This window comes from Eptesicus fuscus, chromosome 21, assembly GCF_027574615.1.
Source record: "Eptesicus fuscus isolate TK198812 chromosome 21, DD_ASM_mEF_20220401, whole genome shotgun sequence".
In the NCBI taxonomy this organism is placed as follows: Eukaryota; Metazoa; Chordata; class Mammalia; order Chiroptera; family Vespertilionidae; genus Eptesicus; species Eptesicus fuscus.
The window spans coordinates 50190240-50329323 of record NC_072493.1 but is presented as its reverse complement, the minus strand read 5'-3'; the positions used below and the strand labels follow the sequence as shown (position 1 = coordinate 50329323).

The 139084-nt window shown below is 52.5% G+C and overlaps 7 protein-coding genes and 3 pseudogenes across 19 annotated transcripts; 6 read left to right on the top strand and 4 right to left on the bottom strand.

The window, feature by feature from the left end:
• Positions 1-3581: 3581 nt before the first annotated feature.
• On the top strand, positions 3582-6779 carry LOC129147597 (patr class I histocompatibility antigen, A-126 alpha chain-like). 6 transcript variants are annotated; one of them, XM_054710265.1, is made up of 8 exons: positions 3582-3713; positions 3800-4114; positions 4329-4604; positions 5188-5463; positions 5585-5689; positions 6117-6149; positions 6280-6327; positions 6473-6779. In XM_054710265.1, exons 1-8 carry the CDS (start codon positions 3641-3643, stop codon positions 6475-6477), a joined length of 1131 nt encoding a protein of 376 aa, XP_054566240.1. In that variant the 5' UTR covers positions 3582-3640; the 3' UTR covers positions 6478-6779. The 6 variants fall into 6 exon arrangements, with proteins under 6 accessions (XP_054566240.1, XP_054566241.1, XP_054566239.1 ...); XM_054710266.1 differs by having other exon boundaries at positions 3583-3713; positions 3830-4114; XM_054710263.1 differs by lacking the exon at positions 5585-5689 and having other exon boundaries at positions 3592-3713; positions 3830-4114.
• A 12593-nt stretch (positions 6780-19372) lies between these two features.
• LOC103304883 (patr class I histocompatibility antigen, A-126 alpha chain-like) lies at positions 19373-22611 on the top strand. 5 transcript variants are annotated; one of them, XM_054710270.1, is made up of 8 exons: positions 19373-19503; positions 19590-19904; positions 20152-20427; positions 21015-21290; positions 21413-21517; positions 21947-21979; positions 22115-22162; positions 22308-22611. In XM_054710270.1, the coding sequence occupies exons 1-8, from the start codon at positions 19431-19433 to the stop codon at positions 22310-22312; spliced, it is 1131 nt and encodes a 376-aa protein (XP_054566245.1). In that variant the 5' UTR covers positions 19373-19430; the 3' UTR covers positions 22313-22611. The 5 variants fall into 5 exon arrangements, with proteins under 5 accessions (XP_054566245.1, XP_054566243.1, XP_054566246.1 ...); XM_054710271.1 differs by having other exon boundaries at positions 19374-19503; positions 19620-19904; XM_054710267.1 differs by having other exon boundaries at positions 19374-19503; positions 20152-20331.
• A 4520-nt stretch (positions 22612-27131) lies between these two features.
• Positions 27132-45274, top strand: ZNF606 (zinc finger protein 606). The gene is made up of 6 exons (XM_054710212.1): positions 27132-27143; positions 31002-31098; positions 31650-31738; positions 40747-40873; positions 41299-41394; positions 42094-45274. Exons 2-6 carry the CDS (start codon positions 31068-31070, stop codon positions 44079-44081), a joined length of 2331 nt encoding a protein of 776 aa, XP_054566187.1. The 5' UTR covers positions 27132-27143; positions 31002-31067; the 3' UTR covers positions 44082-45274.
• Positions 45275-47355: 2081 nt separating this feature from the next.
• Positions 47356-56134, top strand: C21H19orf18 (chromosome 21 C19orf18 homolog). Its single transcript, XM_054710285.1, has 5 exons — positions 47356-47386; positions 49220-49306; positions 51023-51125; positions 53532-53698; positions 55799-56134. The coding sequence occupies exons 1-5, from the start codon at positions 47356-47358 to the stop codon at positions 55882-55884; spliced, it is 474 nt and encodes a 157-aa protein (XP_054566260.1). The 3' UTR covers positions 55885-56134.
• A 13127-nt stretch (positions 56135-69261) lies between these two features.
• Positions 69262-69703, bottom strand: LOC103304671 (40S ribosomal protein S12-like; annotated as a pseudogene).
• Positions 69704-70883: 1180 nt separating this feature from the next.
• LOC129147092 (zinc finger protein 345-like) lies at positions 70884-72039 on the top strand (annotated as a pseudogene).
• A 9422-nt stretch (positions 72040-81461) lies between these two features.
• Positions 81462-93506, top strand: LOC103304669 (zinc finger protein 850-like). 4 transcript variants are annotated; one of them, XM_054710225.1, is made up of 4 exons: positions 81462-81515; positions 82506-82632; positions 90017-90183; positions 90645-93506. In XM_054710225.1, exon 4 carries the CDS (start codon positions 90904-90906, stop codon positions 92758-92760), a length of 1857 nt encoding a protein of 618 aa, XP_054566200.1. In that variant the 5' UTR covers positions 81462-81515; positions 82506-82632; positions 90017-90183; positions 90645-90903; the 3' UTR covers positions 92761-93506. The 4 variants fall into 4 exon arrangements, with proteins under 4 accessions (XP_054566200.1, XP_054566201.1, XP_054566199.1 ...); XM_054710226.1 differs by having other exon boundaries at positions 81468-81701; positions 93173-93506; XM_054710224.1 differs by having other exon boundaries at positions 81468-81701.
• Positions 93507-93846: 340 nt separating this feature from the next.
• On the bottom strand, positions 93847-94327 carry LOC129147600 (testis-expressed protein 12-like; annotated as a pseudogene).
• A 13152-nt stretch (positions 94328-107479) lies between these two features.
• On the bottom strand, positions 107480-122351 carry LOC129147595 (zinc finger protein 417-like). Its single transcript, XM_054710221.1, has 4 exons — positions 122122-122351; positions 120992-121118; positions 112336-112502; positions 107480-108172 (listed from the first exon to the last, which is right to left on the bottom strand). Exons 1-4 carry the CDS (start codon positions 122152-122154, stop codon positions 108110-108112), a joined length of 390 nt encoding a protein of 129 aa, XP_054566196.1. The 5' UTR covers positions 122155-122351; the 3' UTR covers positions 107480-108109.
• Positions 122352-127039: 4688 nt separating this feature from the next.
• Positions 127040-137097, bottom strand: LOC103304927 (zinc finger protein 211-like). The gene is made up of 3 exons (XM_054710231.1): positions 136894-137097; positions 135521-135647; positions 127040-129229 (listed from the first exon to the last, which is right to left on the bottom strand). Exons 1-3 carry the CDS (start codon positions 136924-136926, stop codon positions 127662-127664), a joined length of 1728 nt encoding a protein of 575 aa, XP_054566206.1. The 5' UTR covers positions 136927-137097; the 3' UTR covers positions 127040-127661.
• Between the last annotated feature and the right edge of the window lie 1987 nt (positions 137098-139084).

Genomic DNA, 139084 nt, shown 5'->3' with positions numbered 1-139084 from the left:
CAGGACCAGCTTTTACTGCCCCGGCCAGCGGGGTCTTCTAACGGGGGTACCGAGGCGGCGCACCTAAGAGAATGAGAGACAGACAAGGGACGCAGAAGAATGGAGGCAAGACAAAAGGGTTTCTGATCAAGCCTCGAAATTTTATTTTTTACAGCGTTCCTTATATGTGGTTTCTAGAAGGGGAGATGCCTAGGAGGGGTGGGGGCTGAACGGGTCATGTGGACTTAGATAATCGGCTAAAGTCGTAAAGGGTGGGGGGAGGAACCAAGATGGCGGCATAGTTAAACAACTAATCTGCTGCCTCACATAACAATTTCAAAAATACAACTAAAAGACAAAACGTCTACCACCCAGAACCATGGGAAAGCTGGCTGAGTGGAAGATCTACAACTAAGAAGAGAAAGGAGCACAAACGCTGAAAAGCTGAGGTACGGAGGTGCGCGAATCAGGCTGGCAGCGGGCGACTGGGTGCGCGGTTTTTCTTCAACCCACAGGGAGACAAGCTCCCGATCACTCTGAAATCCAGTTTCTGGGGACACTCGGGGGACCCAGACACCTACGGGGAGAAGCTGGACTCTCGGCCATCGGGTCGGAAAGTGAGAGTGACTTTTTTGCAGAGGTACGCCCAGCAATCATTGTTTACTGCGCTGGAACTCGGGGCACAGGGACTTGGAAACCGGAAAGGCAGAGAGGGTTGACGCCAGCCATCGCCATTGGCCACGCCCCAGCCTAGTGATGCCCTGAGGCCCCGCCCCGCCCTGAGGCCCCGCCCTGAGGCCCTGCCCCTCGCATTCTACAAACCCGCCCAGGCCCGACACAGCGGCTTTTGCATATAAATGGCCTGTTCTGTGGCAGCTCAACCAAATTAACTGCAGCTCCAGTCAGACTGCTCCAAAACCGCCCAAGCAAAGGAGGAGAAAACTAGTTCTTGCTGTAGCTCCTGCTGGGGGACACACAGTACACAAGGGTACACCAAGAGTGCCCACCTCAAGTAACTGGGAGGCTGACCCGTTGAACCAATAGGACACCTAGTACACAAAGCTACCCTACCAACTCAGGGAAGCAGCGAAAATGAGGAGGAGGCAAGGAAACAGATCCCAAACCAAAGAAATGGAGGAGAACAAGCGACTGGACATAGAGTTCAAAACCACGGTTATAAGGTTTTTCAAGAATTTCATGGAAAAGGCCGATAAATTCAATGAGACCCTCGAGGATATGAAAAAGGACCAACTAGAAATTAAACATACACTGACTGAGATAAAAAATATTATACAGAGACCCAACAGCAGACTAGAGGATCGCAAGAATCAACTCAAAGATTTGGAACACAAAGAGGCCATGGACACTCCTCCAGAGAAGCATGAAGAGAAGAGAATTCAGAAAGTTGAAGATAGTGTAAGAAGCCTCTGGGACAACTTGAAGCGAACCAACATCCGAATTATGGGGGTGCCAGAAGAAGAGAGAGAGCAAGATGCTGAAAACCTATTTGAAGAACTAATGAACGAAAACTTCCCCCACCTGATGAAAGAAATAGAATTAAAAGTTCAGGAAGCGCACAGAACCCCAAACAAAAGGAATCCAAAGAGGACCACACCAAGACACATCATAATTAAAATGCCAAGGGCAAAAGACAAAGAGAGAATCTTACAAGCAGCAAGAGAAAAACAGTTAGTTACCTACAAGGGAGCACCCATACGAAAGGTCCCAGGTTCAATTCCGGTTAAGGGCATGTACCTTGGTTGCGGGCACATCCCCGGTGGGGGGTGTGCAGGAGGCAGCTGGTCGATGTTTCTCTCTCATCGATGTTTCTAACTCTCTATCCCTCTCCCTTTCTCTCTGTGAAAAATCAATAAAATATATTAAAAAAAAAAAAAGACCAACAAAAGAAACCGACTGACGGGTGAACAAAGAAGTCACTAAGCAGGTAAGTTAAATATTTAGTTTTTGGTTTATTAAATACAATTATATATAACAATTATACATTTATGTTATTTAAACTATAGATATCGCGAAATAATGTTTTTTTCCTCAAAGTGACACACTACCCGAGTTATGCTCAGTTTTTTGGAGAAGTTTGACACACCAAGCTCAAAAGGTTGCCCATCACTGTTCTAGGACTGAGAGACACAGGGCATCCCTTTACATCACCTGCATGAGGACAGAGCCACCAGCAAGACAGCCCTGGGGACGGGGACAGAACAGAACAGGAAACAGTCAATACAGCCGGGCTCGGTGCTTGAACATTGACCTGTGTGATAGATCCTCCCCTCCCCCAACTGATGGACGGAGTATGACATAAACTCCACCTGCAGCCGGACATTCCTGAACACCTTACATGGACTGTACATTGAACCACCAATCAGCACCTGCCATATACCCTCAGCCCCCAATTCCTAAATCCCTAGGCCCCTAACCATGTACCTTACATGAAACCACCAATCAGTGTGGGCTGAGTGCCCTAAGCCCCGTCCCCTTCTTTCCTCCCCTTAAAAGGCACTCACCCCGGCTCTCTCTCTCTCTCTCTCTCTCTCTCTCTCTCTCTCTCTCTCTCTCTCTCTCTCCCCTTTTCCCCTCTGGAAGGCGGCCGGCAGGGTGATCTCCAATAAAGCCTGTGTCCTGGTTCTCCGGCCTCTGTTTCATCTTTGACTATGAGCCAGGACGTCACAGGTGAACTCTTTGTCAGAGCACAAGCCGGGTTTGTGGGCTCCATCCCCAGTGTGGGGCGTGTAAGAGGCAGCCCATCAATGATGCTTTCTCATCACTGATGTTTCTATCTCTCCATCCCTCTCTGAAATAGAAATATATGTTTAAAAAATTAAAACTAGAAGAATACAGTCAATATGGTTTCAGGTCTCAGTTTGCAAAGCCCTTTTCAGGAACGACCCCGTGTGTGGCTGCAGTGACTGTCACAGGGGAGACCACACTGATCTGAAAGGTCAGTGACCCTGCTCCTGCCCGTTTCTGTGAGGCCGTCCATGTCTCCATGAGCTGCAGCCACAGGAACAGACAAAACGCAGAAGCAAATGTGAAGACCCAGCGCCTCCCAGGGAGACGGGCACGGATGTGACCTGGGAGCAGCCCCGCCCCCCTCCTCCGTGTTCACTTGGGAAATTGGTGATTTTCATAAAAACATGACTCTGTGACCCTCTCACAGGCAGTGAGCATGCGCCGTGAATTCACACTTGTTTCCTCTGTGTGACTCCGTGAGTGGTGACTGTGACAGACGGAACCACATACACAGGTTATTGGGGCGCCTCCCTCCTGGGTGAGGCTGCACAGAGATGGTGACCCCAGAACCTTGGAAAGTCCCTGAACAGCACGGCGCCGGGGACCGTGTGACGGGCGCTCCGCGCAGGAGGGGGGTCAGGACCGAGTCCAGGGCCCGGGCCTGCGCTCAGGTCTCAGCGGGGGACAGAGTCTGGGGGGGCAGCTCCGTGGTGGGGACTCCCCAGCGCCCTGGTTTCACTTCTCCTCTCCCAACCTGTGTCGGCGCCTCCTTCCTGGATACTCGTGACGCGGCCCCACTCCTCACTCCCATTGGCTGAGCGGTTTCCGGAGCAGCCAATCAGCGTCCCCGCGGCTCCCGGTTATAACTCCTCCGCGGAAGCGCCCGGACTCAGAAGGTCCCCCGACGCCGAGGATGCGGGTCCTGCAGCCCCCCACCCTCCTCCTGCTGCTCTCGGGGGCGCTGGTCCTGACCCCCAGCCGGGCCGGTGAGTGCGGGGTCGGAGGGGGCGGCTGTGCGGGGAGGAGCGAGGGGACCCGGCGGGGGCGCGGGCCCGGGAAGGCGCGTGTCCAGCCCCGGCCCTGCCCCCCGTCCGCCCCCCAGGCCCCCACTCCCTGAGCTATTTCAGCACCGTCTGGTCCCGGCCCGGCCGCGGGGAGCCCCGCTTCATCGCCGTCGGCTACGTGGACGACACGCAGTTCGTGCGGTTCGACAGCGACGCGGCGAGTGGGAGGATGGAGCCGCGGGCGCCGTGGATGCAGCAGCCGTGGGTGGAGCAGGAGAGGCCGGGGTACTGGGAGGAGGAGACGCTGAGGGCCAAGAGAGACGCACAGATTTTCCGAGGGAACCTGCAGACCCTGCGCGGCTACTACAACCAGAGCGAGGACGGTGAGCCGCCGCCGGGCCCGTCACCACCCCCCTCCCCACGGACGGGCCGGGGTCGCCCCGAGGGTCCGGGTCCGAGCGTCACCCCGAGGCGGCGGGACCCGCCCGGCCCCCACCCGGGAGGAGCCCGCGGGGACTGTGACCCGATTTCACTTTCAGTTTTGGATTCAGGCCCCGCAGGGCGGGCGGGGCGGGGCTGACCTCGGGGCGGGGTCAGGGTCTCACACCCTCCAGGTCATGTTTGGATGCGACGTGGGACCCGACGGCCGCCTCCTCCGCGGGTACAGACAGGACGCCTACGACGGCACCGACTACATCGCCCTGAACGAGGACCTGACCTCCTGGACCGCGGCCGACATGGCGGCTCAGATCACAAAGCGCAAGTTGGAGGCGGCGGGTGTGGCAGAGCGTAAGAAGAGCTACCTGGAGGGCCTGTGTGTGGACTGGCTCCGCCTTTACCTGGACAAAGGGAAGGAGACCCTGCAGCGCGCAGGTACCAGGGGCCCTGGGGCCGCCCCCTCCCCCGGGCTGGGGCTCCTACAGGAGACAGGACAGGGGGTCAGTGTCAGACACCCCTCTTTGGGTCAGGGAGGGGGTCCCCCGGATGTCCAGGTCAGGTTCCAGAGGGACTCCCCCTCCTCTCAGGGACAGTTAGGGGTGCAGGCTCTCCTGGGGTGCAGGGAGACCCCCTGACATAACCCATTAGGGGTTCCCATGGGCCCTGCAGGGGCTCTGGGACCCACGGGGACCTCCTCTCTCAGGCCTTGTGCGCTGCCCCCCACCCCCTGTGTCTGAGGCCTGACCCCAGCTTTTCTGAGTCACGTGGCCTCCACCCAGGTCAGGACCACAAATCCCTTTTCTCCCTCAGAGACCTGCCTCCTGTCCTGGGCTGTGTCTCTCTGATTCTAGAATGTTCTAAAGACTAGGAGGGCCTTCCAGGGGCCTCTGTCCAGGCTGGTGTGTGGGCTGTGTGCTCCCTCCCCCACCCAGGTGTCTGTCCTCTCTCAGGATGGTCACATGGGCGCTGCTGGAGTGTCCCATGGCGGATGCAGAGTTCCTGCATTTTCTCCCCTCAGACCCTCCAAAGGCACACGTGACCCACCACCCCGTCTCCGACCGTGAGGTCACCCTGAGGTGCTGGGCGCGGGGCTTCTACCCTGCGGACATCAGCCTGACCTGGCAGCGTGACGGGGAGGACCAGACCCAGGACATGGAGCTGGTGGAGACCAGGCCTGCGGGGGACGGGACCTTCCAGAAGTGGGCGGCCGTGGGGGTGCCCCCTGGCGAGGAGCAGAGATACACGTGCCATGTGCAGCACGAGGGGCTGCGCGAGCCCCTGACCCTGAGATGGGGTGAGGAGGGCCGTGGGCACAGAGCCCCTTCTCAGGGCAGCAGGGGCCCTGGGGGACTCAGTGGGGTCGGGGCTGAGGCCTGGGGTCAGGGCCCTCACCCTCCCTTCCCTTCTCCTCCCAGAGCCACCTCCTCAGACCTTCATCTCCATCATCCTGGGCATCGCTGGGGGCCTGGTTCTGCTGGGAGCTGTGGCTGGAGCTGTGATGTGGGGGAGGAGGCGCTCAGGTGGGCAGGGGTGGGGTCTGAGTGTCTTGTCCCTCTGGGGGTTCAAGCCCAGGTAGACGTGTGTCCCACCTCATTCACAGGAAGCGCCGTACCCAAGTGTGATGGCCAGTGTGGGGCTCTGTGCTCACACTCACTCCTCAGTGAGGCCCGTGGGAATTGAGGGCCCCACTTACCACCTGATGATGCTGGTGGTGGGACCCCGTTCCCTGCAGTCCCAGGTCAGAGGGCAGGTCCCTGCTGAGCACAGACCTCCAGGAGGGCGGTGGGTCCAGTCCCCTCACATGCACTTCCCTCAGGGTTCCTGGTCCTGCCCTGGGTCTGTACACACGGTTCTGGAAACTTCTCCGGGCCCAGGACTAGGGCTTCCTTTAGGACCTCCTGGCCCTGCCTCCTCTCTGGTCTCTCACGGGATGTTTTCTTCCCGCAGGTGGAAAAGGAGGGAGCTACGCTCAGGCTGCCAGTGAGTATGGAGGGGTGACCCCTGAGTCCCTGTGACAGTGCAGAAGGGAGCCATGGGGGACCCCTCCCCCCATAGTTCCTCCTTGTCTCCTGCCCTGGTCTCTGACCCCATCCTGGTGTGTCCCCCCCAGGCAGTGACAGTGCCCAGGGCTCTGATGTGTCTCTCTCGGCTTCTAAAGGTGAGACCTGCCGTGGGGAGGGGTGGGCAGAGGGAGGCCTGGGTGGTGGGGAGTCTGTGGGACACTGTGAGCATGAAGTGGGTTTGAGAATGTCACCAGTTCCAGCCACTGCCCTGGATCTGCTCATGATGATTGTCCTCCACAGCGTGAGGAGCTGCCCTGTGGGGACTGAGTGATGGAAGGTGTGTCCACGCTCCCACTTCCTGACTCAGGAACCTCTGATGGGGGGGCTGGCCCCGCCCTGCTCCCCACACTTTCCTGTCAGCAGAGGGGCTGGGCCCTCCCCTCCCTGCCTTTCCTCCCAGGTGCTCTGAGCTGCAACTTCCTGCTCCGAATTCTAATGAGATTCTGGCTGTGACTCTGCTTGTTCATTTCTTGCCAAGAAGCCTTGGGGGGTTAATTAAAGGGGAAGATCCTAAATTCTGCGAGAAAATAAATTGAAGCTTTAAGAACTTCCCAGGTCCCTGTGTTTGCTATTCTGAGGCTGTGGCAGGCGGGACGGGAGGGGCTGTGAGGACGGAGCGTGGTCGGGGCCTGTGCCTGGTCAGTGCCCAGTGCATCGTGGGCTTTGACGTGGTCACTCCTCGGCCGGGTCCCTCTCTGCTCCTCTGACCTTGTCCCTCAGGGGAACCCTGTCCCACCAGGACCTGTGGTCACAGGGACTCCCATCCCCCAGGCCTTGTCCCGGGTCCTAATGCAGCGCCTCTCCAGGACCCTGGACAGCGAGCTTCCTGGGGCAGGTCAGCCTGGGCTCAGGCCTGGGCCGCCCTCTGCCCTCCCTTCCTGGGTGTTTGGTGTTTCTTTGCTCTGGTGGGTGTGAGGCCTGTTCCTGTTCTTGGGTGTGAGTTCTGGTCTCATTCTCTGGGCGTCCCCGTCTGACAGACACAGGAGGCAGGTCGCCTGTCACTGTCCCACAGGCCCAGGTCCCTGCACACAGGAGCCCTCATTGGAGGTGGGTGTTCAGGCTCCTCCCGCTCTTGCCTCCTTCTGGGCCTGGCTGTTCTCCAGTCTCTCCCTGAGCCTCCGAGGATTTAGCAGGAGCGATTCCCCCTCTGAGGTCAGTTCCTGCTGGGACTGTGCTCTGCCCGCCGCCCTCTCTCCCGTCCTTCCCTCCAGTGCTGAGCCCAGTGGGACCCGGATGTGGGGGGAGAGGCTGCTGGAGGTTTGGGGGAGCAGCGCTGTGGACCTGCAGGTGCAGTGAGGGCCCCGGGAGGCACCCTGAGCCGCAGCCGCCCCAGGACAGCTGTGCCGGGGCCACAGCCATGAGGTCACTGTCTCGGGAACAGGGTGGGTTCTGTGACGGTGACCCCTCAGCCAGGACTTGGTGACCCTGTGACAGCTGCTGTTCCCTCTGGGCACACGGACCTTGGAGGGACCTCAGGCCGGCCCTGACCCCACAGTGATTCTGACAGCGACATACACCGGCCCGGTGCTGTGGTTTCCTCTGTACGTGAACGCTCTGCTGACGCTGTGCGTCCTCCACTGAGTGTCCACGGCTTCATGTCTGAACAGCTCTGTGTCCCCTCATCACCATGGGCTTCCTGTGGGAATGCTCAGGGTCACCGTGTCACACCCACTTGCCGGTGGAAGGTCTCACCTTCCATTGACCCCACAAGGTCTGTGAGGCCCAGGGAGTGGGGGGCTCCCCCTCAGGGCGCTGAGCACAGGACCCGCTGCGGCCTCACAGAGGCAGGTTCTGTGGCACAGAGACCGGCTGCCTCTTCCCCAGAGCCAGGAGGGTCTGTGCTGGACGGTGGGGGGCTGAGGAGAGGGGTCCCCTGTGGGGGGTGGGGGTGGGGAGAGGGCTTTGTTTGTTTGTTGTCCTCACGGGAGGACATTGTTCCTTTGGCTTTTAAGGAGAGAGGAGGGGGAGGGGAGAGACACGGAGAGACACATCCATGTAAGAGACGCACCTATTTGTCGCCTCCAGCATGGGGATCCCATGGAGCCTGCACCGAGGTCCATGCCCTTGACCGGATACAGCCTGTGACCTTCAGTCCGAGGGCCACACTCTCTCCCCTGAACAAAGGGGCTGGGAGAGGAGGGTGTTGTCATGTGGGGGTCAGCAGGGCCCTGGTTGGGAAGGGCACTTCTTACAGAATATTTTAATTGGTTTCAGAGATGGAGGGAGAGGGAGAGGGGATAGCAGCCTGTGGACTGAAGGGCCCCGGGTTCGATTCTGGTCAAGGGCATGTACCTGGGTTGCAGGCACATCCCCAGTGTGGGGTGTGCAGGAGGCAGCTGATGGATGTTTCTAACTCTCTATTCCTCTCCCTTCCTCTCTGTGAAGAATCAATAAAATATAATTTAAAAAAACTAAAGGGTCAGGATCTCTGGCGGAGCCCCCCCTCCGCTAACGGGGCTCCGCACACTCAGGCTGCCCCGCAGGCGAGGGGCCGCAGGAGGCAGAGGGGTGAGGGGTCAGAGGCCCCACACCCACGGGGGGTCATGGCCACGGGTCCCCAGCGCCCCCTCCTCACCCGCGCAGACTCCCTGGGGGAGAAAGAAACCAGGTGTGGGGACCGGAACCCCAAAGGGAAGAGGAGCCCCCTGACTGCCCGCAGGCCAGAGCTGAGGCCCCGCAGCAGCATCCACCCCGCGGGGGCCCCGCACCTCACTCCTGGGAGGGCCCCCGCGGGTCGGGGCCCAGGAGGGAGCCCCCCAGCACCAGGCCGGGATCCGGGGCGGTGGGTCCAGCTCTGGGGCCCGAAGGGGCGACAGCGCCCCCTCCCCCCTCTGCTGCGCTCAGGTCAGAGGTCAGAGGTCCGCACCTCCTGGGACCCGTCCTCAGGGCGAGGCCTTTGGGGGGACACCGGGCTGGGCCGTGGGGCCATCCACTGGGCGTCTCACACAAAGGGGGGCCCAGGGGGACCCTCGGGAGCCCCTCCTCCTCGGGGCTGTGGGCACACGTGGGGGGAGGCGCCCCAGTCCCTCCTGACGCTCCCCCCACAGGCCCTGCTCAGCGCCCAGAAGATGGGCCTGGGAGCCCGCAGGCCCTGGGGTGTCCGCGGGGGGCGCTCCAGTCTCTCCCTCATGGGGGACCTGGGCGGCCCTGAGGGACTGCGCTGTGGTTTGGGGGTGAAGGGACCCTGCCCCTGGCGGGCCTCCAGCCACAGAACATTCTGGAACGTCCAGCCGCTCCCCTGTCGGGAGGGCAGAGCCCTGGCTGCCCCTGAGGACAGGGAGCCAGGGAGGGAGGAGCCAGCAGGGCGCTGAGCAAACCCCGTCCCACCCCCGCTGCAGCCCCGCCTGCGCCTCTCTGAGCGCCTCCTGCCCGGCCCCCGACAGCGCCCCCTCGGGGAGCCCGTGGGTTTGCGCCGCGGAGTCGGTCTGACCCTCCCTGGGGGTCCCAGGGCTGAGGCCTGAGACTCAGGGAGGCTCCCGCCCCCGTTACCATGGCGACAGGGGTCAGAGGCCTCCCTGCACCCCGTTCTGTGCTTCACACACACACAGCCCTGGCCGGTGCGGCTCAGTGGGTAGGGCGTCGGCCTGCGGACCGAAGGGCCCCGGGTTCGAGTCCGGTCAGGGGCACGCACCTGGGTTGTGGGCGAATCTCCGGTGGGAGGAGGGCAGGAGGCAGCGGGTCGATGTCTCTAACCCTCCCTCTCCCTTCCTCTCTGTAAAAATCATAAAACATGTGTTTTTAAACATAAACCTCAGCACAGGACACAGCCTCCACGTGCGCATGTTTGTACGAGGACCATCCGCTCTGCTCTCTGCCGCCGTCAGAGGAAGGACTCGCTGCTCAGCACCCGCTTCCCTGGCCGGGCCGCCGGCTGGTCCTGAGGGCGACGGCCCCCCAGGCACCGTCCCGAGCGCCCCGTTCTCGCTTCTCCCGGGGCTCCCAGCGGAGTCCGCACCCCACGTGCGTGCCCGGCCTCCCCGTCCCCCCTGCGCGGCCCCGCGGCCCCGCCCCCGCCGGTGGAGGCTCCCCGCCCCGAGGGGAAGCTGGTGCCGGTGCCCCGCCCCCAGGGCTCCTCTCCGCCTCCAGGACCCCGGCCTCGGGGCGCCCTGCTCCCCTCTGACCGCGGAGCCGCCGGTGAACAGCACAGACGTGGGGCCGCCGTGCGCTCCGGCTCTCCGTCTGCACCGGGCGCCTCTGCAGACCCCGGGCCCGGCGTTCGGAGGCCCTGACGGCCGGCGGACCGCCCCTCGGGCCCGGCTGGAGGGAGAGCGGGGACGGGCACCGTGTGCACCGGCCCGGACGGCGCCGGCGAGCCTCCTGCTCCGGAAACCCGCCCGTGGGAGGGGGAGCGGCGGCCCGGGGTCCCCGCACGGGCGGGTGTGATGGCCCCTCACACCGATGGACAGAGAGACCGAGACCGATGGCGGGAGGGGGGCGCGGAGAGCGACCGGAGGACGTGTGAGCGGGCAGATGAGCCCGACCGGCGGTCACGGACACCGGGGGGACATGCGTGGGGAGGGGTGTGGGTGGGAACGGGGTGAGGAGACCATGTGACCCCTTAATCCATAAAGAAATGGAGACACACACACCCAGACGGAGGCGGTGCGGGGAGAGCGGGCCCCCGCGCGGACCTCCCCCCGGCAGGGGGCGCTGAGCGGGGCCGTGGGGAGAGGGCGGCCCTGGCTGTGCGGACGGACCGGGCTCCGCTCTCCGCCGGCGGGAACGTGAGGAACGGAACCGGGACCGGGGGCTCCGGCCGCGGGCATCCCCCGGGGGACGGTCTCCGGGAGCCGGGCCGGGCGCGGGCGGAGGCCGCTGAGCCGGGGCCGTGGCGTCCGTCCCGCCGACCGCCGGAGGGGGCGCTCCTCTCCGCGGCGGGGCGGCCGCGGGGTCAGGCCGGCGGCGCTGGGCGCGGAGCACGGGGCGTCTCTCGGGAAAGCGCGGCCCGGTCCCGGGTGCCGGTTCGTTCCGCCCCCCGCGCCCGGGTCCGTCCCCGGTGAGTCCTCGGGCCGCGGGGCCTCCTCCTGGGCGGCCGTCCGCACCGTCCTTGCCGGTGCCGGTTCTGGTTCCGCCTTCAGGGCAGGGAGCGCCCTCAGACCGTGTGTCCTCAGGACACAGGAGCGTCTCCTCAGGACACAGCCCGGGGCCGTCTCTGTGCGTCACGTGGGCACAGGGGTCACCGGCCCCGTGTCCGGGCTGAGGCCCCCGGAGCCCTTCTCCTTCCGGGGGGCCCCCAGCCACTCACCGCCCACCCGGCCACGGGGACACACTCGGGGCGCAGAGCCGTGAGGGACGGGGCCGGGGCCCATCTCACTGTCGGTCTGTTTGTCACAGAGGCGCCCGCTCCCCCTCCTCAGGGACGTCCTCAGGGCTCCTCTCCGGCCCCGTTACCGGGTGGACGTGGGGCTCCCCACAGGCCGGGGCGGGGCGGGGGAAGGGAGAGGCCCCGGGGGGCGGGGTGGACGGCACAGGGCGGCTCCTGGTGAACCCCAACCCCACCCCTCCCCCACCACACAGGGCCCGGAGCAGGGGCGCCGCCTGGGTCCCTGGAACAAGGGGTTCACCCAGCCCAGGGCCGCCGGCTGGGGAGGGGGGACCCCAGTCCCAGGAGCCGCTCCAGCCCCGGGCAGCGCCCGCCGACCCCGCCGTCCCTGAGCCTCCGGGTCTGCGGTGCCGGCTCCTCCGGAGGCTCCGGCTCGGCCTCCGCGGTCCGAGGGCGGCGCTCAGGGTGCGGGGCCCGGGGGCCTGCTGCCCAGCACCCCGTCCCGCTCCGCCCCCCGAGGCCGGGCTGCCCCGCTGTCCCCGCGGTCGGAGCCCGCACCGGCCGTCAGCCCCTCCGAGAAGGCGGGTCTGGGTCTGAGCACAGGGGGGGCCGTCCGCACCCGAAGGTCGGGGTGCAGGTTGCGGTGCGGGGTGCACCGTCTGGGAGCAGCTCCCGGAGCCCAGGGAGGGGCTGGTCCTGCCGGGGTTCCCGTCCCTCCGCTTTGGCCGGACCCCCGCAGCCTGCGGTCCCCCCACGGGAGCCCCCCTGTGGGTGCGGGGGGGGGGCTGTCTGCGGTGACGGACGGGGGTCCGATCGCTCCGGAGCCCTGACTGCGGCCGGAGCGGCGGGGGGGGGGGGTGAGGTCCCAGACCCCCACCCGGAGCCCATCTTTTTTTAAAAATATATTTTATTGATTTTTTACAGAGAGGAAGGGAGAGGGGAAGAGAGCGAGAAACATGGATCAGCCGCCTCCTGCACGCCCCCCACTGGGATGTGCCCGCAACCGAGGTGCATGCCCTTGACCGGAATCGAACCCGGGACCCCTGAGTCCGCAGGCCGACGCTCTACCCACTGAGCCACCCCGGCCAGGGCGCCTGAGCCCCTCCTCACGGGGCCGCCTCGCCCTGTGGGCCCGTCCCGGTTCTGGGACCTGAGGAGGCGGGCGCACCCCGGTCCCCCTCAGGGACCCCCCTTTTCTGGCCGGGGCAGCCCCTTCCTACCCCAGGGCCCAGGGTCCCAGGAGGAGGCTGCGTGGCCGCTGGGCGTCCTCAGGCCCCGGGTTCCCCACCCCCCCCACACACACACAGCGGGGGCCTTGGGGGCGCCGGGTCACCCATCCAACCACCCCGGGTCCGGGGCTGCTCGCTGGGCCTCTTCACAGGGAGGCAGAGGCCCAGGAGGTAGACGCGCCCCTCCCCCACCCCAAGCCCCCACCCCCACCCCGAGCCCCCCACCCCCACCCCGCGCCCCATTGGGGACCAAGGCTGCAGCCAGGAGGGAGCTCAGACCTTGGGCTTCGGGGAGAGGGGCCTGCTGCCCCAGGACTGGGCTGACCCGGGGCCTCAGCTGTGGACTCTAACTCCAAGACTCTAGTCGCAAATGTTTCATCCTCCCTATTAGACACTCTGTGCCGGAGGTCTGAAGGCCAAAACAACAGAAGTCCAGCACAGAGCGTCTAGTTCTGGGACTTCTGGTTAAGCCGGGATCTTTGCCCTCACTTCCGCCGGCAGAGCAGGGAGCAGCAGACAGCAGCGGGGGACGCATCTCTGGGGGCCCTGCCATTACCAGTAACCAAATAACAGTTAACCACAGCAACCATTATCTACTGTTCTGGGGTGTCATGGATTTCTAATCCATCATTACTGAGATAAGTGAGGGGGAGGCTGGGAGAGGCGAGGGTTTGTGGGGTGCTATGGGTGCCGTTTCCCCGCCATTAGAAATAGCGCCAGCCATTTTAATTCACATAAGGAACACCATCTTGCTCCATAGTGCAGACTCCATTTCACCACTATTACTGTTGTGCATCCTTATTAACCCCTATTTCTGCTTATTAACCCTGCCCTTTCCTAAAAGACAGTTATATGCACCATTTTGTGGTTAGTTAGGCTAGTTAACCCCTAATTGCCTGCAGGCCTAACAAGCTATCTATAATTCTATCTTCTGTCACTGCCCCCCTGATGGAGAACCCAAAAAATAAAAAACTAAGGTTAAGTAAAGGAAGTGGTAGTAGCAGTGGCCGAGCCTTTCAAGAGACATGGACCGAGATGTATGGCTTTATAGAAAAAAATGGCAGATCATTTTGCGTTCTATGTACTGAAATGGTAGTAAGCAGAACGTGGAATATAAATAGACATTTTGAAACTAATCATTCCCAACTCTTGGAAAAAAGTGAGGATGAAAGGAAGGAATACATTTGCAGGCAGCTACACCTTTATAAGAGCCAATCTAATTCCATCCTTAAATTTATGAAAGGCTCTACAAATTTAACATCTGCAAGTTTGAGCATTGCTCACTCTATAGCTCAGCATGGAAAAGCGCTCAGTGAGGGAGAATTTAATAAGGAAACTCTCCTAAGATGTGCACCAGTTCTATTTCACGATATGCAGAATAAAGATGCAATTATTAAGAGAATATCTGAGTTACCATCAGTAGAAATATCATAAAAGACCGAATAATAAGACTGAACACAAACGTACAACATCAATTAAAGAGAGACATAAGGAAGTGTAAATATTTTTTGATCTCTCTTGATGAAACTACTGATGTCACATCACATGCTCAGTTGGCCATTATTGGTCGATATTCTGATAGTCTCACAATGAGAGAAGAGTTGATAAAGTTAGTATCAGTGTCAATAAGTAAATCAGGAAGCGAAATATGTAAGGTTGTTATACAAACATTTCATGACTTAAGCATTGATATCTCTAAAGTCGTGTCAGTGACGACAGATGGGGCACCAGATATGGTGGGGGGAAAAGTCGGATTTGTCAAATTGTTTACAGAAGCTATTGGACATCCGATTGTGCCTTTTCATTGTATTATCCATCAGGAGGCTTTATGTGCCAAGGCAGGATTCACCGACTTAAACGACTTAATGTCAGTTGTTACAAAAATAGTTAATTTAATAGCTGCTCGCCCCCTTCACAAGCGAGAATTTTCAGCACTTTTACTGGAGTTTGATTCCACCTACAGTGGACTGCTGATGTACAATAATGTAAGATGGCTGAGCCGAGGCAAAGTTCTTGAGCGCTTTGTGGAGTGTTTTGAAGAAATTAAAGTATTTCTTGACGATAAGGATCTGGGAAACTTTCCTCAGCTTAATGATGATAAGTGGGTCAACACCCTGATGTTTTTTACAGATCTCTGTGTTCATATTAATGAACTGAACTTAAAGTTACAAGGTTTTGGCAAAAGTATTGACGTTATGTTTGGATACATAAAAGCTTTTGAAAGTAAAGTTAAAATTTTCAGGCGAGCCGAAACCGGTTTGGCTCAGTGGATGGAGCGTCGGCCTGCGGACTGGGGGGGTCCCAGGTTCGATTCCTGTGAAGGGCGCGTGCCTAGGTTGCGGGCACATCCCCAGTAGGGGGCGCTGCTTCTCTCTTATCGATGTTTCTGGCTCTCTGTCTCTCTCTCCCTTTCTCTCTGTGAAAAGTCAATAAAATATATTTAAAAAAATTTTTTTTTCAAGGGAGATGTAGAAACTAAAACTTATAAGTATTTTCCTAGAGTAACGTAGTATTTTGAGAAGGCCAGTGCAGCTGTACAAAATGAAATGGAACTCTTGCATATGTAGTACCAGCATGTTTTAGACTCGTTACTTGACCTGCTTAGTGATAGATTTAGTCCATTTAGAAGTCTAGAACAGACCATGAAAATAATTAAGTATCCTGATGTAGTCATCTACAGTAGTTTGGAATTAAATGGTTTCCAATGGATGCAAATTGATGATTTGGAGATGCAACTTGCAGAATTTCAAGACAGTATCTGGGCTCAGGTGTTTGTCGACTTGAGGTCAAAGCTTGAGAATTTGGAAAGGTGCCGCTTGGAGAATCAAGAGGAGTGCCACTACGAACAGGAAATTTGGAGTGCCTGGAACCCTCTACCAGACACTTTTAGCACCCTGAAAAATATAGCAATGGCTTTACTCACAATTTTTCCCTCTACATACCTTTGTGAGGCCTTATTCTCAGCGTTAAATAATATCAAAACCAACAAAAGAAACAGATTGACAGATGAAGTTAGTAGCGCTTGCTTGGGCCTGAAGTGTACAAAATACCAACCTTCAATGGAAGATTTAGCCAATGAAATTCAGCAACAAAAAAGTCACTAATTGGCAGGTTAGTTAAAGAATTCCCCCTCCCTCACTTATCTTAGTTCACGGCACCCCACACAAGCTCTTGAAAAAAAGTGAGGGTGAAAGGAAGGAATACATTTCCAGGCAGCTACACCTTTATAAGAGCCAATCTAATTCCATCCTTAAATTTATGAAAGGCTCTACAAATTTAACATCTGCAAGTTTGAGCATTGCTCACTCTAGAGCTCAGCATGGAAAAGCGCTCAGTGAGGGAGAATTTATTAAAGAAACTCTCCTAAGATGTGCACCAGTTCTATTTCACGATGTGCAGAATAAAGATGCAATTATTAAGAGAATATCTGAGTTACCATCAGTAGAAATACCATAATAGACCGAATAATGAGACTGAACACAAACGTACAACATCAATTAAAGAGAGGCATAAGGAAGTGTAAATATTTTTCGATCTCTCTCGATGAAACTACTGATGTCACATCACATGCTCAGTTGGCCATTGTTGGTCGATATTCTGATGGTCTCACAATGAGAGAAGAGTTGATAAAGTTAGTATCAGTGTCAATAAGTAAATCAGGAAGCGAAATATGTAAGGTTGTTATACAAACATTTCGTGACCTAAGCATTGATATCTCTAAAGTCGTGTAAGTGACGACAGATGGGGCACAAGATATGGTGGGGGGAAAAGTCGGATTTGTCAAATTGTTTACAGAAGCTATTGGACATCCGATTGTGCCTTTTCATTGTATTATCCATCAGGAGGCTTTATGTGCCAAGGCAGGATTCACTGACTTAAACGACTTAATATCAGTTGTTACAAAAATAGTTAATTTAATAGCTGCTCGCCCCCTTCACAAGTGAGAATTTTCGGCACTTTTACTGGAGGTTGATTCCACCTACAGTGGACTGCTGATGTACAATAATGTAAGATGGCTGAGCCGAGGCAAAGTTGTTGAGCGCTTTGTGGAGTGCTTTGAAGAAATGAAGGTATTTCTTGACGATAAGGATCTGGGAAACTTTCCTCAGCTTAATGATGATAAGTGGGTCAACACCCTGATTTTTTTACAGATCTCTCTGTTCATATTAATGAACTGAACTTAAAGTTACAAGGTTTTGGCAAAAGTATTGATGTCATGTTTGGATACATAAAAGCTTTTGAAAGTAAAGTTAGAATTTTCAAGCGAGATGTAGAAACTAAAACTTATAAGTATTTTCCTGGAGTAACGAAGTATTTAGAGAAGGCCAGTGCAGCTGTACAAAATGAAATGGAACTCTTGCATATGTAGTACCAACATGTTTTAGACTCGTTACTTGACCTGCTTAGTGATAGATTGAGTCCATTTAGAAGTCTAGAACAGACCATGAAAATAATTAAGTATCCTGATGTAGTCGTCTACAGTAGTTTGGAATTAAATGGTTTCCAATGGATGCAAATTGATGATTTGGAGATGCAACTTGCAGAATTTCAAGACAGTATCTGGCTCAGGTGTTTGTCGACTTGAGGTCAAAGCTTGAGAATTTGGAAAGGTGCCGCTTGGAGAATCAAGAGGAGTGCCACTACGAACAGGAAATTTGGAGTGCCTGGAATAGACTACCAGACACTTTTAGCACCCTGAAAAGTATAGCAATGGCTTTACTCACAATTTTTCCCCTATACATACTTTTGTGAGGCCTTATTCTCAGCGTTAAATAATATCAAAACCAACAAATGAAACAGATTGACAGATGAAGTTAGTAGCGCTTGCTTGGGCCTGAAGTGTACAAAATACCAACCTTCAATTGAAGATTTAGCCAATGAAATTCAGCAACAAAAAAGTCACTAATTGGCAGGTTAGTTAAAGAATTCCCCCTCTCCCTCACTTATCTTAGTTCACGGCACCCCACAGAAGCTAAATAATATCAATACCAACAAAAGAAACCGACTGACGGGTGAACAAAGAAGTCAGTAAGCAGGTAAGTTAAATATTTAGTTTTTGGTTGATTAAATACAATTATATATAACAATTATACATTTATGTTATTTAAACTATAAATATCGCGAAATAATGTTTTTTCCTCAAAGTGACACACTACCCGAGTTATGCTCAGTTTTTTGGAGACGTTTGACACACCAAGCTCAAAAGGTTGCCCATCACTGTTCTAGGACTGAGAGACACAGGGCATCCCTTTATATAACCTGCATGAGGACAGAGCCACCAGCAAGACAGCCCTGGGGACGGGGACAGGACAGAAAACAGGGAAACAGTCAATACACCTGCAGCCGGACATTCCTGAACACCTTACATAGACTGTACATTGAACCACCAATCAGCACCTACCATATACCCTAAGCCCCCAATTCCTAAATCCCTAGGCCCCTAACCATGTACCTTACATGAAACCACCAATCAGTGTGGGCTGAGTACCCTAAGCCCCGTCCCCTCCTTTCCTCCCTTTAAAGGCACTCTCACCCCTGCTCGCTCTCTCGCTCTCTCTCTCTCTCTCTCTCTCTCTCTCTCTCCCCTTCTCTCTCTCCCCTTCTCTCTCTCCCCTTTTCCCCTGTGGAAGGCGGCCGGCAGGGTGATCGCCAGTAAAGCCTGTGTCCTGGTTCTCCGGCCTCTGTTTCATCTTTCACTATGAACCAGGAAGTCACAGGTGAACTCTTTGTCAGAGCACAAGCCAGGTGTGTGGGCTCCATCCCCAGTGTGGGGCGTGTAAGAGGCAGCCCATCAATGATGCTTTCTCATCACTGATGTTTCTATCTCTCCATCCCTCTCTGAAATAGAAATATATATGTTTAAAAAATTAAAACTAGAAGAATACAGTGAATATGGTTTCAGGTCTCACTTTGAAAGCCCCTTTCAGGAACGACCCCGTGTGTGGCTGCAGTGACTGTCACAGGGGAGACCACACTGATCTGAAAGGTCAGTGACCCTGCTCCTGCCCGTTTCTGTGAGGCCGTCCATGTCTCCATGAGCTGCAGCCACAGGAACAGACAAAACGCAGAAGCAAATGTGAACACCCAGCGCCTCCCAGGGAGACGGGCACGGATGTGACCTGGGAGCAGCCCCCCCTCCCTCCTCCGTGTTCACTTGGGAAATTGGTGATTTTCATAAAAACATGACTCTGTGACCCTCTCACAGGCAGTGAGCATGCGCCGTGAATTCACACTTGTTTCCTCTGTGTGACTCCGTGAGTGGTGACTGTGACAGAGGGAACCACATACACAAGGTTATTGGGGCGCCTCCCTCCTGGGTGAGGCTGCACAGAGATGGTGACCCCAGAACCTTGGAAAGTCCCTGAACAGCACGGCGCCGGGGCCAGGCCTCGGGGAACCGTGTGACGGGCGCTCCGCGCAGGAGGGAGGTCAGGACCGAGTCCAGGGCCCGGGCCTGCGCTCAGGTCTCAGCGGGGGACAGAGTCTGGGGGGGCAGCTCCGCGGTGGGGACTCCCCAGCGCCCTGGTTTCACTTCTCCTCTCCCAACCTGTGTCGGCGCCTCCTTCCTGGATACTCGTGACGCGGCCACACTCCTCACTCCCATTGGCTGGGAGGGTTCCAGAGCAGCCAATCAGCGTCCCCGCGGCTCCCGGTTATAACTCCTCCGCGGAAGCGCCCGGACTCAGAAGGTCCCCCGACGCCGAGGATGCGGGTCATGCGGCCCCCCACCCTCCTCCTGCTGCTCTCGGGGGCGCTGGTCCTGACCCCCAGCCGGGCCGGTGAGTGCGGGGTCGGAGGGGGCGGCTGTGCGGGGAGGAGCGAGCGGACCCGGCGGGGGCGCGGGCCCGGGAAGGCGCGTGTCCAGCCCCGGCCCTGCCCCCCGTCCGCCCCCCAGGCCCCCACTCCATGAGGTATTTCAGCACCATCTGGTCCCGGCCCGGCCGCGGGGAGCCCCGCTTCATCTCCGTCGGCTACGTGGACGACACGCAGTTCGTGCGGTTCGACAGCGACGCGGCGAGTGGGAGGATGGAGCCGCGGGCGCCGTGGATGCAGCAGCCGTGGGTGGAGCGGGAGAGGCCGGGGTACTGGGAGGAGCAGACGCTGGCGGTCAAGGGAACCGCACAGACTTTCCGAGTGAACCTGCAGACCGCCCTCGGCTACTACAACCAGAGCGAGGACGGTGAGCCGCCGCCGGGCCCGTCACCACCCCCCTCCCCACGGACGGGCCGGGGTCGCCCCGAGGGTCCGGGTCCGAGCGTCACCCCGAGGCGGCGGGACCCGCCCGGCCCCCACCCGGGAGGAGCCCGCGGGGACTGTGACCCGATTTCACTTTCAGTTTTGGATTCAGGCCCCGCGGGGGGGGCGGGGCGGGGTGACCGCGGGGCGGGGCTGACCTCGGGGCGGGGCTGACCTCGGGGCGGGGTCAGGGTCTCACACCCTCCAGGTCTTGTCTGGCTGCGACTTGGGACCCGACGGCCGCCTCCTCCGCGGGTACAGTCAATACGCCTACGACGGCACCGACTACATCGCCCTGAACGAGGACCTGACCTCCTGGACCGCGGCCGACATGGCGGCTCAGATCACAAAGCGCAAGTGGGAGGCGGCGGGTGATGCAGAGCATTACAGGAGCTACCTGGAGGGCCTGTGTGTGGACTGGCTCCGTCTTTACCTGGACAAAGGGAAGGAGACCCTGCTGCGCGCAGGTACCAGGGGCCCTGGGGCCGCCCCCTCTCCCCGGGGCTGGGGCTCCTACAAGGAGACAGGACAGGGGGTCAGTGTCAGACACCCCTCCTTGGGGTCAGAGAGGGGGTCCCCTGGATGTCCAGGTCAGGTACCAGAGGGACACCCCCTCCTCTCAGGGACAGGTAGGGGTGCAGGCTCTCCTGGGGTGCAGGGAGACCCCCTGACATAACCCATTAGCGGTTCCCATGGGCCCTGCAGGGGCTCTGGGACCCACGGGGACCTTCTCTCTCAGGCCTTGTGCGCTGCCCCCCACCCCCTGTGTCTGAGGCCTGACCCCAGCTTTTCTGAGTCACGTGGCCTCCACCCAGGTCAGGACCACAAATCCCTTTTCTCCCTCAGAGACCTGCCTCCTGTCCTGGGCTGTGTCTCTCTGATTCTAGAACTTTCTAAAGACTAGGAGGGCCTTCCAGGTGCCTCTGTCCAGACTGGTGTGTGTGCTGTGTGCTCCCTCCCCCACCCAGGTGTCTGTCCACTCTCAGGATGGTCACATGGGCGCTGCTGGAGTGTCCCATGGCGGATGCAGAGTTCCTGCATTTTCTCCCCTCAGACCCTCCAAAGGCACACGTGACCCACCACCCCGTCTCTGCCCGTGAGGTCACCCTGAGGTGCTGGGCGCGGGGCTTCTACCCTGCGGACATCAGCCTGACCTGGCAGCGTGACGGGGAGGACCAGACCCAGGACATGGAGCTGGTGGAGACCAGGCCTGCGGGGGACGGCACCTTCCAGAAGTGGGCGGCCGTGGGGGTGCCCCCTGGCGAGGAGCAGAGATACACGTGCCATGTGCAGCACGAGGGGCTGCCCGAGCCCCTGACCCTGAGATGGGGTGAGGAGGGCCGTGGGCACAGAGCCCCTTCTCAGGGCAGCGGGGCCCCTGGGGGACCTCAGTGGGGTCGGGGCTGAGGCCTGGGGTCAGGGCCCTCACCCTCCCTTCCCTTCTCCTCCCAGAGCCGCCTCCTCAGACCTTCATCTCCATCATCCTGGGCATCGCTGGGGGCCTGGTTCTGCTGGGAGCTGTGGCTGGAGCTGTGATGTGGGGGAGGAGGCGCTCAGGTGGGCAGGGGTGGGGTCTGAGTGTCTGTCCCACTGGGGGTTCAAGCCCAGGTGGACGTGTGTCCCGCCTCATTCACGGGAAGCGCCGTCCCCACGGGTGTGATGGCCAGTGTGGGGCTCTGTGCTCACACTTACTCCTCAGTGAGGCCCGTGGGAAATGAGGGACCAATTTTCACCTGATGATGCTGGTGGTGGGACCCCGTTCCCAGCAGCCCCAGGTCAGAGGGCAGGTCCCTGCTGAGCACAGACCTCCAGCAGGGTGGGGTGGGTCCAGTCCGCACACATGCACTTCCCTCAGGTTTCCTGGTCCTGCCCTGGGTCTGTACACAGGGTTCTGGAAACTTCTCCGGGCCCAGGACTAGGGCTTCCTTTAGGACCTCCTGGCCCTGCCTCCTCCCTGGTCTCTCACGGGATGTTTTCTTCCCGCAGGTGGAAAAGGAGGGAGCTACGCTCAGGCTGCCAGTGAGTATGGAGGGGTGACCCCTGAGTCCCTGGGACAGTGCAGACGGGAGCCATGGGGGATTCCCTCCTCCCCCCATAGTTCCTCCTTAGGCTCCTGCCCTGGGCTCTGACCCCATCCTGGTGTGTCCCCCCCAGGCAGTGACAGTGCCCAGGGCTCTGATGTGTCTCTCTCGGCTGTTAAAGGTGAGACCTGCCGTGGGGAGGGGTGGGCAGAGGGAGGCCTGGGTGGTGGGGAGTCTGTGGGACACTGTGAGCATGAAGTGGGTTTGAGAATGTCACCAGTTCCAGCCACTGCCCTGGATCTGCTCATGATGATTGTCCTCCACAGCGTGAGGAGCTGCCCTGTGGGGACTGAGTGATGGAAGGTGTGTCCACGCTCCCACTTCCTGACTCAGGAACCTCTGATGGGGGGCTGGCCCCGCCCTGCTCCCCACACTTTCCTGTCAGCAGAGGAGGCTTGGCCCTCCCCTCCCTGCCTTTCCTCCCAGGTGCTCTGAGCTGCTACTTCCTGTTCCATATTCTAATGAGATTCTGGCTGTGACTCTGTTCATTTCTTGCCAAGAAGCCTTGGGGGTTAATTAAAGGGGAAGATCCTAAATTCTGCGAGAAAATAAATTGAAGCTTTAAGAACTTCCCAGGTCCCTGTGTTTGCTATTCTGAGGCTGTGGCAGGTGGGACGGGAGGGGCTGTGAGGACGGAGCGTGGTCGGGGCCTGTGCCTGGTCAGTGCCCAGTGCATCGTGGGCTTTGACGTGGTCACTCCTCGGCCGGGTCCCTCTCTGCTCCTCTGACCTTGTCCCTCAGGGGAACCCTGTCCCACCAGGGCCTGTGGTCACAGGGACTCCCATCCCCCAGGCCTTGTCCCGGGTCCTAATGCAGCGCCTCTCCAGGACCCTGGACAGCGAGCTTCCTGGGGCAGGTCAGCCTGGGCTCAGGCCTGGGCCCCGCCCTCCGCCCTCCCCTCCTGGGTGTTTGGTGTTTCTTTGCTCTGGTGGGTGTGATGCCTGTTCCTGTTCTTGGGTGTGAGTCCTGGTCTCATTCTCTGGGCGTCCCCGTCTGACAGACACAGGAGGCAGGTCGCCTGTCACTGTCCCACAGGCCCAGGGTCCCTGCACACAGGAGCCCTCATTGGAGGTGGGTGTTCAGGCTCCTCCCGCTCTTGCCTCCTTCTGGGCCTGGCTGTCCTCCGTCTCTCCCTGAGCCTCCGAGGATTTAGCAGGAGCGGATTCTCCCTCTGAGGTCAGTTCCTGCTGGGACTGTGCTCTGCCCGCCGCCCTCTCTCCCGTCCTTCCCTCCAGTGCTGAGCCCAGTGGGACCCGGGTGTGGGGAGAGGCTGCTGGAGGTTTGGGGGAGCAGCGCTGTGGACGTGCAGGTGCAGTGAGGGCCCCGGGAGGCACCCTGAGCCTCAGCCGCCCCAGGACAGCTGTGCCGGGGCCACAGCCATGAGGTCACTGTGTCGGGAACAGGGCGGGTTCTGTGACGGTGACCCCTCAGCCAGCACTTGGTGACCCTCTGACAGCTGCTGTTCCCTCTGGGGCGCACATGGACCTTGGAGGGACCTCAGGCCGGCCCTGACCCCACAGTGATTCTGACAGCGACATACACCGGCCCCGGTGCTGTGGCTTCCTCTGTACGTGAACGCTCTGCTGACGCTGTGCGTCCTCCACTGAGTGTCCACGGCTTCATGTCTGAACAGCTCTGTGTCCCCTCATCACCATGGGCTTCCTGTGGAAATGCTCAGGGTCACCGTGTCACACCCACTCGCCGGTGGAAGGTCTCACCTTCCATTGACCCCACAAGGGCTGTGAGGCCCAGGGAGTGGGGGGCTCCCCCTCAGGGCGCTGAGCGCAGGCCCCCTGCGGCCTCACAGAGGCAGGTTCTATGGCACAGAGACCGGCTGCCTCTTCCCCAGAGCCAGGAGGGTCTGTGCTGGACGGTGGGGGGTGCTGAGGAGAGGGGTCCCCTGTGGGGGGTGGGGGAGGGGAGAGGGCTTTGTTTGTTTGTTGTCCTCACGGGAGGACATTGTTCCACTGGCTTTTAAGGAGAGAGGAGGGGGAGGGGAGAGACACGGAGAGACACATCCATGTAAGAGACGCACCTATTTGTCGCCTCCAGCGCGGGGATCCCATGGAGCCGGCACCGAGGTCCCTGCCCTTGACCGGATACAGCCTGTGACCTTCAGTCCGAGGGCCGCACTCTCTCCCTCTGAGCAAAGAGGCTGGGAGAGGAGGGTATTGCCATGTGGGGGGTCAGCAGGGGCCTGGTTGGGAAGGGCACTTCTTTTTTTTTTTTTTTTTAATATTTTATTGATTTTTTACAGAGAGGAAGGGAGAGGGATAGAGAGCTAGAAACATCGATGAGAGAGAAACATCGATCAGCTGCCTCCCGCACACTCCCTACTGGGTATGTGCCCGCAACCATGGTACATGCCCCTGACCGGAATCGAACCCGGGACTCTTGAGTCCACAGGCCAACGCTCTGTCCACTGAGCCAAACCGGTCAGGGCTGGGAAGGGCACTTCTTACAGAATATTTTAATTGATTTCAGAGATGGAGGGAGAGGGAGAGGGGATAGCAGCCTGTGGACTGAAGGGCCCCGGGTTCGATTCCGGACAAGGTGTCTTCCCAGCTCGGCCCTGATTCGGGGCGTGTGCAGGAGGCAGCCCATCTATGTGATTCTCTCTCATCGATATTTTTCCCTGTCTTTTCCTCTCCCTTCCACTCTCTCTAAAAATCAATAGAAAAATATCCTCAGGCCGAAACCGGTGTGGCTCGATGGATAGAGCGTTGGCCTGCGGACTGAAAGGTCCCAGGTTCGATTCTGGTCAAGGACATGTATCTTTTTTTTTTTTTTTAAGTTTTGAACTTTAATATATTTTATTGATTTTTTTACAGAGAGGAAGAGAGAGGGATAGAGAATTAGAAACATCGATCAGCTGCCTCTTGCACACCCGCCACTGGGGATGTGCCTGCAACCAAAGTACATGCCCTTGACCGGAATCGAACCTGGGACCCTTGAGTCCGCAGGCCGACGCTCTATCCACTGAGCCAAACCGGTTTTGGCAAGGACATGTATCTTGATTGCGAGCACATCCCCAGTGGGGTGTGTGCGGGAGGCAGCTGATGGATGTTTCTCTCTCATCGATGTTTCTAACTCTTTATCCCTCTCCCCTCCTCCCTGTAAAAAATCAATTAAAAAAATATATATAAAGAAAAAATATCCTCGGTGAGGACTAACAACAACACAAATCACCAAACAGGTCGGTGGTAGGTTAGGTTCCCGTAGGACTTCGCCATCGGGAGCGTGCCTGGGGAGCGATCCCCGATGCTCTCCGCATGGGGCTCCGTGTTCCAGGGAAAGCTCAAAATCGGGTTCCTCTGGGGCAGTGGTCGGCAAACTCATGAGTCCACAGAGCCACCTATCAACAGCACAACGATTGAAATTTCTTTTGAGAGCCAAATTTTTAAAACTTAAACTTCTTCTAACGCCACTTCCTCAACATAGACTCGCCCAGGCCGTGGTATTTTGTGGAAGAGCCATACTCAAGGGGCCAAAGAGCCGCATGTGGCTCACGAGCCGCAGTTTGCTGACCACAGCTCTGGGGGCACAGGTGTAAGAGCCGCTTCCTCTCCATCGTGTGTGGACGGGGAGCATTCCTAACCCGGCGAGAATTCTTAGGAGTTTGTGAGCCAACACAATGCCGTGGCTGGGAAGCAGGATCTCAGGTGCCTCGGAGAAGGACAGCTTCATGGTTTCTCTCTACATTGAAATGGAGGAGGGGTGTCGGGAAGCGGAGGTGGGAGGAAGGTGGGGGTGGGTTACCGGGCCTTAAAGGGGGTGGTCTGGCCGGTTGAGGATAGACACGCTTATTTCCAAGGTGCCTTAACCCAAGGCGCCTTTTTTTAAAAAGCTCTGTGCACAGGAACAGTGTACAGAGCTTTTTAAAAATATCATTTTAAATATATTTTATTGATTTTTTACAGAGGGAAGGGAGAGGGAGAGGGATAGAGAGTTAGAAACATTGATCAGCTGCCTCCTGCACACCCCCCCCCACACACACACTGGGGACATGCATGCACTTGACTGGAATCGAACCCCGGACCCTTCAGTCCACAGGCTGACGCTCCATTCACTGAGCCAAACCGATGAGGGCTTTTTATTATTTTTTATATTTTTATTGATTTCAGGGAGGAAGGGGGAGGGAGGGAGAATCATTGATTGGCTGCCGTCTGCAAGCTCCGCACTGGGCATTGAGTCCCCAGTCTGGGCATCGAGCCCCCAGTCTGGGCATCCAGCCCCCAGTCTGGACATCGAGCCCCCAGTCTGGGCATGGAGCCCCCAGTCTGGGCATGTGCCCTGACCGGGAATGGAACTGTGAGCTCCTGGTTCACAGGTCGATGCTGGCAGAGCCAGGCAGGGCTTTCTTAGGGCAAAGGTCAGCCCGTTCCCGGAGAAGCTGCCTGTCGGGGCCATGACTACCCAGCACACCTGCCCAGTTAAGAACTGAGGCCCTGACCGGTGTGGCTCAGTGGATAGAGCGTCGGCCTGCGGACTGAAGGGTCCAGGGTTCGATTCTGGTCAAGGGCATGTACCTTGGTTGCTGGGCACATCCCCAGTAGGGAGAGTGCAAGAGGCAGCTGAATCCATGTTTCTCTCTTATAGATGTTTCTAACTATCCCTCTTCCTTCCTCTCTCTATATAAAAAAATAAAAATCAATAAATTAAAAAAACGGAATTTAGGGTCCGATCACCCTGTGAGGTTCCATAGGACCCCCCCTTTTTCGTCCACACTTGTAGCTAGGAAACTAAGGGATTCCCCCCAGTAGCTCAGACGTCAAGTTCCTATTGCTCCGTGTGGCTACCCTGAGCTCCCATTTCACGGACGGGCACACTGAGGGGATCACCGGCAAGACAGACACACGCACGCCGCCCCCCACGAGGGGTGGGGAGGGCGCTCAGGGCCCGGAGGGCACCCCCCCGCCTCCATCGGGAGCAGCCCGAGGGGCGGGTAGGACTCCACTCCAGGCGGAGAAGCGCCCAACACCTGCCCCGCCCGCGCGGGCGCCCAAACCGGAAGTGCGCCCCCTGGAACTACAACTCCCAGCAGCCCGCGCGGCGCGCCCGGGTCGACGCCGGGGGCGCGGTCGCCATTGTCCGCGGCCGAGGTGAGGCGGTCGCGGGGACGGCGCGGGGAGGCCTAGGGTATCGGGAGCGCTGGCGGGAGAGGCGGCGCCTCCTTCGGGGCCCCGGGGGCGCCAGAGGGGTCTCGCCCCCGCCCTTCGCGCGGCGGCTGCGCTTCCCGTCCCCGTGGCCCGCGGACCCTGCGCCCCGGTCGTCGGCCGCGCTCGGCGCTGGACGCCCCGACCCCGGCCCCGGCCTAGCGCGCCCGCCTTTGTCCCCCGGGCCGCGCGGGGCGAGCGGCGCGAAACAAAAGCCGAGCGCCCCGTTGTCGCCTCGGGGGGGCGACTGCGGACCAGGTGAGGGGCGCTCGCGGTGGGAATCGGGGCGTGAGGCCGGGCCGGGGGTGGGGGGGGAGGCGCCCCGTTCCCCCCCGGCGGGCGGTTCGGTCCGGCCCGTCGCTTCGGGCGCCGGGGGCGGGGCTGGCGGCCCGGGTCCTCCCCACGCGGCGTGTCCGGCTGCCGACCGCGGGGCTGGGCGGCTCCGGGCTTTTCTTCTCGGACCCCGAGTCCGCCCGCCCCGCCCCGCCGGGGGCGCTGGGCCGCGGGTTGCGGCGCACGGGCCGGGGACCCGCTCCTGCCCGGCCCCGGGGGCGCGGTCGGAGGGAGAGGCGCCTGCGCCCCGGGCGGCGGCGGCGGGTGTTTGTCGCCAAAGCCGATAGAAACGTGGCGGCGGGTGAGGACGGAAACGAGGAAAAGCGAACACCCGGAGCCGGGCGCGGGGGGCGCTGGGCCCGCACCGGGAGGGCACGGGCTTGGGCCCGACGGGCTGCAGCGGACTTTTCTTTTTTTTTTTTTTTTTTGGAAAAACTTTACATAAAATGAACGGATTTGGTGGTTTGTACATTCAAAAAGTTGTGCAGTTGTCCCTAATTATATATATTTTACATATTTAAGGGCATTTGTGTTATACATGTGTGTATAAATATGTACTTTTTATTTTTAATATAGTTTTATTGATTTTTTACAGACAGGAAGGGAGAGGGGTAGAGAGTTAGAAAACATGGACCGGCTGCCTCCTGCACACTCCCCTACTGGGGATGTGCCCGCAAACAAGGTACATGCCCCTGACCGGAATCGAACCCGGGACCCTTCAGTCTGCAGGCCGACGCTCTAGCCACTGAGCCACACCGGTTAGGGCAATATGTACATTTTATTACTTTACTTTTAAATTTTCACTCGAGGATATTTTTCTTTTTTTAAATTATTTTTTATTTTATTCTATTTTTTAAGTATTTCTATTGATTTCAGAGAGGAAGGGAGAAGGAGAGAGAGAAACATCAATGGTGAGAGAGAATCATGGATCGGCTGCCTCCTGCACGACCCCTACTGGGGATGGAGCCTACAACTCGGGCCTGTGCCCTTGACTGGGAATCAAACCCGGGACCCTTCAGTCTGCAGGCCGCGTTCTATCCACTGAGCCAAACCAGCCAGGGCGAGGATATTTTTCTGGTGCTTTTTATTATTTTTTATTTTTTAATTTTTTAAATTGATTTTTTACAGAGAGGAAGGGAGAAGGATAGAGAGCTAGAAACATCCGTGAGAGAGAAACATTGACCAGCTGCCGCCTGCACACCCCCCACTGGGGATGTGCCCGCAACCAAGGTACATGCCCTTGACCAGAGTCGAACCTGGGACCCTTGAGTCTGCAGGCCGACGCTCTATCCACAGAGCCACACCGGTTTCGGCTTTCTGTTGCTTTTTAGAGAGAGTGGAAGAGAGAGGGAAAGACAGAAACACATCACCTGGTGCCTCCTGCATGAGCCCTGACTAGGGCCAGGCCTGGGAGAAGCCTGCAACCGGGGTACTTGCCCTGACCTGAATCGAACCCGGGCCCCTTCGGTCTGCAGGCCGAGGTAGGCCCTATCCACTGAGCCACACCAGCCAGGGCTAAATGTATGGATTTTACATACATATTTAAAGTGACTTCAGTGAGGAAGGAAGCAGGGAGAGAGAGCGAAACATCAGTGATGTGTATGCATCACCCATGGGCACAGACCATAGGGTGCTGAGGGCCTGGGGTGGGCGGGGCGGGCTGGAGGGGGCAATGCGGGGGAAAGGAGCATATGTCATCCTTCCAACAATGACGATTAAGTCCTGACTGGTCTGGCTCAGTGGATAGAGTGTCGGCCTGTGGACTGAAGGGTCCCGGGTTCAATTCCGGTCAAGGGCATGTATCTTGGTTGTGGGCACATCCCCAGTAGGGAGAGTGCAAGAGGCAGCTGAATCGATGTTTCTTATTGATGTTTCTAATTCTATCCCTCTTCCTTCCTCTCTGAAAGTCAGTAAAATATATTTAAAAAAACAATAAAGATTAAGAAAAATACCATCAGTGGTGAGAGAGAGTTACCGATCGGCTGCCTCCTGCTTGCCCCACACGGGGATCGAACCCGCAACCCGGGCATGTGCCCTGACCGGGAATTGAACCTTGACCTCCTGGTTCATAGGTTGATGCTCAATCCTGATCCTCTTTCCAGAACATTCTCATCACCCCTGCCCCCGTGAGGCGGCCCCCCAACCCCAGCCCTCCCCTCAGCCCCGGGAGCCACTTGTGCGTGAGGGTTCCTCACGATCTCTCAGTAGTTCTTGTCGAGTCGACCTGAACGGGGCTGGCTGCCCCTGACGGTTCCTCCCTCTCACCTGGGGGTGCCTTTCTCAGCCTATCCAACCCCCATTTCTCTCCAGAGATCCTCACATTTCTTTAAAGATACATATAATTGTTAAAGTGTTTTATTTCTTGACTTTTTTTTTTAAAATTTTTTTTTTTAATTTCTTTATTGATTAAGGTGTCACATATTTGTCTTCATCCCCCCATTCCCATCCCACACCCCTCCCCACGGATGCCCCAACCCCCTGTTGAACTTAACCATTGGATAGGCTCATATGCATGCACACAAGTCCTTTGGTTGATCTCTCCCCCCTCCTCCCACCCTCCCCTATCCTCCCTCTGAGTCCCGATAGTCCGATCGATGCCTCCTTGTTTCTGGTTCTGTTCTTGTTCCTCAGTCTATGTTGTTCATTTCCCCTAGATGAGCGAGATCATGTGTCACTAGAGATATAAGAACTGAATGTGAGACGAGCAATAATAGTTATGCTGACAGGCAAATGAATCAGTCTGTAGTGAGTTTCTTTCTGGACCAACAGTTCTTTAGAGACCCAATTTCAATGTCCACCAGTTCCTTATGTGTACATGTCAGCACTGACCCCTCAGCTCTGAATGGTGGACAAATGGTGGTAACGGAGGTCCGACTCCCTCTGGTTTGGTCTCGGCCGGACCCAGGGGCGCGTGGCCTCACCCGGGCCCGGGACCCAGCCTCACCCGGACCCAGGATCCGGCTTCACCCGTACCCAGGGGCGCAAGGCCTCACCCGGGCCCAGGGACCCATATTTCTTGACTTTAGAGAGAGAGTAAAGGGGGAGAGAAACATCGACTTGTTCCTCCACTTGCGGGTTGATTCCTGTATGTGCCCTGACGAGGAATCACCCGCAGCCGTGGCGCTCTAACCACTGAGCTGTCCGGCCGGGCAGGCCTGTGTGTGTGGATGTAAACTCTGTTTTCTTCCTGCTCCTGGGACTCTCTCTTACATATTTATTGATTTCAGAGAGGAAGGGAGAGGGAGAGAGACAGGCAGAAACATCAGTGATGAGAGAGAATCATTGGTTGGTCATGGATCGGCTGCCTCCTGCTCGCCCCACACGGGATCGAGCCCTGACAGGAATCGGAGCTGGGACCCTCGTCTGCAGGCTGACGCCCTGTCCACGGAGCCCACCGGGGCCCTCCCTGGGCTGAGCTCTCTGTGGCCCCTGCCTCTGTGGAAAAGGACCGCCTTTGTCTCTGTGTCACAGGTCGGCGCTGCCCTCGCCCTCCGGCTGCACCGACTCGGGGCCCACGCCTGGTCCGGTCACCCCGGAATGGCTGCCACCAGCTCCTGGGCCTCCTGGGGTGAGTCCCTGCCCTGTTCCTCGGGGCCTTCCTGTGGCCGGTGGTCCGAGCTGGGGTGGGGGTGGGGGTGTGGGCTGGGGGCTTCTGGGGCAGAATTAGAACTGAGGGAGGTTTTTATTTATTTTAAACACAAATGACTTTTAAAAAATATATTTTTATTGATTTCAGAGAGGAAGGGAGAGGAGAGAGAGAGAAACATCGACGAGAGAGAATCATCGGTTGGCTGCCTCCTGCATGCCCCCTACTGGAGACCGAGCTGGCAACCCAGGCATGTGCCCTTGGCCGGAACCGAACCTGGGACCCTTTAGTCCACAGGCTGACGCTCTACCCACTGAGCCAAACCAGCCAGAGCGACCTTTTTGTCAGGAGAGTGAGGGTGGGTCTCTCCCCTGCCAGCAGGCCGGGGAGGGCCGGCCGGGCCCACTGAGCGCCCCACTCGGGCCAGGTTGGAGCGGGCGGGCAGGCTCGAGGAGGGGGGGGGGTGGGCAGGGTGGAGCAGGCGGGCACGCTGTGGCAGGGAGAGCTGCTCCACACCTGTGCTTCCTCCCCAGCTCCATGTCCTCAGGACCCTGCCTGGTGCAAGGAGGAGGCCCCCACGGCGGGGAGCAGGGCTGCTGGGCCCCCACAGGCCCCGGAGCAGGTGAGATGGGCTCCCGCTCCCCTGACGGTCACTGTCCCGGTTGTCCCCGGCCACTCCTCCCCCCCCCCCCCCCCGCCGTGTGCTGGTTCCGTGTGCGACAGCTGCTCTGGTAGAGCAGGAGTCAGTCCACGCCTGTCACTCCTGTGCTCAGGGCGGGCTCAGCTCCCACCACCCGAGCCTCGCTGTCACCAGCCCCCTCCCCAGCCCGCCCCCTTTCCCCCCCAGCCCCCCCTCCCCCCCAGCCTGCCCCGCTCTCACCCCAGCCCGCTCCCCCTGAGCCCTCCCCCCCAGCCCACTCCCCCTGGGCCCGCTCCCCCCTGGGCCCGCCCCCTTCCCCCCCAGCCCGCCCCGCTCCCCCTGAGCCCACTCCCCCCCCCCCAGCCCGCTCCTCCCCAGCCCGCTCCCCCTGAGCCTGAGCCCTCTGTGCTGGGAGGTTTGGTGGATGAGGGGCAGCCCCCTGGTTGGCAGGCCCTTCCCCTCCCCTCCTAGTCCCCGCCCCCCTGTGTTGGTGTGGGTTCAGGCTGATGTCTGGTGGGCTGTGCTTGCTGAGGGAGGGAGGACAAGTTGAGCCCTGTGCTGAGGCGTCCCAGAGGGCTTCACTCCGCCCCTGAGGCCTGGCCGCCTGCCTGCCTGCCTGCCTGCCTGCCTGCCTGCCGGGGCTGAGCTCCGGTTTGGGACAGAAGCTGAGGCACTCGGGCAGGCAAGCCCTGGAGGAGCCGAGCCTGCTGTTGCCTTGAGCGGTGTGAGGGGTGGGCAGTGTCTGCACAGTCAGGGGCACAGGCGGGAGGGGGGGCGCCCTGGGAGACTGGACTTGCCTGAGCCAAGAGGACCATCGAGTGAGCATGGCTGGTGTGCAGGGTCGGGCTCAGGTGGTGGGGGCAGAGGAACCAGCCGCCCCAGCCCCAGTGCCGCAGGGCCAGGCCAGGCCCCATCCTGGTGACTGGGAGCCTCGGCGGAGCTGGGAGCAGGAGGGGCGGGGCGTGCGGCTTGGAAGGCGTCTGGCAGGGCTGGGAGAGGGGCTGTGGGAAGCAGCTGGCATTGCAGCGTCAGTCTGGCCGGCCCGGAGCAGGATCTGAGAGAGGAGGGAGTGGAACGGGGACTGAGGCTGGAGGGCCCGAGGGCTCCTGAGAGCGGAGGGGCGATGGTGCCCAGAGCCCTCCCCTCCCGCCCAGCCCCTCCCCTCCCCAGCGGCAGCCACTTAGGAAAAGTTTGCATCTGGCCGGTGGGCTCTGGTTGAGCATCGACCTAGGAACCAGGAGGCCACGGTTTGATTCCCGGTCAGTCAGGGCACAGGCCCGGGTTGTGGCTCCATCCCCAGTGGGGGGCGTGCAGGAGGCAGCCAATCCATGGTTCCCTCTCATCGTTGATGTTTCTCTCTCTCTCCCTTCCTCTCTGAAATCAATAAAAATACATTTAAAATAAAATAAAATAAAAAACGTTTGTTATAACAGCTTCATTAAAACATCATTCCTGGACACACAGTCCACCCGTACAGCGTGCAGGCTTTGGAGGTTCACGGGGCTGAGGAACCGTCACTAGTAGCTGATTGTGGAGCGTTTTTATCCCCACAGGCCGTCCCTCCCCGCCCCTGGCCCCGGCCCCCACAGAGCGCCCCTGCACTGGCCCGTCCTGGACACGTTACGTCGGGGTCACACATGTGTGCCTCTGGTCATGGGTGTGTAGCAGGCGGCAGCACCTTCTCTCCGTGATTCACGAGCCGCCTTTCACTTCCTGCTTCCTGTTCCCAGGCTCTCCTGTTCCCGCTACAGCGAGTGCACGCTCACTGCTGACCTGACCGGCCACGGGAAGGGGACGGCTCATTGCTGTGCTCAGGTCACTTGTTTCTAAACTAAAATGACGAGTCAGCAAACGTGCGATAACACGAACCTCCCCGTTTCCATGGTGGCGGGCTGGCACCGCCGTCCTAGGAGGCGGAGGCCTGAGGCCGGTGGCCAGGTGCTGGGCACGGCCGTTTTCAGGTGCTGTGACCGGCAGCAGTGCAGCCGGCTGGGCTGGAGACGCCGCACTGCGGTCCGGGGGTTCCTGAGAACCGGAGGCTGGTGCTGAGAAAGTGAAACGGGATCAATAACCCCCTCCAGGCCTGAGGAGCATCTCCCCTCACCCCCCCAACCCTCAGGGCCTCGGGAGCACAGAGCCTAGACCCTCTGTTCCCTCCACATTGAACGCCCCTCGTCCCACAGTCTGTCCGGAGCCTGTGGGCGGAGAAGTCCCCGCAGCGGGTGCTCCGGTCCGATACTCCAAACCCTGTACCAGCTGCCGGCCACGTCTGCACGGCCGACGCCCCTCAAACACCCACCTTGCGCTCTGCACCCTCCTGGTCCTGAGAACGCAGTCCGGTGACACGTTCCTCAGCAAGGAGCTTGCACTGAGATAGAAATAAACTGAAATCTGGGGGTTCCAGAGGCCCTTGGGGCCCCAGGGCCCAGGAAGGGGCGCGGTCAGAGCTCAGGCAGGGCAGGAGCCGCCCCAAGATCCCCTGTGGCACAGCCCCCCCGTGGTGAGCCGTGTGGCTGGTGTGCTGGGAGGCTCAGCCCTGGATGCCCGGGTGAGCACGTGTGTGAATCACGTGAGCAGGAGTGGGTGCGAGACCGGGTGGCACGTCTCTGCTGTCCCCCTGGCAGGTGACTGGAGGGGTCACCGTGGGCCGGGCAGGGCCTGCTCTGTCCCCACAGTGTCGGGTAGTGACCTTGGGGGACCCTGGTCCCCACTCCGCCTCCCGTGTCCACCTGGGTTTGCATCCCTGAGGCCCCCGGGAGCTGCAGACCCTGACACGGGCACATTCAGCTGGGGTGCCCGCCCCCCCCCCTCCCCCCCCTGCATCCATGGCCCTTCCAGTTTGACGCCACCTTCGATTCTGGGTGTGCTTTAAGAATAATTTGACCAATTCTGTAATTACTGGAAAATCAGTAAACAGAACATGGTTCTCACCTCTCCAAGGTAACGTTAATCCTGGTCACACGGCCCAGCCCCTCGGAACACCGCGTGGTGTGCGCCTTCATGCTCACGTGCAGGTGATAAGGTTTATTAAAACACACATTACTGATTTCAGAGGAGGGGAGAGAGAAACCTCAATAATGAGAGGATCATGGATCAGCTGCCTCCTGCACGCCCCATACTGGGGACAGCCTGCAATCCGGGCCTGTGCCCTTGACCAGAGGATCGAACCCGGGACCCTTCAGTCCGCAGGCCAACGCTCTCTCCACTGAGCCACACCGGCTAGGGCCGTGGTCGGCAAACTCATTAGTCAACAGGCCAAATATCAACAGTACAACGATTGACATTTCTTTGGAGAGCCAAATTTTTTAAATGTAAACTTCTTCTAATGCTGCTTCTTCAAAATAGACTCGCCCAGGCCGTGGTATTTTGTGGAAGAGCCGCACTCACAGGGCCAAAGAGCCGCATGTGGCTCACAAGCCGCAGTTTGCCGACCATGGGGCTAGGGCAACACACAGAGTCAGCACTCGGCCCACGCGTGTGCGGGGTGGGGGTCAGGGTCACACGCTGTGCCCGTCGAGATGAGGACGCTTCCCTCCAGACGGCTGGGAGCCCGCCTGCCCCCCGGGTTTGCGTCCGACCCGGCCGGCCGTGTGGCACATACGTGTCATCGAGGGGTTTCTGAATGTTGGACGTTTTCCCTGTGATTCGAGCTGCCGCGTGGTCTGGGAAGAGCCAGGACGGTCCCCCCCACACCCCACACCCCCAGCGGCGAGTGCTCTGGTGTGCCTCCCTGATGGCTGGTGGGGAGCCTTTCCTGTCCTCGGGGCTTGGCTGCTCCACGCCGGCCCCTCCGTCTCCGCGGGCTGTGACTTAGCAAACGGCCCTCGGTCCACGGGCTGTGACTTAGCAAATGGAGGCATTGCACACGCGTCCTGGTCGTGGGCCCGCCTGCAGCTCCGCTGAACTGGGCGGGGGGGGGGGGGGGGGGATGTCTCTCTGGGCTGTTCCCAGTAGCTGGTGTGAGCGGACCTGCCGGGTGGCTAGCCGTGTTGTTGTATTTCTTAACCCCCTCCTGCCCTTTGCATTCTGTTCTCACGTGGGGTCTCCGTTAGCTGGTGGGTCCTGAGCGGACCGCCCTGTCTCGTCCTTTTCTTGCTGCGGGTGGAGGGGGGTGGGGGTGGGGACGCCCCCTGGCTCCGGTCCCGGCCTCCTGAGCAGCGCGTCCTCCCTGTCCTCCCGGGAGAGCCCCCCAGTCGGTCACCCCGTGTTCTCACGGGAACCTCCGTGTTCTCCACGGGAACCTCCGTCTTCTCCCGGGAACCTCCGTGTTCTCCACGGGAACCTCCGTGTTCTCACGGGAACCTCCGTGTTCTCCACGGGAACCTCCGTGTTCTCCACGGGAACCTCCGTGTTCTCCACGGGAACCTCCGTGTTCTCACGGGAACCTCCGGTCCACGGCTCGGACGGCAGCTCAGGGGCGAGGACGGCGCTGCCTGGGTCAGTCCTGCCTCCGGGCTCCTCTGCGGGGTCCGCGTTCACCGTCTGAGTCGGGTCTGGTTCCTGAGCGGCCCCTCACCTCCCTCCCTGTCTCTCCTGACAGGTCTCAGGCCCAGCTCCCCAGGCTGGGGCGGGGGCGGGGGGGGCGGGGGGGGAAGGGGAGAACCAGCGGGGCTGGGTGACCAGGCCGGTTCTGTGCCCACCTCCCTGGACCCACCGCGCCCTCCTCTCCCCCTCCTCTCCCCCTCCTCTCCCCCTCCTCTCCGCCGGGGCTGAGAGGCCTCCGCTACTCCATGGCTGCCGCCCCCCTCCAGGCCGAGGCCAGGGCTGCTGGGGCCCTGCCCGCAGGGGTGGCTGGGGGGAGGCAGCTGGCTGCGCTGTCCCGAACCCACCTGTGTGCGGCTGCTCTCTCCTGCCTCCCCGAACCCCGCGCCCCGAGCCCAGTGCCCAGTGCCTCCTGGGCCGCTGTGCCTCACCCCGTGCACCTGTGTCCGGGCTGCCCCCCCGCCCCCCAGGAGCGTGGACAGCCAAGGCCACAGGCCTCTTTGCGTCTCTAGCTGGGATGTTTCTTTCACTTTTTTAAAAACAAAAGCCTTTCTTAAACGTAGGAGGTCTTTAAACAACAGGGGACCTGAAGGGAGGATTGGTCTCCTGTGGCCACGAACACCCCACACGGTGACGGCCCAGTGCAGCCTGCACTGCTCTCCCTCCGGGGCCCAGTCCTCCCGGGGCCCAGTCCTCCCGGGGCCCAGTCCTCCCGGGGCCCAGTCGTCTCGGGGCCCAGTCCTCCCGGGGCCCAGTCCTCCGGGGCCCAGTCCTCCCGGGGCCCAGTCCTCCAGGGGCCCAGTCCTCCAGGGGCCCAGTCTTCCCGGGGCCCAGTCCTCTCAGGGCCCAGTCCTCTCGGGGCCCAGTCTTCTCGGGGCCCAGTCTTCCCGGGGCCCAGTCCTCCCGGGGCCCAGTCCTCCCGGGGCCCAGTCCTCCAGGGGCCCAGTCTTCCCGGGGCCCAGTCCTCCCGGGCCCAGTCCTCCAGGGGCCCAGTCCTCCCGGGCCCAGTCCTCCCGGGGCCCAGTCCTCCGGGGCCCAGTCGTCTCGGGGCCCAGTCGTCTCGGGGCCCAGTCCTCCCGGGGCCCAGTCCTCCCGGGGCCCAGTCCTCCCGGGGCCCAGTCGTCTCGGGGCCCAGTCCTCCGGGGCCCAGTCCTCCCGGGCCCAGTCCTCCCGGGGCCCAGTCCTCCCGGGGCCCAGTCGTCTCGGGGCCCAGTCGTCTCGGGGCCCAGTCCTCCCGGGGCCCAGTCCTCTCGGGGCCCAGTCCTCTCGGGGCCCAGTCTTCTCGGGGCCCAGTCCTCCAGGGGCCCAGTCCTCTCGGGGCCCAGTCCTCCCAGAGCCCAGTCCTCCCGGGGCCCAGTCCTCCCAGAGCCCAGTCCTCCCGGAGCCCAGTCCTCCCAGAGCCCAGTCCTCCCAGAGCCCAGTCCTCCCGGGGCCCAGTCCTCTCGGGGCCCAGTCCTCCGGGGCCCAGTCCTCCCGGGGCCCAGTCCTCCCGGGGCCCAGTCGTCTCGGGGCCCAGTCCTCTCGGGGCCCAGTCCTCTCGGGGCCCAGTCCTCTCGGGGCCCAGTCCTCTCGGGGCCCAGCCAGCTTGGGCTGCACGACACTCCTGTCGGCCTTCCTGAGGTCCCTGTGGGAACACTGGCCCCTCCACTCCCTGTTCAGCACCCTTTTTAAAATATATATATATTTTATTGATCTTTTACAGAGAGGAAGAGAGAGGGATAGAGAGTTAGAAACATCGATCAGCCGAAACCGGTTTGGCTCAGTGGATAGAGCGTCGGCCTGCGGACTGAAAGGTCCCAGGTTCGATTCCGGTCAAGGGCATGTACCTTGGTTGAGGACACATCCCCAGTGGGGGGTGTATAGGAGGCAGCTGATGGATGTTTCTAACTCTCTATCCCTCTCCCTTCCTCTCTGTAAAAAATCAATAAAATATATATTAAAAAAAAAAAAGAAACATCCATCAGCTGCCTCCTGCACACCTCCTACTGGGGATGTGCCCGCAACCAAGGTACATGCCCTTGACCGGAATCGAACCTGGGACCCTTCAGTCCGCAGACCGATGCTCTATCCACTGAGCCAAACCGGTTTCGGCCCGCTCAGCACCCCTTAGTTTAGAGAGAGAAGCGCCGCTGCTCTGGGCCCGTCTCCCACGCCCTGTGCCCTGTGCCCCGTGTGCCCTGTGTGCGCTGCCGGCACCGAACCTGCAGCCTGTGAGTCAGGAATGGGCTCCCACAGCCGAGCCCGCTGGCCGGGCACAGCCTCCTGTAAACCCAGGGCGTTGGCAGCACGTCTCAGTGCTGGTCACCTGGGAGAGGCCTCCTTCACACGGCAGCCTCAGCCCCACAGTGCCCAGTACCCGTCCATGCTCAGTTGTCCCGTGTCCTCCCGCCACCCAGTACCCGTCCCTGCTCAGTCGTCCTGTCCTCCCACCACCCAGTACCCGTCCCTGCTCAGTCGTCCTGTCCTCCCACCACCCAGTACCCGTCCCTGCTCAGTCGTCCTGTCCTCCCACCACCCAGTACCCGTCCCTGCTCAGTCGTCCTGTCCTCCCACCACCCAGTACCCGTCCCTGCTCAGTCATCCTGTCCTCCCACCACCCAGTACCCATCCGTGCTCAGTCGTCCCGTGTCCTCCCACCACCCAGTACCCGTCCATGCTCAGTCGTCCTGTGTCCTCCCACCACCCAGTACCCGTCCCTGCTCAGTCATCCCGTGTCCTCCCACCACCCAGTACCTGTTCGTGCTCAGTTGTCCCGTGTCCTGAAAACGCCTGCTCACAGCTGCTGGCTCGCCTCCAGGCCCATCCCAGGCCCTGCCTTGCGTGGCTTCCTCTGTGGAAGCACCTAGGCCACTGGTCATGTGACTCCCCTGCCTGGCCCTGGAGATGTGGTTGCTGAGTCCCATCCCTGTGCCCGCCCTGCACTGGGGGCTGGGCCGGAGCTGGAGTGGGTTTGGGGTTTGTGTTTTGGCAAGAGTGCTTCCTAGCGGGCGCTGGGTGCTCCTCCTGGCGGAGGGGGCGGCGAGGTGTCTGTGGGCTCAGGGTGCCTGGCTGTCCCCCCTCAGGGGCGGATTGGGGGGCGGGGGAGGGGGAGGTGTCCCAGCCTGACCCTCTGCTGCCTGGTTCCCGGGTGCCTTCCCTCGGACGGAGCGGTCACTGGTCAGTGCAGGGCCCTCCCTGCTCAGCTGCAGACTCTGGAGATTCCACTCCTGTTGTGCCTAGTGGGTGCGGGGTCCCCTGGGGTCTCAGAGGGTGCGGCTTTGAGGCCTCGGAGGGTGCGGCTGGGGGAGCGAGCAGGGCCCTGCCCGTCCACTGGCTGCTGTGACAGGAAGGCATGGGGGCTGGGCTCTCCGCACGGCTCCCCCCCAGGGCACCTCGGAGTAAAGAGGGGCCGGGACCCAGCGGGTAGCACAGCGTCCAGGAAGCGGGCCAGGCCGGCGGGAGGAGGAAGCTGAGACGTGGGCCTCGATGGGGGCGGGCGGGGGGGGCCTTTACCTGCTGTTCAGGACAGGCCCCATCGTCCTGGGAGGGGCGGGAGCAGGTCGGACAGAGGCGGCGGGAGGCCGGCCCCGAGCAGAGGATGCGCAGGGGCAGCAGGGGCGGGAGGCCGGCTGTGGGGTGGGAGGGAGGACGGCACCCGGGGGCCTGGGGGGCCAGAGAGCCAGGCTCCAGGCCCAGGGGAGGGTCACGGTACACAGAGGGCTCACAGCTTCCTCTGCCTCCCCGGGGCCTGCCCTGCGGCCCCTGAGGCTCCCGCTGGCGGCTCCTTTAAGGACCAGACCGACCCTTTCATTGTAACCATCCCCTTGGTTCCAGTTCCTCCTCCCTGTTCCTGTCCCCATGGGTGTTCCTGGATCTGCTTTTCCTAAAATCCTCAGGAGGGACTTGTCAGGAGTCCCCTGCCCAGCAGTGTGACTGGTTCCTGCGGCTGAGTCCTCCCCACCCTGCCCCCCAACCCGGCCTGGTCCTCAGGAAAGAGGGTCTGTGGCCCCAGGACGGGTGTGCGTGTCTGACCCCATCCAGCTCCCAGCCCCCAGCTCAGCTCCCAGGCCCAGCTCCCAGCCCCCAGCCCCCAGCTCCCAGCTCCCAGGCCCAGCTCCCAGCTCCCAGCCCCCAGCTCCCAGCTCCCAGGCCCAGCTCCCAGCTCCCAGCTCCCAGGCCCAGCTCCCAGGCCCAGCTCCCAGCTCCCAGCCCCCAGATCCCAGCTCTGCCTCCGCCCTGTCCGCCTCCTGAGTGCCTGCGTCTCCAGAGAAGGCACTGCCCGGGGTGTCGGTCCGTGCTGTCCCTGTCCCAAGGATGGGCAGGGTCTCAGGAGACGGCCCGTTTGCTGTGGTCGGTTGGCTCAGGTAGCGATCCTCTGAGTCCCGGGCGACCCGCCCTCCGTGAGGTCATTGAAGACACCAGGTGCTTCTCCACGTCCTTTCCTCCCCCGGCTGTCAGCCCCTCCGTCCTTAGGAAGCTCTGAGGGGCCCGGCTCAGGGGGCCTGGGCTGAGGGGCTGTGCTCTTTCAGGAACCGCTGACCTTCCGGGACGTGGCCGTGGACTTCTCCCCGGAGGAGTGGGGGCGGCTGGGCCCTGCGCAGAGGACGCTGTACCGGGACGTGATGCTGGAGACCTTCGGGCACCTGCTCTCCGTGGGTGAGGCAGGGGCTGCCCCGTGACGTGGCGAGCAGTTTCCATTCCCAGACCGTCTGTGCTCCGGCTCCGTGCGCACGGCCTCAGAGGCCGAGAGGAGGCCTGGCCGGCCTGGCTCGGGTTGAGCACGGACCCATGATCCAGGAGGTCATGGTTTGATTCCCCGTCAGGGCTCATGCCCGGTGGCGGGCTCCATCCCCACGGGGGGCGTGCAGGAGGCAGCCGGTCGATGTTTCTCTCTCTCTGTCACTCTCCCTTTAAAACCAATAAGAACATTTGAAAAATAAAGACGGCTGAGATGATCTGGAGCCGAGGTTCAGGGTGAATTCCCGGTGCTTCTCCATCAGGAAGCGGGAGAGTCGGGAGGAAGAGGCGGGGGGGGAGGGGCTCTCCAGGTGACGGACGGTCCCTGCTCCTCCTCCCCGCAGGGGCTCCGGTCGCCAAGCCCGAGGTCATCTCGCTGCTGGAGGCGGGCGCGGAGCCCTGGCGGGTGGCGCAGCCCCGTGCGGGGAGCCCGTGTCCAGGTGAGAGCAGGCGCGGGGGAGGGGCCCTGTCCCTTGTCCAGGGATAGTCCTTTCCCAGTGGAATTACAAAGGACACACTTAATTCTCTCAGCAACAAATTGTGACCTGTGAAGCGTCATACACTAGGGGAAGCTTGCCTGGGGGCCCAGGGTGTTTATTGGGGGTTGGTCACACAGGCGCACACATGACTGGCTGCAACCAGGAAGCTCCAGACTCTGGAAGGAAAGAAGGTGTTCACTGTAAACAATACTGTTTGTACAAACCATGTAGAGAAATTGGTACCCATGCTTCAAAGCCTCAAGCATGTAAAACACTCACAAGTTAGAGCATTCCGAGACCTCGCTTCCTAGGAGTTGGCCAAAGCCCAGTCCTGAAGCAGGCCTTCTTGGGAATGTGCAGTTTGAGCAACTCATGCAGGGCAGTTACCTCTTTCCTGCACACCCTCATCTAGTCTTTCCTTCCTTTTCATGGAAAAATGCTGAATGGATTTTATTAGTACTCAGCACACTTTATGTTGTGGTCACCTGCTTTTGTTCACTCTTTACTATTTCCCTTTTTCCTGTTACGATGCTCCTCTGAGTTGTGAGTCTATTTGAAAGCTAGTTCACACTTGCCGTCTCAATAATATGGACAAAAACCCCACCTCTTACACTCTGTTCTTAGACGTTCTTTCTCATGACCTTGTTCTGTTCACTTCAGAAACGGTGAGAAATCCTGAAAGTAAAGCGTTGATCCCAACACGTCGCATTTTTGAGGAGGAACAATCCCATCGCATGAAGTTGGAACGATACGTGTGGGATGACCCTTGGTTCTCCAGGTTAGAAATTTTGGGATGTGACGACCAATTACAGATGTACCATGTGAACCAGAGTACAGCGATGAGGCAGATGGTCTTCATACAAAAGCAAGTGCTGTCTCAAAGAGGCTCTGAATTCTGTGAACTTGGAGCGGAGTGTGGCCAGAGCTTAAACTTCATTCCCTCTCAGAAAGTTTCTCAACTAGAACATTTCTATCAGCCTGATACACATGCCGAAAGTTGGAGGTGTAAGTCAGCCATCACGTATGCAGATGAGATTACCTGTGAAAATAATGACTATGACACAGCCTTCTACCAGTCCATGCCGCCTGTTCATCCTTCAAGTATGCAAACTGGAGATGCACTTTTCAGACGTTCTGATGCTGTGAAATCTTTCAATCACGTACTGCATTTTGGTGATCATAAGGGAACACACACAGGAGGAAAGCTCTATGCGTATAAGGAATGCCATCAAATCTTTAACCAGAGCCCAGCATGTATTGAACATCCAAGACCTCTTACCAGAGAAAACCAGTATGGTTATAAAGAATATGAGGATATCTTCTTCTTCTCGTCCTTTATGGAGCATCAGAATATTGGCACTGCAGAGAAAGCATATAAATACAACGAATGGGAGAAAGTCTTTGGGTATAACTCATTCCTCACTCAACATACAAGCACTTACACTGCAGAGAAACCCTATGAATACAATGAATGTGGGACCTCTTTCATCTGGAGCTCTTACCTTATCCAACATAAGAAAACTCATACTGGAGAGAAACCTTACGGATGTGATAAATGTGGAAAAGTGTTTAGGAACCGTTCAGCCCTTACTAAACATGAACGGACTCACACTGGAATAAAACCCTATGAATGTAATAAATGTGGGAAAGCCTTCAGCTGGAACTCCCATCTTATCGTACACACGAGGATTCACACGGGAGAGAAACCTTATGTATGTAACGAGTGTGGGAAGTCTTTCAACTGGAACTCCCATCTGATTGGCCATCAGAGGACTCATACCGGAGAAAAACCCTTTGAATGCACTGAGTGTGGGAAGTCTTTCAGCTGGAGCTCCCATCTGATTGCCCACATGAGGATGCATACTGGAGAGAAGCCCTTCAAATGTGATGAATGTGAAAAAGCTTTTAGGGATTATTCCGCTCTCAGTAAACATGAAAGAACTCATTCCGGAGCAAAACCATATAAGTGTACTGAATGTGGAAAGTCCTTCAGCTGGAGTTCCCACCTTATCGCCCACCAGAGAACTCACACGGGAGAGAAACCCTATAACTGTCAGGAATGTGGCAAAGCATTCAGAGAACGCTCAGCCCTCACCAAACATGAAATAATTCATTCTGGAATTAAGCCCTATGAATGTAATAAGTGTGGAAAATCCTGTAGCCAAATGGCTCACCTTGTTAGACATCAAAGGACTCACACGGGAGAAAAGCCCTATGAGTGCAATAAATGTGGGAAATCCTTCAGCCAGAGCTGTCACCTTGTTGCCCATCGGAGAATTCACACGGGTGAGAAGCCCTATAAGTGTAATCAGTGTGAAAGGTCCTTCAACTGCAGCTCTCACCTGATTGCGCACCGGAGAACTCACACTGGAGAGAAACCATATAGGTGTAACGAATGTGGGAAGGCATTTAATGAGAGTTCCTCCCTCATTGTACATCTGAGGAACCATACCGGAGAAAAACCCTACAAATGTAACCATTGCGAGAAGGCTTTCTGCAAGAATTCCTCCCTCATCATTCACCAGAGGATGCACAGCGGAGAGAAGCGCTTTATCTGCACGGACTGTGGGAAGTCCTACAGTGGCCACTCGGCCCTGCTGCAGCACCAGAGGAGCCACAGCGCAGAGAACGTCTGCGAACGGGACTGACGAGAGATGTCCTTTCCTTGTACATTTGATACTTTGGAAAACACCCTATAAGTGTAATCAGGAGGGGTTGTGTTTTAGTGAGCGTTCAGGGAGGCTCTTCCCCTTCCTACTCAATAGAGACATCTAGAAGAAACGTATAAATGAAAATGATAGAGGGAAGCATAGCAGTTACGTACCCTGATTTAATGTCAGGTAATTACAGTGAAGAAAGAAGGCCCCGCACCTCACGGTCCACCAGGATCTTGCTGGAGGAACGTGAATGTAGGGGATGAGACGCCTTTAGTAAGCGATCTCAAGGATTTGTGGGTCAGAGTGCATCGATGGAGGAAAGCCTTGTACTAGGAAGTGTTTCAGCTGGAAATACGCTGTTTTGCATCGAGCTGGAGTATTGGATGGGAAGCTTTATAATAACATTCTGCGTGTAATTATGGAAATACAGATTTTTCTATTAGGGGGAGGATCTGGGTGCCCTTTAAGGAATAGAATATGGAATACTAACTTTGAATTTAAGAAAAAAAATAGTGTTGAATGGGATATTTACTGTTAGTTGAGATTAACCTTAGAAAAACTAGTAAATGAGATTACTAATGGTGGAAAAGTTATTTTCTAGAAGTATGAGGCTGATGTTGTTGGGACAAAAAGTGACATTTAATATCACAGTGTGTCCATGTCCATGGTTTACTCATTGTTGGATGTTTGTAATTTGTTTTAGGCAATCACTGTAAGTTATACTTAGAGACACTGCATCAGAGCACATACCCTGAAGGAATAACAAGGACAGAGAGTTGTATATATATATGTCTACTATAACACCTAAAATTGTGTATGGATAAGGACTGGAAAGACCCATGGATAAATTAACCCAGTTAGTTTTTAAAAATCTTAAAAGTTTTATAAACACATACAGCACTTACCACGTGCTGAGCTTTGTTTTAAATGCTTTTCGGTTATTAATGTGTTCAATCCCCTTAGTTCTATGAGGTGGGTGCTATTATTATCTCAGTTTTACAAATGGAGAAACTGAAGCAGAGATGTTGAGAAGGACACAGCTAGTCCAGAGAGGCCCTGAGATTGTTCGGCTTCGAGTCCATGTGTTTAACCACGGTCATGCCGACTCTCTCCAGCGATGCCCCCTCGTGTTTTTGCTATTGTTCAGTGTTTCTATGGTAGATATTTGCTAATAAAAATCAAGAACTTCCTAAGTGATGAGAACTGAAGTGACCTGCTCTCTGTCCTGGAGGTTCCTGGTAACACGAGGGCTGAGCCCCCTTCGGAGTGTGAAGTCTGGGTCGGACTTTCAGACTCACTGCATTTCCTGGAACCCGGGTCCCTTAACCTCTCACCCCCCGCAGCCCCGAGGCTGAGGCAGAGCAGCAGCTGGAGGACCTGCTGGAGGCGCAGACAAGAAGAATGCTCATCGATGGGTCTCACAGGTCCCTGCCTATGTTTTCTCATCTTCTCCAGATGCAGAGGTGGCCTCACGGCAGAGAGGACTCGGGAAGGCAGCTCACCACAGAGCGGGGAAGGCGCTCGGCGTGCTCCCAGGGGGAGGGGGCTTGGGTGCCTTCTCTCCGGTTGGCACGTTTGTCCTGTGTCTCCCTAGAGAGTGCCTGTGGGGCTGTCCTTAGGGCCAGCAGTCCTTCCTGGAGAGGCCGCCGGGTGTTGGTTGGGAATCCCGGGGCAGAAGGTCCCTCTGGGTGCTGACTCCCCAGCGTGAGGAACCATCCTGGGGGCGGAGGACGTTCCCCGCCTGAGTCGGGTCACAAGCTCCCACAGGTGGGTGCACCCTGATTCCCCACCTTTCAGGGCTCCTGCCTCCTGGCCACCCAGCAAGGGCTGCAGGAGGGAATTCAGGCAATTGGATGGGTTTGCCAGGACTCCAGGCACAGGTGTGGCCAGACACCGCAGTCAGACCGGGGCGGGGTGGGTGGTGTCGCACTGTTTACCGCTGTCCACAGCCCGAAGCTAGCTATGAAACCACCGGCTGTTTCCATTGCTCCAGGGTGTTGTTGTGTGTGTTTTTTTAAATATATTTTATATTGCCGAAACCGGTTTGGCTCAGTGGATAGAGCGTCGGCCTGCGGACTCAAAGGTCCCGGGTTCGATTCCGGTCAAGGGCATGTACCTTGGTTGCGGGCACATACCAGTAGGGGGTGTGCAGGAGGCAGCTGGTCGATGTTTCTCTCTCATCGATGTTTCTAACTCTCTATCCCTCTCTCTTCCTCTCTGTAAAAAATCAATAAAATATATTTAAAAAAAAAATTAAAAAATATATATTTTATTGATTTTTTACATAGAGGAAGGGAGAGGGATAGAGAGTTAGAAACATCAATGAGAGAGAAACATCGACCAGCTGCCTCCTGCACACCCCCCACTGGGGATGTGCCCGCAACCAAGGTACATGCCCTTGACCGGAATCCGAACCTGGGACCCTTCAGTCCGCAGGCCTGACGCTCTATCCACTGAGCCAAACCGGTTTTGGCCCAGGGTGTTTTTTATTGTATTGTATTTTATTTTATTTTTAATATTAGAGACTGGATGGCTTAAACAACTGAAATTTATTTTCTCCCGGTCTTTTTTAAAAAATATATTTTTACTGATTTCAGAGAAGGGAGAGGAAGAGAGAGATAGAAGCATCAATGATGAGAGGGAATCTTTGATTGGCTGCCTCCTGCACATTGGACTGAGCACACAACCCAGGCATGTGCCCTGGACTGGAATCGAACCTGGGACACTTCAGTCCGCAGGCAACGATCTATCCACTGAGCCACACTGGCTAGGGCTATTGTATTTTATTTTTAAAATCTTTAAAATATATATATTATTAATTTTTTACAGAGAGGAAAGGAGAGAGTTAGAAACATCGATGAGAGAGAAACATCGATCAACTGCCTCCTGCACACCCCCTACTGGGGATGTGCCCGCAACCAAGATACATGCCCTTGACCAGAATTGAACCTGGGACCCTTCCATCAGCAGCCGACGCTCTATCCACTGAGCCAAACCGGTTAGGGCTATTTTTTAAATTTTTTATTTATTTTTATTTAATAAATCTTTATTGTTCACTTTATTACAGTTGTTCCTCTTTTTTCCCCCCAAAGCTCCCCCATTCCCTTATCGCCCCCCCTCACTGTCCTCGTCCATAGGCATGAGATTTTTGTCCAATCTCTTCCCGCACCCTCCACGCCCCCTTCCCCCCGAGAATTGTCAGTCCATTCCTTTTCTATGTAGGGCTATTGTATTTAATCTTAAAATATATTTCTATTGATTTCAGATGGGCCCACGTCTGCATTGTGGACACACGGGTAAGGAGGCAGCCAAGGCGGGGAGTGGGGTGGGCCCAGGAGGGGGGACCTGGGGAAGGTTGGGGAGACAGAGGAGGGGCCGGGCCTGGGACCAAAACCAGATGGAAGAGGAATCCCAGGAGGCCGGGTCAGGGCCTCGCTCTGCCTCCTCCATGATCAGTCCCGTCCTCATTCCTGCCCCACGACCCCTCTCCTCTTGGCCTCCCATTGGCTGGCACGGTTCCGTGGGGGGACTCTGCATGGCAACCTGGGCTGACCTCACACTGGTGGCTCCAAGGCAGAACCCAGGTGCTCGGCAGGCAGCCGTGCTTCAGGGCAGACGCTGGGCTCCAACGGAGCCGCTCCCTTCATCCGCAGGATAAAAGGCCAGCGAGGCTGGCGTGATGGATGCGCCTCGGTGTTCCTTCGCCTTCCTGCTTTTGTTTTTAATGGGATGGCCATTGCGTGAATGCTTGCCTTATGCAGGTGAGTTCAGACCTCGGAAAAACGACAGGCCTTTAAAAAAACATCTCTATATATAAAAGCCTAAGTGACCGAACGACCCATCGACCAGGTGCTGTGATGCCCACTGACCACCAGGGGGCAGATGCTCAATGCAGGAGCTGCCCCCTGGTGGTCAGTACACTCCCACAGCCAACCTCCCATGGTGGGCCAACCTCCCACAGTCCCTCCCCCTGGCCACCCAGCTGCCCCTGATCAGTCCCCATTGCTGGCCAGGCCGAGGGACCCCACCCGTGCAAGAATATGTGCACTAGGCCTCTAGTGTGTGTGTGTGTGTGTGTGTGTGTGTGTGTGTATGTATGTGTATATATTTTTTTATTATTGATTTCAGAGAGGAAGGGAGAGGGAGAGACAGAGAAACATCAATGATGAGAGAGAATCATGGATCAGCTGCCTCCTGCACGCCCCACACGGGATTGAGCCCGCAACCCGGGCCTGTACCCTGACCAGGAATCGAACGTGACCTCCTGGTTCATAGGTCAACGCTCACTCAACCACTGAGCCACGCCGGCCGGGCTGACAGCCTTAATGGGTGGCACCAGCCATTGTTTTTACTTGTTTCCGGAGAAGTGAGAAGGGGCCGTTCCATTTCACGGCTACAAGTTTCCTTCTCGGCGCTTGGTAGTCCTGGGAGCCCGTGAAGGTCACCGGCAGCCCAAAGTGTCCCCGAGGAAAGTCAGTCCCCTCAGATCCAGAGGCTCCCCCAGGACCCCCGCTGTACGTCCTCCTGTTGCTCATTCGATGAGGCGAACCCTCGGGCCTGGGGCCTCTCATCTGCTCTGTGAAAGGCCTCCCGTGCACGGCCCACGAAATAACGGGATCACAGAAGCACAGCCGGGAAATGAAATCCGGGGTCTTCCCTCTGGAGCTGGTGCCGTTTCTCTTCTATTTCACTATTAAAAAAAATAAAATTAACCCTAGCCAGTGTGGCTCAGTGGGTAGAGCGTCGACCTGCGGACTGAACAGTCCTGGGTTCGATTCTGGTCAAGGGCATGTACCTTGGTTGCGGGCACATCCCCAGTAGGAGGTGTGCAGGAGGCAGCTGATCAATGTTTCTCTCTCATCGATGTTTCTAACTCTCTATCCCTCTCCCTTCCTCTCTGTAAAAAATCAAATATATATATATATAAATATATATATATATATAAAAGAAACATCAATGAGAGAGAAACATCAATCAGCCGCCTCCTGCACAACCCCACTGGGGATGTGCCCGCAACCAAGGCACATGCCCATGACTGGAATCGAACCCGGGACCCTTGAATCCATAGGCCGACGCTCTATCCATTGAGCCACACCGGTCAGAGCATGTGTGTTGTTTGCTGTTTCCAGGTGATCGGAAGGATGACACCCCTGAGCCTGCAAAGAAGGATGTCTCCGCGCATTCACTGGCCCCCAGCCCCTCCGCCCGGGAAGCAGGTGGGTGGCGTGGCCCCAGGCTGCCCTGCGATGTCCTTTCCCCCCAGCACAAGCCCCCAGGCCCATAGGACAGCCCCGAGCAGTCAAGCAAGGCCCCTCTCCTTGGGTGTGGGCCACGTGGATGGAGGTGCCGCTGCCCTGGAATCACAGCCTGGCCGGCGTGGCCCAGGGACCCTCGTCCCCACAGAGCAAGGGAGGCCGTGGGGAGGGGAGCCCGCAAGGACGTGGGAACTCAAGGTCTGTTTGCTCACACAGGCTGTGCAATCTCGCCTCTGTCTTTCATTTAATTTAATTTAATTTAATTTAATTTAATTTATTTTATTTTACAAATAGTTTTTTATTGTTGATCCTATTACAGATGTCTCCCATTTCCCCCCTCCTCCCAGCCCCAACCCACCCGCTGGCCTTCACCACCTTATTGCCTGTGTCCATGAGCTGCGCCTAGCCTCTCTAATAAAAGAGTAATATGCAAATTGACCATCATCCCAACACACCAGATGGCCGCCCCCATGTGGACACAAGATGGCCGCCACAAGATGGCCAGCAGGGGAGGGCAGTTGGGAGGGACCGGGCCTGCAGGGGAGGGCAGTTTGGGGTGACCAGGCCTGCAGAGGAGGGAAGTTGGGGACAAACAGGCTGGCAGGGGAGCAGTTAGGCATCAATCAGGCTGGTAGGGAGTGGTTAGGGGGTGATCAGGCTGGCAGGCAGAAGCGGTTAGGGGCAATCAGGAAGGCAGGCAGATGAGCAGTTGGGAGCCAGCAGTTCTGGATTGTGAGAGGGATGTCCGACTGCCCGTTTAGGTAGGACCAGGCCTAAACGGGCAGTTGGACATCCGTCGAGGGGTCCCAGATTGGAGAGGGTGCAGGCTGGGCTGAGGGACACCCCCCATCCATTCACCAACTTCGTGCACCGGGCCTCTAGTCCTATATAATAAAAGGCCAGCGACCATGACGGCGTCACGACCGGAATGACCAATCGACCAGCCGCTATGAGGTGCATTGACCCCCTTCTCCGTCCCCCACCCCCAGCCCGCAGGCTCCGATCGCTGGATGGCCAACGGGGACGACGGGGAACCGGGGTGGGTGTCGGCGGGCGGGGCTGGGGACTGGCGAGCGGGCGGAAGATGGCCCTGATCGCAGGCTAGGCCGAGGGACCCTACCCGCGCACGACTTTGTCCGCCGGGCCGCTAGGAAGTATATAAGCTCTTTGGTTTATCTCCTCTCGTTCCCCCACCCTCACATCAAGGGTGTCAGTCTGTTCCATGCCTCCCTGCTTCCAGTGTTATTCTATTGGTCAATTCATGTTGTTTGTTGGATTCCACAGATAAGTGCGATCATGTGATATGCCTCCATATTTTAAAATGCTATTTAAAAAATATATATACACTGAGTGGCCAGATTATTATGATCTCTGAATGCATAATAATCTGGCCACTCAGTATATATATTAGATGCCCGGTGCATGAATTCATGCATGGGTGGGGTCCAGCCAGCCTGGCCAGGGGGAGGGGACATGGGCGGTTGGCCGGCCTGCCTGCTGGTCGAACTCCTGGTCGAGGGGACAATTTGCATATTAGCCTTTTATTATATAGGATAGACACTGAGTGGCCAGATTATTATGTGCTCAGAGATCATCATAATCAGGCCACTCAGTGTGTAACCTGACCGGCACAGCGACAGAGGAATCCGACGAGAACGTCCTTTCTCCCCCTTTTAGCGCCGAGTCCACGGAGACGCGCTCTCGTCCGAGTGGTCACCATCGCGTGTACGGCCTTGAGCGTGGCCTTGGTCTGTGGGGTCGCTGCGTCCTACGTGATATAGTAAGTCCTTGCCAGTGGCATTGCCTGAAGTGAGACACACGCCACCTGGGTTTCTATTGGGTGGTGATGACGACGACGATTCTCGTCATCACTAAGTTATAACCTTTATACGTTTCAGGACTAGTGTTTTCAGACATAAGCTCTTTGGTGTATCTCCTCTCGTTACGGGTCGTGACCTCAGTGGTGGGGGGAGGGGAAGAAAAAAGAAAGAGAGAGAGAAACGGAACCAAATATACTTCAGAAGAATAGACTCTGTTAAAAAGCGTTACACGTATTAAAGTAAAATAAATGCAGACACACACAGAGGCACCTTTCCTTTTGGACTGACTCAGGCTCCCTCATGGGTCGTCACAGCACTGTTGGATCCTGTTTTTGTTTTGTTTTAAAATATATTTTTAGCCCTGGCCAGTGTGGCTCAGTGGATAGAGCATCGGCCTGTAGACTGAAGGGTCCCAGGTTCGATTCCGGTCAAGGGCATGTACCTTGGTTGCGGGCACATCCCCAGTGGGAGGTGTGCAGGAGGCAGCTGATCGATATTTCTAACTCTCTATACCTCTCTCCCTTCCTCGTAAAAAAATCAATAAAAATATATTTTATAAATAAATAAATAAGTAAATATTTTTATTCATTTCAGAGAGGAAGGGAGAGAGAGACGCTCTGTCCACTGAGCCAAACCGGCTGGGCCCAACCCTTTTATTTTTATTGTTAATTTCAGAGCGGAAAGGAAAGGGAGAGAGATATCCATGATAGATCATCGTTGATCGGCTGCCTTCTGCATGCCCCCCACTGGGGATCGAGCCCGCAACTGGAGCATGTGCCCTTGACCAGAATCAATCCTGGGACCCTTCCGTCCGCAGGCCGACACTCTATCCACTAAGGCTTTAAGGCAATAATTAAAAAAAAAAAAATCTTAATTAATGTCCCCCAAATCCATGATGAACAAAATATCAACAGTTTTTTCATTGAATACTTAAATCAAGGTGCTTCCTTTGGTAAAACTTTATTTATTTTTTGTATTTCTTGATTTTAGAGAGAGGAAGGGAGAGAGAAGAATACCCATTTGTTGTTCCACTCATTTATGCATTCATTGGGTGTTTCTTGCCTTGACTGGGGTTGAACCCTCAGCCGCGGTGTAGCGGGGATGACACTCGAACCAACGGGGACACGCAGCCAGGGCCAAAGTGTCAGCCACCTCAGCACGGGATCAGCAATGGTGCCGGGACACGCTGGACCGTAGACTCACCCAAAGGGAAATCTCTAACTCCTGTAATGTCTTCATGTCACATGTTGGTGTTTTGTTCATCGTGGGTTTCTTGGCATTTGTTTTTCTTTTGTACAATATTGCCTTAAGATATTATCTATGTCACCCTAGCTGGTGTGGCTCCATGGATAGAGCCGTGGTCGGCAAACTGCGGCTCGTGAGCCACATGAGGCTCTTTGGCCCCTTGAGTGTGGCTCTTCCACAACATACCACGGCCTGGGCGAGTCTATTTTGAAGAAGTGGTATTAGAAGAACTTTGTTTAAAATATTTGGCTCTTCAAAGAAATTTTAATCGTTGTCCTGTTGATATCTGGCTCTGTTGACTAATGAGTTTGCCGACCACAGCCCTAGCCACTGTGGCTCAGTGGATAGAGCATCGGCCTGAATACTGAAGGGTCCCAGGTTTGATTCCGGTCAAGGGCACATGCCTGGGTTGTGGGCTCGATCCACAGAAGGGGGGCGTGCAGGAGGCAGCTGATCCATGATTCTCTCTCATCATGGATGTTTCTATCTCTCTATACTCCCTTCCTCTCTGAAATCAATACAAATATATTTATAAAAAATAAGAAGCCGCCCTAGCTGATTTGGCTCAGTGGATGGAGCGTCCGCCTGCGGACTGAAGGGTCCTGGGTTCGATTCCGGTCAAGGGCATGTACCTTGGTTGCGGACACATCCCCAGTGGGGAGTGTGCAGGATGCAGCTGATCGATGTCTCTCATCAATGTTTCTAACTCTCCCTTCCTCTCTGTAAAAAATCAGTAAAATATATTCAAAAAGGAAAAAAAAATATATTTTTTTTAAAAAAAAGAAGCCCGGATGGCAGGGCTCAGGGGTTGAGCATCGACCTATGAACCAGGAGGTCATGGTTCGATTCCCAGTCAGGGCACAGGCCCAGGTTGCAGTCTCCATCCCCAGTGGGGGGCGTGCAGGCGGCAGCCGATCCATGATTCTCTCTCATCTTTGATGTTTCTCTCTCTCCCTCTCCCTTTCCTCTCTGAAATCAATTAAAATAATATATAACGTGAAAATCTATAAGAACATTTGGGGGAGGGGAACAAAGCTAGCCCAAGTTTATTAACGTCCCCCCAGAGACACGAGGGCGTGGTGTGGACGGCGTGTCCCTGAATCCACCTGTGTCCTCTCCAGTCGCCTGGGGCAGGACGAGGAGCGGGAGCAGCTGGCTGCGCTCTATGAAAACATCCAGATGCCGCTGTCCGGAGACGAGGAGGAGGCCTTGCAGGCCGGGCGCCCGGGCGGGTCTGGTTTCCTGCTTTCGGGGAGCGAGAAGGAGCTGGCCGCGTTCATCAACTCAGGTAGGAATCGCTCCCCCCCCCCCCCCCTCCCCCCCCCCCCCGCTCCTCTGGACAGATCCAAAGCCACAGGAGAGCTGAGCTGGCCATGACGGCTTGGTTCCCTTTTCTTTGTGTAAAAAAATGTATTTTTATTGATTTCAGACAGGAAGGCAGAGAGAGGAGAGATAGAAACATCAGTGATGAGAGAGAATCATGGATCAGCTGCCTCCTGCACACCCCCCACTGGGGATCAAGCCAACAAACCAGGCATGTGCCCTGACCGGAATCGAACCCGGGACCCTTGAGTCCGAGGGGGATGCTCTATCCACTGAGCCACACCAGCCAGGGCTTCTTTTCTTTTCTTTTTTTTTTTAAATATATTTTATTGATTTTTCACAGAGAGGAAGGGAGAGGGATAGAGAGTCAGAAACATCGATGAGAGAGAGACATCGATCAGCTGCCTCCTGCACAACCCCCACTGGGGATGTGCCCGCAAACAAGGTACATGCCCTTGACCGGAATCGAACCCGGGACCCTTCAGTCCGCAGGCCGACGCTCTATCCACTGAGTCAAAGTGGTTTCGGCAGCTTCTTTTCTTTTAAAAAAAAAATTTTTTTTTATTGATTTCAGAGAGGAAGGCAGAGGGGCAGAGAGATGTAGAAACATCAGTGATGCCGAAACCGGTTTGGCTCAGTGATTAGAGCGTCGGTCTGCGGACTGAAAGGTCCCAGGTTCGATTCAAGGGCATGTACATTGGTTGCGGGCACATCCCCGGTAGGGAGTGTGCAGGAGGCAGCTGGTCGATGTTTCTCTCTCATCGATGTTTCTAGCTCTCTGTCCCTCTCCTTTCCTCTCTGTAAAAAAAAAAAAAAGTCAATAAAATATATTGAAATAAAAAGAAGAAACATCAGAGATGATAGAGAATCGTTGATTGGCTGCCTCCTGCACGACCCCCACTGGAGACTGAGCCTGTAACCCTTCGGTCAGGTGTCCTGACCTGGAATCAAACCCGGGACCCTTCCGTCTGCAGGCTGACGCGCTACCCACCGAGCAACACCTGCCAGGGCGATGGTTGGTTCTGAAAGGCAAGGCAAAGTGGGAACTGGTGGAGTGTGAGGGAAGGAAGATGAATATTTCAGCCACAGCTACAGACATGACCTGCTCTGGTCCAGCGGTGCCCGCGCCAAACCGCCGTGTGGCTGCTGGGCTCCTGGTGCAAGGACGTTCCGAGCATTGAAAACAGGGACCAGGAGCCCTGACCGGTGTGGCTCTGTGGGCAGAGCGTCGGCCTGCAGACTGAAGGGTCCCGGGTTCGATTCCAGTCAAGGGCACATGCCCAGGTTGCGGGCTCGATCCTCAGTTGGGGGGTGTGCAGGAGGCAGCTGATCAATGATTCTCTCTCATCATTGATGATTCTCTCTCTCTCCCTCTCCCTTCCTCTCTGAAATTAAAAAAAAAAAAAGACTGAAACAAACTCATAGACACAGACAGTGGTTATGTAGGTTACGGGTGAGGGTTGGGGGGAAGTGGAAGAGGGTATAGGGGGATCCATGGTGATGGAAGGAGACTTGACTTGGGGTGATCAGCCCATAATACAATGTAGTACAGATGATGTATTATGGAATCGTATACCTGAAACCTACACCCTGCGTGGCCAGATTATTATGATCTCTGAACAATATGTATATTTTAGAGGCCCAGTGCATGAATGCTTACATGGGTGGGTCCGGCCAGCCTGGCCAGGGGGAGGGGACATGGGCGGTTGGCCGGCCTGCCTGCTGGTGGAACTCCTGGTCGAGGGGACAATTTGCATACTAGCCTTTTATTCTATAGGATAGACACTCAGTAGCCAGATTATTATGCATTCAGAGATCATCATCATCTGGCCACTCCATGTATAACTGTGCTAACTAATGTTACCCCACCAAATCCAATGAGAAAAAAAATAAGGCTTGACTATGGAAAATACGGGACAATCATTTAAAATGTAAAATTTCACCCTCCTTATCAAGTCACATGCGTCATGTCCTTAAAACCCCACTATTCCCACCTCTGTTTTTCCATCCTTTTTCCATCGGCCCTTTTCCTCCCTCTCTGTTCCTCCGGCATTTGTACCTTAAGAACACGAGGTCTGTATTTTAGCCATCCGATCAAACAGAAGACAGCGTCTCGAAGGAGCAGGATTGGAGAGCGCGCCAAAGGGGTAAAGGAAGCACCGCACGGAACGCTGGGCCCCTGGCAAACGCGGGAAACCCGTGGACGCCAGCGAGAGAGCTGCAGGCCGTGCGTGCTAACCCGTGCCGGGGACACACGGAGGTGGGACGTCAGCCCGAGGACGTGCGAACCCTCAGGGGAGAACACCAGAAGTCTGTAGCACGCAGTAAATCCGTAACAGCCAGCCTGGCCTCTTAGCCCTCGTGGTGCACGAGTAATTATCATGTCGTCGGAAAGAGGAAAGTCCAGCTTTGTAAGGAGGAACCAGAAGTTGTGTTTTCTTTCCTTGCTCCTAACCAGAAATACAGGACGATGCTGGGGAGTCCCTTTCCCTAACCCAGCGGTCGGCAAACTCATTAGTCAGCAGAGCCAGATATCAACAGGACAACGACTGAAATTTCTTTTGAGAGCCACATTTTTTTAAACTTAAACTATATAGGTAGGTACATTGTTAGTAACTTAATTAGGGTCCTCCCAAGCTGGCCTTTGCTAAAAACTCAAGAGGCCAAAGAGCTGCATGTGGCTCGAGAGCCACAGTTTGCCGACCACTGCCCTAAACAGAACTTTCCCACGGATACCTGTCAGTGCCTGTAGCTTGTCTTCCTTTACAAGAGGATCCTGAGAATGTCCACGGGGTACCAGAGTAAGGAGTGGGGGGTGCAGGGAGCGGCTATCGGGTTAAGCCTTGGGCTGACCTGCTGGCAAAGCCGCAAACCAGTCCCAGCTTGGAGGGCACAGCCCTCTCAGCATAATTAAGCTTGACCTTATGACGCCCCCTAGATCCTTCCTGGGTAGCTAGTGGGCTGTGGGAGGGGCAGCAAGTGCTGCCAAAACCAGTGAAACTCACAAGAACATGGTAACTATGGCGACCCCTACCTCGTTTACCTCTGGCTATAAAATAAAGGCTCAGCTTGCCGTCTGGATCTGTTCTGTGGCCTCAGCCAGGCACCTAGACACAGCTTATTCTCTTTGTCTGTCTTTTCTACATCCTTCGACAACCACCCCTCAGGCTCACTGAACCCTTGGCTGTGCTGGCTCGGCACGGGCGGCGGGGGGGGGGGGGGGAGGTACCCAATTCATTGTGGGTTGTTTTGTTTTTGTTTTTTTAAAATCCTCACCCGAGGATATTTTTCCGTTGAGCCAAGACAGCCAGGGCCAAGAATGTTACTTTCTATAACTTGACCGGGATCGAACCCGGGACCCTTCAGTCCGCAGGCCGACGCTCTATCCTCTGAGCCAAGCCGGCCAGGGCTGACACGTGAGTGTGTGACCATGAAAGGAGACTATTGTTGAGGCTCCTGGAATTCTGGAGTCCCGTGTACGCTCCGTGGCGGTTTGAGAACAAGGGGTCCCTGCTGACATGAAGAAGTGAGCGCTCCAGCCCTGACCAGTTTAAAAAATGTGGCTCTCAAAAGAAATTTCAATCGTCGTCCTGTTGATAGTTGGCTCTGTTGACTAATGAGTTTGCCGACCACTGGTTTAGTGGATAGGAGTGTCGGCCTGAGGACTGAAGGGTCCGGGTTCGATTCCAGTCAAGGGCACATGCCCGGGTTGCGAGCTCGATCCCTAGTTGGGGGCATGCAGAAGGTAGCCAATCCATGATTCTCTTTCATCATCGATGTTTCTATCTCCCTCTCCCTCTCCCTTCCTCTATGAAATCAATAATAAAAAATATTTTAAAAAAAGAAACACGTAAAATTTATATGATCCCAGACTGTTCAAATTCGGACTTACTATAGCATCATTTACTTCAAGTCCATAATAATGTTCTGCTTGTTTTCATTAATAGTAAGTTATTAAGTAACAAGTGAGTAATTGGGATTAAAACTTAGGGAGCATCAGACTTGAAAACGTACAATTTGGGGATTGTAAACGTGTACTAACAAGTAGAAATGATTGCTGGGAGGAAACAGTCATTGGTAACTCCTGCATTATAGAGAATGGGAAGTGGAATATGAAAACGAGGAAATAGCAATAATTGTACGCATAGGCACACAAGTCCACACCCCCACATTTTCTAAACAAAAGCAACAGGCTTTATAATACATATTGGAAAAGTTAAAAGTACACCCACTTGATACACATCCCCTTCCAGTCTGCCCTCTTTCCTTCACCATTTATTAAAAAAAAAATTTTTTTATTGATTTCAGAGAGGAAGGGAGAGAGAGAAACATCAATGATGAGAAGCATTGATCTGCTGTCTCTTGCACACCCCCTACTGGGGATGAAGCCACAACGGGGTGTGTGCTCTCGACCGGAATCGAACCCGGGACCCTTCAGTCCGCAGGCCAACGCTCTATCCACTGAGCACCACCCGCCGGGCCCCTCACCATTTCTGAGCATTCCTCAGGCCGGCCCATTCTCTGACCCAGGCGGGAACACATTCCTTCTGGTGCCCGGGGCTCTGGGGACTACATTACCCAGGTGTCTGTGCGCGAGAGACAGAGATGATGAGCCAATGGCGGCTCAGGACGAGGCACTTCCGGTCTGCGGATCCCGCCAAGGCGGGACTTCCGGCCTCTCCCGTGGCGGTCACTTGGCTCCTCACGGACCCTTTCATCGCGTCGGAGGCTGGGGATCGTGGGCCCAGAGGACCCGCTGGAACCGGGAAGGCGCCAGAGTCCTGGTTTCCGCCGCGCAGACGCGGGGGTGAGGCCGGAGGCTCCTCCGGGGACTGACAGGGACCGGGACCGCCGACCCGGGCCGCCCCCGCCCGCAGAGCCCGATGGCGGCGGCCGCGCCGAGGCGCCCGGATGAGGTGAGCGCGTCCCCCGGGCCTCCCCGCCGCCCCACCCCCCAACCCTGCAGCCCGGGGGCGGGCGCCCGCCCCTCCTGCCGCCCAGGCCCCGCGTCGGCCCGGTGTGACGGGGGCAGGAGGTGGGGAGGGGCTGAGGGGTCGCCGGGGAGCCGCGCAGGGGCGGCTGAGCCGGGAGCATCCGGGAACCTGGGCTCCTCTTTCCCGCGCGCAAGGGACTGACTGGCGTCTGGGCCGGCAGGGCTGGCGCATCATGGGAGTTTGTGACCGGAAGAGGGACCCTTGCGGGACAGGCCTTTTTATGCACTTACCACAGGCCCGGTGCACAAAATTTGTGCACGCGGGGGGGGGGGGCGGGGAGTGGTCACTGGGGGGCGAGAGCATCCCCCTCAGCCCGGGGAGCCCTTGGGGGATGTCCCACTGATGGCTTAGGCCCGCTCCCGCCACCGCCACTGCCCTCGCCCAGCTACTGGCCGAGCAGCGCTCCCCCTGTGGGATCGCACTGACCACCAGGGGGCAGCTCCTGCATCGAGCGTCTGCCCCGTGGTGGTCAGTGCGAGACATAGCTTTGGGGCCAACACCGGCCCGCTGACATCCCCCAGGGGTCCCGGATTGCAAGAGGGGGCAGGCCAGGCTGCGGGACCCCACCCGTGCACCATCAGGGCCAGGGAAGGACATGGGAGGTTGGCCAGCTGGGGAGGGACTGCAGGACGGCTCCACAGGGTGTCCATCCCGTCTCCCTCAGTCTGGATCAGCTGGACCCCAGCAGCAAGCTAACCTACCAGTGGGAGCATCAGAGCGTCTGCCCCCTGGTGGTCAGTGCCCGTCGTGTGAGCGGTTGAGCAGCCTCAGCCTAGCATTCCCATATTACACTTTGATTGGTTGAACGACCGGACACTTAGCGTATTAGGCTTTTATTATATAGGATTGTTTAATCTACACCCGAGGATATTTTTCCATTGATGTTTAGAGCGAGGGAAAGACAGACAAATATCAATGTGAGAAAAACACATCGAACCTGGGACCCTTCCGTCCGCAGGGCAGACTCTATCCACGGAGCCAGACTGGTCAGGGCTGTGACAGGCCTTTTAATGTTTTACAAAAGCGGCTCAGAAACAACAAGAAAAAAAAAGCTGCTCAGAGAGAGAGCAAGTAGGATGGGAGTGAGGAGCCCCAAGGGGGATGTCGGACTGATGGCTTAGGCCCGCTCCCGCCACCGCCACTGTGCTCGCCCAGCCACTTGCGTTCTCGCCTAAGGTCACAGCTGACACGGGCAGCACGGAGGGCACCGACTCCAGGGCGGCCGGGGGTTCAGCGGCAGCCCGCTCCCTTGGCGCCTGGGTGGTTGTCTGCGTCTTCCCACGGATCCCCAAGGTTGAAAAGCCACTTCAGCACCCACACAAGGAAGGACAGGGTGTCCCAGCCCCTCCGAGGTCCTGACACCACCCGGGTGATGTCTGGGATCGCCAGGTTCTGACGCTTTCGTGTTTCCCAAGCTGTTGGTTCTGAGACCTTTAGTGATCCCTGAGCCTGTCTGAGGTCGGGGTGTCTGCAAACTCTCCCCTTGGTATTTTCCCATCTCTTGGATGTGGGGACCCTTGGGATACCCCCAATCCCTGTGTCCTGAGGGACGGGGCATAGGTGACGTGAAGGGGCTCCCAGGTGTGGGAGGTTAACCCGGGGCAGACACCAGCAGGTGCAAATGCTTGGAGGTGCCACGAAGCTGGGAATACGGTAGGCCAGTGGTCGGCAGACTGCGGCTCGCGAGCCACATGCGGCTCTTTGGCCCCTTGAGTTTTTAGCAAAGGCCAGCTTAGGAGTACCCTAATTAAGTTAATAACAAGGTACCTACCTATATAGTTTAAGTTTAAAAAACGTGGCTCTCAAAAGAAATTTCAATCGTTGTCCTGTTGATAGTTGACTCTGTTGACTAATGAGTTTGCCGACCACTGCAGTAGGCAGTGCAGATCTCCATTTCCTTTTTCTATTTTTACTTTTTTATTTTAATAATTTGTTTTTCAGTCCTCACCCAAGGATATGTTTATTGACTTGAGAGAGAGAAACGTTGATGTGAGAAACATCGATCCCCTCCACGTCCTGACCAGGGATCAAACCCCCAAACTAGGTCCGTACCTGCAATCTGTTTGATAATATGGACCAGGGATCAAACCCCCAAACTAGGTCCGTACCTGCAATCTGTTTGATAATATGGACCAGGGATCAAACCCCCAAACTAGGTCCGTACCTGCAATCTGTTGGCATAAAGGACGGTGCTCCAACCAGCTGAGCCACCCTGCCAGGGCCGGTCTCCGTTCTCTTTAAGAATAAAGAGTGTGTGTGTGGGGGGGGGGGGAGGTGCTACCCGGCTTGGCTCAGTGGATGGAGCGTCAGCCTGCAGACTGAAGGGTCCCGGCTTCGATTCCGGCCAAGGGCACAGGCCTGGGTTGTGGGTTCTATCCCCAGTAGGGGGCGTGCAGGAGGCAGCAGATCAGTGATTCTCATCATTGATGTTTCTATCTCCCTTTTTCTTCCTCTCTGAAGTCAATAAAGAAATATACTTTTGAAAAGAAGAGCAAGGGGGCGGGGGGTCAGTGATCATGCCTGTAAGGTAGCTGCCTAAGAAGTGGGGCATCTGCTGTGGAGGCAGATGGAGGTTTGGACCAGAAGGAGCTGGTCTCCGGGATGTAACAGGTTTCTTTGGCTGCACATGGAGGACAGATTACAGGGCTCAGGGAGGAGTCAGAGCCCAGGGGGAGGCGGCTGCTCCGATCCAGTCGGAAGTTGCGGGACAGGAGTGGTGACGGTGGAGGTGGAAGAAGTTGGATTCTGGGTCCATTTTTAAAGACGGGCCATGTAGGTTTTCGGGTGTTGTGGGTGAGGGAAAAAGGAGGAGTTGGGAACAACCTCAGGATTTCTGGTCTCAGCGGCTGAAGCAATGGAGGCCGTCGATGTTGATGGTTGATCTGGATCAACCCATGATTTTGTGTGTTTGGGATTCTCAAAATAAATCCATTTTTTAAAAATATATATTTTATTGATTTTGTACAGAGAGGAAGGGAGAGGGATAGAGAGTTAGAAACATCGATGAGAGAGAAACATCTATCAGCTGCCTCCTGCACCCCCTACTGGGGATGTGCCTGTAACCAAGGTACATGCCCTTGACTGGAATCGAACCCGGGACCCTTCAGTCCACAGGCCGACGCTCTATCCACTGAGCCAAACCGGTCAGGGTTTTGTGGTGAGTTTGCATGGAATCTGGGGAGTTATACCTTGCCAGGGGATAAAGTCTGGGACAAATGTGGGCATTGTGTCAGTGTCCCTGTAGGGGAGGTGGGGGGAGGGAGGAGGACTGTGGCTGCGGTGGGGACATCGAGGACCGTGCAGGAAATAGAAGGGGGTGGTTGTTACCTGAAATCACACGTGGTTCTGGGTGGCGAATATTGCAGTGCGTATCAGAGGCAGGTCTCATTGGGGCTTTTCGTGGCGGGAGCCCCTCAGGGGACCGGGGCTGTGCACGCTTGGGGTGCCCTGTGCCAGGTGCATGGTTGAGTCCGGAGATCTGCCTGTGGTTGGATCAGAAGGTGGCAGAGCTGCTGGACGGAACAAGCGATCACATGTATGGCTGTCTTAGAGGCACAAAGTGGGAAACCCCGGTGAACTGTTTCTCAGGAGGGTGCAGGCCCGGCTCAGAGCGCAGACAGCATTTATCTGCGTCCTCCCCTCCGCCCCCCCCACCTCCGCCGGGCTGTTGCTGAGAGCGAGAACGTGGTGACTGGCACTGTGAGCAGATAGCCTCACTGGCGCCAGGGCCTGGTGTCTCCTCGGAGGTGGAGCCCTAGAGCCGTGGTCGGCAAACCGCGGCTCTTTGGCCCCTTGAGTGTGGCTCTTCCACAAAATACCACAGCCTGGGCGAGTCTATTTTGAAGAAGTGGCGTTAGAAGAAGTTTAAGTTTAAAAAATTTGGCTCTCCAAAGAAATTTCAATCGTTGTACTGCTGACATTTGGCCCGTTGGCTAATGAGTTTGCCGACCACGGCCCCAGAGCCGATGAGCCAGGGGAAGATGTGTGAGGCGTTGGTACCGGGAGACGCTGCTCATGGTTTGTTTGTTTTATCCTGACAGGACCGCGTAGCCTTTGGGGATGTCGCTCTGCACTTCTCCAGGGAGGAGTGGCGCCTCCTTCCTGAGGCTCAGAGAAGCCTGTACCTCGATGTGATGCTGGAGAACTTTGCCCTTGTGTCCTCTCAGGGTAAGACCATCCCTCTCAAATGATGAACAACATAGACTGATGAACAAGAACAGACCCAGAAACAAGGAGGCATCGATCAGACTATCGGGCCTCAGAGGGAGGGTAGGGGAGGGTGGGGGGGAGGGGGGAGAGATCAACCAAAGGACTTGTGTGCATGCATATGAGCCTAACCAATGGTTAAGTTCAACAGGGGGTGGGGGCATCCGTGGGGAGGGGTGGGGGATGGGAATGGGGGGATGAGGACAAATATGTGACACCTTAATCAATAAAGAAACTAAAAAAAAAAGACCATCCCTCTCCCCGGTGACCCGGACTGGCCTTTGCCTTTCCCCACGTCCCCTTCCCCCGGGGGGTGCCCTGGCCTCACACGTGGACCGTGGGCACTGCTTGCCTCCCGGTTCTCTGGGCAGTCGCTGTCCTTGGTAGGGCCTGCTTGTCTGCAGGGCCGTCATCTCCCCCTGCACCTGGATGCAGGCTGTGCTGAACTCGCATAGGAGCCTGATGACCACCTTGTTTTCCCTTAGCCCGGCTGGGCCCCGTATCCAGGTAGATGGCACTTCAGTCCCCCCCCCCCCTTTTTTTTTTATTTGACCTTTTCTGGTGCTTGCCTATGCTGCAGTTACAGGCATCATCATGGTCATTACTTACCAGTCCCATAGGTAATTTTTTATTTTATTTTATTTATTTATTCTAATATTTTTTATTGATTTCAGGGAGGAAGGGAGAGAGAGAGAGAAACATCAGTGATGACTGCCTTCTGCATGCCCCCTGCTGGGGATCGAGCCTACATCCCGGGCATGTGCCCTTGTCTGGAATCGAACCCGGGATCATTCTGCAGGCCAATGCTCTATTCACTGAGCCAAGCCAGCTAGGGCTCCATGGGTTATTTTTTAAGACTATCCTGTATGGCCGAGGCCGGTTTGGCTCAGTGGATAGAGCGTCGGCCTTCGGACTGGGGGGTCCCGGGTTCGGTTCCGGTCAAGGGCATGTGCCTTGGTTGCGGGCACATCCCCAGTGGGGGGTGTGCAGGAGGCAGCTGATCGATGTTTCTTTCTCATCGATGTTTCTGGCTCTCTATCCCTCTCTCTTCCTCACTGTAATAAATCAATAAAATATATATTAAAAAAAAAAAAAAGACTATCCTGTATGATTCTATTTGTAGTATTTAGATATTTTTTTCTGGCTTTATTGAGGTATAACTGACAAATACTATTGTACATATTTAAAATGTTATAATATGATTTATTGTACATATACATTGTGAAATGATTAGTGCAATCAAATTACTGAATCCACCACCTTATGTACGGGGCTGGATACTACTCCTGGCTTCTTGGAATGCATCACCACTGATTGGAGCAGACTATTGTATTTACCTTTTTAATGTGTGCTCTTAGCACATTTCGAGTATACAGTACAGCATTTTTAACTGTAGTCACCACGTTTTACATTAGAGCCTCAGAACTTAATTTTGTAACTCACCAATATCTCCCCATTTCCCTTAACCCCTAGTCCCTGGCATTCTTTTTGTTTTTATGATTCAACTCTTTTTTTTCTTTTCTTTTCTTTTTTTTTGATTTTTTTACAGAGGAAGGGAGAGGGATAGAGAGTTAGAAACATCGATGAGAGGGAAACATCGACCAGCTGCCTCCTGCACACCCCCTACCGGTGATGTGCCCGCAACCAATGTACATGCACTTGACCGGAACCGAACCTGGGACCTTTCAGTCCGCAGGCCGATGCTCTATCCACTGAGCCAAACCAGTTTTGGCTGATTCAACTCTTTTTTTAAGATTCCACATGGCTTATTTCACTTTGCATTATGCCCTTCAGGTTCATTGATGTTGTTACAAATGCATGATTTTCTTTTTATGGCTGAATAATACTCCATTCTGTGTGTGTGTGTATTAGACTTTATCCATTCGATTGTTGACAGATGCTTTAGGTAATTTCTTACCATGGCTATTAAGAATAACGCTGCAGTAAACATAGGCCTGTGAATATCTCTTTGCGATACTGATTTTTGTTTCTGTTGGATAAAGTATAATAGAAGTGGGATTGTTGGGCCATATGGTAGTTCTATTTTGAATGTTTTGAGGAACTTCCCTACAGTTGGTTTAGTGGCTGTATTGAGGTGCAGTCCTACAGTGTACAAAGGTTTCCTTTTCTTCACATCCTGGTTAACACTTTTTATCTCTGGTTTTGTTTTTTTGTTAGTAGCCATCCTAACAGCTGTGAGGTAGTATCTCATTGTGGTTTGAATTTGCATCTTTGTGGTATCTCTTCGCCATTTGTATGTCTTTGAATAAATGTCTGTAGACTTCCTTTGCCATTTTTAATTGAATTATTCTTTTGTTGAATTGTGTGAGTTTTTTTATATATACACTAGAGGCCCGGTGCACGAAATTCGTGCACGGAGGGGGGTTGTCCCTCAGCCCAGCCTGTACCTTCTCCAATCTGGGACCCCTCAAGGGATGTCCAGCTGCCCGTTTAGGCCCGATCCCAGTAGGATCGGGCCTAAACGGGCAGCTGGACATCCCTCTCACAATCCAGGACTGCTGGCTCCCAACTGCTTGCCTGCCTGCCTCCCTGATTGCCCCTACCCACTTCTGCCTGCCAGCCTGATCACCCCCTAACCACTCTGCTGCCAGCCTGTTTGCCCCCAACTTCCCTCCTCTGCCGGCCTGGTCACACCTAACTGCCCTCTCCTGCAGGGTTGATCACCTCCAACTGCCCTCCCTTGCAGGCCTGTTCCCTCTCAACTGCCCTCCCTTGCAGGCCTGGTCCTTATCAACTGCCCTCCCTTGCAGGCCGGGTGCCTCGCAACTGCCCTCTCCTGCTGGCCATCTTGTGGTGGCCATCTTGTGTCCACATGGGGGAGGCTATATTGTGTGTTGCAGTGATGATCAATCTGCATATTACTCTTTTATTAGATAGGATAGAGGCCTGGTACAGAGGTGGGGGCCAGCTGGTTTGCCCTGAAGGGTGTCCCTGATCAGGGTGGGGTTCCCTTGGGGCGTGGGGCGGCCTGAGCGAGGGACCTGTGGTGGTTTGCAGGCCGACCGTGCCCCCTGGCAACCCAAGCGGAGGCCCTGGTATCTGGAATTTATTTTCCTTCTACAAGTGAAACTTTGTAGCCTGGAGCGGAGCCAAGCCTGGGGCTCCCTCCGTGGCCAGCAGCCATTTCTGTTGGGGTTATAATTGAAACTTTGTTGCCTTAAGCGGGTGGGCCCGGCCAGGGTGTGCGGAAAGCTTTGCTTTCCATGTTGCCGGGGCAACCCTGGCCTGCTCTCTCAAGCTCCATTCTGCCGCCATTTCTGTTTGAATTTGTTTACCTTCTATAATTGAAACTTTGTAGCTTGAGTGGAGGCTTAGGCCTGCAACAGCTCTCGGAAAGCTTGGCTTGCTCTGTTACCTAGGAAACCTTGCTCTCTGTGACTGTAGCCATCTTGGTTGGGTTAATTTGCATAGTCACTCTGATTGGATGGTGGGCATGGTTTGTGGGTGTGTCAGAGGTATGGTCAATTTGCATATTTGTCTATTATTAGGTAGGATTCTGGATTTTTTTTTCCCCCCTCACCTGAGGACAGGTTCATTGATTTATTTCTTTAGAGAGATAGGAGGGAGGATGAGAGAGAGAGAGAGAGAGAGAGAGAGAGAGAGAGAGAGAGAGAGAAACATGGATGGGGCTGCCTCTCACACTCATTCCCCACCTGGGGCAGAGGATCGAGCCTGCAACCCAGGTATGTGCCCTGACTGGGAATTAAACCTGTGACCTTTCAGTGCATGGGACAACACTACAAACAACTGAGCCATACCAGTCAGAGCTATATATTCTTTTTTTTTTTTTCTTTTCTTCTTTTTTTTTTTTTTTATATATTTTTATGCTTTTTACAGAGAGGAAGGGAGAGGGATAGAGAGCTAGAAACATCGATGAGAGAGAAACATCGATCAGTTGCCTCCTGCACACCTCCTACTGGGGATGTGCCCGCAACCAAGGTACATGCCCTTGACTGGAATCAAACCTGGGACCTTTCAGTCCGCAGACCGACGCTCTATCCACTGAGCCAAACCGGTTTTGGCTATATATTCTTGATATTAACCCCTTATTAGATACATCTTTTGGAAATATTTTTTCCTGTTTCTTAGGTTGCCTTTTTATTTTGTTGATTATGCCTCTTGCTGTGTAGAAGCTTTTTGGATTCATGTAACCCAGTTGCTTATTTTTGCTTTCGTTGTCTGTGCTGTTGCTTTCATATCCAAAAACATCATTGCCAACACCAATGTCAAGGAGCTTTTCCTTTACATTTTCTTCTAAAAGTTTAACAATTTCAGGTCTTAAATATTTTTTACGTTCAAGTTACTTTTAATTTTTGCACATGATAATTATCCATTTATCTCATCCCTTGTTTATTTTTCCTTATTGATCTTAGAGAGAGAGAGAAACATCAATTAGTTGTTGCACTTATTTATGCATTAATTGATTGATTCTTGTATGTGCCCTGACCTGGGATCGAACCCGCAACCCTGGTGTGTTGGGATGATGCTGTAACCATGTGAGAACCTGGCCAGGGCTCATCGTCATTCATTGAAGAGACTGTCCTTCCTCATTGTGTGTTCTTGGGTCCCTGGTCAAAGGTTATGTGACCACAGATGCCTGTGTTTGTTTCCGGGCTCTGCTGTTTTCTGTTGGTCTCTTTGTATGCCACTGCCACAGTGTTTTGATTACTTACAGCTTTGCAATATTTTGAGATAGGAAGTGCGATGATGGCTTTAGCTTTGTGTTTTTGCCTTTCTTTCTTTCTTTCTTTCTTTCTTTCTTTCTTTCTTTCTTTCTTTCTTTCTTTCTTTCTTTCTTTCTTTCTTTCTTTCTATCTCTCTCTCTCTCTCTCCTCTTTCTCTCTTTCTCTCTCTTTTCTCTCTCTCTCTCTCTCTCTCTCTCTCTCTCTCTCTCTCTCTCTCTCTCGATTGCTGCCTAGCTGGCGTCAACCTATGAATCAGGAGATCATGATTCCATTCCCAGTCAGGGCACATGCCTGGGTTGCCAATAAGTGATTCTCATTGTTGATGTTTCTGTCTCTCTCTCCCTCTCCCTTCCTCTCTGAAATCAATAAAAACATATGCGTATATTTTTTTAAAAGATTGCTTTGGCTATTTGGATTTTTTGTGTGTGGTTCCATGCGGATTTTAGGATCCCCTCCCTTCTTATTGAATTTGTTGGGGTGACTCTGGTTAACAAAATAATACCGGTTTCAATTCTATAACACGTCATCTGTCCACTATGTTCATTATCTCAAGTCAAGTGGGGTTTTTTTTTCTGTATCCATGAAAAATGTCATTGGAATTCTGATATGAATTACATAGAATCTGTAGATCACACTGGGGAGATTACTTGGGTAAAATGGACATAACAATATTTATTCTTTCAGTCCAAGAACACTGGATATTTTTCTATTGGTGTGTTATGTTTCCATTTTCATTTGTCTGAATATGTATTTTTTATGTCTTTGACCCATTGATTTTTCAAGAGTTTGTTGCTTAAATTTTACATATTTGGTATTTTCCAGCTTTCTTTCTCTGATGATTTCCAGTATCATGCCATTTTGTTTGGAAAAGATATTTGATATGATTTCAGCCTTCTTAAGTTTCTTAACACGTTAAGCGCCCAACCTGTTTTGTCTTCCAGACAGAAAGTATAATGTCAGTCCCCGGTGACTGACTGGGCGCTTAACATGTTAAGACTTGTTTTGGGACCTAACATGATTTGTTATATCATATACTGCTGCATGTTCTGTATATATGTGTTTTTAAATTTTTTATTTATTGATTTTACAAGGGGCAGAGGGAGAAATATTGATTTTTTTTTTGTCCCACTTATTTATGCATAAATTCATTGGTTGATTCTTGTATGTACCCTGACCAGGTATTGAACCTGCAATCTTGGCATATCAGGACCACACTGTAACCAAATGAGCTACCTGGCCAGGACCAGGTCCATTTGCTCTTAAGAAAAGTTCAGGTTTGATATTCTTTTACTGATATTTCTGTCTGGGTGATCTATCCATTGTTGAAAGTGGAGTATTGAAGTCACCAACTATTATTGCATTGCTGTCCATTTCTTTCTTCAGATCAGTTAGTACTTCCTAAATACAGTTAGGTGTTCTGATATTGGGTGCATATATACTTATAACAGTTACATTTTCTTGATGACCTGTCAGCTTTATCATTATGTAAAGAAGTTCTTCGTCACTTGTGACGGTTTTTGACTTAAAGTCATGTTGTCTGACATAATCATAGTTATCCCTGCTCTTTTTATTATTTTAAACAAAAGCCAAGTTTATTTGTTCATTCCCAGCGTTTGAAGTACTTACTCCTCGATGACATCCTTTGCCTGAGACTCTTTGCCATAGTCCTTAACCACCACGCAGCTGCAGCCCCCCGCTTTACGGGGTTTTCCCTCTCTGTCCATTTTCCAGAGGCCCACCCATCCCCCAGTTTCTTGTTGTCGGCGACCTTGATTAGGTGGATTTGGTGTTCAGCACAAAGAGCCTCCACCAACTTGACGTTCGTAGCTCATCACAGGTGGATGCAGGTACACAAAGGTGGGCGTGGCGCTTGTCTAAGGCTTTGGCAGCTTCGCGAATTCCGCCCGCGAGGCCGGCGTGGATGAGGGCGGTCTTCAGCAGCTCTTGCAAAGCAGGATTAACGTCCATTACACCTCCAGCAGCAATGCCTTCCTCGGCCATGGCGGTGGGTTATGGGTAGAGCCGAATCTTGAATGCACCCAAGCCTCCGCCTCCGCGCAACTCCACTGCGGCAGGGAAAGCCCTGCTCTTTTTTTAAAAAATATATTTTATTGATTTTTTACAGAGAGGAAGGGAGAGGGACAGAGTCAGAAACATCGATGAGAGAGAAAAATCGATCAGCTGCCTCCTGCACACCCCCCACTGGGGATGTGCCTGCAGCCAAGGTACATGCCCTTGACCGGAATCAAACCCGGGACCCTTCAGTCCACAGGCCGACGCTCTATCCTCTGAGCCAAACCGGTCTTGGCCCTGCTCTATTTTTTTTTGTTGAAGATTTACACATTGGTGGTTGGGTTGCCCCTTGCCAATAAAGTCAGCGTGTAATTTACCATCATTTCTTTGCCTTTAGGTTGCTGCTGTGGAACAAAGAATGTGGAGGCACCTTTTGAACAGAGCATTCCTGTGGGAGCATCACAAGCCAGGACTTCCAGGGAATCTCAGTCTTCCCAGAAGACCCACCCCTGTGAGATGTGTGGTCCAGTCTTGACAGATATCTTCCATTTGACTGAGCACCAGGAAACACTACACAGACTGAGGTGTGGGGCATGTGGAAAACAATTTTATTTCAGTGCAAACTGTCAGCACGACCAGGAGCAGCTCAGGGGAGAGAAACTCTTGGTGAGCACTGCGGATAGACCCTCGTTGGCAAAGAGCTGCGATTTCCAGGAGTCACGGCAGCCCTCTACCCGTGAGGGGGTTGGGAAGGACCGCCTGACCTCCCCAGGACATCTCCCACAGGCCACGCACACCAGAGAGAAGCCAAACAAAATCTCCAAATGCAGGGGGGCTTCTCAGCACAGAAAAAGTAACTGTTCTAGGGACGAATGTGAGAAGGCCTTCAGTCCTAAACACACACACGCGCAGGACTCGGGAGTGCACGTTAAAAAACAGTGTTTTGTGTGCCGTGAGTGTGGGAAAAGATTCAGGTACAAATCCTCCTTTGTAATTCACCAGAGCGTCCACAATGATGACAGAATTCATGTCTGTGAAGACTGTGGGAAGTCCTTTAGGGGAAGCTCAGCCTTCACCCAACACCGAAGAATTCATTCTGCGGCGAGGCAGCACAAGTGCGGCAAATGTGGGAAATCCTTTAACCAAAAATTTGTCCTCATTTATCCTCAGAGAAGCCACACTGGAGAAAGTTGTTACGTCTGTTGTGAATGTGCACCATCTTTCAGGCAAAGCTCTGCTCTTATTCCACAACAACAGACAGTTTATTCTGGAGAAATGAGTTTTGAGTGCACCGAATGCGGGAAATGCTTTAAACGGAATTCTGACCTTATTGAACATGGGAGAGTTCATACAGGAGAAAGGCCTTTCGAGTGCAGTGAATGTGGGAAATCTTTTACTTCTAGCTCTGCCCTTCGTTACCATCAGAGAGTTCATAGTGGAGAAAAACCTTATAAATGCAATGAATGTGGGAAGTTTTTTACCTCTAGCTCTGGCCTCCGTTATCATCAGAGAGTTCATACAGGAGAACGACCATATGAGTGTAGTCATTGTGGGAAATCTTTTACTCAAATAAATCACCTCATTATACACCGAAGAATTCACACAGGGGAAAGGCCTTATGAGTGCAGTGAATGTGGAAAATCCTTTAGCCACAAATCTTATCTGTCCCAACACCAGAGAGTTCACACTGGAGAAAAGCCTTTTGAATGTAGTGAATGTGGGAAATCTTTCACCTCTGGCTCTGCCCTCTGTTATCATCAGAGAGTTCACTCTGGAGAAAAACCCTATGAGTGCAGTGAATGTGGGAAAACTTTTACCAATGGACCAATACTCATTCGACACCGCAGAGTTCACACAGGAGAAAGGCCTTACGAATGCAGTGAATGTGGGAAAACTTTCACCCAAAGAAACCATCTCAATATACATCAGAGAGTTCACACAGGAGAGAGGCCTTACGAGTGTCGTGAATGTGGAAAATGCTTTACCTCTGGCTCCTCCCTTCGTTATCATCAGAAAGTTCACATTGGAGAAAAGCCTTATGAGTGCAGTGAATGTGAGAAATCATTTATCTCTAGCTCCGCCCTCCGTTGTCATCAGAGAGTTCACACAGGAGAAAGGCCTTTTGACTGCAATGAATGTGGGAAATCTTTCAGGGATAGTTCCCAGTTGAATCAACACCAGAGGGTTCACACTGGAGAAAAACCTTACGAGTGTACTGACTGTGGGAGAACCTTTAGCCAGAATTCGTACCTCTCTAAACACAGGAGAATTCACACTGGAGAAAGGCCTTATGAGTGTAATGAATGTAGGAAGTCTTTTACTTCCGTCTCTGCCCTTGGATATCATCAGAGAGTTCACACAGGAGAAAGGCCTTACAAGTGCAGTGAATGTGAGAAGTCTTTTACAAATAGCTCAATACTCATTCGACACCGTAGAGTTCACACAGGAGAAAAGCCTCATGAGTGCAGTCAATGTGGGAAGTCTTTTACCCAAAGGATTCACCTCATTATTCACCAGAGAGCTCACACGGGAGAAAGGCCTTATGAATGCAGTGAATGTGGGAAATCTTTTACTTCCCGTTCCACCCTCCAATATCACCAGAGAGTTCACACAGGAGAACGGCCTTTTGAGTGCATTGAATGTGGCAAATCTTTTAGCCGAAAATCTAACCTCTCTCAGCACACGCGAGTTCACACTGGAGGAAGGCCTTAGATGGGTAGGCCCTCTAAGGCGGTTTTGTTTGTTGGCTTGTGTTTTTTGTTCTCAGTGTTAATAACACTGGAGGACACTCTGAGGTTCCATTTGCCTGAATTTAATCTCAGGCATAAAGCAACCGTAGGGAGGTTCCCTGTAGTTTTAGTTCTGTGGGAAGCATACGTGTCTACGTTGCACTTTCTGATCGACACACATCTCTTGCCAGATTTACGTCACTACAGATGTCTCTGGTCGAAGATGTTTCACCTATAACCGTGGTCGGCAAACTGCGGCTCGCGAGCCACATGCTGCTCTTTGGCCCCTTGAGTGTGGCTCTTCCACAAAATACCACGGCCTGGGTGAGTCTATTTTGAAGAAGTGGCATTAGAAGAAGTTTACGTTTAAAAAATTTGGCTCTCAAAAGAAATTTCAATCGTTGTCCTGTTGATATTTGGCTCTGTTGGCTAATGAGTTTGCCGACCACTGAGCTATAACATCTAGATTCCACATTTCGCACCAGTCACCGCACTAACGCGCTCAGGGCCGCTTACTCTGCTGCTTGGTTTGTTGGAGGAAATTAGGAGTAGCCTGAGCCCTCGGGGGTCTGCGTTCTGTTCACTCTGAATAGTTGGGGAATGGACCGAATGCGGCGATAACCCGGAGAATGTCGTTGGAATTCAGCTGGCGGCTTGAGAAGGACTTTTTCAGGGGCCTGGTTGCCCTGGACACCTGTGGCGAACATTTCCAGTTTCCAAGTCACCAATGCAAGAAGTACCAGGTCCGGGCCCTTGGGTTTGTAAAAGAACGAGTATCTTGCTGTTTTAAGTACTCTTCAATCTGGGGCATACTAGTTAATGTGTGGCGTGATTTATAAGCAAATTTGGGTTCTACAAACAACTTTTTATGGGAGGGGCCTCAAAGTTTCTCTGTATTACAGGGAACGGCCTGGGACAGACTAGCTCTCCAGGTTTTGGCAGATTTGCATTACTGTTCACGTCTTTTGAGGGAAGATGCAGGGCTTGTGGTCCTGTGAAGCCTAAATGCTGTGGACTCAGGAGCCTCAGGAAGCGCCCTGAGGGGGGCCAGGGGTTGCAGCCCCAGGTGCTTCTGGGAGCAGCATTGAGTCGCCTTGTGCACAAGGTGTGCCAGTGGTTCTGGAGGGAAGTATTTTCCACGTTCTTACTAACAGCCCTGCGCCCTGACGTGCACAGTCACGTGGCTGACGGTGACTGGCCGTGGGATGAAGGGGTAGGGAGAGCCATGCCTGCTGCACAATCACTGGCCCAGTTGGTATTGTTGGAGACTGCATCCAACTGGATGGAACGTGCCCCTCCTAAACGTGCGTCCAGAAATGTTTCTGCGGAAAAGAATGTATCAGTGTGGACACAAATCTGAGTGTCTCCAGGCATGTTTATCTGCTGTGACTTAAGGCATTTTCATAAAATCAAAAGATTTTTAGGCCTGGCCAGTGTTTCTCAGTGGTTGAGCATCAACCTATGAACCAGGAGGTCACAGTTTGATTCCTGGTCAAGGCACATGCCTGGCTTGTGAGCTAGATCCCCAGTAGGGTGTGTGCAGGAGGCAGCCAATCAATAATTCTCATCATTTTATTTTTTATTTTTTGTTGACCCTCACCCAAGGATATTTTTCCATTGATCATATATATATATACAATGGAAAAATATTGATTTATTGATTTCAGAGAGGAAGAAGGAGAAAGAGATAGCTGCCTCCTGCACATCCCCCACTGGGGATCTAGCCCACAACCCAGATATGTGCCCTCGGCCGGAATTGAACCTGGGACCCTTCGGTTGGCAGGCCGACTCGATCCACTGAGCCAAGCCAGCTAGGACACCATTGATCTTTTTTTAGAGAGCGGGAAAGAGAAATATCGATGTGAGAGAAACACATCTACTGGTTGCTTTCTGCATGGGCCCTGACCATCGGGAAGGAGCCTGCAACCAAGGTACATGCAGAATTGAACCCAGGAACCTTTGGTCCACAGGCTGACGCTCTACCCACTGAGCCACACAGGCTAGGGTTGATTCTTATCATTGATGTTTCTGTTGCTATCTTTTACAAAAAATTTTGTGGCCCGGCCAGCATGGCTCAGTGGTTGAGTGTCGATCTATGAACCAGGAGGTCATGGTTTGATTCCCGCTCAGGGAACCTGCCCAGGTTGCTAGCTCGATCCCCAGTGTGGGGCATGCAGAAGGTAGCAGCCGATCAATGATTCTCTTATCATTGATGTTTCTATCTTTCCTCCTCTGTGAAATCAATGAAAATATATTTTTAAAAATAAAAGAAAATGTCAACACTTAAAAAAATTTTGTGTGTGTGTGTGTGTGTGTGTCTGTGAATTTCTATAGGGTCTTAGATGTTCATCTCTAGACCACTGGTGCCCAGGCAGAAAATCAAAGATAACGAAAAGGGGTCATATTCCAGGGAGAGGACATTGTTACCCAGCCAGCATTGTTTGATATACTTGTCACTAAGCAAGACTGATCCCAAGAGGGTATGAGTACGTGGATTGAATATAGAGTTGCAAACTGTATTTTTAAAGAGTTGAAGATAATTTTTTTATCTTGAGACATTTTTAAAAATCTTTATTAGTATGGTATAATATACATGTGGTAAATGACATTTTAAGTATAGTATCTGAAGAATTTTGACATGTATTAAGCTGAAACCATCACCATAGTCATAATACTTACCATATGTGTTACTATTTACTTCATGTCCTTTTGTAATCTCTCCTTGCCATTAATTTACTTTTCATTTTAATAGCTGACTTTGCATTTCATGGAATTTATATGGTGGCAATAAAAGTGGATTTTCTGCCTTCAGTTCTATTGCATAAATAGTTGAAGATGTATTTAATGATGTGTTAGTACCTCATCATTTTTTTCCAGAGAAATATTATCTTTGAATATATTACCTTCAAATATATAAGCCATTAGTTTATCCATTCATTTTGTACATGCACATTGGGTTATTTCTAATTTTTGACTATTGAAAATAATCCCAGGCCCTGGCTGGGTAGCTGAGTTTGTCAGAGTGCTCTCCTGATATGTCACGGTTGCGGGTTCAATCCCCTTTCAGGGCACATTGGGGAATCAACCAATGAATGCATAAACATTGGAAAAACAAATGTATGTTTCTGTCTCTCTAAAATAGATTTTAAAAATAAGAAAGTAAAGCTGGTACAAGCATATGTGTATCATTATGTAGATATGTTTTGTTTACTTTTGTCAATAATTCAGTGAATAGTCTGAGTCCTAGACTATATGAATATTTAACTTAACAGTATTTGCAAGTTGTGGTATAAACTGATTATACTTTTTGTATTCTTTCAGTCGTATATGAGGGAGTCAGTTCCTCTATATCCTAGAGAATATTTGGTTTGGTCAATCATGATTTCAACCCTTTTTATAACTTTGATGTGATCCTCACTGTTATTTGATTGCATTTCCCAACAGATTTATGGACATTTTTTCAGATGTGTATTTGCTATATATCTGTATATTGGGTAAAATGTGTGATCAGGTGTTCAACCTAATTGGCTATCAATTTTGGCTATTTTCTCATGTATTTATTTGTTATATGTGTTTTTTTGTTTTTTTAAATATATTTTATTGATTTTTTTACAGAGAGGAAGGGAGAGGGATAGAGAGTTAGAAACATCGCTGAGAGAGGAACATCGATCAGCTGCCTCCTGCACACCCTCTACTGGGGATGTGCCCGCAACCAAGGTACATGCCCTTGACCGGAATAGAACCTGGGACCTTTCAGTCTGCAGGCCGACGCTCTATCCACTGAGCCAAACCGGTTAGGGCTATATGTGTTTTTTAAAAGAACAGTGAACCCTGGCCAGTTTGGCTCAGTGGATAGAGCATTAGCCTGCAGACTGAAGGGTCCTGGGTTGGATTCCAGACAAGAGCACATGTCTGGCTGCTGGATCCCCAGTAGGGGGTGTGCAGGAGGCAGCCAATCAATGAGTCTCATCTGTTTCTATCTTTCTCTCTGCCTTCCCCTCTGAAATCAATAAAAAAATTTTTTTTAAAGAAGAGGATACATATTTTACATTGGTTACATGAAACCCGTAGCTAGTAGATTAGGGAGGCAGGAGAAAGCAAATTGAGGGAACCGGAAGGGCGGATTCTGTTGGCCAAAATGTAAAATGATAAACATTTTTTTACAGAGCTGGGGTACAGGATAGTGAACAGTCAACAATTAACAGCAGTGGGGATCTGTGGTGTTGCAGAGTGTTGCCTGTGCTTTGAGGATTCGGGAGAAAAGGGAAATTACATTGGCATTCCAAGATATGTTATTGTAGATGCAAAAAGACAACAGACAGCCTCAGAGGAAAGGTGGGCCTTTGTCAGGGAAGATACTGGCCTAGGACATGAGTATCCACCATCAAATACTTTTAAAAAATGTTTTATTGATTTTAGAGAGAGGAAGGGAGGGAGAGAGAAACATCAATGATGACAGAATCACCTGTTTGCTGCCTCGTATATCCCCCCCCCCCCCCCACTGGGGATTGAACCCACAACCCGGGCACTGCTTCTGGTTAAAAAGTTAATGTTAGACCATCCTTTATGGCTGGTTTAGGTCTCTGAATTTGCAAGGCCCCGGCAGGCCTTACCTGAGCTAGTCAGGTTAGCATTCGGCCACTCTTTGTCCACACTCTAAAACCTGCAGAGACCTCCGCCAGGTTGGGCGTTGAAAGATGGTTTGAGAACAAGCCCTCTGCACCTGCTGCAGTCTGAGAAACATCATTTTAAATTTTCAAATAGGAGAAATCTCATTACAGGATCACTATGGATTGTCTTTTGTTGTTTTTGCATATGAACATACCCATGATTTATCGCTAATTGTAATACACATGTACTGTAAAAGAATTCTCATGTGATTCCCGGTCAGGGCACATGCCCAGGTTGCTGGCTCAACCTCCAGTGCGGAGTGTGTAGGAGGCAGCAGATCAGTGATTCTCTATCATCATTGATGTTTCTATTTCTCCCCTCTCTTTTCCTCTCAGAAATAAATCAAAATACATACTTTTTAAAAAGGTGTGGCCCTAGCTGGTTTGGTTCAATGTATAGAGCGTCAAGGGCACGTGCCAGGGTTGCAGGCTCGGTTCCCAATGTGGGGCGTGCAGGAGGCAGCCGATCAATGGTTCTCTCATTGATGTTTCTATCTCCCCATCCCTCTCTGAAATCAATAAAAACAATTTTTTAAATATTGAAAAAAAGCTGTGAGAATTTGGCAGGTGAACCTGAGGGGAAAGTTTGGTTAGAATTGAATCCTCCAACCTATTCAAATATCTATTTTTTAAATTGACATGTACAACTAGTCAACCTCCAATAAATGTGTATATTATGCATCTTAGTATTTTTTTATTTCAGAAGTGTGTCCAAACCCTAACCGGTTTGGCTCAGTGGTTAAGAGCGTCAGCCTGTGGACTGAAGAGTCCCGGGTTCAATTCCAGTCAAGGGCATGTACCTTGGTTGCGGGCACATCCCCAGTAGAGGGCGTGCAGGAGGCAGCTGATGGATGTTTCTCTCTCATCGATGTTTCTAACCCTCTATCCCTCTCCCTTCCTCTCTGTAAAAAATCAAAATATATTTAAAAAAAGAAGTGTGTCCAACATTCTTGTGTTGTGTTTGTCATGTTTATGATGCAGTAAGTATGTCATTTGATAAAATTTTGCACACCCTGGAATGTAGGCGAACCTCCCTTTATTAATACTGTGTGGATCTTGACAGGTAATGCTTTTGTTGTTAATCCTCACTTCAGGCTATTTTCCCGTTGATTTTTTTAGAGGGAGAGACAGAAACATCTGTTTGGCTCTACCCGCTGAGCTAACCGGCCAGGGCAGACAATGCATTTTTTTTTTTTAAATATATTTTATTGATTTTTCACAGAGAGGAAGAGAGAGGGATAGAGAGCTAGAAACATCAATGATAGAGAAACATCGATCAGCAGCCTCTTGCACAACCCCTACTGGGGATGTGCCCGCAACCAAGGTACATGCCCCTGACAGGAATCGAACCTGGGACCCCTCAGTCCGCAGGCCGACGCTCTATCCACTGAGCCAAACCGGTCCCGGCAGACAATGCATTTTTATCAACATGCACACGACCCATCGCCAGGGAGAAGATGACAACTTTCTTCAGCCGTTTTCAATATATATATTTTTTTAATTCTCACCCGAGGATATTTTTTCTTACTGATTTCTAGAGAGATTGGAAGGGAGGGGGGGTGAGGAAGAGAGAAAGAAACCCATTGGTTGTCTGCAGCAGAGGGACCCTGGTGTTGAGGTGTAGATGCTTTTAAAAATTGATTGATTGATTGATTGATTGATTGATTGATTGATTGATTTCAGAGAGGAAGGGTGAGGGAAGAGAGTTAGAAACATCAATGATGAGAGATAATTGACCGGCTGCCTCCTGCACAGCCTCCACTGGGGATGAGCCCACAACCAAGGTCCATGCCCTTGACCGGAATCGAACCTGGGACCCTTCAGTCCGCAGGGCGACGCTCTATCCACTGAGCCACACCGGCCAGGGCTGGGCTCCATCTTTGGGCCTCGGGGAACGGGGGCCAGGAACCCCACAGCATCCGCACGCTGTCCACCGCAGCACCTCGCAGCTCGGCCCCGGGCCCCGGGGCAGCGAGGCCGGCTCCTCCCCGCCGGCCACGACCCACGGCGGCAGCCGGACCGAGAAGCAGGTCGTGACCGCTGATTTGTGGCAGAAGGCCGCCCAGTCTCACCTGGGCACCTCGGCCCCTGCCCCCTGGCAGCTGGCATCGCCGCTCTCACCCTGGAGGCCGGTGGAGAAAGCACTGGCCTGCCTGCCCTTCCCCCCCCCCCCCGTTCTTCTCTCCCTCCCGGCACCCAGCCACCTGCCCAGGGGTGCCCACTCCCCGCCCTCCCCTTGTGGCCAGCCTGGCTGGTTTTCTAAGATACTGGGTTGGTACACAGTGATTTTTTTTCCTTGTAATTTAAACAGGCCCAGCATTGTTGGTTCTATTTAATGGACACAGATAACGTTAGAAGTTTTAAAGTGATTAAACTTGCATACCTATGCAATTGAAAAAAAAGGGGGGGGATTAATTAGAGGAAATAATTTAATATTGCTATTTGCCCTTTCTCTATAATAGAAGTTTCAGAGAGGAAAGAAAATTAGTAAAATGTATATGAAAACCTTCCTGTCAGAGTCTGGGGCTCACCACGGGACCCAGAGTCAAGTCCCCGCCCACCCACATGCACCTCAAAATCACGTGAGACCCAGACCCAGCCGTGCCCCCCGCCCATTGGCCTAGATCCAGACCCGGCCAGTCCCATCCTTTTAAAGCCCTGCCGGGCAGGGGGCGTAGCCTCAGGTACCCTGGCTTGGCGTGAGGACTGGGGGCCTGAGGTCCCCAGCCCAGACCAGGGCAAGGGGCGTGCCTTGAGGTCCTCAGTCAAGCCCTGCCAGATGGGGGACAAGGCCTGAGATCCCCTGTCAAGTCCGCTGGGTGGGGAGGCATGGCCTTAGGTCCCCCGTCAAGCCGCACCAGGTGGGGGTGCAGCCTGAGGTTCCCCCAGCCTGACGCTAGGGTGGGGGGCACGGCCTGAGATCCCCCATCAAGCCCAGCCAGGCAGGGAGGCCCAGCCTCAGGTCCCCTGTCAAGCCCCACGGGGGCGGAGGGGGTGGGGGAGAAGGCTTAGCCTCAGGTCCCTGCTGATTGCTCCTTAAGGCTCCTTAAGGGAACTTGGCCTCAGCTGTGGGTGCAGCCATCCTTGTGACGGAGTGATGGCAATTAGCATATTCCCTCCTTATTGGATAGGATTTCACAGGAGCCAAGCAGTGAGCTAAACTGAAAATCAGAGTGTTTTTGAGAAAGGTCACCTTTTCCATAGGGAACATGACCTGGGAGAATTTCTGTCATGAGGCCGCCTCTTTGTTCTATGGGGACGGACAGGGTTTGTGAGACACATCTCCCTCCTGGTGCTTCAGCAGAACGTTTTACGCGGGATGATTGAGACTGTTTCTGGGAGGGGGACTGCACTCCATCAGGTGTCAGACTGGGTGGGGTCCTGGGCTTTCAGCATAAGTGATGCCATTGGCCCTCTGGCTTCCTCTTGTGCCCGGCTGGTGTGGCTCAGGGTCCGAGCGCGCCCCAGGCAGCAAGACGTCCCCAGTTCCATTCTGGTGCTGGCACATGCCCGGCTGGGTCCCCAGTAGGGGCCGTACAGCAGTGTTTCTCTCTCATGGATGTTTCTCTCCCACTCCCTCTCTCTCTAAAATCAAATTTGAAAACATTTAAAATAAATAAAAGCATATTAAATATATAGCCTGTTGTGCCCTACCCGGTTTGGCTCAGTGGATAGAGCATCAGCCTGAGGACTGAAGGGTCCCGGGTTCAATTCTGGTCAAGGGCACATGCCCGGGTTGCAGGCTCCATTCCCAGAGTGGGGCGTGCAGGAGACAGCCGATCCATGATTCTCTCTTATCATGGATGTTTCTCTCTCTCCCCCTCTCTTCCTCTCTCTGAAATCAATAAAAAATATATTGAGCCCTGACCAGTGTGGCTCAGTGGATAGAGCGTCGGCCTGCGGACTCAAGGGTCCCGGGTTTGATTCCGGTCAAGGGCATGTACCTTGGTTTTGGGCACATCCCCGGTGGGGGGTGTGCAGGAGGCAGCTGACTGATGTTTCTCTCTCATCGATGTTTCTAACTCGCTATTCCTCTCCCTTCCTCTCTGTAAAAAATCAATAAAATATATTTTAAAAATACATGTTGAAAGAAATATACCTATAGCCTGTTGTACTGAAGCAGGGGAGGGGCGAGCACAGACTGTGGGGCTGGGCCCGGAAGCAATCTGCAGGTGTTGGGGTCAGAGAGGAGACTTTGCTGCAGTGAACCAGGAGCCAGCCGGCCCTCCCAGGAGCAGCATCCCTTCACAGGGTGCCTCCAGGGGCAAAGGTCCTAGCGGCTCTCCAGGGAGAACTCTGTGGCCTTTGGAGGGCTGGGAACTACATTACCCAGAAGAACGTGCGCTGAGTTGAGCCAGTGACAGATCAGGGTGAAAGCATTTCCGCGAATTGGGGCGGGACTTCCGGCACCGTCCTCGCGCCGTATTCGCTGCTGGTCGGGGTCTCTGCCGCCTTTGAGTCGCGGTGTGTGGGTTTCCAGGGGGCGGGAGGCGGAAGGCGCCGAGGAGTGGCGGTCCCCGCCGCCGCCACACGCGTGGGCGAGGCTCGGCGACCCCGCGAGGGACCCGCCTCAGGGCGGGACCGGGTCCCTCCCCGCCCGCCCCGCCCGCAGGTCCGATGGCGGCGGCCGCGCCGAGGCGCCCGGCTGAGGTGAGCGCGCCCCGCCTCCCGCCCAGCCCCGCAGCCCGGACCCCGGGGCCACCTTCAACCGGGAAGCCGGTCACGGCGGCGGCGCAGCTGGTCGGGGCGGAGGCAGGCCCCGCGCCCCGAGGGGAGGGGAGGCGGGCGGTCACGTGACGACAGGCCGGCGCCTGTGCCCGGCGTGGAGCCCTCGGGCCTGGGGTGCGCGGGAAGGGTGCGTGGAGGGAGGACGCGGTGGCTGCTGGGGGGGCCGCACGGCAGGGGGAGGGGCCGCGGGCCTCTGAGCCGCAGGGGAGCTCTGGGGGGCGGATGGGGAAGCGGGGCCAGAGGTGCAGAGGGGGCCTTCCCAGCGGCGTCTCCCCGAGTGCGTGGCTGTGGGGGTGCCGTGGGGACGGGAGGGGAGAGGGGTGCGGTCTACAGAAGGCTGTGCGTAGTGGGGGGAGTGGGAGTTAGGGGCGGGGGGGGGGCGAGCATTGGGGACTGACAGGTGGAGCCTGCGCCCAGGCTTGGCGGTGCCCTGTCACACTCTGGAGACCCCAAGGGGAACGCATGCCATGATGGGGGGCCCTGCAAGCCGGGACCAGAGCTGGGTTCCATCTCTGTGCCCTCCTGCCTGCTGTTGCTGAGGGCAGGCCCTCGGGCATGAAGGGACCCTGAGGACAGGGCGGGCACCCCTGGCACCCGTGCCCACCTGTGCAGTTCCTCTGAGGGGGGAGCTTTGGAGGAGGGGGAGTGAGGGGTAGGTGCGTGGGGACAGGGGCTGTGGGTTCTCAGGCACAGAATGTTCACGGTTTCCTGTCCCCGTTCCTACAGGCCAGGGTGACCTTGGAGGACGTGGCCGTGCATTTCTCGCGGGAAGAATGGAGGCTGGTGGACGAGGCTCAGAGACGCCTGTACCTGCGTGTGATGCTGGAGAACTTTGCCCTTGTGTCCTCTCTGGGTAAGACTCAGCCTCACCAGGGCCTCGGACTGGACTCTCCTCCCTCCCCCTCCCCTCCCCCTCAGTCCGCGGCCTGGACCTCAGCACGGCTGCCTCCCCAGGTGTCGGGTGGCTGCTGTATGGCAGGTCTGGTGGGTTTGCACTGCCCTCTTCTCTCCCCTGCGGTCCCAATACTGAGCCTTTTGGGAAGGAATCCAGGTCAGTCAGTAGCATTCATCCAGCTTCACGGATTCGCCGTGTGGCCTCAGGGTCTGGGCTGATGTCCAGATCCGTACCCCTCCCGTCTCCCGGGGTTTGGTCCCTTCCTGTCGGGTCTTTCCTCCGTCCTGCCTGTGCCCGGACCTGCAGGTGTGGTCTGGGTCGTACTTATCTGAAGCCGGGGCTCCTCTTTACGGCGCTCCTGCACCGCGTGTCGCGTTCAGATCTGTTTTCCTTTTCTGTTTCCCAGCCTGGTTGCAATACACACTTGTACGTATTAACCTTTTGCACTCGGAGGTCGAGTGTGACTCGACAAGGTTAGCATTAGAATAAAGGAATCGAGAAAAAAGCGAGTGCAAAGGGTTAAAGTGTACAGTGGACTGCTTTTATATACGTAGCTAAATGGTGGCCACAGTACAGTTAATTAAAGTTGTATCTCCATATGAAGTTGCCTGATATTTTTATGCTGTGAATGCTTAAGATCTACTCACAATACATTTCAATTATATAACTCTAGAGGCCCGGTGCATGAAATTCTTGCACGGGGGTGTGTGTCTCTCAGCCCAGCCAGCACCCTCTCCAATCTGGGACCCCTCAAGGGATGTCCGACTGCCCATTTAGGCCCGATCCTACTGGGCAGTCGGACATCCCTCTAACAATCCAGGACTGCTGGCTCCCAACTGCTCACCTGTCTGCCTTCCTGATTGCCCCTAACCACTTCTGCCTGCCAGCCTGATCACCCCAACCCCTCCCCTGACAGCCTAATTGATGCATAACGGCTCCCCTGCCAGCCTGCCCCTAACTGCCCTGCCCTGCAGCTCTGGTCACCCCTGACTGCCCTCCCCTGCAGGCCCAGTCGCCCCCAACTTCCCTCCTCTGCTCTCTGTGGCCTGATCACCCCTAACTGCCCTCCCCTCAGGCTTGATCACACCCAACTGCCCTCCCTTTCAGGCTGGTCCCTCCCAACTGCCCTCCCCTGCTAACCATCTTGTGGTGGCCATCTTATGTCCACATGGGGGCAGGATCTTTGACCACATGGGGGCAGCCATCTTCTGTGTTGGAGTGATGGTCAATTTGCATATTACTCTTTTATTAGATAGGATAGGATAGAGGCCTGGTGCATGGGTGGGGACCGGCTAGTTTGCCCTGAAGGGTGTCCCGGATCAGGGTGGGGTTCCCTTGGGGCATGGGGCGGTCTGGGCGAGGGGCCTGTGGTGGTTTTCAGGCCGGCCATGCCCTGGTTGACCCAAGCGGAAGCCCTGGGATCTGGGATTTATTTATCTTCTATAATTGAAACTTTGTAGCCTTGAACGGAGGCCAGGGCTGGCCAGAGTGGGCAGAAAGCTTGGCTTCCTCTATTGCCAGGGAAACCCAAGCCTCCTGCTCTCTCTGTGGCCGGCTGCCATCTTGGTTGGGTTATTTTGCATACTCGTTCCTGATTGGCTGGTGGGTGTGGCTGGTGGGTGTGGCAGAGTGATGGTTAATTTGCATGTTTCTCTTTCATTAGTGTAGATTACTAAATGTAGTCACCATGCTCTTAAGTACATCCTTAGAACTCTCTCATCTTGTGAAGGAACGTCCGTACCCTTTTTTTGTTATGTTAATCCTCACCTGAGGATCTTTTTTCCATTGCTCTTCAAATATTTTTTATTGATTTTTTACAGAGAGGAAGAGAGAGGGACAGAGAGTTAGAAACATCGATGAGAGAGAAACATCGATCAGCTGCCTCTTGCACACCCCCCACTGGGGATGTGCCTGCAACCAAGGTGCATGCCCTTGACCGGAATCAAACCTGGGACCCTTGAGTCCGAAGGCCGACGCTCTATCCACTGAGCCAAACCGGTTCCAGCTCCATTGCTCTTCAGAGAGAGCAGAAGGGTGGGAGGAGGTGAGGGAGAGAGAAACATCCATGTGACATCTCACATAGGCTGGTTTCCTGACTGTGCTCCCCAGGACCCTTCTGTGCTTGGCCGACGCGCTAAACACTGAGCCACACGGCCAGGGCTGCCCATATTTTAATGGGATTGTTTGTTGCTGTTCAGTTGTATGAACACCTTGTATATGTTCGCTCTCCCTTATGAGACACCTTTACACATCCTTCTCACTTTTCATTTCTCATGACTGCTTTCTTTGCTTTGCAGATGCCTTTTCGTTTGATGTAGCTCAGCTCCTTCATTTCTGTCTTTGTTCTCTGCTGGTGGTGACATGCAAAAACCATTGCCAAAACCAATGCCATGCCCTGACCGGTATGGCTCAGTGGATAGAGCGTCGGCCTGCGGACTCAAAGGTCCCAGGTTCAATTCCAGTCAAGGGCATGTACCTTGGTTGCGGGCACATCCCCACTAGGAGATGTGCAGGAGGCAGCTGATCGATGTTTCTCTCTCATCGATGTTTCTAACTCTCTATTCCTTCCTCTCCCTTCCTCTCTGTGAAGAATCAATAAAATATATTTAAAAAAAAAAAGTCCAAAAAAAAATGCCAGAGTTGTAAATTTTCATATGTCACATGGAAGTTTTAAATGCATTTTGAAATAATTTTTGTGAGCGGTGTAAGATTTCTTTCTTGCAAGTGCATATCCAGTTTTCTCAACATTGTTTTTCATTTTTTTATTTTTAAAGACAGCAACTGAGAGAGAGGAAGTGACTGAGGAAGAGAAACATTGATTTTTTTTTAATACAATTTGTCTTTTTTTAAAAATATATTTCATTGATTTTTTACAAAGAGGAAGGGAGAGGGATAGAGAGCTAGAAACACATCGATGAGAGAGAAACATCGATCAGCTGCCTCCTGCACACCCCCTACTGGGGATGTGCCCGCAGCCAAGGTACATGCCCTTGACCGGAATTGAACCTGGGACCTTTGAGTCCGCAGGCCAACGATCTATCCACTGAGCCAAACCGGTTAGGGCTCCTTGATTTTTTAAAAATAAATCTTTATTGTTCAGATTATTACGGTTCCTCCTTTTTCCCCCTATAGCTCCCCTCCACCTGGTTCCCACCCCAATCAATGGCCTTACTCCCCCCACCCCCCACCCTGTGTTCCTGGTCCACAGGTGTAAGATTTCTGTCCAATATCTTCCCCCCACCCCCACATCCCCTTCCTCCCAAGAATTGTCAGTCCACTCCCTTTCTCTGCCCCTGATTTTGTTATATTCACCAATTTATTCTGTTCATCAGGTTTTTTATTCACTTGATTGTTAGATTAACCTGTTTGCATGTATTTGTTGTCACTTTTTTTGTTTTTTAAAAAAATATATTTTATTGATTTTTTTTTTTTTTTTTACAGAGAGGAAGGGAGAGGGATAGAGTTAGAAACATTGATGAGAGAAACATCAATCAGCGGCCTCCCACACCCCACCACTGGGGATGTGCCCACAACCAAGGTACATGCCCTTGACCGGAATCGAACCTGGGACCCTTCAGTCCCAAGGCCGACACTCTATCCACTGAGCCAAACCGGTTTCAGCTAGCTTTTTCTTATCTGTGAAGCTCTTTATCTGACCTTCCATTCTGAATGATAGCTTCGCTGGGTAGAGTAATCTTGGTTGTAGTTTCTTGCTGTTCATCACTTTGAATATTTCTTGCCACTCCCTTCTGGCCTGCATAGTTTCTGTTGAGAAATCCGATGGCAGTCGTATGGGTGCTCCCTTGTAGGTAATTAACTGCTTTTCTCTTGCTGCTTTTAATATTCTCTCTTTGTGTTTTGCTCTTGGCATTTTAATTATGATGTGTCTTGGTGTGGTCCTCTTTGGATTCCTCTCGTTTGGAGTTCTCTAAGCTTGTTGGATTTGTAAGTGTATTTCTTTCACCAGGTGGGGAAGTTTTCAGTCATTATTTCTTCAAATAGCTTTTCAATAGCTTGCTCTCTCTCTTCTTCTGGCACCCCCATAATTCTGATGTTGGTACGCTTAAAGTTGTCCCAGAGGTTCCTTACACTGTCTTCATTTTTTTTAAATTTCTTTTTCCTTTTCTGGTTGGGTGTTTTTTGCTTCTTCCTATTTCCAATCTTTGACTGGATTCTTGGGAACCTCTCATCTGCTGTTGGATCTCTGTATATTATTCTTTATTTCAGTCATTGTAGGCTTAATTTCTAATTGGTCCTTTTACTTTTTTTTTTTTTCTTTCTTTCTTTTTTTAATATATTTTAGTGATTTTTTTACAGAGAGAAAAGGAGAGGGATAGAGAGCTAGAAACATCAACCAGCTGCCTCCTGCACACCCCCTACTGGGGATGTGCCCGCAACCAATGTACATGCTCTTGACCAGAATCGAACCTGGGACCCCTCAGTCCCCAGACCAACGCTCTATCCACTGAGCCAAACCGGTTTTGGCTAATGGGTCCTTTTTCATATCCTTGAATGTCTCATTAAATTTGTCAGTGGTTTCTAGGATATTCTTGAGTAACCTTATAACCATGGTTTTGAACTCTATATCCAGTAGTTTGCTTTCCATTTCTTTCACTTGTGGCATGTTTCTTTGTCTCTGCATTTTGGCTGTTTCCCTGTGTTGATAGAGTGGGCTTGTGTGCTAGGTGTCCTATAGGGCCCAGTGGCTCAGCCTCCCCAGTTACCTGAGGTGGACACTCTTGGTGCACCCCTTTGTGGGCTGTGTGCACAGTCTTGTTGTAGTTAAACCTTGATTACTGTTGCTGTCACTGGGAGGACTTGACCTCCAGTCCAATTGGCTGTGAGGAGCAGCTGTGTCTACAATGGGAGAACTGCTGTGCTGGAGACACCCTTATGGGGCAGGACTTGCTTCAGTGGGGCTTTGCTGCTCACTGTGTCTGCCTCTTGAGTGTGTTCCATATGGATGTGAATAGTTGTAATCTGGTATGGTCTCATACCGACCACTGGGTACCCTGGCTCTTGGGTCTCCAAGGAGGTGCAAAGTCAACCACTGCCTGAGGACACCCAGCAGGAACTACAGAGAGATCTGTACATTCCTCCTGTTAGTTTGGGGTTTGGAAGTGTCCAGATGAGGCCCAGCTGTGACGCAATGCAGGCTGCTGCAGCCAGGCTTTAGGCCTCCTTTTGGAAGTTCTGGTGCTTTCAGACCCAGCTGTAGTTTGTTAGATTTTAGGTTACAAGAGTCTAGGTCAGTGATGGCAAACCTATGACACGCATGTCAGCACATGATGACACGCGGCTGCATGCCGAGGATGAAACATTTGCTGCTCCTGAGGTTGAAACATTTGTGACTAGAGTCTTGGAGTTAGTTTTTTCCTCAAAGTGACACACTACCCGAGTTATGCTCAGTTTTTTGGCGAAGTTTGACACACCAAGCTCAAAAGTTTGCCCATCACTGGTCTATATGCAAAAGCCACTGCGCACACTTTGGTGGGGATTGTAGATTAGGTGGGGTGGGGTCTCAGGGAATCACCAGGGAGGCGCTAATAGCAATGGCTGCCAGTCAATCCTGCCCCAAGAGGTTCTCCCATCTCCGCAACCCGTGGCCGTGCAGGAACAATGATCCCTGCGAGCACCTCTGAGAGAAAGCTGCCCTCGTGTTCCGGCCCGATGAGAGACAGTCTGGTTTCTCCACGTGAGTCTGGATCTGCAAGATCTCACCTGGAACTGGAGTGCAGAGCAGTCGGGAGCTGTATTCCCCTCCCGATTGAAAACACCAACAGCACACGCCGTTGCCAGAGTCTGCATACCTCTGCTCCGCGAGCTGCCGCATCTCCTTCCAGTCTCACTGCGCTTTTTCTCCTTCTTGTATAACTTCCACTCGGCCAGTTTTCCCGTGATTCTGGGTGATATCTTTTTTCTTTGGTAATTTTTATGTGGTTGTGAGAGGCAGCAAGCACAGGTGTTTATCTATGCCACAATCTTGATACTTCTCCTTGATTTTTTAAAAAACGTTTTGTTTGCATGTTTGATTGTTTGGGGTTTCTGGATCCTTGTGTTGATGTCTGTACATTGCGTAGGGTGGATTACTCTGACTTTCTGGAAAGGTTTTGGTGGGAAGAGCTTCACCTGTGTGGGGGGAGTCACTGAGCTGACTGGGTTGGTGGTGCAGTTCTGAGCACAAGAAGGCCGAACCCGAACCCTTAGTGTGTGTAGCTGTGTCACCTGAAGTCAGTGTTAGTGAAATCGCAGCGTCCTCCACAGCCAAGGCTTTCTGTGCTCACATCGGTGAAGAGGATTGCTTTGGATATGCTGATCGTGTCCTCACAAGGGAAATGGTTTGGCTCAGTTGTTCCCTTTGGGGACCGAGTGCAGGGCGTCCTGATGGTGATGGTGGAATTCGTGTCTGATTTTAATAGCCCCCAGTGGCATTGACTTTCCGTGTGAGGTGCAGTCACACCCCGATCAGTGATCGAGCCTGTGAGCAGAGCAGAGGTACACACACAGGGAGCTGGTGTCTGAGGAGTCAGCTGTCCATATTGCCCATGGCCTTGGTGCCCGAGAACCCGGCATTCGTGTGACAGCAGGGGTCAGGTTATCTAATATTGGCATTTCAGGAACAGGTGCGTTGCCCTGCTAGGACTTTTCGGGATGAGTCCTTTCTGCATGTATCACAGGATGGGTCTCTGTCTAGCCATGGCCAAGTGGGCTCACAGGGGTGTGTTCCTAGTGACTGGCAGTTGTAAAAATTGTGTTGTGAGGACTTTGTTCAGATCATACCACGAACCTGTCTTTGCTCAACCAGAGGGTTTGTGTCGTTGCCAGTAGCCAAACCCATTTCTCCTCCTCTTCTTCCAGCTTTGGCACTCACCGCGTCTACTGTGGTTTCTAGCCCACGGATCTTCCCCCTCCCGTGGCTCCCGTCTCACCTGCCCTCTTACCCCTCTCTCCTCAGTGCTCTTCAACGGTGCCCTCACAGATTGTGCTGTGAGATGTTGAAAATTTCGGTATTGACCTTGGACAGCAGCTAATACATTACATCTGGATGGTAACGGGCTTACATGCATGCTTCTACCCAGCTTTGCATCAGCAGCAGCAAAGGATGTGCAGGAATCCGGTGGCATAGAAAATGCACTGTGTGCTGTGCCTCTCTTTGTTGGGTCAGACCCACATCCTTCCCCAGGTTGTGTGTCACCATTTTCTGACCTTAGAAGCCTAGTAGCACAGAGTAGTCAGCCCGTCCTTCCACGGGATTTTCCTCCTTTGCAAAGCGTTTCACATATAGATGTTTCTCCCCTCCCTGTAGTCAGCATGTAATTCACCAGCATTTCTCTGCGTTCAGGTTGCTGCTGTGGAGCCGACGATGCGGCAGCACCCGGCGAACAGAGGGTTTCTGTGGGCGCCTCGCAGGGGAAGAATCCCAGGGCAGCCGCGTCTTCCCGGAAGAGACACCCCTGTGAGCGTTGCAGGCCGGTCTTGAGGGACATTTTCCACTTGGTCGAGCAGCAGGTAACACAACACAGCCAGAAGCTGCTGAGGTGCGGGGCGTGCGCAAAACGGTTCTATTTCCGTGTAAACTGTGACCAGCCTAAGGCGCAGCCCGTGGGAGGGGAACCCCTCGGAAGTGGTGCGGACACGGCCTCATTCGGGAGGAGCTGCAGCACCCCCGGGTCAGGGAAGACCTGTACCCCTGAGCAGGGTGGGACGGACGTCCTGCCCAGCGTGGGGCGGCAGCAGCAGCAGCAGCAGCAGCCGACTCAGAAAGCAGAGGAGCCAAGCGAGGGCACCCAGTGGGAAGCTCCTTCACAAAGCAGAGCAGGTCCTGGCCCTCCTGGGAAATGCAAAAGAGCCTGCAACCCCCAGCGCCTACTTGTTCAGGACCAGGATGTCGATACTGCAAGGAAATGTTTTGTGTGCAGTGAGTGTGGGAAAATATTCAGGTACAAATCCCCATTTGTTACTCATTGCAGACTCCACGCTGGAAAAAGTATTTATGTGTGTGGCAAAAGTGGAAAAACCTTTAGTGGAAGCTCAACCCTCAGTCAGCATCGAAAATTTCATGCAGGTCCAAGGCAGTACAAGTGCAGCAAATGTGGAAAATCCTTCAGCCACAAACCTGTCCTCATTAACTCCCAGGAACAACACAATGGCGAAAACAGTTATGTGTGCAGCAAATGTACACAACCGTTTAGTCCTCGTTCAGTGTCCATTGAATACCCGAAAGTTCAAATGCGAGACAAACCTTATAAGTGTAAGGACTGTGAAAAATCGTTTACCTCTGTCGCTGCCCTCAGTTATCATCAGAGCTCTCACTCAGGAGAAAGGCCTTATGGGTGCAGTGATTGTGGGAAATCTTACATCTCTAGGTCTGCCCTCCGTTATCACCAGAGAGTTCACACTGGAGAAAGGCCTCATGAGTGCAGTGAATGTGGGAAATCTTTTATCACGCGTACAGCTCTTCGTTATCACCACAGGTCTCACACAGGAGAAAGGCCTTATGGGTGCAGTGATTGTGGGAAATCTTACATCTCTAGGTCTGCCCTCCATTATCACCAGAGAGTTCACACTGGAGAAAAGCCTCATGAGTGCAGTGAATGTGGCAAGTCCTTTACCCTAAGAAGTCTCCTCCTTAGACACCTTATAGGTCATTCAGGGCACAAGCCTTATAAGTGTGGTGAATGTGGGCAATCTTTTACTAGTAGTTCTAGCCTCCGTTGTCATCATAGAATTCACACTGGAGAAAGACCTTATAACTGCAGTGAGTGTGGGAACTCCTTTAAGGATAGGTGGTCACTTGTTAAACACCAGAGAATTCACACAGGAGAAAGGCCTTATGAGTGCAGTGAATGTGGGAAATCTTTTATCTCTACATCTGAATTCCAGAGTCATCAGAAAACTCACTCAGGAGAAAGGCCTTATAAGTGTAATGAATGTGGAAAATCCTTTATTAAAACGTATCACCTCCTTTTACACCAGAGAGTACACACAGGAGAAAAACCTTATGTGTGCTCCGAATGTGGAAAATCTTTTACATTTAGCTCGAGCCTCCGTCATCATCACAGAGTACATACTGGAGAAAGGCCATATGAGTGCAGTGATTGTGGGAAATCTTTTAACCAGAAGTCGACATTCATTCAACACCAGGGAGTTCACACAGGAGAAAAACCTTACGTGTGCACTCAATGTGGAAAATCTTTTGCATATAGCTCGAGCCTCCGTCATCATCACAGAGTACACACTGGAGAAAGGCCATATGAGTGCAGTGATTGTGGGAAATCTTTTAACCACAAGTCGACACTCATTAGACACCAGAGAGTTCACACAGGAGAAAAACCTTACGTGTGCACCCAATGTGGAGAATCCTTTACCTTTAGTTCCGGCCTCTCCTGTCATGTAAGAACTCATCTGAGAAAAGGGCATAATGAATATGGGAAGTCCTTTGTATCTATTTCCACCCTTAATTACCATCGGCAAGTTCACACTGGTGAAAAGCTTTATGAGTGTGGTGAATGTGGGAAATCCTTTACCCAAAAGTACCCTCTCCGTGTACACCAGAGACTTCACACTGGAGAAAAACCCTATGAGTGTGGTGATTGTGGGAAATCTTTTCCCTGTAAGTATAGACTTCGTTTTCATCAGAAAGTTCACACTGGAGAAAAGCCTGAGTGTGGTGAATGTGGGAAATCTTTTACCACTCTCTATAGTCTTCATCGTCATCGGGGAGTACACACTCGAAAAGAGCCATATGAGTGCAGTGAGTGTGGGAAATGTTTTCAGTATCAGAGTATGCTCATTCAACACCGTCAGGTTCATTCTGGAGAAAAGCCTTATGAATGCAATGAATGTGGGAAACCTTTTACCACTATCTATGGTCTTCGTTATCATCAGAGACTACACACAGGAGAAGGAACTTACAAGTGCAGTGAATGTGGGAAATCTTTTACCAGAACATCCCATCTTCATCGGCATCAGAGAGTTCACTCTGGGGAAAAGCCTTATGAGTGCAGTGAATGTGGGAAATGTTTTACCAGAAAGACTGATCTTCATCGTCATCAGAGACTTCACACTGGAGAAAGGCCCTATTAGTGCAATGATTGTGGGGAAGGTTTTACCTATGGCTCTGGACTCCATTATCATCAAAAATTCACACTGAAGAAAGACCTTATGAGTGCACTGATTGTGGGAAATCTTTTATGACGAACACTCATCTTCATAAACATCAGAGAACACACAGCAGAAATGCTTTTTGAGTGATGTGAATGTGGTTAATCTATTAGCCAAAATTCTAACCTCTGGGCACATAACATATGTAGGAAATGTTTCTTTGTTCAGTGTTAACACTGAAGGAAACAGGCTTCTGTTGTCTGACTTCTATTCCATAAATTCTGTCCTTAACAGTAGGGAGAGTCTCCATAATTTTCGTTCGGTGGGAAATGTGTACTTACGTTATACTTTCTTTTTAAAAAAATATATTTTATTGATTTTGGTTTTTTTACAGAGAGGAAGGGAGAGGGATAGAGAGCTAGAAACATCGATGAGAGAGAAACATCGACCAGCTGCCTCCTGCACACGATTTGCCCGCAACCAAGGTACATGCCCTTGACCAGAATCGAACCTGGGACCTTTCCATCCGCAGACCGAAGCGCTATCCACTGAGCCAAACCGATTTCGGCACGTTCTACTTTCTAACCTGCCCAGGGCTGAGTGCAGATTTTTTTTTTTTCTTCTGGTTATTTCTGGTTTTTATTTTAGCACAAAATAATTTTAAACAAAACTTTTATTAATCATGTATAATAACTAATAGTGAAATAATAAAATGATTATATTAAGTAGCAAGAGCACATAGAGTTTTCTAAATATTAAGAAACTGGACAAATCACCTTTAGTTTTTTTTATAATACTAACCATGAAAAAAACATTTTAAAACTATCTCCAATGCTATCTTCTATTTAAATAAAATATTCCCCCAAAAAAATACAATATTGTTAAACATTATCAAATTAACTCACTGAATCCTCTTTTAGAAGTTGAAGACTAGGGGATTAAAAAAAAAAAGAATCAATAATCATTTAAATAATTTACACTTTTATAAACTACACCAAAGAGTTGACCCTCAAAAGAAAAGGTATTAATATCCAGTTTAAAGCCCTCTAAGTCTAGGAAAAAAATTCAAGGTGTTGTCCCTTTTATGTTTACGGTACACATTTTCTTTAACAAAGAGCTTTCAGAGCATAAATGTCATTCTTTCAACAATAATGGGTTTAAATTCTTTCTCAGCTTATGTTAAGTACACGACTTTTAACTGTGCAGTGTGTTTGCAATAACTAAACCTCTCTCAGGAGCTCTCTTTTTTGTACTAGGAAGTTTTCAATAGTATTGGCTTCTTTGAAGAGTCCTTCTATCGTCGATGTAAGAAGCATCTACTGCTGCTCTCTCACAATCTGCATAGTAGACAACAGATTAATTTCCTTGCTCATATCATTCAGATCTTTCTCCAGGGCTTCCTCTTTATAAAATAGTCCAGAGCTTTCAGAGAAAGAGGCATCTGGTTTCCAGGAGAGGACAGTTGTGGACTATCTGGCATTTGAGGTTCCAACTCTCTTGGTCTCTTGCGATTTCTAGTATTAGGTTTTACAAGGTGATTTGCCATCATAATCTGGAGGCAAGAGCTCTCCCGCCAGCAGCTGCCAGCCCTGGGGAACCAGAGCCCGGTGCGAGGTCCTCAGACTGCGAGGGCCCCGAGGGCAGATGTGTGTCACTGCGAATGTCTCTGACAGAATCCATTTCACCTGAGCCGGCACGAAGCAGGTGCCCGATTCCATCACGCCCGTCCTGTTATCTTCAGGGAACCTGAATTTGTCCTCTTATTGGAGGAAATTAGGTGTAACCTGAGCCCATAGGAGATCTGCACTTCGTTCAGTCTATTTGGGGCACGGACCTCACCCATTGTTGTCCCCAGGGAACATCATCTGAGCAGCTGGCAGCTTCCAGAAAACACTTTTCTCAGGGACGTGAATTCCCCAGATATCGCTGGTGACTATTTCCAGTGTTGAAGTCGCCATGAGGAGACGGGTTTTGTCTGTCCATTTGGTTTTGAGAACATAACGGCCTTTTTGTTTAAGTCCTCTCTATTCTGGGTGTTTCCTTTGAGGGCACATTATGAGCATCTTTGGGCTCCACAGGCAGGAAGAATTAGACCGTTTTTGCCAGGTCTCAGCCTTTCTCTGCCTCCGAGGGCAGAGGATGGTGGGGAATGAGCTCCCCACTTTCCACCGAATGTGCCTTGTACCCACATCCCTCTGGGGAAGGCCGCAGGGTCCTCTGGTCTCGAGAAGCCTGATGCTCTGAGTTTGAGAAGCCTCGGCACTTCCAGCTTCAGTTTGGGTGACGACCTGCGTCCGATCAGCAGGCATTGTTTTCCCGCCCAGCGTGTGCTGGTACTTTCGTGGTTAATCTGTTTTGGTAAGAATTCCTGCCGTGGAAGAAGGTGCCACGTGACGTGGGCTCGGCCCTGGGCACTGCCTGCGGGGTCCTGGGACAGAGCAGGTCGTGGGGCGGGCGGACCCCCAAACTCAGCCGGGCCCACGGCCAGGGCCTGGCCCAGCGGCGGCTGGTGCGAGTCCTTAGCACCAACCGTCACGGACACGTCCAGCTCCGGCAAAGGCACCTGCGCTGCTGTCCCCTCGGCGCGGGCACCCTCCGCGCTCCACCCGCGCCTCCCGTCAGCCCTCGTGTCCCATCAGCTCCAGCCCGTCCTGCACGGGCCCTGCATCCACGCCCCCACGTCCTCCACCGCACATCCCGCCTCTCGCCTGCCGTCCCCGCCCCGAGTCACGGGCTGCAGCCTCAGACGTCCACCTCCTGCGGCCCCGGGTGGCGGCCGGGACGGCAATGACCATCGTGCCGTGGGCCTGGCACAGGGTCACGTGCTGCTCCAGCGGCCGGGCCGCTCCGGGGCCGCCAGGTCCGCCACCGACGCTGGGCCCCCGCCGCCCACCTCCACTCAGCCCCCGGCCGTGTGTCCTCCATCAGCCCGGGGCTCCAGGGCCTCCGAGGGGGGCGGGTGCCACGTCATCCATCTCCCACACCTGCATCTCCACGGGCTCCTGCAGCCAGTGCCCCGGGAGGTGCACCCACACCCGGGAGGCCGGGCTGCGGGACGGGGATCAGCCGTCTGGGCTGCAGGCCTGGGGCCTCCTCCTCCTTCTTCCTCCTCCTCCTCCTTCTTTTAAAAATATATTTTATTGATTTTTCACAGAGAGGAAGGGAGAGGGAGAGAGATAGAAACAGCAATGATGAGAATCATGGATCGGCTGCCTCCTGCACGCCCCACACAGGGGATCGAGCCCGCAACCTGGGCATGTGCCCTTGACCGGAATCGAACCCGGGACCCTTCAGTCCGCAGACCGACGCTCTATCCACTGAGCCACACCAGCCAGGGCTGTGGCCCTCTTCTTGGGGGACTTGAGGCCGCGGGCGCGGGAGCCCCGGGAGGCAGCCCCGCTGCGGTAGGAGAGCGCCCTGCGGCCCCGGCGGGGGAGGGGGGCCGCTGCTGCCGGCACCTTCCCGCGGGGCCCGTTCACGCCGCTGTGCTTGGTGCCCATGAGGGTGCCCGGCCGGCCGTGGCCCCAGCGCCCGGGAGCCGCCCTCGGTCCTGCCCCCCGCGGGGCCAGCAGCTTCGCAGACGCTCCCAGAGCCCTCGCCCCGCGCTCCTGACCGGGCCGCCCGCCCGGACCTTCAGGCTGGACGCGGCCCTGGAGACGGAGTGGGCGGCCCGTCCGCTGGGCCTGGCCTCCTCCGCCTGGAAGAAGGCGGCAGCCCGGGCCGCTCAGGGCCCCGCCGGGACCTCCCCTCCGCCGCGGCGGGATCTGAGCCTCCGGCCTGCGGGCCCCTGGCCGCCCCCTCGCAGCCACCCACCGCCCCGGGCCGGGCTGGGCGTCCTGCCGGCGGCCCCCGGGGCAGCCAGGGTCCCCGAACGGGCCCCGGACCCCTCCCACCCGGCGGGCAGCCCGCATGGCCGGCGGCGGAGGCGGCTCGGGGTCCGGGGAAGGCTGGGGCGGGGGGGGGGGCGGCCCAGGGCTCCCTGCCCGGCCCGACCGAGGCTGCCGCACTCCGAGGACCCCGAGGTGCTGTCCTCCGGGATCGGGGTCCAGAGGCCGGGCCGCTGAGTCTGGGCTGGAAGGGCGCGGGGGCGGGGGGCGCGGGCGGCGGGGGGCGGGCGGCGGGGGGCGCGGGGGGCGGGGGCGCGGGCGGCGGGGGCGCGGGCGGCGGGGGGCGGGGGGCGCGGGCGCTGAGCTCGCGGAGCCGGAGCCGCTGGGGGAGCCGGGTCCTGCGCGGTGAAGGCGCCCATCTCGTCGTTGCTGCTGAGGATGCTCACGGCCTCGAACCCGAGGCCAGCGCCCGCTCCTCCCGACCGGGAACCGGCTGGTCCTCCCGCTCGGCTCCAGGGGCTGCAGGGCCGCCGTGGCGGTCAGCACCCCCGTCCGCTCCTGCCCCGGGGTGTCCGGGCCGGGGGGGGGGGGGTGCGGGGGGTCCTCGCTGCCGTCGATGCGCTCCGGCCGCTCCCGCAGCTCCCGGAGGCTCAGCGCCGGGATGATGGGCCCCAAGTCGGGCTCGCGGTCCGACAGCGCCGCCCCCCGGGCCCCTCGTGGATGACCGCGTCGCAGGACCTCGCTGTCGGGGTTGCCGGGCGGCCGGTCCCGGCCCCGGAGCGGGGGTGGAGGGAGGCGGGGTCGGGGGCGGCGGGCGCGGCCTTCCTCACGGGAGGGCCCCCCCCCCCCCCCCCCCCCGCGGGGCTGGACGCAAACCCGACCTCCCTCCCGCAGCGGCCGGTGAGCGGCGCTCCCCGCAGGGCACGTGCTGGGCTCCGCGTCCAGGGCCAGGAGGGCGCTGCCCAAGGCGACGGGGACCGGCCGGGCGCCCCCTCGCACCTGCCCAGGCCCCTGAGGTGCGGGCGGCTGCGGCCCCGCACACCCCGCCCTCGCCGCGCTGCTCCCGCAGGTCCCGCAGGCCGTCCGCTGCCGGCGCCCGTGCAGGAGCCGGAGGAGCAAAGGCGGCCTCAGCCCCGGGGAGACGGCGGCGGGCGGGGCTCCGTGCGCTCGGCCAGGCTGAGCTTCGGGAGGAGGAGGCTGCAGCCGCCGGGTGCGCGGGGCCGGGGAGACCAGGGCTGGGGTGCAGGCCCCCCGCGGCCCCACAGCCTTGACCCGCCGTCGGGGCCCCCGGAGGGAGGGCCGTCTCGGACCGTGTCTGCCCCGCGGCCCCCGCCGCTGCCTCCAGGCGGGACGGGGCGGGAAGCTGTGGGCCCTGGAGCCGCCCCACGCCCAGGCCACGGGCCAGGCCAGCCCTTCCTCCCGTCGCAGGTCCATCCCTCCTGCCGGGCATGGGCCTCCCGGAGGAGCTGATCCAAGGTGGGGGCGCAGAGAGGCCCGCCCTCCGGCTGCACCCGGGCCCTTTGGGTAACGACTGGAGGGGCCGACAGGCTGTGGCCTGAGGAGAAGGCCTTGTCCGCACTTGGATGCACTGTCCTGCATGTATCCAGGATTAGAGTTGCTCTAAAATGTAGTCAGTTCGTAGCAGCACCATTCACCACAGCTAAGATCTGGAAACAGCCTAGGTGCCCGTCAGCAGATGAGTGGATCAGAAAACTGGTCCATCTACCATGGAACACTCTGCGGCGGTAAAAAAGGAGCTCGCACCATTTGCAGCAGCCTGGGTGGACCTGGAGAGCATTACGCTAAGCGAAATAAGCCAGTCAGAGAAAGAAAAATACCACATGATCTCACTCATAACCTGATGAATAAAAAGATAGATACAGAGGCAGTAAAGCATCGGACAGTTGAATTACAACAGGAAGGCTGGGGAGAGGGGGGAAGCTATCAACCAAAGGCCTTGTCTGCATGCATATAAGCACAACCACTGGACACAAGACACTGGGGGTGGGGTGGGAGGAGGGCATGCGACAGGGGGTAGGGGAGGCTGGGGGAAAGTCAATGGGAAAAAAGGAGATATATGTACTACTACATGTAATACTTTTTTAAACAATAAAAAAAAATGTAGTCCAAACCAGTTTGGCTCAGTGGATAGAACATTGGCCTGTGGACTGAAGAGTCCCAGGTTCGATTCCGGTCAAGGGCATGTACCTTGGTGCGGGCACATCCCCAGTAGGGGGGTGTGCAGGAGGCAGCTGATCGGTGTTTCTCTGTCATAAAGTTTTCGGCTCTCTATCCCTCCCCCTTCCTTTCTGTAAAAAACAATAAAATATTTTTTTTTTTTAAAGAAAATTTCTCAAAGGCCATCAGAGAACAGGCCACGAGGTCACACGAGGGCACGCTCTGCAGATCACAAGGGCATTTTGAACCCTCGTGTTGTGACCCAGGCCGTTCCCACATCGGCTTGCTCACCCTGCCCGCCTTTCCTCCTCTTCTCTTCACGGCTGTCCAGTCCTGGTCCATGCCTGGATATGAACGTACCTTCCTATTTATCTCAGACATCATCTGCACTTTTTCATTGAATTTTTATTGGTCTGTGCACATGACCGTGTGCCCTGACCGGGAATCGAACCCTGGCCTCCTGGTTCATAGGCCACCCCCAACCACTGAGCCACCATGGCCCGGCGAGGTTACCTTTTGCTATAGACTCAACATGTAATTCACCAGCGATTCCTTTTGTCCAGGTTGCTGCTGTGGAACACGAGGTCTGGAGGCGTCCACTGAACAGAACGTTTCTGTCAGAGTGTCGCAGGCAAAGAGGACCAAAGTACCTTTGTCTTCTCAGAAGAGCCACCTTGTGAGAGTTGTGGTCTGGTCTTGAGGGACGTTTTCCAGTTGGTTGAGCAGCAGGGAACACAGCACAGCCCGAAACTCTTGAGGTGTGGGGCATGTGCAAACCATTTTACTTCAGGGCAAAGTTGCCCCAGCACCAGGGGCAGCACCTGAGAGCAGAGTGTTCGGTGTGAGGCGTGGACAGGGCCTCCCTGGTGAAGAGCAGCGCATTCAGTGTGTCCCAGAAGCTTTTCACCGGTCAGCAGGTCAGAGACAGCATCCTTACTGCCTCAGGACAACTTCAGCACCAGGCTCCTCATCCCAGGGATAAACCAGGTGAACTCTCCTTGTCTGGGGTGACATTTCAATGTGGAAGAAATTACCAAACCAAAACAGAATGTGAAAAAAAGTGATGCCCTAGCCGGTGTGGCTCAGTGGATAGAGCGCTGGCCTGAGGACCCTTCAGTCTGCAGGCCGAGGCTCTATCCACTGAGCCACACCGGTTAGGGCAGCTGTGTACTTCTGTTACACTTTCTCACCTGCCCAGGGCTTCCTGTGAATTTGTGTCACAGCAAATTTCTGTGACAGAATCTGTTTCACCTGAACCAACACTGAGCAGGTCCCCCCAGTTTTCTTCAGTCACTTCGGGAGCCCCTTTCACGGCCCGCGTGGTTCAGGGTTCGGGTTCAGGGTTTGGGCTCTGGAGGAGGCCGCACACAAATGAAAGAGACTAGAAAAGTATTAATTTGGTGATATTGGGGGCCAAGCGGGAGCCCACCTCTAGGGGGAGGACTACACCCCGCTCTGGCCTTGCCATCCCTTTTATTAAGGTTTGGGATCCACCCATAGAGGCAGGCAATTCCAGTAATAGCCAATCAGCAAGGATTTACATAAGATTGACAGGTGGAAGTTGCTTCAACTATCATGGTCTCAATTAGTGAGTGATTGGCTCTGGCCTTTCAGAGCTTCCAAGGTTAACCAGCCTTCGGGGTTCCTTGTCCACACCTCTCTGCTAGTGAGGGCAGTGGGCGGTTTCCCACAAGTCACCATCCTAACGTCCTCAGGATAGCTAACTTTGTTCTCTTACTAGTTGCAGGAAATTAGGAGTAACATGAGCCCTTAGGACAGTGGTTCTCAACCTTCCTAATGCCGCGACCCTTTAATACAGTCCCTCATGTGGTGGTGACCCCCAACCATAAAATTATTTTCGTTGCTACTTCATAGCTGTCATTTTGCTACTGTTATGAATCGTAATGTAAATATCTGTTTTCCGATGGTCTTAGGCAACTCTGCTAGCGGTTCTCACCCTGTGGTAGGCGATCTGCATTTCATTTGCTCTGATTCTTTAGGGCAAGGACCTGAGCCCTTGTTGTCCCCAGAGAACACGATCAAGTCCAGCTGGCAGCTGCCAGAAACACTTTTCTCAGGGACATGAATTCCCAAATACCTTTGGTGAACTAGTTCCAGTGTGGAAGTCGCCATGAGAAGACTGGCTGGGTCCATGTCCTTTGGTTTTGAAATTAAAAAGGGCTTTTCGTTTAAGTCCCCTTTAAGTTCGGATGTTTCCTTTGGGGGATAGGTGATCAGAAATTAGGGCTCCACAGGCATAAAGAAAAGGACATTTTTTTTTACCAGAGTCTGCCGGGGTTCTTGTCCCAGCCTGACAAAGGGTTCAGCAATCTGGAGAAACGGGCTGATGCGCAGATTCAAGAAGGAGTCCAACGAGGAAAGACAACTTTGAAAGGCATTGGGAGTCAGAGGATCTTCAGCTGAAGGAACTGAAGACTCTTGACTTGTCTAGGACCCGTGCTTTTATTAACACAATTTGTCCTAAGGCCAGGTGGAGACACACACTTCAAAGGGTAAGGTTGCAAAGGGTAGGGTACTGAAGCATTGTCAGTTTGGGGAATAGCCTACAGCTGTTCAGGTGTTTGGCCAACAGGAGGCAATAAGATGCCCTGAGCTGTCTGGCAGCAGACAATCCTATTCAGGTTTGGGGGAAGTGCCGCTTAGCCGTTCCCAGATGACTCAGCCCTGCTGACATGCTGGATTGGCTTCCTCCGGCAAGGGTCTCAACATTTTTCTGCCTCTGATGGTAGAGTCTGATGGAGACATTAGCTCACCCCTCGCCACCAAATTTGCATTGCTACCCACAGCCTTCTAGGAAATACTGCAGGTTTTTTGGAGCTCCTGTGAAGCCTCAGTGCTATGAGTTTTATTTATTTTAATTTCTTTATTGATTAAGGTATTACATATGTATCCTTATTCCCTCATTCCCCCACCCCACCCGCCGTCTGTCAGGCTTAATGCTGTGAGTTTCAGAAGACTCAGACATCACGTTCACACCGGGTGAGCCAGCGGCTTCGTCGTTCATCTTCACCCGAGGACATTGTCCCCATTAGTCTGTACAGAGCGTGGAATTGAGGGAAGCAGAGAGAGGTGTCCATTGTTTCCCAACACGGGCCAGGGATTGAACCTGCAACCCAGGGATGTTCCCTTGACGGGGAGTCTCCCCTGAGAGACGACGAAGCACAGGCCCAAGCTCTAATCGCAGATCCACACCAGCCAGGGCTACGCCAGCCCATTGGAAGTAAATGCTCGTTAAGGTCTTTTAAAAATATATATAGTTTATTGATTTTTTACAGAGAGGAAGGGAGAGGGATAGAGAGTTAGAAACATCGATCAGTTGCCTCTGCACACCCCCTACTGGGGATGTGCCTGAAACCAAGGTATATGCCCTTGACCAGAATCAGACTGGGACCCTTCAGTCCAAAGGCCGACGCTATATCCACTGAACCAAGCCAATTAGGGCTCGTTAAGGTCTTACAACTGCCATCTGTCTTTCTTTTCTTTTTCTTTTTCTTAAAATATATTTTATTGATTTTTTACAGAGAGGAAGGGAGAGGGATAGAGTCAGAAACATCGATGAGAGAGAAACATCAATCAGCTGCCTCCTGCACACCCCCCACTGGTGATGTGCCCACAACCAAGGTACATGCCCTTGACCGGAATTGAACCCTGGGACCCTTCAGTCCGAAGGCTGACGCTTTATCCACTGAGCCAAACTGGTCAGGGCTCAAGTATAGTTTTTGATGAGTCTTTACAAATCGTCCTATGCACTACAAGGTCACAGGTTCAATTCCTGCTTGGGGCACTTGTCTGGTTTAGTTCTCCATCCCCAGTAGGGGGCATGGGAGGCAGTTGATGGTAATTCCTCATCAGATCAATATTACAATTCCTCTCTCTCTCTAAAAAAAAAAAAAATCACTAACAAGTCTTTAAAAATATTGAAGGAAAGGAAAAAGAACCGGAGACACTAAATAGCAATGATTAGTAGAGTATTTGTCAACAGCTTTGCTATAACAACTTTTTGCTGATTTTAGGGGGCTTTTCTCTATCGCAGCGGTTCTCAACCTGTGGGTCACGACCCCTTTGGGGGTCAAACGACCCTCTCACAGGGGTCGCCTAAGACCATCGGAAAACACAGATATTTACATTACGATTCATAACAGTAGCAAAATGACAGTTATGAAGCAGCAACGAAAATGATGTCATGGTTGGGGGTCACCACACCGTGAGGGACTGTATTCGAGGGCCGCGCTCTATCGTGTTCTTTAAGAGGAGGGCCGTGTTCGCCCTGGCAGGTGTGGCTCCGTGGGGTGAGTGCCATCCTGTGCACCATCAGGTGGCCGGGTCCCTTCCCCGTCAGTGCACGTGCCCAGGTTGCAGGTTTGTTCTTCCCCAGTTGGGGGTGTGGGGGTGTGGAGAGGCACCCCGGATGTTTCTCTCTCCCTCCCTTTCTAAATGATACATGGACGGGTGGATAGAAAGATAGCTACGTAGATACATCCAGTTATAGATCTATCCAAGCATCTCCAGGGGTCAGTGTTGTTTTAGCTTCAGGCCCAGAGAAGCAGCAAGGCCTGGAGTGACTATGTAATGGCGACAGTGACCCATGACCCTCTGTCCTGGCTCCAACCAATCCCTGGAGACCACGAGTCAAAAAGGACGTAAGACGGGCCGGCCGCCCTTGCTTCCTCGGGCGCACGCTCAGCCCGTTCCTGCCTCCTCCGGGGCCAGCTTTCACTCTCCTGCTCCTCAGCTCCCAGGGCCCTTCTCTGGCGCTTGTAACTTGTTTCCTCAGCCCTCACAGCCCGTCGGGCTCACTGAGCCTCTCTCGGTAACTTTCTAAGTAAACTCACTGTGGCCGAAACCGGTTTGGCTCAGTGGATAGAGCGTCGGTCTGTGGACTGAAAGGGTCCCGGGTTTGATTCTGGTCAAGGGCATGTACCTGGGTTGCGGGCACATCCCCAGTAGGAGGTGTCCAGGAGGCAGCTGATCTGTTTCTCTCTCATCGATGTTTCTCTCTATCCCTTTCCCTTCCTCTCTGTAAAAAAAAAATCAATAAAATATATATTTAAATAAACTCATTATGATTTGAGTTCTTTGGCTCTGAGTTTTTTTTCTTTCATATATATATATATATATATATATATATATATATATATATATATATATATATAGATTGATTTCAGAGAGGAAGGGAGAGGGAGGGATAGAAACATCCATGATGAGAGAGAATCATGGATTGGCTGCCTCCTGCACATCCCCTAATGGGGATCAAGCCCACAACCCAGGCGTGTGCCCTTGACTGGAATCGAACCTGGGACCCTTGAGTCCGCAGGCCGACGCTCTGTCCACTGAGCCAAGCCTGTCAGGGCTACAGCATATGTTTTTGACACCTTCAGTGAATTCATTCAGATGTTTTACGCAAAGGACTAATCCAGCCTGACTGCCTCTGTGCTCTCAATCCCTTTACAGTTCAAGAGGCGCAGGTCGGCCTCCTGTCGCGCCCCGTGTCCATGGCCCAGGCTGGGTCGCCAGGTCACAGCCCTGTGTCCCTCTGTCCCTTCCCTTCCTCGGTCAGAGTGCTGTTCTCCACCACCATCCGCGCAGGGCAGCGGCGTTCTGTCATTTACACACATTGTTCTCATGAAAAAGCAAATTACGCCCTGACCGGTTTGGCTCAGTGGACAGAGCGTCGGCCTGAAGACTGAAGGGTCCCAGGTTCGATTCCGGTCCAGGGCATGCACCTGGGTTGCGGGCACATCCCCAGTGGGGGGTGTGCAGGAGGCAGCTGACCGATGTTTCTCTCTCATCGATGTGTCTTAACTCTCTATCCTTCTCCGTTCCTCTCCGTAAAAAAAAAAATCAATAAAATATATTTTTTAAAAAAGAAAAAGCGAATTATACTCGGAAAAACAAAAAGAGGAATGCCATTCGGTGCCTGTGGTTTTCTGTTTAAACGGTAGCCTGTTGTGCCCAGCTGGTGTCAGGGCACACGGTTGGGTTGTGGGTTCCATGCCCAGGAGGGGCCTTGCAGCGGGCAGCCGGTCCATGATCCTCTGTCATCACTCCTGCTTCCCCCTCTCCCTTCCCCTTTCTGAACAAAAACATGCATGTTTTTAAAATGAGCCCGTTGTGCCCTGACCGTGCAGCCCCGTTGGCTGAGTGAGGTCCCCTGCATCAAGAGACCCCCAGTTCCATTCTGGTCAGGGTGCCTGCCCCGGGCTCACCTGGATCCCCAGTAAGTGGCAGAGTGTTTCTGTCTCAGCGATGTTTCTATCTCCCACCCCCTCCCTTCCTCTCTCTCTAAAATCAATTAAATCATTGATGCCTCTTTTCCTCCCCCCTCTCTAAAATCAATAAAAATATTTTAAAATTAAGAAAAAAAAATTCAGTGGCGTCAATTTGAATATCTAATTGTCTTTGATTCAGAAATGGAAAGCAACCCACCTAGGACAACTGAAGGGCTATATTCAGAACTCTTGTTCTGAAGCACGGATAACAACTAGACTTGCAACTGACATCTTAGGGGAGGAGCATGCACAGTCTTGTGGTGCCGAACCGGGAACCAATCTCCAGGTAGACCCTTCAGAATGGAGTTTTTCCCTGTAGTTAACCAAGAGCAAGCGCTTTCCTCCAGGGAACAGCATCACTTTACAGAATCCATCCAGGGGCAAATATCCGAGGAACTCACAGTGGAGAACTCTGTGGTCTCTGGAGCGCTGGGAACTACATTACCCAGAAGACGGTGCGTGGAGTTGAGCCAATGACAGGTCAAGATGAAAGCATTTTCCTGACATTTCCCCAAGTTAGGGCGGGACTTCTGGCTTTGTCCTACTTGGGCCCAGACTTCCGATGGCAGCCTTTGGGTTGCTGTGCGGGTGTTTGTTTTTTAATTTATATTTTTATTGATTTCAGAGAGGAAGGGAGAGGGAGAGATAGAAACATCATGATGAGATAACCATTGATCAGCTGCCTCCTGCACACCCCCACTGGGGATCAAGCCCAAAACTCGGGCACGTGCCCTTGACAGAATCTAACCTGGGACCCTTGTCCATGCGCCAACTCTCTATTCACTGAGCCACACTGGCGTGGCTCACCGGGTGGGTTTTGAGGTGACACAACAGAGAAGGCACCAAGGCGTCGTGGTCCCAGCCACACAGACACGGATGAGGCCCGCTTCACAGTTTACTGTTCGCTGGGCAAAGTGATTCACAGGACAGTGCGATGCTGGCATCAGTGGTTCGCTCTGGAGAGGGACCAGGATGAAGAGGGTGGCAGGAGGGGGACTTTACTAATTACATCTGCTTCAGATCCTCACTTCACCTTGTTACACATCAGTGACCACGGAGGGGTGTTCTCAGGCCGGCTTGTTCAAAGCCTGCCTTTGTGGAAGGAGTGGCCAGTAAATTAAAAGGGAATATCCTAAGTTAAATTAAAGGATACAGGTCTGAAAATACACAAACAGCAGCACCCAGGAAGAACAAGTATGGAATCCTAAGGGATCGAAGAGTTCACATTTAAGCAAAAGGAGAGATTTTATTACACCTGGAGGATGTTCCCCAGACAAGAAAAACTGAAAAATGTCCTTGTCCCAGGAGCTTCCGTGGAGTGTCAGACCAGGCCTATAATCAGTGCCAGAAGCAGTGTGCTGGAGACTATTTTTATATTTTAAATTTATTTGTTATTGTTGACAGCATAACAGATGTCTCCCATACACCCCTGTAGACCCTGCCCCATGCATCAGAACGTATTTCCTGTTTATTTTGCTCATCAGATCCCACGTATAAGTGAGATCATGTGACATTTGTCTTTATCTAACTGCTTATTTCACTTAGCATCATAACCTCCAGGTCCATGCTGGCAAGAGACCTTTCTTTTTCACAGCCCCTCAGTATTCCGTTGTGTAAATACATCCCAGCTTGTCGACCCCCTCCTCTGCTGGTGGACACTGGGCTGTTCCCGGGTCTTAGCTACTGTAAATAATGCTATGAACACAGAGGTGCATATATTTTTTCTTACGTGTTTCAGGATTCCTAGGAAGCATTCCCAGAAATGCGACTGCTGGGTCAAACAGCAGTTTCATTTTTAGTTTTTTCCTCTAGGAAACTCCATCCTATTTCCAAGTGACTGCACCGTGTGCAATCCCACCAGCAGCACTAGTTCCCTCTTCTCTGCCTCCGCACCAGCACTTATTCTGATTTATTCAAAGCAGCCAGCCTAGTAGGTGTGAGGTGATACTTCATTATAGTGACCTGGACCGCTTTTTCATACACACACACACACACACACACACACACACACACACACACACACACACACACACTAGGTGCACCTTGAAAGGAACTGTGGGCTGAGGCTGCAGTGGGCACAGGGCCAGGTCTCAGCCCATCATCCATGCCCCTGCCCAGCCCCTCCTGCCACCACCTCTCACACTCACTGATGGCACCCGCCCTGCCTGCACCTGTAAGTAGCAGCTGCCAGGCCAGCAGCGGGTGCCAGGGGGCTGTGGTGCACAGGAGCAAAGACTTTTCAATAACCACGAGGCTCGTCCCGATGACCGTGACCAGTGCCCCATCTTGGTTTGGTGCAAGCGCTCACCTGCTCCACCATCCCGCTGCAGCTGACACCTGCCGCGTTCGGCATGCACCCTCTGGTAGTCAGTGCACGTCAAAGCGACCAGTTATTCCACCATTCAGTCTATTTGCATATTAGCCTTTTATTATATAGGATATTGGTCATCTTGGGAGACATGTCTATTTAGGTCCTTTGTCCATTTTTTTTAATTGGATTGTCTTCCTTTTGTTGAATTGTATGAGTTCTATCATTACCGGGAGCAAGTGACCAGGACTGTGAATTGACCCACAATGGAGTTAAGATTTTTATAATTCTGGGAAATGTTCTGCCATTTTTCTACTGTCATACATTGCTTTAGTATTTCACCAGAGGATATTTTTTCCATTGGTTTTCAGAGTGGAGGGTCGGGAGGAGGGGAAAGAGAGGGCCATCAGTATGAGACACAGGGACTGCTTTCCCCAGGGGCTTCAATGGGGACTGGTGATGGAACCTGTAACCCAGGTACCTGCCCTTGACCTGGAATCAAACCTACTACCTTTCTGGTGCATAGGCCAATGCTCAAACCACTGTACCACACTGGCTTGGGCAACATAAATGTTTTTTTAAATTATGTACATTATTGTTTGAAAACATAATGATATAGCACATTTCACAGACTATAGGATATAGAGTGTAAACATAATTTTTATGTGCACAGTGAACCATTAAACGTGTGTGACTGGCTTTATTACAGCTGTCCTGGAACCAAATACTTACTGTCTTCCCGGAATAGGTGTATGGCACACCTCTGATGTCTTTAACTTGTTCTCCTTTGTCTGCAACGAATACATAATTGGAGCCAAAGGCATTAGATCCAGTCCTTCTTGATTCTAGCCACACCGCTGCACAGGCAGAGCTGAGACTTCTGATTGCTTTAGACACAGATACTATGAAGGATCAGTGTCATTTTTGTGTTGTGAACTTTGCATAGTGAATTCAACTGTTAAAAGGTTTTTCATCCAATATCATTTTTACCCATTGGAATTTTGTCTACTCTGCCAGCTGTCATTGAATATATTTGGTTGAAGTAATTGGTTGATAATTATGGGCAAAATCAATTATTTTATGAGCTGTTGAGACATGTCTGCACTCTACAAAACTTTATCAGGACGTTAGCACTTACTAAATAGAAATAATCTCTAAGTTTTCCTAACTTTATGTTTACCCAAAGTACATTTTACACATAAAAAAAGAGGAGAACATAACACCCTGGTTTTGGTTTGCCATATTCAAGATGTCTTTTGACCCTGATGTGTCTGACTCAATGGTTAGAGCATTGCCTCACATTCTGAATTATCTCAGGTTGATCCTTATCAAAGTTATGTACCGGGGTTGCAGGTTTGGTCCCTGGCCCCCAATTGTAATATGTGTGGGAGTCAACCCATCCAATCTGTCTCTCTCACACTGATGTTTCTGTCTATTCTGCCTCTTCCCTTCCACTTTCTCTAAAATCCAACGGAAAAAATACCCTCAGGTGAGGATTAACAACAAAGAAAAAATAAGGTCTTAACTGTTTTACAAGGCAAAGCAATGAGTAACAGGCAGTTCCAAGTTCATGATCTACAACAGTGATGGGCAACCTTTTGAGCTTGGTGTGTCAAACTTCGCCAAAAAACTGAGTCTAACTCAGGTAGTGTGTCACTTTGGGGAAAAAACATTATTTCGCAATATTTATAGTTTAAATAACATAAATGTATAATTGTTATATATATTGTATTTAATAAACCAGCGGCCGCATGTCATCAGAAATGGCGACGCGTGTCAGTGCTGACACACGTGTCATAGGTTCACCATCACTGATCTACAAGCTGGTAAATTTCGTCACAAGTATCATGTGAAACCAACACACCCCTGGAACTGGTAGTCATTTCTCTGTAAGCTTGAAGCAGAAGTCGGGATATTCACTGAAATCCATGTCTAAATTAGTCAGAAAGGGAAAGCTGACTACTGAGGGTTTGGTTATTTCTAGATTGCTATAATATATGAAACCAGAGGTCAGCTTCCCAGAACACATTAGGCCATGACTGTTGCAAAAATTCTAAGTACATGCCAGTGGGAAAGGTTCAGGAACTTTAGCACCATAAATCTAGGAAGAGCCCCGGCCAATCAGAAAGTATAACGTATTTACACACGCTTCTCATAAATGAAACTTACGGGGAATCTATCCACTGTACATACTCAGATGTATGAGTCTCAATTCAGACAAATGAGTTCTGAAGGAATTTCCTCCGGGGCTTTTACACTGAACTGAAAATGCTCATCTCTAGCACTTCTAAGGCCTTTCCCTCACGTGAACTCTCTGATGTTGCGAGAGCGTAGATTTTCGTATAAAAACTTTCCCACATTCATTGCATTCATAAGGCCTTTCTCCAGTGTGACCTCTCCGGTGTTGACTGAATTGGGAACTATCCCTAAACAATTTTCCACATTCACTGCATTCGTAAGGCCTTTCACCAGTGTGAACTCGATGATGATAACGAAGTTTGGAACTACAGATAAAAGATTTCCCGCATTCACTGCACTCATAAGGCCTTTCTCCTGTGTGAACTCTCTGATGATAACGAAGGGTGGAACCAGAGGCAAAAGATTTTCCACACTGACTGCATTTGTAAGGCTTTTTTCCTGTGTGAACTCTCTGATGATAAGATAGTGTGTCACTACTGGCAAAAGTTTTCCCACATTCACTACACTCATAAGGCCTCTCACCTGTGTGAATTCTCTGGTGTCGAACAAGTATCGAGCTACTGGTAAAAGATTTCCCACATTCAATGCACTGGTATGGCCTTTCTCCCCTGTGAAGTCTCCGATGATAACCAAGACCAGAGGTAGAGGTAAAAGATTTACCACACTCACTACACTTGTAAGACCTTTCTCTATTATGAATTTTCTGGTGTATTGAGAGGGAAGATTTGTGGCTAAAAGATTTCCCACATTCATTACACTCATAAGGTCTCTCTCCAGTGTGACCTCTCTGGTGTTTAGTGAATTGTGATCTATCCTTAAAAGTTTTCCCACACTCAGTGCACTCATATGGCCTTTCTCCAGTATGTACTCTGTGATGATAACGGAGGCTCGAGCTAAAGGTAAAAGATTTTCCACATTGACTGCATTTATAAGGTCTTTCTCCTGTGTGAACTCTCTGATGGTAATTGAGGGTAGAACTAGATGTAAAGGACTTCCCACATTCACTGCATTCATAAGGCCTTTTTCCCGCATGAGTTCTCAGATGATAGGAGAGGGTGGAGCTGGAAGTAAAGGATTTTCCACATTCAGTGCACACATAAGGTTTTTCTCCTGTGTGGACTCTCCGGTGTTGAATAAGTGTTGACTTAGTGTTAAAAGATTTCCCACATTCACTACACTCATAAGGTCTTTCTCCTGTGTGTACTCTCTGGTGTAAACTGAGGTTATTTCTTCGAATAAAGGATTTTCCACATTCATTACACTCATAAGGCCTTTCTCCTGAGTGAGTTTTCTGATGATACTGCAAGTCAGATCTGGAGATAAAAGATTTCCCACATTCATTGCACTCATAAGGCCTTTCTCCAGTGTGAACTCTCTGATGATAACGGAGGGCAGAGCTAGTAGTAAAAGACCTCCCACATTCATTGCACTCATAAGGCCTTTTCCCAAGGTGGCCTCGCTCATGATACTGAAGTGTGGAACTACAAGTAAAAGATTTGCCACACTTGCTGCATACGTAAGGCTTTTCTCCTGTGTGAATCCTCAGGTGTCTAACAAGTGTCCACCTATTGTTAAAGGATTTCCCACACTCACTGCAGTCGTAAGGCCTTTCTCCAGTGTGAACTCTATGATGATAACGGAGGCTAGAACTAAAGGTAAAAGATTTCCCACATTCGCCACACTCATAAGGCCTGTGCCCTGAATGAACTCTAAGGTGTATAAGGAGGTTATTTCTTCGGGTAAAGGACTTCCCACATTCACTACATTCATAAGGCCTTTCTCCAGTGTGAACTCTCTGATGATAACGAAGAGCTGTACGAGTGATAAAAGATTTCTCACATTCACTGCACTCATGAGGCCTTTCTCCAGTGTGAACTCTCTGATGATAACGGAGGTCAGACCTAGAGATAAAAGATTTCCCACAATCACTGCACCCATAAGGTCTTTCTCCTGTGTGAGAGCTCTGATGATAACTGAGGGCAGCGACAGAGGTAAATGATTTTGCACAGTCCTTACACTTATAAGGTTTGTCTCGCATTTGAACTTTCGGGTATTCAATGGACACTGAACGAGGACTAAACGGTTGTGTACATTTGCTGCACACATAACTGTTTTCGCCATTGTGTTGTTCCTGGGAGTTAATGGGGACAGTTTTGTGGCTGAAGGATTTTCCACATTTGCTGCACTTGTACTGCCTTGGACCTGCATGAATTTTTCGATGCTGACTGAGGGTTGAGCTTCCACTAAAGGTTTTTCCACTTTTGCCACACACATAAATACTTTTTCCAGCGTGGAGTCTGCAATGAGTAACAAATGGGGATTTGTACCTGAATACTTTCCCACACTCACTGCACACAAAACATTTCCTTGCAGTATCGACATCCTGGTCCTGAACAAGTAGGCGCTGGGGGTTACAGGCTCTTTTGCATTTCCCAGGAGGGCCAGGACCTGCTCTGCTTTGTGAAGGTGCTTCCCACTGGGTGCCCTCGCTTGGCTCCTCTGCTTTCTGAGTCGGCTGCTGCTGCTGCTGCAGACGCCCCACGCTGGGCAGGACGTCCGTCCCACCCTGCTCAGGGGTAACGGTCTTCCCTGACCTGTGGGTGCTGCAGCTCCTCCCGAATGAGGCCGTGTCCGCACCACTTCCGAGGGGTTCCTCTCCCACGGGCTGCGCCTTAGGCTGGTCACAGTTTACACGGAAATAGAACCGTTTTGCGCACGCCCCGCACCTCAGCAGCTTCTGGCTGTGTTGTGTTACCTGCTGCTCGACCAAGTGGAAAATGTCCCTCAAGACCGGCCTGCAACGCTCACAGGGGTGTCTCTTCCGGGAAGACGCGGCTGCCCTGGGATTCTTCCCCTGCGAGGCGCCCACAGAAACCCTCTGTTCGCCGGGTGCTGCCGCATCGTCGGCTCCACAGCAGCAACCTGAACGCAGAGAAATGCTGGTGAATTACATGCTGACTACAGGGAGGGAAGAAACACATCTATATGTGAAACGCTTTGCAAAGGAGGAAAATCCCGTGGAAGGACGGACTGACTACTCTGTGCTACTAGGCTTCTAAGGTCAGAAAATGGTGACACACAACCTGGGGAAGGATGTGGTTCTGACCCAACAAAGAGAGGCACAGCACACAGTGCATTTTCTATGCCACCGGATTCCTGCACATCCTTTGCTGCTGATGATACAAAGCTGGGTAGAAACATGCATGTAAGCCCGATACCATCCAAATGTAATGTATTAGCTGCTGTCCAAGGTCAATACAGAAATTTTCAACATCTCCCAGCACAATCTGTGAGGGCACCGTTGAAGAGCACTGAGGAGAGAGGGGTAAGAGGGCAGGTGAGACGGGAGCCACGGGAGGGGGAAGATCCGTGGGCTAGAAACCACAGTAGACGCGGTGAGTGCCAAAGCTGGAAGAGGAGGAGGAGAAATGGGTTTGGCTACTGGCAACGACACAAACCCTCTGGTTGAGCAAAGACAGGTTCGTGGTATGATCTGAACAAAGTCCTGACAACACAATTTTTACAACCGCCAGTCACTAGGAACACACCCCTGTGAGCCCACTTGGCCATGGCTAGACAGAGACCCATCCTGTGATACATGCAGAAAGGACTCATCCCGAAAAGTCCTAGCAGGGCAACTACATACAACATGGACGACAGAAGGGAAAAACAGAACACGTGAATGGAGAGTTCTGCTGCAGACTAACTCAGCACACAACGTACCCAGAAGGCACATGTAGGTGAGTAATGTCAGCAACGTGGTAGAAGAAAACAGCTTTTATCTCCACCAACAAAAAATTAAGGCAGCTCTTTACAAGCAAAATTTGCCCTCAGAGTTCTCAAGAACACAATTAAGATACAACACCAACCCATGGAGCATAAAGAGGAGAATAAACACACAAGGAATAAACACCAGCACAGTGAAGACGCCTGGAGAAGAAAAAGAAGTAAGACAGGCGGGAGCCAGCGTATCAGCCAAAGGGCAATGCCATCATTGCCAACGTCCTGCTGTGCGGAGGAGGAGAAACCTTTTCCAGAAAGACCCTCGACCGCTCGCACCACGTCCGAGGACACCCACAGTTTGCACAGCAGAGTGGGCCGAGTGACCACTGGCATGGATCCCAGCTGACTGCTCCACAGAGGCCAAACCCTATACCCCCCGACCCCAGAGCCACACCTGTTCCTGAAATGCCAATATTAGATAACCTGACCCCTGCTGTCACACGAATGCCGGGTTCTCAGGCACCAAGGCCATGGGCAATATGGACAGCTGACTCCTCAGACACCAGCTCCCTGTGTGTGTACCTGTGCTCTGCTCACAGGCTCGATCACTGATCGGGGTGTGACTGCACCTCACACGGAAAGTCAATGCCACTGGGGGCTATTAAAATCAGACACGAATTCCACCATCACCATCAGGACGCCCTGCACTCCGTCCCCAAAGGGAACAACTGAGCCAAAACCATTTCCCTTGTGAGGACACGATCAGCATATCCAAAGCAATCCTCTTCACCGATGTGAGCACAGAAAGCCTTGGCTGTGGAGGACGCTGCGATTTCACTAACACTGACTTCAGGTGACACAGCTACACACACTAAGGGTTCGGGTTCGGCCTTCTTGTGCTCAGAACTGCACCACCAACCCAGTCAGCTCAGTGACTCCCCCCACACAGGTGAAGCTCTTCCCACCAAAACCTTTCCAGAAAGTCAGAGTAATCCACCCTACGCAATGTACAGACATCAACACAAGGCTCCAGAAACCCCAAACAATCAAACATGCAAACAAAACGTTTTTTAAAAAATAAAGGAAACATGACACCCCACCAACCAAAGGAACACACAAATTTAACAATCACTCCAAAGAAATGCACATCTGTGTATGGTCAGAAAAGGATTTCAAAATAAATAATTTAAGCAAGCCCAGCAAGCTACAAAAAAAAAAAAAAAAAAAAAGAGAAAGAATAAAGAAAGAAAGAGAGGAAGAAAAGAGAGGAAAGGAAGGGAAGGAAGGGAAGGAAAGAAAGGGAGGAAGGGAGGAAGGGAGGAAGTAAGGAAGGAAGGAAGGGAGGAAGGGAGGAAGGGAGGAAGGAAAGAAGGAAGGAAGGAAGGAAGGAAGGAAGGAAAGAAGGAAGGGAGGAAGGGAGGAAGGAAAGAGGGAAGGAAGGAAGGGAGGAAGGAAGGAAGGAAGGAAGGAAGGAAGGAAGGAATGAAAGAAGGAAGGGAGGGAGGAAGGGAGGAAGGAAGGGAGGAAGAAAGGAAGGAAGGAAGGAAGGAAGGAAGGAAGGAAGGAAGGGAGGAAGGAAGGAAGGAAGGAAGGAAAGAGGGAAGGAAGGAAAGGACACACAATTGTCCTGGCTGAGATAGTTCAGTTGGTTGGAGTGCAGTCCCAATCATAGGAAGGTAACGGGTTTGATTCTCAGTCAGAGCCCATACCTATGTTGTGGGTTAGCTCCCCGGTCAGAGTCCATACAAGAGGCAATGAATCAATGTCTCTCTCACATCAATGTCTCTCTCTGTCTCTCACCTCCCCTTCTCCCTCTCTAAAATCAATTTAAAAAATAAAAATTAAAAAGGACAAGAAAACAATATACAAACAAAATGAGATTTTTCCAGCAGAGAAATAGAAAATATACAAGAAAAAATGAAAATTATTGTGCTGAAAAATAAATGAAATGAAAAAAATGCTATAGAGCATATAGTTCACTTGATCAATCAAAAAAATTAATTCTGAAAGTGACTGTTCGTCTTCTGATATTATGCAGTGAAAACAAATTTACAAAAAGAGAATAAAGAAATCCTACATGAATTATGTGTTGTCATGAAATAACGATATTCACATTATGGAAGTCCTAGAAGGGGAAGTCAGACAAAAGGGGTAGAAAGCTTATTTAAATAATGGCCCTATCTGATTTGGCTTCGTGGATAACGGGTCGTCTTGCAGAATGAAGGGACCTGGGTTCAATCCTGGTCAAGGGCATGTACCCGGTTGGGGCATGTGCATAAGACCACCAATTGATGTGTCTCTCTCAAATTGACGTTTCTGTCTCTCCCCCACCTTTCCATTCTCTCTAAAAATCAGTGGAAAAATATCCTTAGGCCCTGACCGGTGTGGCTCAGTGGATAGAGCATCAGCCTGTGGACTCAAGGGTCCCAGGTTCAATTCCAGTCAGGGGCATGCACCTTGGTTGCGGGCACATCCCCAGTGGGGAGTGTGCAGAGGCACTGATTGATGTTTCTCTCTCATCGATGTTTCTAACTCTCTCTCCCTCTTCCTTCCTCTCTGTAAAAAAAAAATCAATAAAATATATTTAAAAATATATATCCTCAGGTGAGGATAAACAAAAAGAAACAAAACATTTTCAATAATGGAAACAACCTCAGAAAATCTGGAGATAGAAGTGGTTACCTAAGTGCATGAGGCTCATAAATCCCCAAACACATTCAATACAAAAAGGCTGCACAAAAAAACATTAGAATAAAACTCAAAAAGAAATGACAAAGAGAATTTTGAAAGCTGCAAGAAAAAACAACAACTCATCTCCTTAATACAGGGGGGTTAAAGGGAGGCGTGGTTTTCTTAGCTGAAACACTGCACACCTAGAGAGAGTGGGGTGGCATATCCTAAATGCTGAAAGAACAAAACTGCAAGCCAAGATACTTGGCCAGCAAAGGCGTGCTGGAGAAATGAAGGCGAGCCCTTTGCCAGACAAACAGAAGCTGAGGGAATTCATCAACACTTCCCCTATCCTACGAGGAATTTTACAGCGAGTTGTTCAAGCTAAAATGAAAGTATACTAACTAGTAACTAGTAAATTTAAATTCAAAATACTCTCATTTGCTAATGGTTACAAAATATAAAAGATGTGAATTGGACATCAAAAATAAAATGTGTGTATGGGAAGGGGGTGTTAAAGAGGAGAGTTTTGGCCCTAGCCAGTTTGGGTCAGTGGGTAAAGCAGCAGCCTGCAGACTGAAGGGGTGCGGGTTGGATTCCTGGTCAAGGGCATGGACCCCAGTTGCAGGCTCTGTCCCTGGTGCCAGGTTGGGCAGCATGCAGTAGGCAACCGATCGATGTGTCTCTCTCAAATCCATGTTTCTCTCCCTCTCTCTCCCCCTCCTTTCCTCCTTGTTTTGCAATTGAAGTTGGTAGCTTAGAATGTTTATTTGTTTGTTTTTTAATGTATTTTATTGATTTTTTACAGAGAGGAAGAGAGAGGGATAGAGTGTCAGAAACATCGATGAGAGAGAAACATCGATCAGCTGCCTCTTGCACACCCCATACTGGGGATGTGCCCACAACCAAGGTGCATGCCCTTGACTGGAATCGAACCTGGGACCTTTCAGTACGCAGGCCGACGCTCTATCCACTGAGCCAAACCAGTTTCGGCTAGAATGTTTTAATTATAAGATGTTATATAAGCCTCTAGTAATCACAAAGCAAAATGCAATAGCAGATACACAAAAGGCAAAGAATAAAAACAGCACTGCCCTCGCTGGTTGGGTCTGTAGATAAGAGCACTGGCCTGCGGACTGATGGGTCCCAGGTTCGATTCAGGTCAAGGGCATGTGCCTGGGTTGCGGGCTTGATCCCCAGTGGGGTATGTAGGAGGCAGCTGACTATTCTCTCTCATCATTGATGCTTCTATCCTTTTCCCTCTCCCGTTCGCTCTCAGAAATCAATAAAAATATTTATAAAAAATATGTTATCTATCTATCTATCTATACATACACACACACACAGACAGACAGATAGATAGATAGATAGATAGATAGATATAGATATAGAAAGAGACGGAATTTAAAAAATTTCCACTTGTTTTAGGAGACCAGCAATAACCTGACACCAAAGCCAGATAATGACACAAGAAAAGACTATAACAGACTAACATCCCTAATGAATATAGATATAAAAGAACAACAAACTCTCAACAAATTAATAGCAAACAAATTCAACAGGACATAAAAAAAATCATAAACTGTAATTACATGGGATTTATCCCTCCAGTGCAAGAATGGTTCATCATGAACAAAATCAATTAATGTGCTTTACCACATTAACAGAACGAAGGGGGGAAAATCTTATGATCATCACAATAGATGCAGAAAAGCATTTAACAAAATTCAGAATTCTTTCATGATGAAACCTCACAGAATATTAAATGCAGAAGCCTGGGCTGGGGAGCTCAGTTGGTTAGAGTGTCAGCCTAATAAGCCAAGATTGCAGTTTGATGTCCAGTCAGGGCACATTTAAGAAGGAAGAAAAGACGCATAAGTAAGTGGAACAATAAATTGAAGTTTCCCCGTCTCTCTCTCTCTCCTCAGGAAAGTGAAGACCAATCCCCCTGGCCCACGCTGAGTGACCAGAGCCTCGTCTTTGGAAGCAGGGGCCACAGGCTCACTTCCTGGTCCAGGCTACACCCTCGTTTGTGGGTTCATGCCCCACCAGTGCAGGTGACCAGGTCAACGTGTCTCTCACATCCATGTTTCTCTGTCCCCCACCTCCTCCTTCTCCTTCACTCTCTTTAAAAATCAAGGGAGAAAATATCCTTAAATGAAGATTTAAAAACATTTAAAATTGCCTGGCCAGTGTCACTCATGGTTGGGCGACAACCTCGGAACCAGGAGGTCACGGTTTGAATCCCAGTCAGGGCACATGCACAGGTAACAGGCTTAGTCCCTCTTAGGGGGGCCTGCAGGAGGCACCCGAACAATGATTCTCTCTTAGCACTGATAGTTCTCTCTCTCCTCTCCCTTGCTCTCTGAAATAAAATACCCACACACATATAAAGGGAGTAAAACTGCCTGTTTGCAGATGATATTATCTATATATATATATATAAAGGGGTAATACGCAAGTTACCGTTACGTGTCCCATTCACAATGGCGGGTGGGCGGGGCTGTGTGCGCCACTGGTCACCAGGAGATAGGTCCTCCCTCGGGTGCCTGCTGCCCGCCCTGCCTCCCGTGGAAGCGACGCAGCTCCCTCGCCTTCTGCGGAATCAGCGTGGGTCCCTCCCGGCTCCCGTGGAAGTGGCGGGCGGCTTCCTGGACACGACGGGCCACTAGTCTCACATAAAGAACATCCTAAAAACTCCACCACACCTCCGGCAGGAATAAACAAGCCCAATAACTCTGCAGAATTCCAAATCCACATACAACTCAGTGTATCAATACACTAACAATAAAATACCTGGATAAGGAATTTAGAAATCCATCTCATTTATAATACCATTAAGAACAATAAAATATTTCACAATAAATTTAATAAAGAAGGTGAAAGATCTGGACTCTGAAAACCATAAGACAACTGATGAAAAGAACTGAAGACTCAAATTAATGAAAAGACATCCTGTGTTCTTGGATTGGAAAAATTATTATTGTTAAAACATCTCTACTAACAAATGCAACACGATTCCATGCACGCACTACCAAAATCCAGTGGAATTTTTACCAGAAATAGAAAACAAATCCTAAAATTCAAACCACAAGTGATTTCTAACCGACCAAGCAATTTTGATAAAATTATCAGTAGAGTTACAGGCATGAAACTTCATGATTTAAACCGTATTACAAAACAAATTAATCCAAGCTAACACAACAGACACACAGACACAGAGGTGTAAGAACAGAATACAGACAGCCCAGAAAGAAACCCACGTGTGGCCAAGTACTCTGTGACGAGGACACCAAAAACACAAAATGGGGGGGGAGAGTGTCTTCCATAAACAGTGTGGAACCCTGGCCAGGTGGTCAGCTGGTTAGAGCACTGTCCCGAAAAGCCACGGTTGTGGGTTCAATCCCCGGTCAGGGCCCATATAAGAACCAACCAATGAAAGTGTAAGTACGTGGAAGAACAAATCAATGTTTCTCTTCCTCATTCACTTCCTCTCTCAGTTGCTCTCTGTCTTTAAAAACAAACAAATGAAAAACAATGTTGAGAAAATTGGATATGCACTTGCAAGAAAGAAACTGGGACCCTACCTGACACCGCTCACAAAAATTAATTCGAAATGCATTAAGAACTTCCATGTGACATATGAAAATTTAAAACTCCTTAGCATTGATTTTGGCAATAGTTTTTGCTTGTCACCACCAGCAGACAACAAAGACAGAAATGAAGGAGCTGAGCTACATCAAAGGAAAAGGCATCTGCAAAGCAAAGAAAGCAGTCATGAGAAATGAAAAGTGAGAAGGATGTGTAAAGGTGTCTCATAAGGGAGAGCGAACATATACAAGGTGTTCATACAACTGAACAGCAACAAACAATCCCATTAAAATATGGGCAGCCCTGGCCGTGTGGCTCAGTGTTTAGCGCGTCGGCCGAGCACAGAAGGGTCCTGGGGAGCACAGTCGGGAAACCAGCCTATGTGAGATGTCACATGGATGTTTCTCTCTCCCTCACCTCCTCCCACCCTTCTGCTCTCTCTGAAGAGCAACGGAAAAAAGATCCTCAGGTGAGGATTAACAAAACAAAACAAGGGTACGGACGTTCCTTCACAGCAGCGATTCTCAACCTGTGGGTCGCGACCCCTTTGGGGGTCAAACGACCCTTTCACAGGGGTCGCCTACGACCATCGGAAAACGCAGATATTTACATTACGATTCATTAACAGTAGCAAAATTACAGTTATGAAGAAGCAACGAAAATGATGTTATGGTTGGGGGTCACCACCACATGAGGGACTGTGTTAGAGGGTCTCGGCGTTAGGAAGGCTGAGAACGGTGGCTTTACGAGATGAGCGAGTTCTAAGGGCGTACTTTAGAGCACGGTGACTACAGTGAGTGATGTTATATCACTGATATGTACTGAGTAGATCTTAAGCATTCACAGCATGAAAATATCAGGCAACTTCATATGGAGATACAAGTTTAATTAACTGTACTGAGGCCACCATTTTGCTACGTATATAAAAGCAGTCCACTGTACACTTTAATACGTACAAGTGTGTATTGCAACCAGGCTGGGAAACGGAAAAGGAAAACAGATCTGAACCCGACTCGCGGTGCAGGAGCGCCGTAAAGAGGAGCCCCGGGTTCAGATAAGTACGACCCAGACCACACCTGCAGGTCCGGGCACAGGCAGGAAGGAGGAAAGACCGCGACAGGAAGGGACCAAACCCCGGGAGACGGGAGGGGTACGGATCTGGACATTAGCCCAGACCCTGAGGCCACACGGCGAATCCGTGAAGCTGGATGAATGCTACTGACTGACCTGGATTCCTTCCCAAAAGGCTCAGTATTGGGACCGCAGGGGAGAGAAGAGGGCAGTGCAAACCCACCGGACCTGCCATACAGCAGCCACCCGACACCTGGGGAGGCAGCCGTGCTGAGGACCAGGCCGCGGACTGAGAGGGAGGGGGGAGGGGGAGGGAGGAGAGTCCAGTCCGAGGCCCTGGGGAGGCTGAGTCTTACCCAGAGAGGTCACAAGGGCAAAGTTCTCCAGCATCACACGCAGGTACAGGCGTCTCTGAGCCTCGTCCACCAGCCTCCATTCTTCCTGCGAGAAATGCACGGCCACGTCCTCCAAGGTCACCCTGGCCTGTAGGAACGGGGACAGAGGAAACCGTGAACATTCTGTGCCTGAGAACCCACAGCCCCTGTCCCCACGCACCTACCCCTCACTCCCCTCCTCCAAAGCTCCCCCCTCAGAGGAACTGCACAGGTGGGCACGGGTGCCAGGGGTGCCCGCCCTGTCCTCAGGGTCCCTTCATGCCCGAGGGTCTGCCCTCAGCAACAGCAGGCAGGAGGGCACAGAGATGGAACCCAGCTCTGGTCCCGGCTTGCAGGGCCCCCATCATGGCATGCGTTCCCCTTGGGGTCTCCAGAGTGGGACAGGGCCCCGCCAAGCCTGGGCGCAGGCTCCACCTGTCAGTCCCCAATGCTCCCCCCCCCCCCCGCCCCTAACTCCCACTTCCCCCCACTACGCACAGCCTTCTGTAGACCGCACCCCTCTCCCCTCCCGTCCCCACGGCTCCCCCACAGCCACGCACTCGGGGAGACGCCGCTGGGAAGGCCCCCTCTGCACCTCTGGCCCCGCTTCCCCATCCGCCCCCCAGAGCTCCCCTGCGGCTCAGAGGCCCGCGGCCCCTCCCCCTGCCGTGCGGTCCCCCAGCAGCCACCGCGTCCTCCCTCCACGCACCCTTCCCGCGCACCCCAGGCCCGAGGGCTCCACGCCGGGCACAGGGACACCCCGCAGGGACCGCAGGAGCGCCAGGTCTCACCCCCCAGCCACCCGGAAACTCCCACCCCCCTCCCGGCGCACCCCCACATTCTGGGGGCTCCGAGCGGGAGGGGCAGACAGCTGTGCCCGCCGTCATCTCGTCCCCCCGCCGCCTCGGCGGGCAGAACCCTCCGGTCCGTTCTTCCTCCCGGAGCCGCAGGCGCCGGCCTGTCGTCACGTGACCGCCCGCCTCCCCTCCCCTCGGGGCGCGGGTCCTGCCTCCGCCCCAACCAGCTGCGCCGCCGCCGTGACCGGCTTCCCGCCCGAAGGTGGCCCCGGGGCCCGGGCTGCGGGGCTGGGCGGGAGGCGGGGACGCGCTCACCTCAGCCGGGCGCCTCGGCGCGGCCGCCGCCATCGGACCTGCGGGCGGGGAGGGACCCGGTCCCGCCCTGAGGCGGGTCCCTCGCGGGGTCGCCGAGCCTCGCCCACGCGTGTGGCGGCGGCGGGGACCGCGACTCCTCGGCGCCTTCTGCCTCCCGCCCCCTGGAAACCCACACACCGCGACTCAAAGGCGGCAGAGACCCCGACCAGCAGCAAATATGGCCGCGAGGACGGTGCCGGAAGTCCCGCCCCAACTCGCGGAAATGCTTTCACCCTGATCTGTCACTGACTCAACTCAGCGCACGTTCTTCTGGGTAATGTAGTTCCCAGGCCTCCAAAGGCCACAGAGTTCTCCCAGGAGAGCCGCTAGGACCTTTGCCCCTGGAGGCACCCAGTGAAGGGATGCTGCTCCTGGGAGGGCCGGTGGCTCCTGGTTCACTGCAGCAAAGTCTCCTCTCTGACCCCAACGACCTGCAGATTGCTTCCGGGCCCAGCCCCAGTCTGTGCTCGCCCCTCCCCTCAGATGTCAATTGCAAGTTTACATGGTATCCGTGCTTCGGTACAACAGGCTATAGGTATAGTTCTCTTTCAACATGTATTTTTAAAATATATTTTATTGATTTTTTTACAGAGAGGAAGGGAGAGGGATAGAGAGAGGAACATCCATGATAAGAGAGAATCATGGATTGGCTGCCTCCTGCACGCCTCACTCTGGGGATGGAGCCCGCAACCCAGGCATGTGCCCTTGACCAGAATCGAACCCGGGACCCTTCAGTCCGAAGGCTGATGCTCTGTCCACTGAGCCAAACCGGCTAGGGCACAACAGGCTATATATTTAATATGTTTTTATTTATTTTAAATATGTTTTTAAAATTGATTTTAGAGAGAGAGGGAGTGGGAGAGAAACATCCATGAGAGAGAAACACTCCTGTACGGCCCCTACTGGGGACCCAGCCGGGCGTGTGCCAGCACCAGAATGGAACTGGGGACATCTTGCTGCCTGGGAGGGCGCTCGGACCCTGAGCCACACCAGCCGGGCACAACAGGAAGCCAGAGGGCCAATGGCATCACTTATGCTGAAAGCCCAGGACCCCACCCAGTCTGACACCTGATGGAGTGCAGTCCCCCTCCCAGAAACAGTCTCAATCATCCCGCGTAAAACGTTCTGCTGAAGCACCAGGAGGGAGATGTGTCTCACAAACCCTGTCCGTCCCCATAGAACAAAGAGGCGGCCTCATGACAGAAATTCTCCCAGGTCATGTTCCCTATAGAAAAGGTGACCTTTCTCAAAAACACTCTGATTTTTATTTTTTAAATATATTTTTATTGATTTCAGAGAGGAAGGGAGAGGGGGGGAGAGAGACAGAAACATTATAAACATCAATGATGAAAGAGAATCATCGATCAGCCGCCCCATGACTGTGCCCCCCTGGGGATCGAGCCCACAACCCTGGCATGTGCCCCTGAATGGAATTGAAACCGGGGACCCCCCCCCCCCGCCCACAGGCCAACGCTCTATCCACTATGCCAAACCAGGTAGGGCAATATACTCTGATTTTTAGTTTAGCTAATTGCTTCGCTCCTGTGAAACATTTTACATAAGACCCCTGTCTTGCCCTTGGTGAAGGTGATGGACTGAAATCAGGCAGTTTTAACTTCTTAGTCCCCACCCTTCCCGTTTCTACCAATAAAAATGTTCCAGTTTTTTACAACTCTGAATATACCCTTCAATTTGCTAGTTGGGTGCTGCCCATTTATGAATCACTTAAAGCCAATCAGATCTTTTAATTTACTCCATTGAGCCCTGACCTGTTTGGCTCAGTGGATAGAGCGTCGGCCTGCAGTCAAGGGCATGTACCTTGGTTGCGGGCACATCCCCAGTAGAGGGTGTGCAGGAGGCAGCTGGTCGATGTTTCTCTCTCATTGATGTTTCTAACTCTCTCTCCCTCTCCCTTACTCTCTGTAAAACATCAATAAAATATATTTAAAATAAAATAAATAAATTTACTCCATTGAAATTTACTTTTCAACACCATAAATCAATTATGGCCAGGTAAACTCATTATTTGAGTGTCATTGTGATAGGCCAAAGTTATGGGTCATTCAAGCATTGATCACTGACTGCATAAATACATTGAACAAATTGATGTTCCTCTTTCTCTCTCACTGACACGCTATCTAAAGTCAAAAGGGAAAAATTTCACTTTAGCGCGGCACCTCAGTTGGTTAGAGTGTCATCCCCACATGCCCGGGTGGTGGGCTGGATCTCTGGCCAGGCCACATACAAGAATCTACCAATGAACGGATCAGTAAGTGGGACAGCCCTCGCTGAGCGGCTCGCGTGGCTGGAGCAGCCAGCCTCCTGTACACCAGATGTCTGCTGTTCGATTCCCAGTCAGGGCTCATACCTGGGTTGCAAGTCTGATCCCGTGTTGGGGCACACAGGGGAGTCAATGGATCAATGTTTCTTCCTTCCTCTCTCTAAAAATTAATAGACATATCCTTGGGTAAAGAGTCAAAAAAATTGGAACAGCAACAACTAAAAACGAACGTTTCTTTCTCTCCCATCCTCTCTCTCTCTCTCTCTCCAATCAATTAAAATTTAGAAATAACAAATAAGAATTTAAAACACAATATAAATCAGCGATTCCTATGGCGCCCTCTTCAGATTAAATTAACTTGCTAGAGCTGTTCCTAGTGATGTAAAGCAACCTTGGGTTTTGTGTTGGACTAAGAAAAAAATTCAGCCCTGGCTGGTTTTGCTCAGTGGATAGAGCAGGAGTCCTCAAACTATGGCCCGCGGGCCACATGCGGGTGTTTTTGCCAGTTTTTTTTTACTTCAAAATAAGATATGTGCAGTGTGCATAGGAATTTGTTCAGTTTTTTTTAAAACTATAGTCTGGCCCTCCAACGGTCTGAGAGACAGTGAACTGGCCCCGTTTAAAAAGTTTGAGGACCATGAACAACATAGACTGATGAACAAGAACAGAACCAGAAACAAGGAGGCATCGATCTGACTATCGGGCCACAGAGGGAGGATAGGGGAGGTTGTGGGAAGGGGGGAGAGATCAACCAAAGGACTTCTGTGCATGCATATGAGCCTCTCCAACGGTTAAGTTCAACAGAAGGTTGGGGCATCCGTGGGGAGGGGTGTGGGATGGGAATGAGGGGGATGAGGACAAAGATGTGACACCTTAATCAATAAAGAAATTGAAAAAAATAAGAAAATAAAAAAATAAAAAGTTTGAGGACCCCTGAGATAGAGCGTCAGCCTGCAGACTGAAAGGGTCCCAGGTTCGATTCCCAGCCAAGGGCACATGCCAGGGTTGTGGGCTTGATTCCTAGTAGGGGGCGTGCAGGAGGCAGCCCATTGGTGATTCTCTCTCATCACTGATGTTTCTCTCTCTCTCTCCCTCTCCCTCCTCTCTGGAATCAATAAAACATATATTTTTTAAAATCAGTGCAAAGGAACTCAAATCAGAGGGAGTTATTTAGAAAGTTGCAGAGATAGAGTGTGAGGCCGATGGGCTGTGGAGGCTGAGGAGGAGATACAGAGGCCAGAAAAGGGCCCTTGGAGATTAGGAGGAAGAGAGGAAAAGTTCTGCCTGGCGACGACCTATGAACCAGGAAGTCCCAGTTTGGTTCCCAGTCAGGGCACATGCCAAGGTTGTAGGCTTGATGTACAGTAGGGGGTGTGCAGGAGGCAGCCCATCGATCATTCTCTCTCATCACTGATGTTTCTCTCTCTCTCACTCTCTGAAGTCCATAAAAGTATATTTTAAAAAATAGAGAATCAAGGTTCCCACCTGGAAGCAGCAGAAGTAGCTTAGTCTTAGGGCAGAGAAAGCCAGAGCGGCCTGAATCTTTTGTCCTTTTTTCATTCCTGGTCTCCCAACTGGGTGGCGCCAGGGCAGAGGGTCAGGAGTCATCCAAGGTACATGCCCTTGACCGGAATCGAACCTGGGACCACTCAATCTTCAGGCCAAAGCTCTATCCACTTAGCCACAGCGATCAGGGTACATCTGATAATGTTCCAATCTCACATCAATATTTCTCTTCCTCCCCCCCCCCCAAAAAAAAAAAATCAATAAAAACTCTTTTAAAAATAATTAAGGACAAGAAAAATATCAAAAGCACATGCCCGAGTGGTGGGCTGGATACCCAGTTAGGGGTATGGGGGAGACAGTCATCCAATGATTATCACTCTTGATGTTTCCATCTGTCTCCTCTCTGAAATCAATTAAAAGAATAAATAATATAAAATTAAAAGAATACAAAAAGAAAATATTAAATGAAAAGGCACATGACCTTAAAAGAGCAGTTTCCTTCAAATGCATTGGCATTGCCCTGGTTGGTGTGGCTCTGAGTGTGTCAGCTCTTGCTTCAACCTGTTTTGGGTGAGATTCCCTGTCAATTGTACATACTTGGGTTGCAGGTTCAATTCCAGGACCATGTTGGGGCACATGGAGGAGGCTACAAATGGATGTGTCTCTATCTCACCTGGATGTCTGTCTTTCTCTCTCCTTCCTTCACTTCCGTTGTCTCTAAAAATCAATAGAAAAAAATGTCCTCAGGTGAATATTAAGAAAAACAACAAAGGTACTGGCATACTCTGTGTGCAGAAAAAGTTCATGCTGGTCCAGGAAGCAGGTGAAGTTGTCACCCCAGCTATTTTGAAAGTGATGTCGAGTCTTCTAGAACTCACAGCATTCAGGTTTCCCACGAGTACCCGGAAACCCTGTGGTCCTATCTAGAAGGATGTGGGTAGCAATGCAAATTTTGTGGAAAGTGGTGAGCTAATTTCCCCAAAGTACTGTACCTCGGAGGCAGAGAAAGGTTGAACCCTGGTAAAAACTGTTCACTTCTTCATGCTTGTAGAGCCCAAATAGGCTTATAACCTACACCACAAAGAAAACATCCAAAATGAAAAGGCTTTTATTATTTTAAAAACCAAACTTCAGCAGTGGAAATATGCACCAGAGGTAGCTAGGGAAAAGATGTCCCTGAAAAACGTTTTTTTTTTTTCTAGAAGGTAAAGCTGAACTCAGAGGATGTTCTCTGGGGTCAACAATGGGTCAGGTACCTGCCCAAATAGAGCAAATGAAATGCAGATCTCGTAAGGGCCCATGTTACTCCTAATTTCCTCTGACTAATAAGAGAACAAAGTCAGATTGCCTGAGGACATTAGGATGGTGACTGATGACAACTATGGAGACTTGCTTAGTGTTGGTTCAGGGGAGATGGATTCTGTCACAGAACTTTGCAGTGACACTAATCTGCACTCTAAGCCCTGGGCAGGTTAGAATGTGTAACAGAAGTACACATGCTTCCCACATAACTAACATTATGGAAAATCTCCCTACGACTGAGGATGGGATTTATGAGCTGAAAGTCAGATAACTGAAGCCTGAGTTTCCTTCAGTGTTGTTAACACTGAACAAAGAAACTACAGTTCCTACACATCTAAAAACTTCCTCTAACATGTATGCTCATTTGTCCTGAGGCTAGAATTTTTGTTAAGTTTACCCACGTTCACAGCACTCAAAAAGCCTTTCTTTTGTGTGAACTCTGATGGGTACGAACATGACAATTCCTGATGAAAGATTTCCCACAATCAGTGCACTCATAAGGTCTTTTTCCACTGTGAACTCTCTGATGATAATGGAGTCCAGAGCTGTGGGTAAAAGATTTCCCACAATCATTGCACTTGTACGGTTTTTCTCCAGTATGAACTCTCTGATGTTTATAAAGGTCACTGTTCCTGATAAAAGATTTCCCACAGTCATTGCACTCAAAAGGTCGTTCTCCAGTATGAAGCTTCTCATGGTTATGAAGGTCACAGTTCCTGATGAAAGATTTCCCACAATCAGTGCACTTATAAGGTCTTTCTCCATTGTGAACTCTCTGATGATAATGGAGTCCAGAGCTGTGGATAAAAGATTTCCCACATTCACGGCACTCATACAAACTTTCTCCAGTGTGTAATCTCTGATGATAACAAAAGAGAGATTTCCTCTTAAAAGATTTTCCACATTCATTACACGCATAAGGCCTTTCAGCAGAGTGAAGTCTCCGATGACGACGAAGGCAGGCTATTCTGGTAAAACACTTTCCACATTCACTACAGTCAAAAGGTTTCTCTCCGGTGTGAACCCTCTGGTGTTCAATGAGGCTGGAACACTGGGTGAAGGTTTTCCCACATTCACCACACTCATAAGGCTTTTCTCCAGTGTGAGCCCTTTGGTGGTGAATGAGGCTGGAATTTTGGCTGAAGGATTTGCCACATTCACCACACTCATATGGCTTTTCTCCAGTGTGAACTCTCTGGTGTCTACTGAGGCCAGCACTTTGGCTAAAGGACTTTCCACATTCACCACACTCATAAGGCTTTTCTCCAGAATGAACTCGGCAGTGTTGAATAAGGATCCAATGTTCTTTAAAACATTTTCCACACTCACTGCACTCATATGGCTTTTCCAATGCGTGAACTTTCTGATGATAATTAAGTTCAGAGATTTCTTTAAAATATTTTTTATTTTCAGTGCCCACAACACACTGCCTTCCAGTATTGACAGCTTGATCTGGACCAAGTGTGTCATTGCATCTAATGACTTTTTTACAGTCTTTCTTGCAATGGTAATTTTCTCTGTTTTGAGATGTCACCCCAGTCAAGGAGATTTCACTTGGTTTATCCCTGGGATGAGGAGCCTGGTGCTGAAGTTGTCCTGAGGCAGTAAGGATGCTGTGTCTGACCTGCTGACCGGTGAAAAGCTTCTGGGACACACTGAATGCGCTGCTCTTCACCAGGGAGGCCCTGTCCACGCCTCGTACCGAACACTCTGCTCTCATGTGCTGCCCCTGGTGCTGGGGCAACTTTGTACTAAAATAAAATGGTTTTGCACATGCCCCACACCGGAGCAGTTTCGTACTATATTGTGTTCCCTGCTGCTCAATCATCTGGAAAATGTCCCTCAAGACAGCAGCACAACACTCACAGGGATGGCTATTCTGGGAAGATGAAGCTACTTTGGTCTTCTTTGCCTGGGAAACTCTTACAGAAACGTTCTGTTCAATGGACGCCTCCAGATCCTGACTTCCACAGCAGCAACCTGGACAAAAGGAAACCCTGGTGAATTACATATTAGTCCTATAGCAAAAGGTAACCTTGCCAGGCCGCAGTGGTTCGACCTATGGACCAGGAGGTCAGGATGTGACTCCCAGTCAAGGCACATGCCTGGATTGCGGGCTTAATCCCCTATAAGGCGCTTGTAGGAGGCAGCCAAACAATGATTCTCTCTCATCCTTGATGTTTCTCTCTTTCCCTCTCTCCCTCTTCATTCCACTCTGAAATAAATTAAAATATATTTTAAAAAGGAAAAAAAAAATGGAAATCTCATCATAAATGTCCATCTATCACACCAAGGCATGATTCTATGAAATGATGTTCAAGAAACGTGTCTTAGAATCTGAGAAAATGGCTTTTATACATTAAATGGTCTCTAAATAGGGGGCGGGGAGGAATCCACAAGGAGAGTGACAGGTCTAGAATGATACAAAATGAGGAAGGATCTACTAGCTGTTCCTCTGCAAACAGCTTCCTACAGGACGTTTCTTGCTAGTTCCATGGGACTTTGTACAAGAATGTGAATGTGGCCCAGCCAGCAGGCCTCGGTCGTTGTATGTTGAGCTATGAACCAGGAAGTAATGGGTTGATTCCTGGTTCGGGGACATGCTGGGGTTGAGCTAGCAATCCTCAATGTGGGGCCTGTAGGAGGCAGCCAATCAATGATTCTCTCTCATCATGCATGCTTCTAGCTCTCTCTCCCTTCTTTTCCTCTCTGAAATCAATATAAAAATTTAAAAAATATATTTTATTGATTTTTTACAGAGAGGAAGGGAAAAGGATAGAGAGTTAGAAACATCGATAGGACAGAAACATCCATCAGTTGCCTCCTGCACACACCCACTGGGGATGTGCCTGCAACCAAGGTACATGCCCTTGACTGGAATCGAACCTGGGACCCTTCAGTCCGGAGGTTTCGATGATCTAACCACTGAGCCAAACCGGTCAGGGCAATAAAAAAATATTTTTAACAAAAGAATGGCACAAACCCATAAAAATTAACTGAAAAAGAGCAGATGATGTTCCAGGTCAATATCCAATGTTGATCAGGCAAGGACCAAGATTGGACAGCAGTAAAGAAGGTAAGAGGCCCTAGCCGGTTTGGCTCAGTGGATAGAGCATCAGCCTGCGGACTGGAGGGTCCCGGGTTCGATTCTGGTCAAGGGCACATGCCTGGGTTGCGGGCTTGATTCCCAATGGGGGACATGCAGGAGGCAACCAATCAATGATTCTCTTTCATCATTGATGTTTCGATCTCTCTCTCCCTTCCTTTCTGAAATCAATAAAAATATTATAAAAAAAAAAAAGAGAGAGAGAGTAAGAAGATAGGCTGAGTAGGTGAGCAAACCTACTTGGAAATGGCATGGGTCAAAACAAAAGGGATGAAGATGCCCCCATTGTGTCCAGAGCTTGCACTAGTGTGACCCTAGTGGCCTGTTCTGTGATGGACCTTGGGACCTTTGCTCTTCGGATCTACAGCAGCCCCCTGCAACACTGCACTTTACAAATCAGAGAACCCTATAAAGTATATTGGCAGAAATTCCGATTAAAATCCCCTTGGCCACAACTTACCCCATGAATATAACAAAAATCAAGATGACAGTAAGTAATATGCACCCAAGGACAGAAAAATTAAGTACATAAAGCAAATAATATCAGATCTGAAAGCAGAAAAAATATATTAGTAAAGAACTTCAATATTCCTCTTTCGCATAGTCTAGATCAGACCTCGCAGACCACCGGTTGGCAACCGCTGGTCTAGATCATCCCATCTGATATGAATATAGAATTACTGAAGTTTACACTTTGGAGCAACTCTAATCTTTTTTTTTTTTTCCAATTTTTTTTATTAAGGTATTATATGTGTACATATCTTACCATTGCCCCCCCACCCCACTCCCATATATGCCCTCACCTCCCAGAGTTTTGCATCCGTTGGTTATGCTTATATGCATGCATACAAGTCCTTTGATTGATCTCTTATCTCCCCCACCTCTCCCACAACTCTAATCTTGAACACAAATAGAAAATTCCGTCCAAATGCAGGAGAAAAGGCATCTTTTTTAATACATATATTTTTTATTGATTTCAGAGGGGAAGGGAGAGGGAGAGAGAGATAGAAACATAAGTAATGAGAGAGAGAATAATTGATCGGCTGCTTCCTGCATGCCCCCTACTGGGGATCACGCCTGCAACCCCGGAATCAAACCTGGGAACCTTCAGACTGCAGGCCAAAGCTCTATGCACACTGAGCCGTTTAACTGGCTAGGGGGAGAAGAGGCATTCTTGTCAGCCACACATGAAACGATCTCTAGGTACATCAAATTGTTACCGAAAGGGGACGAGGGTGCAGATCTGCCTCAGGCCAGACTATACTGGGTGGGGTTTTTAATTTGCGTGGGTGAGATATGTCAGCAGGAGTCCGGGTGATTTTGAGAGTGCGTTTATTAAAGCTGGGGACAAAGAAACAAAGAGAGAACTTAGGGTAGAAGAAGCAACAGGAGGGAACAGGAGAGCGCTTTGGCCCCTGGGAAAGGTTATAGGAAAGAGTGTGCCAAGCTGGGCCTGCAGTTAGCTCAGTGGGATGTCAGACACAGGGGGAAACGGAGACAGGAGCTCAGCCAGTGTCGCTCAGTAGTTGACCGTCAACCTACAAACCAGGAGGTTGTGGTTTGATTCCTTGTCAGGGCAAACACCTGGGTTGCCTGATTGATCCCTAGCGTGGGGCATGCAGGAGGCAGCTGATCAATGATTCTCTCTCTTCATTGATGTTTTTATCTCTCTCCCTTCCACTTTGAAATCAATAAAAAGTATATTTTACAAGATTAAGAAAAAAATATGAGAACTGACATATATATAAAATAGAAACAAGAAAGGCAAAAAAAATGAGTATCATAACTAAAAACTGATGTTTTTGTTTTTTTTGTTTCTTTGTTATTCCTTCCCTGAGGATATTTTTTCCATTGCTTCAGAGAAGTGCAAGGGAGCGAAGGAGGAGGAGAGAGGAAACAGAAACACAGATGTGAGACCCGTTGGCTGATGGACTCCTGCAAGGGATGGGAAGTGAGCCCACAACCCAGGTACATGGCCTTGACCAAGAATTGAAGCCGAGACCATTGGATCCCTGGGCCGATGCTCTAACCATTGAGAAACACCAGGTAGGGAGAGCTGTTTTTTGATAAGATGCACAAATATGGCAAAACATTAGTTAGACTAAAACAAGAGAAACAAGATTCAAGTAAACAAAAGCAGAAATCAAAGACATCACACCTGACACTGAACCACAAAGCATCATGAGTTGTTGGGAGGTGACATGGCACTGCATACAGAAAATTGTCAAGATTCCACTATAAACTTCTGAAGTTAATAAACAAATTCAGAACAGATACGGCACACAAAAATAAGCACACAAATATCACTTCCATTTTTATACACTAACAACAAAATTTTTTAAAATATATTTATATTGATTTCAGAGAGGAAGGAAGAGGGAGAGATAGAAACACCCATGATGAGAGAGAGTCATGGATCGGCTGCCTCCTGCAAGTCCCCCACTGGAGATTGAGCCCACAACATGTGCCCTTGACTGGAATCGAACCTGGGATCTTTCAGTTCGCAGGCCGACGCTCTATCCACTGAGCCAAACCGGCTAGGGCATAACAAAATTTTTGATAATGAAATGAAGAAGGCAGACAAATTTACAATAGTATCAAAAACAATAAAACACTCAAAATAAAAAAAAAAAAAAGGTGAAAGGTCTGTACACTGAACACTGTAAGACAGGGATGAAAGAAATGGAAGAAAACACAAATAAATGGAAACAAATCCTGTATTCTTGGCTTTGAAGATTTAATATTGAAATGTCTAGCCTGCCCTGGCTGGTTTGGCTCAGTGGATAGAGGATCAGCCTGCGGACTGAAGGGTCCCGGGTTCGATTCCGGTCAAGGGCATGTACCTTGGTTGCGGGCACATCCCCAGTAGGGGGTGTGCAGAAGGCAGCTGATCGATGTTTCTCTCTCATCGATGTTTCTAACTCTCTATCCCTCTCCCTTCATCTCTGTAAAAAAATCAATAAAATATATATTTTTAAAAAATCTGCAAAGCACCATGAAGTGAAGTGCAGAGAAGTGTACCTATAGCTGATAAGGAATTCATGTACAACATGTACACGGTATGAGGAGGGCAAAATAGTAAAAAAATAGTTTAAAAAGGGGCAACTGGTCACTTTGGCTCAGCGGATAGAGGATGGGCCGGCGAACTGAAGGGTCCCAGGTTCGATTCTGGTCAAGGGCACGGGCCGGGTGGTGGGCTTGATCCCCAGTGGGGGACTTATAGGAGGCAGCCGATCCGTGATTCTCTCTCATCATGGATGTTTCTATCTCTCTCTCCCTCCCTCTTCCTTCCTCTCTGAAATGAATAAAAACATATTAAAAAAAACAACAACAAAAAGGTATTATTCCAATCCATGTAGTAAAAAGTAGTACAATGTTTAAAAATAAATAAATAAAAAGGAGCTAAACCTGGCTGGATGGCTCAGTTAGTTGGAGCATCATCCTGTACATCCACAGGGAGCTGGTTGGATGCCTGGTCAGGGCACATACCTAGGTTGTGGAATTAATACCTGTACGGGGTACATAAGAGAGGCAACCGATAACTTCTCCTCTCTTTCTCTCAAAACAATAAACATACACTGGGGGAGGATTTTTTTTATATATAAAAGGTTAAGGATGTAAAATTAGTTTTCTAAAAAATAAGTACAAAATGATCAACAGGAATATAAAACATGCTTTTCCTCCCGGCCACGTATGGCTCAGTAGCTGAGCAAGGACCTATGAAGGAGCAGGTAAGGGTTTGACTGGAGGTCCAGCCACATATCCAGGTTGTGGGCTCAATCCCCGTGTGGGGCGTGCGGGAGGAAGCTGGCTAATGATTCTCTCCCATCATTGACATTTCTATCTCTCTCCCCCTCTCCCTTTCCTCACTGAAATCAATAATGATATATTTTTTTAAATGCTTTTCTTCCCTGGACGGTTTGACTCGGTGGATAGAGCATCGGCCTGCAGACTGAAGGGTCCCAGGTTCAATTCCGGTCAAGGGCACATGCCTGGGTTGCAGGCTCAATCCCCAGTGGGGGGCGTGCAGGAGGCAGCCAATCAATGATTCTCTCTCATTATGGATGTTTCTCTCTCTCTCTCCCTCTTCCTTCCTCTCTGAAATCAATGAAAATATATTTTTAAAAATGCTTTTCCTCACTAATCAAGGTGAAATCCATTAGGATCCTTGCAAGTCTACTAACCTCCCAAATCCTTCCCTTTGAGGGTTGAGTACAGTAGGGATTAGAAAAAAGTTAGAAAAAAGGGGGGTGACAATAACCAAATCCAACCAAACACAGCAACTGCCCGGAAAACGGGGGAAGGGAGTGGAGCCCACAGTACACGTGAGAACGAAGCACCCTTTCAGGAAAGGGGGGGTATGAGGAAATGTAAAGCCGAGTCCAGGTCCCTAGGGGGAGGAGGGTCTTTTTTTGTTGCTGAAGTGAAAGTTTATTAAACTTTAGGACAACGAGGAAAAAAGAAGGAACCTTAAAAACAGAACAGGAGACCTGGCTGGTTTGGCTCAGTGGATAGAAGGTTGGCCTGAGGACTGAGGGGTGCTGTTTTCGATTCTGGCCGGGGGCAACATGCCCGGGTTGCAGGCTCGGTCCCTGGTGGTGGGTGTGCAGGAGGCAGCCGGTCGATAATTCTCTCTCATCATTGATGTTTCTCTCTCTCTCTCTCCCTTCCTCTCAGAAATCAATAAAAGAAATATATTTAGCCCTAACCAGTTTGGCTCAGTGGAAAGAGCGTCAGTCTTGCAGACTCAAGGGTCCCAGATTCAATTCCGGTCAAGGGCATGTACCTTGGTTGTGGGCACATCCCCAGTAGGGGGTGTGCAGGAGGCAGCTGATGGATGATTCTCTCTCATCGATGTTTCTAACTCTGTCTCCCTTCCTCTGTAAAAAATAAATAAATTTTATATATATATATAAACAAATTTATTGTACACACACACACACACACACACACACACACACACACACATATATATATATTTAAAAAACAAAACAAACATACAGAACAGGGGTGAGCCAAGGGTAGTTGCCGCTTCCCATAGCTGCCTGGGGGAAAGTCTCCTCAGGACCCTCAGAGCTTCAAACAGAAGAAATAAAGAACAATCCTGAGGGAAGGGGGTGCAGGCGAGTTCAAAGAAGAATGCACCAGGAGAGGGATGGTCTTACCCTGTGAGGACACGAGGGCAAAATTCTCCAGCATCACATCGAGGTACAGGCGTCTCTGAGCCTCGTCCAGGAGGCGCCATTCCGTCCTGGAGAAGCACACGGCGACATCCTCAAAGGACACGCCAACCTGTCGGAATGAATACAACCGAGTCAGCAAGTCTGTCGGAGAACCCACAATCCTGCTCTTCCCCACGACCCACCACCTCCAGGGGCCCCAGTTCGGAGAAGACACCAGCCGTGGTGCCGGTGCTGCCCGCTCTGTCATCACAGGCCCATTAAAATCACTCTGATCAGCCAAAACCGGTGTGGCTCAGTGGATAGAGCGTCGGCCTGCGGACTGAAAGGTCCCAGGTTCGATTCTGGTCAAGGGCATGTACCTTGGTTGCGGGCACATCCCCAGTAGGAGGTGTGCAGGAGGCAGCTGATCGATGTTTCTGACTCTCTATCCCTCTCCCTTCCTCTCTGTAAAAAATCAATAAAATATATTTAAAAAAAAACCCACTCTGATCACCCTCCCAACAACAGGCGGGACAGGAGGAAGGGGAGGAGAGGCAGATAAATGCCATCTGAGCTCGGGGCCATGCCGAAAGGGCTCCATCATGACTGCCACCAAACCCACGGGGCTGTCCCAGACCATTCCTGCAGGACACAGCAACACATGGGCTATGGCCCTGACCGGGGTGGCTCAGCGGATAGAGCGTCGGCCTGCGGACTGAAGGGTCCCGGGTTCGTTTCCGGTCAAGGGCATGTACCTTGGTTGCGGGCACATCCCCAGTGGGGGGCGTGCAGGAGGCAGCTCATCGAAGTTTCTAGCTCTCTCTCCGTCTCCCTTGCTCTTTGTAAAAAAAAAAAAAAATCTATAAAATATACTTAAAAAGCCCTGGCCGGTGTGGCTCAGCGGAGAGAGCGTCGGCCTGCAGACTGAAGGGTCCCAGGTTCGATTCTGGTCAAGGGCATGTACCTTGGTTGCGGGCACATCCCCAGTGGGGGGGGGGGGGGGGGGGTGCAGGAGGCAGCTGATGGATGTTTCTCTCTCATCGATGTTTCTAACTCTCTATCCCTCTCCCTTCCTCTCTGTAAAAAAATCAATAAAATATATTAAAAAAAAAAAAAAAAAGAGCTACCACATGTGCAAGCCTTCATCCCAGCCGCTCCCGGGTTTAGCCCCACGTGTCCAGCTGCTCCCGGGATGTTTCCCCTCACTGTCCCCCGGGGCCCCTCAGCCCCTCCCCGTCACACCGGGTGTCCCCCACGAGCGCCTCGCGGTCCCGAGGCGGGGCCTGGGCTGCAGGAGGGGGAAGGGCGCCCCCCCGCCCTCCCGCCGGGTGCGGGGTTGGGAGAGGGAGGCGGGGAGGCCGGGGGAACGCGCTCACCTCAGCCGGGCGCCTCGGCGCGGCCTCCGCCATCGGACTCTGCGGGCGAGCACGCGGCACCCTCCCGCCCTGAAGCGGGTCCCTCGCGGGGTCGCCGAGCCTCAGGCCTCCGGCTGTGCGGCGGGGACCGCGCCTCCTCGGCACCTTCTCCGTTCTGTCACCTCAAAACCCCACGGAGCCACCCAAAGGCGGAACAGACTGCTCCCCGACGAGGCCGGAAGTCCCGGTGGAAATATCCCGGAAATGCTTTCCAGCTGACCTCTCCCCGGCTGGACGCAGCGCACGGCCTTCTGGGTGATGTAGTTCCAAGCGCTCCAGCGGCCACAGGCTGGCTACAGTGAGCAAATAGGACCTTTGCCCCTGGAGGGAGGGTAAAGGGATGCTGCTCCCTGGAGGGAAGGGCTGGCTCCCGGTTCACTGCAGCAAACTCTCCTCTCTGACCCCAACGACCTGCAGATTGGTTCCCACAAGCCTGGGCACCCCCTCCCCTCAGATGCCAGTTGCAAGCCCAGATGTTATCTGTGCTTCAGCGTGAAAGATCAGACAGAGGCCAAAAACCAGGACGCCAGGCTTCGTTAGAGGAGAAGGACCTGCCGGGCTGTCTCCAAGGGGAGAACAGCGGCCCGTGCAGAGGGGAACCCGCCTTCTGAGGGGAGGAATGGGAAGGGATGGGGCTTAGTGTACTCGGCACGCGCTGATGGGTGGCTTAATGTGTGGTCCGTATAAGGTGCATAGTCACTCAGGTGCATAGGACGAGGGCTCAGGGTATTTGGCAGGTGCTGATTGGTGGGTCAATGTATAGTCCATATAAGGTGCCTCAGGTATGACCAGGCTGCAGGTGCAGGTTACATCACACTCCGCCCACCCGTTGGGGGAAGGGAGGATCTATCAAGTATAACAGGCTATTTTAAAAAATATATAGGTTGAATTTTTAATGTTTTTTAAATTGATTTTAGAGAAAGAGGGAGGGGCCGAGATAGAACAGTGGAGAGGGAAATACACCTGCACGCCTCCTACTGGGGATCCAGTTGACCCCGGGGCAGGTATGGTGATGTAAATGGAACTGGGGATCTCTCTTTTTTAAAAAATATATTTTATTGATTTTTTACAGAGAGGAAGGGAGAGGGATAGAGAATTAGAAACATCGATGAGAGAGAAACATCGATCAGCTGCCTCCTGCACACCCCCTACTGGGGATGTGCCCGCAACCAAGGTACATGCCCTTGACCGGAATCGAACCTGGGACCCTTGAGTCCACAGGCTGACGCTCTATCCACTGAGCCAAACTGGCTTCGGCTAAAATTTTATTTTTTTTAAAAAAGGGCCTTTGGAGCTTAGGAGGAAGAGAGTAAAGGTTCACCCCTGGAAGAAGTGGGAAATAGGTTAGTGCAATGTTCGGCAAACTATGCGGCTCGCGAACCGTGGTTTGCCGCTCTGTTGACTAATGAGTTTGCCAACCACTGGATTAGTGTGAGCCATGACGCTGGCTTCTGGCTGAGCAGCGGGAGCGCACTGATCACCAGGAGGCAGCTCCTGCATTGAGCGCCTGCCTCCTGGTGGTCAGTGCACATCATAGCGACTGGTCATTCTGCCATTGGGCCAATTTGCATATTAACCTTTTATTATATAGGATTTTTTTATGGAGAGGAAAATAAATATCGATCTCATAGTGAAATATTGACGTCCCGCCCTGGCTGGTTTGGCTCAGTGGATAGAGTGTCGGCCTGCAGACTCAAGGGTCCCAGGTTCCATTCCAGCCAGGGGCGCATGGCTGGGTTGCAGGCTCGATACCCTGTGTGGGGCGTGCAGGAGGCAGCCAATAGGTGGTTCTCTCTCATCATTGATGTTTCTCTCTCCCTCTCCCTTCCTCTCTGAAATCAATAAAAATATATTTTAAAAATATTGATGTAAAAAAAAAATATTGATGTCCCTTTGCACACCACCTACTGGGGATCAAGACCCCAACTGGGCATTGGCCTGACCGGGAATTGAACCAGTGACTTCTTGGTGCATAGGAAAATCCTTAATCCAGTGTCCAACAATGGCCAGGCTTGGAGGCCTTTTATTGCCCGTCTAGTTCAGCAGTTATGTCCCTTGTATAGATCAGTAAAGAAAGGAGTAATAAGGGGTTGGAGACAAGAGCTCACAGATGCCATTACTAGTACAGAGAGAGAGAGAAATTATGACAGGA

Coding starts and splice junctions, on each gene's coding strand:
- LOC103304883 (XM_054710270.1), top strand. CDS start 19,431: ATGCGGGTCATGCGGCCCCCCACCCTCCTCCTGCTGCTCTCGGGGGCG. Junction 19,504..19,589: donor CCTGACCCCCAGCCGGGCCG/GTGAGTGCGGGG, acceptor GCGCGTGTCCAG/CCCCGGCCCTGCCCCCCGTC. Junction 21,980..22,114: donor GAGCTACGCTCAGGCTGCCA/GTGAGTATGGAG, acceptor TGTCCCCCCCAG/GCAGTGACAGTGCCCAGGGC.
- LOC103304927 (XM_054710231.1), bottom strand. CDS start 136,926: ATGGCGGAGGCCGCGCCGAGGCGCCCGGCTGAG. Junction 135,648..136,893: donor CGCCGAGGCGCCCGGCTGAG/GTGAGCGCGTTC, acceptor TCATTCCGACAG/GTTGGCGTGTCCTTTGAGGA. Junction 129,230..135,520: donor TGCCCTCGTGTCCTCACAGG/GTAAGACCATCC, acceptor CCTTTTGTCCAG/GTTGCTGCTGTGGAAGTCAG.
- LOC103304669 (XM_054710225.1), top strand. CDS start 90,904: ATGCGAGACAAACCTTATAAGTGTAAGGACTGTGAAAAATCGTTTACC.
- ZNF606 (XM_054710212.1), top strand. CDS start 31,068: ATGGCTGCCACCAGCTCCTGGGCCTCCTGGG. Junction 31,739..40,746: donor CCCCACAGGCCCCGGAGCAG/GTGAGATGGGCT, acceptor GTGCTCTTTCAG/GAACCGCTGACCTTCCGGGA. Junction 41,395..42,093: donor TGCGGGGAGCCCGTGTCCAG/GTGAGAGCAGGC, acceptor TGTTCACTTCAG/AAACGGTGAGAAATCCTGAA.
- LOC129147595 (XM_054710221.1), bottom strand. CDS start 122,154: ATGGCGGCGGCCGCGCCGAGGCGCCCGGCTGAG. Junction 121,119..122,121: donor CGCCGAGGCGCCCGGCTGAG/GTGAGCGCGTCC, acceptor CCGTTCCTACAG/GCCAGGGTGACCTTGGAGGA. Junction 112,503..120,991: donor TGCCCTTGTGACCTCTCTGG/GTAAGACTCAGC, acceptor CTCTGCGTTCAG/GTTGCTGCTGTGGAGCCGAC.
- LOC129147597 (XM_054710265.1), top strand. CDS start 3,641: ATGCGGGTCCTGCAGCCCCCCACCCTCCTCCTGCTGCTCTCGGGGGCG. Junction 5,464..5,584: donor GCCCCTGACCCTGAGATGGG/GTGAGGAGGGCC, acceptor TTCTCCTCCCAG/AGCCACCTCCTCAGACCTTC. Junction 6,150..6,279: donor GAGCTACGCTCAGGCTGCCA/GTGAGTATGGAG, acceptor TGTCCCCCCCAG/GCAGTGACAGTGCCCAGGGC.
- C21H19orf18 (XM_054710285.1), top strand. CDS start 47,356: ATGGGCCCACGTCTGCATTGTGGACACACGG. Junction 49,307..51,022: donor CCCCTCCGCCCGGGAAGCAG/GTGGGTGGCGTG, acceptor TCCCCCTTTTAG/CGCCGAGTCCACGGAGACGC. Junction 51,126..53,531: donor GCTGCGTCCTACGTGATATA/GTAAGTCCTTGC, acceptor TGTCCTCTCCAG/TCGCCTGGGGCAGGACGAGG.